The sequence below is a fragment of the Equus quagga genome, chromosome 11 (genome assembly GCF_021613505.1).
Source record: "Equus quagga isolate Etosha38 chromosome 11, UCLA_HA_Equagga_1.0, whole genome shotgun sequence".
NCBI classification, from domain to species: Eukaryota; Metazoa; Chordata; class Mammalia; order Perissodactyla; family Equidae; genus Equus; species Equus quagga.
This window is the reverse complement of record NC_060277.1, coordinates 82,793,264-82,900,674: the sequence shown is the minus strand read 5'-3', so window position 1 is coordinate 82,900,674 and position 107,411 is coordinate 82,793,264. Positions and strand designations below refer to the sequence as shown.

Below are 107,411 nucleotides of genomic sequence, written 5' to 3'. Positions count from 1 at the left end.
AAGATTTCTCAGAATCAGCTTACCCTCTGGTGAGATAATTCAATTACACATCTTCATTAATGATGGTTTAGTTTGAAAAACTGTCTCAGTCTTTGGATGTTCTCAATGCTAAACAGTTACTTTTAACTTTATTTTGTAAAAATTATGATCTAATTATTTTTCCAGGATTCTTGGGTTAACAAAATGCAGCAGTGGGGTGTGCCTTTTAACAGCTCAACAGACCACTTTTTACATTCCTTAGAAATAAGATATGGTTCAGTATTTTAAATCATAGCAACAGTTGATAAGAAAAACAGCAAAAAGGTAATAATTTCCATATGGAAAGAAAAGGAAGAAAGCAGTGAAGTTGTGAACTGTCATTTTTCCATATAAAAATAAGTTACCACTGGGAGATTTGGCAGGAAGGGCAAATGTTCCTATTTGTTTCCCATTTTACATTTGCTAATACATTGCATGTGATGCACTCTATTGAAATACACCACTCCCCTCAAACTCAGCTGCCAATTTCCAAGTGTGTTTTGTCCTTCTGAGCGAAACCCACATCTGTATGTGTCAGTTTCATAAACCACAGTATTTCCTTGGTGATAATTTTCTCAACTTAGTGAAACTTTGGTGAAAGCTCTTACCTCTTCTACTGCAAAGCATATAACCATCTTCCACACTAGCTAAATACCTGTAATTTTAAAGCACTAGCTGATTAAAATCAGTTTCTGCTCTGGCATTCCAAGATCTAAAAGAAAAACTAGCCCAATTTTTTCTTTCTTTTTTTTTTTTTTGGTGAGGAAGATTAGACCTGAGCTAACATCTGTTGCCCATCTTCCTCTTTTTTTTGCTTGAGGAAGATTAGTCCTGAGCTAACATTTGTGCCAATCTTCCTCTATTTTGTATGTAGGATGCCACCACAGCCTGGCTGATGAGTGGTGTAGGTCTGAGGGACCTAACCCTGCAAACCCAGGCTGCTGAAGCAGAGCGCGAGGAACTTAACCAGCATGCCACAGAGCTGGGCCCTAACCCAATTTTCTGATGCCCAGAAAACTTAACAAAAACAAAGTAAACATTTACTTATTTACTTTTGTGTTTAAGTATGATATACATTTATTAACAGAATCCTGACATTTATTTTTAAAAGGCTGTTTAAAGTGGAAAATCTTACCCTATTATAGAATAAAATATTCACAATAGATGTTCACACTGTCGCATTTGACAACAGCTCCCTCTTGTGGTTCAAAGCATTCACTTCAAAGATTAATATATTTAAATACAGTAGTGCAATTTCTGAGCTTAAAATTGTGCTATGAAAGTTAAGCTCATATTTAGTGAATCTTTTTTGGAATAAAGAGGGAAGATTTAGGAACAAGGGGACAAAACAGAATATTCCCTTTTTTGGATAGTCCCAGAGATCCAACATCTCAGCAAACTGTGTCCCAAGTTCTTTATAGAACCACCAATTTTTTTTTCTTACAAATGAAAAGACCAAGTAGATGTTTTCATTGAAAACATGCTATTCTCCATTTAGAAGGTTTTCCTGCTTTTCTGTGGGTATAGTATGAAGAAGGAATCAGCATTCAACTTTGTTATTTTAACAGATAGAACTTTGAAAACCTTACAGAGAAAGTACTATTGAAAATATTTCAGTCCAAACATGACTTAAGGTACTTTTGCCCCTTTTTTCAAGATCAGAGAGTGCAATAACTGGCAACGACCTGTTCTAACAATGCGAAACTGTCCAAAAAGTCCTCTTCTTCAATTCCAAATTTTGTGTACTGATGAACGTAGGCTCTGGTGAAAGAAACAGAAAATGTAAAATAAAAAAATCTCAGGCAAATGAATAACTCTTAAAATCAAACAATAAATAGGCCTCTCCTAGCTCATGAACATTTGAAGACTGCAGAATCTCTTCAAAGTCTTACATTTGTTTTCATGTTTACTGCAAAGAGTAGCAAATTTTCAAAGTTTATGCAAGCTCCCTGTCTTTTTAGTGTCCAAGAGAGTGACAATAAGAAGCACACAGGAGAAAGCAGCACGTTCAGATTTGGTTGTCCACCCAGCACGTACTCAACACCCTACAGGAGATAAGTGGAGTCAATGTAAACTCTAAAAAGTGCCTGAGACGTTTTATCTCAGGCTTGGAACGGTGGGAACACGTTAACCCAGTTCCAGGAGTGGAGCGAAGCCCCCCACGTGTCTTTCCCACGTTTAATCTGCAGTTATGCCAGGTGGTCCTCTTCACACTCCCCACCCCCAAAACCTTCTGAGGCAGGAAAAATCATGTGAAAAAGAATATCAAGGGCAGATATGAATTAAACTGATGTAATAATGGCTGCTACCAATTAATGAGAGTGGGAAGAGAACGATACCAGAAAGGGACAGAGAGTTCCAAGCCCTGTGGAGTGAGGGTGTATGCAACGGCCGCGTGCAGGAGGGGGCCTTGGCAACTCCAGCTCATCACAGAGAGGCCTTGTCCAGTCATTTGAGGAATTCTGCTTTGATATTAAGTAACTGTGGCAGAGGTCAAGAAACCTGAGAACACATTTCTTAGTATCTAGTAGACATTTCTTAGTATCCAGTGGAGTTGAACTTGCAATATTTCTTACTGAGCAAGATCAGGATGTCTTCCATTCTTCCAAGGATCTTATTTTGGAAAACTATCTTATCGTCCCTGCCTTATAATAAAATTTCTACTTTCCTTTCATTTCATTTAGAAACTATTCATTTAGTCTAATAATAATAATACTGAACAATTATTGAGCACTCACTAGTCAGGCACTGTACTAGGTATTTTTACATGATTATCTCATTTAATCCTCACCACATATCCTCTCAGTTTGGACCCATTGCACAGATAGGGAAATGAAGCCTGAAGTAATATGTCCAAAGTCTCACACCTACAAAGTGGGAGCCATGCTTATTCCATGCAACAGATTGAATGTTTGTGTTCCTCCAAAATTCCTATGCTGAAATCCTACCCCCTAAGGTGATGGTATTAGGAGGTGAGGACTTTGGGAGGTGATTTCATGATCATGAGGGTATTCATGAGGGTGGAGCCCTCATGAATGAGATTAGTGCCCTTATTATATTAGTGCATTATTATATATTAAAAGAGACCCATGAAAGCTCCTTTGCCCCTTCTGCCATCTGAGGACACAGCAAAAAGCCATCATCTATGAACCAGGAAACAGGTCACCAGACATCAAGTCTGCCAGCACCTTAATCTCGGACTTCTCAGCCTCCAGAACTGTGAGAAATAAATTTGTTTTTTTATAAGCTACCCAGTCGATGCTATTTTTGTCAGAGGAGCCCAAACAGACTAAGATACTCCAGGTTCTGCCTGGTGTTTTAACATTATCTTATCTGCCTAAGATTAGAAAGGTTTGTAGATTTATTTTTTACTTACTTTGAAGCAAACATGTTCCATGCTTTGCCCACAATCATATCAAGTGGTTTTACTAAGAACTGGCTATTGCTGACCAGTGCTGCAGACTTCTCATACTTGCTAAAGGCTCGCTGGGTTCTCCAGACATTGAAAGCATTAACAGGCTCTAGCCAGGAAGTATAGAGAGCTGGATCTTTAAATCCCTCTAGAGTAAAACAACATAAGCCACTGTTTACATGATAAATCATTAATTTTGGAAACAAATTAATAAACAGATATTTTCTTATCCATTTCACCAGAAATCTCCTTTTGTTTTGCCTTTTAAAGCTGGCTTTATACTGCTTTTGGATAAATGAACCACAGTCATCATTAAAAAAAGTAATAGTTCACACCATTCAGAAAAGTATTAAGGAGAAAGTGTAAAAGTCAACTGAATAGCTGAAATGCCACCACCCAGAGATAATGACTATGAACATTTTGCTGACCCTCTGGTGTATATAATTTTATATACATGCTCTTCTGTAATCAGCATTTTTCATTCACCAATATGTTGTGAACCTCTTTTCCATGTCAATAAGTATCACTCATATTTAAAGTCTCTTTATATGAATATACCATAATTTATTTAACACATTTCCTACTGTCGGGCATTTAGGTTGTTTCCACATTTTTGTTAGTGTGAAAGAATGTGCAATGAGTATCTTTGCAAGAACATCTCTATGCACCTGTGTCATTTGCTGTGTGTAAATTTTTGCAAGGTAGATTACTTTATATATCTATTTAATAATTCTCTTACTTTAAAATCTAAAATGAAGAATATGAAGAAGGCGTACCATCTGATTGACTTGAAACGATCTCTTTTTAATTATTACTAGTTTTTATCTAAGGGGTATTCCAGGTTTTCTTTATATAACAGCTAGAAGCAGCCAATTTGATACTGCTGAAAGCATCAAATAAGGACAATATAAACCTAGAGACTTACCACAGAAACAAAAAGCTAATCAGAGTACTGCTCTTACAACTTCCTGAAATTTTTAACAAAATGCTGTCACAGAGACCACTAGTTGTTCCACAACACCCATTCTCCCCTTCTTCTTTAGTAACAGAACCCCCCAATTTTTTTTTTTCTAAAGATTGGCACCTGAGCTAACACTCATTGCCAATCTTCTTTTTTTTCTTCTTCTTCTTCCCAAAGCCCCCCAGTACATAGTTGTATATTCTAGTTGTAGGTCCTTCTGTTTGTGCCACATGGGACGCCGCCTCAGCATGGCCTGGCAAGCGGTGTCATGTCCGCCCCCAGGATCCGAACTAGCGAAACGCTGGGCCACGAAAGTGGGGTGCGTGAACTTAACCACTTGGCCACAGGGCCAGCCCTGAAGCCCCAGATTTTAACTGTGTTCACAGCCATCCTTGCAGCTAGGTGTGGCCCATGACTCAGTCCTAGTCAGGGATACAAACACAAGTGTGGTGTGCGTCCTAAGAGGAGGAAGCTTGCCCTTCTTTGCTCATTACTATGTGATTTGATGGCTGAAGCTCAAACAGATGTTTTAGACGATAAGGAGGAAGCCACAAGGTGAGGACAACAGAATAACCAGATTCAGGATGAAAGAATTAAACCTCTATCTCGTTTAAACCATTCTATTTGGGGGTTCAGTCACATATTAACTGATACAATTGTTACATTTTGCTACAAAAACACATAGTTATTATTTCCATTTCTCTAAGAATAAACCCAAGGACATTTTTTTAAACATGTGTACCACATACATGTGCAAAACGTACATCATAATTTTTACCTTAACTTCTGCTTACCCAGATCTGCACTGTGCACATCTTTCCCACGAAGGATGAGTAAGTTAGCAATGGAAGTGTTAAAATGAAGCTCCTTGTTGAGAGACATTTTACTAAGACTGGGCAGTCCTGGTAAAGGAGGCCGTATCTGCCAGTCAATACCTACCAAAAGCAGAAAGTAAGAGATTTTATAAATGGCTTTGAACAAAAAGAGAAAAATGTATTATGGTATGTGTATTTTACATAAATTTTTATTTGATAAGTAAAAGTTTTTTTTTTTCTGAGAAAAGTTTAAAAATCCTTATTTGGTTGACCTAAGGTCATTCCAACTACTCAGTCGTGAGAAATGCATGAAATAATACTTCATCGAATATTAAAGCACGGTGGTAGGTACATACAATGGAATTTCTATTCAGCAATAAACAGAAATTATTGATACACATAACAACATGGATAAATCTCAAAAGCATTATGCTAAGTGAAACCAACTTGACTCAAAAGATTATATCTGGGGCCGGCCCCATGACAGGGTGATTGAGTTCATGTGCTCTGCTTCGGTGGCCTGGGGTTTCGCCAGTTCAGATCCTGGGCAAGAACATGGCACCGCTCACCAAGCCATGCTGAGGTGGTGTCCCACATGCCACAACTAGAAGGACCCACAACTAAAAATATACAACTATGTACTGGAGGGCTTTGGGGAGAAAAAGGAAAAATAGAATCTTAGTTATTAAAAAGATATCTGTATGATTCCATTTATAGGACACTGGAAAAGGTAAACAGGAGCAAAATTCAGATCAGTGGCTCCTAGGGGCTAGGGGGTGGAGGGAAGAAACCACCTACAAAGGGGTATGAGGGAACTTTCTGGGATGATGGAAATATTCTATCTCAGTTGTGGTGGTGGTTACACACTGTATAAGTTTGTCAAAATTCACAGAACTATACACTTAAAAAAGCAAGAACTTAAAAATACAAAAATGTTAAGGGATGTAGAAATATAAAACAAAATAAGACTGAAAATTGACTAGCATATTGAAATATTAAGAAAATATTCTTACATTATACATAGGGTAGAGATAAAACTCAGTGCACAGTAACAGATTGATTTTCAGCAAAAATAGAAATACAACAAATAAAAAATTTTGGCATGCTGAACTCAATAACAGTAAGACAAACAAGCCAATTTAAAAATTGGGAAGATGTTTGAATAGAAATTTCACCAAAGAAGATCAACAAATGGCTAACAAGCACATGAAAAGATGCTCAACATCATTGTCATTAAGAAAATGCAAATTGAAAACACAAGGAGACACCAATTCACACCTATTAGAATGTCTATAATCAAAAAGACTAACAACATCCGACGTTGGCAAGGATGTGGAAAAACTAAAATTCTTCAACTGCTTGTGAGAATGTAAAATGGTGTAGCCACTTTGGAAAAGAGTTTAGCAGTTTTTTAAAAGGTTAAATATAGTCATCCTTTGACCCAGCAATGCCATTCCTAGGTATATACTCAAGAGACTGAAAACATGTCCACACAGAGACTCGTACACACATGTTCATAGCAGCATCACTCATAATAGCCACGAAGTGAAAGCAAACTACATGTCCATCAACTGCTGGACAAATAACCAAGATGTGGTCTATCCATTCAATGGAATACTATTCAGCAATACAAAGGAACGAAGTACTGATATATATACTACACTATGGATGAACCTCAAAAACATTATGTAAAGTGAAAGAAATACGACACAAATTCTATACATTATATAATTTCATTTATATGAAATGTGCAAAATAGGCAAACAGAAAGCACATCAGTGGTTATTTGGGGCTAGGAGTAAAAATGGGGATTGATTGACTGCAAATGGACACGGGGAACTTTTTTGGAGTAATGAAAATGTTCTAAAACTGGATTGTGATAATGGTTGCACAACTCTGTAAATTTACTGAAAATCATTGAATTGTACTCTTATAATAGTGAAGTATACAGTGTGTAAATTATACCTCAGTAAACTTATTTAAAACTTATGACATGCTGTCAAAGCTGAACTTGTTAGATAATTCATCATTCTGCTCAAAAACGTCCAAAAAATGTTCAAAAATGAAAAGGGAAAAGTTAAGCAAATAAAATTTATGAGAAGGGAAGTAAGTAACAAAAAAGGCATTATCAAAAATAAAAATAGGGGCCAGTCCTGTGGCTGAGTGGTTGGGTTCGCACACTCCGGTTCAGAGGCCCAGGGTTTCACAGGTTCGAATCCTAGACGACGACATGGCACCGCTTATCAGGCCATGCTGAGGCGGCATCCCACATGGCACAACCAGAAGGACCACAACTACAATATACAACTATGTACTACTGGGGGGCTTTGGGGAGAAGAAGAAGAAAAGAAAAAAAAAAGAGATTGGCAACAGATGTTAGCTCAGGTGCCAATCTAAAAAAAATAAAATAACTAAAATAGAAATAAACCCCAGATGGGTTAAAATTTAAATATTAAAAATAAAACTACAAAAAATAGGGCCAGCCCAGTGGCGGAGAGGTTAAGTTCGCATGTTCTGCTTTGGCAGCCCGGGGTTTGCCGGTTCGGATCCCAGGTGCGGACATGGCACCGCTCCTCAAGCCACGCTGTGGCAGGTGTCCCACGTATAAAGTAGAGGAAGATGGGCACAGATGTTAGCTCAGGGCCAGTCTTCCTCAGCAAAAAGAGGAGGATTGGCAGCAGATGTTAGCTCAGGGCTGATTTTCCTCAAAAGAAAACTACAAAAAATACTAGGAAATAATAAAGAATATTTTTCTATTTTGGGGGTAGGTGAGACTCACAATCTATAAAGGAAGATTTACAGGTTTGCTCACATGAAAATGTAAAACTTCCATATGGTGAAAAATAACATACAAAAGACAAAAATGATGGACAAAAATACTTGCAATCTTTGTCACAAAAAAGGGGTCCAGATCCATAATAATATATTCCCTTCATCTAAGACACCATTTATCACAAGAAAAAAAGTTGTCAAATTATTTACTTAGACTATTAAATTTTATATTTACTTAATTTTTTTTTTTTACAGATTGGCACCTGAGCTAACATCTGTTGCTGATCTTTTTTCTTCTTCTTCTCCCCAAAGCCCCCAGTACATAGTCGTATATTCTAGTTGTGAGTGCCTCCGGTTGTGCTATGCGGGACGCCGCCTCAAAATGGCCTGACGAATGGTGCCACGTCCGCGCCCAGGATCCGAACCAGCGAAACCCTGGGCCACTGAAGCAGAGTGGCAAACTTAACCACTAAGCCACCGGGCAGGGCCCCAATTTTATACTTATTGAAAGAGTTCTTTTAGAGTAAATTACGTGTATATTTTTAAAAATCATGTATCATTCTTGAGCAGACATAAAGTATATAACAAAATAAACTGGTTAAGGTTTTCCTAAAAGGTATTCGCATTCAGTGACTTTATCATTTTTTGACTCAGCATTAATGATGCCCACGTTTTTCACACACTACTGTCCTCTGTGCCTCCAGCACATCGGTGATGCAGCATTCCTTCAAGGAATCTGTGAAAACACCAAGTCATCGGCTTTTAAACTGGTTTTGCAATCATGTAGAGCACATCTACCTTTGACTCCTGCTTAAGGAATGTTGCTAAACTTGTCTGTTTACCGTGATGACCGCCTCTTCCCCACCCTAGCAGAAAACTAAAGGTTTATTTTCAGGAGAGGATATGATTGAGGGTCTCTGGTCTGGAGAACACGAGGCAGAAGTACATACTGAAGGCAGGGCAGAGTACATACTGAAACCAGAGAGATCTAGTGAAAACCAGGAAAGCTACGACCCCTCCCTCCACTTTCCCCAGATTACTGGGGTTTGTCTAAACCCTCTGAGCAGAATATCCAACACAGGAGATAGGAAGAGAGAATGCCCAGGATGACAAATGCACACGGGCTGTAGAGGGCAAAAAAAACCTCGAGTGAGGCAGGTCAAAAGGCTCTAGGAGAGATTTCTCCAAGAAGATGACAATGATAAACTGATAGAATCCTTGAATATATCATAAAAATTTAAACAAGCAAAGAAATCCAGTTGAATAATTGACAGGTACACAGAAAAACCAAGCAAACAAGAAAATGAAGTAATTATTAATTCCAAAGAAAATAAAAAATTATACAGGAAAGGGAAAAGTAATCACAGGGTATGACTGTGGCTCAGCTGTGAACAGCACTTACTTGGTCGTGATAACATAAAGCTGAATACTGCTTTAACCCAGGGACGACACTACTCTATCGGAAGGATGAGGAGACAGAAAGGTGTTTGTTGGGCTTAGGGGCCAGTGTGGGAAAAAAGCTAAATCCTAACCTTCCACATCGGAAGTAAGATGGTAATACCTAAATAATTGAAAAATCAATCAATGGCAATGAATAGATAAAAACGGTAAAAAAAAAAAAAAAAAAAACCAGCAAAGAACTTTGAAAAATGGTTGCCCAGGGGCTGGCCCCGTGGCCGAGTGGTTAAGTTCACATGCTCTGCTTCGGCCGCCCAGGGTTTTGCCGGTTCGAGTCCTGGGCGCGGACATGGCACCACTCATCAGGCAATGCTGAGGCGGCGTCCCAGATGCCACAACTAGAAGGACTCACAACTAAAAATATACAACTTTGTACTGGGGGGCTTTGGGAGAAAAACGAAAAATAAAATATTAAAAAAAAAAAAGGAAAAATGGTTGCCTCTGGGAAGGAGAAAACAGAGGAGGGTTACAGACTGGTAAGTTTTAACAACCAGTTTTATAGAATTACCTAATTTTTTAATCTATGTGCACAAAATAAATTACGGCACATATAGAGTAGAAAACGATGTAGCTATTAGAAAGAATAAGGCATGTCTAAACGTATTGAATTGGAAAGAAGGCCACAAAATATTGTTATGCTGAAGAAAAATTGTAGAAAAAATACATATAATGTGATGCCAATTTTCTTTTAAAAGTCTGTTTATTCACACCCTCAGAACTCTGACTCTCTCTAGTTCTCACTTGCATAAATTAATCCAAAATAGCAAAAATAAATCAACTAATAAAATAAAACTTTAAAATAAAATGTTTTAAAAACAAATAAACAACTAAAATTATAATTTACCTTGGTTCAGAGGACCAAGCCAAAAGCCATGGAAAATTATTCTTAGGCCTTAGATTTGAACCAAGAAACTGCCAGCACATGCCCTGCTGAATTGTTATGGACCAACGACTCCTGTGTGCCTTCCATCTCCCCCTTTTTGAAATAGAGTGTCTACCAGTTATCTTGTGCCTGTTCCCCCACGGTCTGTTGGGAGTGAGGGGGATCATACAAAGAGCTATACTCAAGAAATCCCACCTGAGGAGCGTAAATTCACACCTGGACCTGCTTTCAGATGAAAGATTCTGGACTTTAGGCTGAGGTGCTAATGCGGAAAAACTTTTGGGGACCTGGAGAGGGGTTAAGTACATTCTGTATATGGGAAGACATGATACATTAGGGTACAGAGGGCAGAGAGTGTTAGCTAGCCTCCAAGATGAACCCCAATGATCACTGTCTCCTGGTATTCAGACCTTTGTATGGTCCCCTCTCACATGGGATAGGGCTGATCTTAACAACCAAAAGGATGGTGCAAAAATGACGGTGTGTGACTTCCAAAGTTAGGTCATAAAAGACACTGAAACTTCTGCCTGGCTCCCTCTTGGATCACTCATTCTTCCTGTTGCTAGGATATGTGGAAATAGACACATTGCTGATGGCAGTATTCATGGGGGCAATCTTCATACAGAGCAGTCTGATAACATACGAAGAGTTTTAAAACTATATCCTTCAACCTGGTTAGTGACATAAATATATTTACTCATATATATTATTCATATATTAATATATATGAAAATATTTATATGTTCAAAGCTCTATCAATAACTGTGAAGAAGGTTGACACTCTTAAGTCCTGCATGGGAAAATGACTAAGAAAACTGCGGTTTATTGACCTAAGAGAGCTCAGAGCAGCAAGTCTTACACAACCCTGAGGAACATTGTGTTCCTTGAGACATTAACAGGTATTGCTAGAAAAACAAGTACTATAGCCAAAAAATTCAGGCAGCACTACTTGAAGATGTGAACTTTCTACTTATCTCCAAACCTCAGGCACTATAATCTAAAATCAATAAGGTATTATAAGTAAATGAAGAGGAAATCCACTTTCATAGTATTGAAACCTAAGTTATTGTAATTTAGGGTAAAATATATGCTACTAAAATAATACACAGTAGTGATTTCCAATTAAACATGACAAACGGAACACACCAGTTTACTGCCACTCTTTCCCCAAATCTCACTAATGAGACAGTACAAGGATTTGTTAAAAGCATAAACAAGAAAAAAGGGAATGGGAGAGAAGATAAAGGCAACAAAATTTTGGAAGCATGAAAGCCAAAAAAAAAAAAGAAAGAAAGAAAAACCAGCAGTGGTTACTGACTTAGCAACTAGGGAAAGCTGAAGCTTCTGCCCATGGTGAAGGTCCTGGAAGCAGGTAGATAAGCCCTGAGTTAACTACCGCCAATCCTCCTCTTTTTTCTGAGGAAGACTGGCCCTGAGCTAACATCCGTGCCCATCTTCCTCTACTTTATACGTGGGACGCCTATCACAGCATGGCTTTTGCCAAGCGGTGCCATGTCCACACCCACGATCCAAACTGGCAAACCCCGGGCCACCAAGAAGTGGAACGTTCGAACTTAACCGCTGTGCCATCGGGCTGGCCCAGGCACTTTCAAAAGAGGGAGAAACGGGAGAATTAGTTAAAAATCTGTATGGGAGCAGTGAGAGGCCTGCCCACTCCCTGCAGCAGGGGGAGCACCCCCTCCATTCTAGGAGGTTCCCAACCAGTGAGGCTCAGGCCTCAGCCACATGACACGCTGGGCCACTGTTTCAGGCTCTGAAGATACAGCAGTAAACAAAACAGATAAAAATCCCTGTCCTCAGAAATCTTATATTCTACTAAGAGAAATGAAAGATCCACACTAAGGAATTCCAGAATGCTAGAGACAGAGAAAATCCTAAAAGATTCAAGAGACAAGAAAACAGGAATAGACATCAGATTGATGTGGGACTTCTCAACAGCAACATCGGAAGCTGGAAGATAACAGAGCAGTGCTGTCGAAATACTTTGAAATACGTGAATACTTCAGGTACAAGTGATTCCCAACCTCAAATCCTATACTTGGCCAAATTATCAATTAAATGTAAGGGCAGAAGAATGACATCTGCAGCCTTAAAATTTTTCCCTCCCCTGTACTCTTTCTTAGGAAGCTCCTGGAGGATAGAGTCTATCAATACGAGAGAATAAACCAAAAAACAGGAACATCTGAAATCTAGGAATCAGGGGATAGAATACAGAATGAGGCAGAGATGCCAATGCTGGCTGCTTATCAAGCCTGGAGAGCAACCAGTGCAGACTGAACAGGAGGATGAAGCCCTCCTAAAGGGACATCTCTAAGCAGATAAGAAAGTAACAGATTACCGATGGGTTTGAACGTGTTGAGAAGGGATTGATTTTTATGGAAAAACTTAGGGATAGATCAGTGATAGGTACATAGAATATCAACCAAATAAATATAATTACTAACTGTAGGAGGAGAAAATAAACTGTACATCAAATAAAATGTAATCTGTATATTCGGTACATGGTTCAACCGTGAATAATATTTATATAGTGAAAGTAATGTAAACACTGAAAACTGATCTAAACCAAAAGTATTGGGAGAAAGAAGGGAGATGACGTGTGTGTGTGTAGAGGGAAGGGTAAGAAGATTCAATCCTCAAGTTTCATATTAAGAAGGAAACTGATGGGGCCGGCCCTGTGGCCATGTGGTTGAGTTTGTGCACTCCATTTCGGCGGCCCAGGGTTTCGCCAGTTCAAATCCTGGGCGTGGACATGGCACCACTCATCAGGCCATGCTGAGGCAGCGTCCCACATGCCACAATTAGAAGGACCCACAACTAAAATATACAACTACATACTGGGGGGCTTTGGGGAGAAAAAGGAAAAATAAAATCTTAAAAAAAAAAAAGGTGGCAACCTATAATATCTAAACTTGGAAAATAAAACACACAGTATAAGCAAGATATTTAGAAATATGTGGGCAAATTCTAGAAGAAACAGCTAAAAACACTGAAAGTAGTTTCAGCTGGTCAGTGGGGAAGTGTAGGACAGAGGACTGATCTTTTCCTCCTTATAAATTCATACTGGACAATTACTTGACTTTCAAAAAATATGAGATATAATTTACATACAATGCAATGTACAGGTTTAAGTATACATTTAAAGGAATTTTGACTATGTACTTGATTTCTTTCTTTCTTTCTTTTTTTTTTTTGAGGAAGATTAGCCCTGAGCTAACATCTGCCACCAATCCTCCTCTTTTTGCTGAGGAAGACTGGCCCTGAGCTAACATCCATGCCCATCTTCCTTTACTTTTTATGTGGGATGCCTGCCACAGCATGGCTTGCCAAGTGGTGCATAGGTCAGCACCCGGGATCCGAACTGGTGAACCCTGGGCCGCCAAGAAGCGGAACGTGCGAACTTAACCACTGTGCCACCAGGCTGGCCCATGTGCTGGATTTTTTAAAAACCATGTTCATATATTACTTTATAAAAATAAAATAAAATAAAAATAAATGTCACATTCATCTGAAATTTTTTTGGGAAATGAAACTGTGTGATTAAGAAGCCCTCCTGGGATGTCCTGGTGAGTTTCTGCAGGAGCCTCCCTGGCCAGAAGAAGGGACCATTATTTCAACTGGCCCAAGCCAGTTTATATTGAGAACTCCAGTTCAGCATTTTTCTCAGCTTGCGGCCTGCTTATTTTTAAAATACCCTTTACCTTCTTCCATTTTCGCATTAGAAATGAGCATCTGTCTCAAATGCTTGAGGAGGCCAGCCCAAGTAAACGTGCTGTATGCCAGTGAGTTCTCAGACATTTGAGGAATGTTACGAACACCCAGCATCTTGAATTCAGGATGGGGAACTAAATTCTCCATTAAGTCTCCTGCAAAGAAAAAAAAAATCTGAACTAAATTTTAAAATTCCACATTGCTCCCATTGGCCTCTATGCAACCACGATTTGATGGTTTTGGGTGCCAAATGTATTTTCTCCTCCAAAGCCAGAATTGCTTAAACTCTAAAATGTAAATAAAATTTCACAGTGAACTCTATTACAGACCACATATTTGCTTCATTTTGGCACCTATTTTAGCATGAATGAGAAAACACATTTTGCCAAAAAGGAAACAACAGTTTAGAAGCTAAGTAGCTGGAAATGTGAATGAAATATTTAGCTAAACCCCAGGAAAACAAAGAAGGCATGTGATCTAATATGCTTTTATTGTCATTCTGTGTCAATATTCCCTTAGAAATTTTCCTAGGTCTATTTTCCTAGATTTATTTTACCTGGCTAAATGATAATTAGAATCCGTTAGCATCAAACTCTACTAGGAAAGAAGACAGGATTGGTAATTCCTGAAGAGAGGAATACACTTTGTATTTACACTGAAACAGAATTAAGGAGAAAAGGCTAATTGCTTTGCATTCAGAGCTGCTTTATACATTTACAGAAAATACCTAGAAGAGTGAGAAAATATATTACCATAACATGAAATGTAAATCTTATAACATTGAGTGCAAACTCATATCCTATGTCCTAATGAAAAGAACAAATTTTGACATAAACATCTAGAAAATGCTCTACAAATGATCTTATGGCTAGTGTAGTTTCCTCTAAACATAAGAATTTTTTTCTGTAAAACATCTAGAGCTGAATCCGATTACATAGCATGACGAAACAAATAACAGTTAGCAAATAATTCCTAAGCACTAATACACGAATTATTAATTGTCACAATTTGCTTTCCCCTCCAGCTTTTTTGTTCAGCTACTCTCATCTTCACCTTCTTGGGCCTTGTCAAGACCCTGTTATTGACTGAAGGTTTGTGTCCCTCCAAAATTCATATATTGAAATCCCAACCCCCAAGGTGATGGTGTTAGGAGGTGGGGCCTTTGGGAGGTGATCAGGTCATGAGGGTAGAGCCCTCATGAATGGGACTGTGCCCTAGTAAAAGAGACCCCAAAGAGCTCCCTAGCCCTTTCTGCCATGTGAGGACACAGTAAGAAGGTGGCCATCTATGAACCAGGAAGTAGGCTCTCACCAGACACTGAATCTACTGGCGTCCTGATCTTGGACTTTCCAGCCTCTAGAACTATGAGAAATAAATTTATGTTATTTATAAGCCACCCAGTCTATGGTATTTTTGTTATAGCAGCCTCAGTTGACTAAGGCAGACTCTAATCCATGGACTCCTGCCTTCTCAATCCATCAATTTCCCCTTCTTCACTTCCCTCCTTATCCAGCTCCTTGCCCCTGAGTCTCTTCATCAAATCTTTCTGGTGAAAATCCAATCTCGGATCAGCCCTACTCCTCACATTCTGTGCCTGTCAGAGCACAGCTACAGAAAGTCATCCCACATGGCAGACTGGGACCGTTGGAATTCATAATCCCCGAACGCTGAAGCCCACTGATGCTGATGCTTTGTTGAGAAGATGACATCTCCTCTAACAACTTAGTGGAGCCACCTGGATATCTGAGGTCATTTAGTGCAGAGACTCTGGGGCACAACAGGCATATCTGAGGAACAGCGTGGAGGCCATGTGTCTGGAAGAAGAGAAGGAGAAGGAGAGAGCAGTAGGATACAAGATGAGGAAAGTAATGGGAGGCCAGGTAGAGCAAAACCTTATATGTGACTGCAAGGACTTTGGCTTTAACTATGAGTGAGATGGGAAACCTCTGGAAAGTTTTCAGTAGAAGAATAACAAGATCTGAATTAAACTTTTTTTTTTTTTTTGAGAAAGATTAGCCCTGAGCTAACATCTGCTGCCAATCCTCCTCTTTTTGCTGAGGAAGACTGGCCCTGTGCTAACATCTGCGTCCATCTTCCTCTACTTTATATGTGGGATGCCTGCCACAGCATGGCTTGCCAAGTGGTGCCAGGTCCACACCCAGGATCTGAACCTGGGAACCCCAGGCCGCTGAAGCGGAACGTGAAAACTTAACCGCTGCGCCACCAGGCTGGCCCTGAATTAACCTTTTAAACACGGTAAAGCCAGAGTTCAGTCTGGCTGCTGTACTTAAGAAGAGGCTGTGGTTGGCAAAGGTGGCAGTGGGAAGACCAGGTAAGCTGTCCTCTGGATAACTGCCCACATGACATCTCCACTAAGATATGGCAAAGGCACCTAAGGCTCAACATATCTCAGACTCACCTCTTTCTCTGCCCCCTACTGTGCCCTACAAACCAGAGCCTGTTTTAGTGTCTCCAGCCTCAGCTAACAGCACCACCACCTACACTGTTGACAAAACAGGGCCCCGTGAGTTATGCTCTACACCTCCCTTTTTCTCATTTTTCACATCCAATCCAGCACTTAGTCCTGTCCCTTTTACCCCACTCCCCAGTCTCTCTCAAATCCATCCTCTGTACTCTGTCCCCATTTGTTTAGTCCCATTTAGCAAGGACCTACTATATGTCGGGTGCAGCTCTGAGGATAGGGGCATAGTGGTAAACAAGACAGACAAGGCCTTGCCTTCATGGAGCTTCTATTCTAGTGGTTAGAAACAAAGAATAAAAAAGATAATAAATGAACAAAACAATGTCAGAGTGGTAAATGTTGGGAAGGAAACAAACCGGATGATACTATAGGCACTTACTCCTCAAATAGGATAATCATGGAAGGCTATTTTAAGGAGGTAACAGTGACTGCAACTTGAAAGATGAAAAGAGAAATGGTCAGGAGAATATACTTGATAGAGGGAGCAGGGAAGTAATGAGGACAGCAAGAACAGACCCTCCCTTCGAGGTTTGTTCTAAAGAATAATAGAGAAAAGGGACAATCACTAGAGGTGATGTCAAGGGAGGGTTTTTTCAGTGTGAGAGATGCCATAGAGTAGTTGTATTGGAAGTAACCCAGGAAACAGGCACAAGCCAATGGTGTGGAAGGACGAGAGATGAGTGAGGAATTAAGTCCCTGAGAAGGGAGACGGGACGGGACCCAGAACCCAAGTGAGAGCTTGGCTTGTGATAGGACACTTCTCCCACTGTGACAAGGTAAAGTGGGCTCAGCGCAGTGTGTGGGCTCAACACAGTCAAGTTTGTAGATGTAGGGGTGGGAGTCAAGGGAGCTCCCATCTAACTAACTGCCTTTATCTTCTCAGTGCAGTTCAGTGAGTTCAAGCCATCATAATCTTCCCAGGGAATGACTGGACCAGCCTGCAGACTCAACCTGCAATCAGCTCTCCATAGGCGGTCCAGTGGATCCTTTCAACAGTAAAAGTGATTATGTCACCAACCTGCTTAAAATCCTTCAGTGGCTTTCCCCTGTTCTAAGCTTAACGAGGAAGGCCTTTCAATGGCTTACAAGGACCTACAAAGTCTTCTCCTGTTCACCATTCTAGCCTCAGATTTCACTCATCCCCTAAACCATTCTCTGTGTTCCCGTGACACTGTATTTCTCTGTATCCTTGATGTGCCATGCTTCCTTCTGCCAGAGGGCCTTTGAACATGCTGTTCCATCTGCACGTGCTATTCCCTTCTCCCTCTCCTTGCTTAGTCAACTCTAAGTCCTCATCCAGCTCTTGGCTCAAGTGTTGTTTCCTCAGGGCAGCCTTCTCTGCCTCTTCCGCCTAAGTCTGGTTTATTCATGACACAGTCTCTTGGAACTGTACTCCTTTCTTTCAGAGCGTTTAACTCAGTTTTTAATTATACAGTCTTGGTGTCACTATTTGTTTAATGTCTCTCTTTCACAGTGAACACTGTGAATATCTGTGTTGGCTCCCCACTGAATCCCCAACATTTAGCATAGTTTCTGGCACATAGCAGGAAGTCAATAAATATTGGTTGAATGAACAGATGTGCATTATGGCAAGTACTGTGTAAAGCACAGAAATTAACAAGACACATGTCTGCAAGGCAGCTTCAAATTAGTGGGGACTACAAAACATGCACATGACACAATCCCGCTCTAAGGAAACACATGGTGCTAGTTAAGTGGTAGCATCTGGGAAGGGGTGGAAGGAAGACTGATTTTTGCTTGCATATTCTTTTGTACTCCTTGAATAAATGAGTATATGTGTATTACTTTTAAAGATAAGTGAACACACTCAAAGAAACAATAAAGGCAAAAAACGTTAAGTTACATAAAAGAGATAGAGAATGCCACAGGAGTTCACACAAAACAGAGCTACTTTTAGGGAAAAGCCTCAGTAGGAAAGCTTTCTGGAAAAAACTATCACTTGAATTGGACCTTGCAGGATAAGTAAGGTTTCAATAGAGGTGAAGAAGGGAGGAAGGAGGGATTTCTAAGGAGAGGGAACATTGAGCAAAGGGACTATGGCAGGAAAGTACCAGGTCGACGAAAAACAGTAGAGACAGGATGAAAAGTAGGTGGGGATCCATGCAGAGGTGGGAGTAGGTGATGAAGCTAGAGAGCTGGGGTTCAGGAAATAATGTGGAGGCCAGGCTAAGGAGTGCTGACCAATCTGGCAGGTAATGCATGAGCCACAGAATGATCATAAGAGAGTACAAGGATTAGATCTGTCCATTGGGAAGGCTCATTCGGGGTCAGTGTGCAAGATGGACTGTAGGGGGAAGAGGCAGGCAACAGGAAAGAAAGCTGGATTATGACCACTTAAGACAGGAATGTCCATGTAGACATAAGCTTATGTTTTTACGCCAAAAAAAGAGAGAGAGAGAGAGAGAAGGGGAATAGAAAGAGGCTAGTTTACTTTGTACTCAAGGAGAGCACACAATATTAATTGAGAGATATTGACACCCTGAACCAGTGTCAGAGAGATCAAGAAGTAGGGGAAGAATGCAGACAGATGGCAGAGATGGCATCAACAGGTCTGACATACTGATGAGATACGAGGACAGTGGGAGAAATCCAGGTGACAGGATTGAGGAAGAGGGGAAGGGGAGAGAAAGCAGGGGGGAAAAACGATGAATCCACTCAGAACATGATAAATTTGAAGAAGCAGAAGGCAAGTAAGAACACTGGGATAGGCAACTATTTGAGAAAGAGATTAAGACTGGGGGGGTGAAGATCACAGTCATTTGCATCTAGACGATTTGAACGGATAAGGCACCACTTGAAGAACAAACTGAAAAAACAATGGTGGGTTTCTTCATGAGGTGATAAAAATGGTGGTTGTAAAACTTTGTGAATATGCTAAAAAACATTGAATTGTATACTTTAAATGGGTGACCTGTATGTGAATTATATCTCCAAGTTGTAAAAACAAAAAAAAAAAGAGGAGAAAGGATCCTGAAGAATGGAGTCAGTGGGTGTCCATCACTCTTTTAAGAAATTTAGTAACTTCTCAATAAGACAGTTTGGAGAGCTAAGTAGCTCTTTAGGAAGGGCTTTTTGTTTTCTTTTTAGGAAGATTAGCCCTGAGCTAACATCTGCTGCCAATCCTCCTCTTTTTGCTGAGGAAGACTGGCCCTGAGCTAACACCTGTGCTCATCTTCCTCTACTTTATATGTGGGATGCCTACCACAGCATGGCTTGCCAAACGGTGCCAGGTCCACACCCAGGATCTGAACCTGGGAACCCCAGGCCACCAAAGTGGAACATGCAACTTAACTGCTACGCCACCGGGCTGGCTCCTAGGAAGGTTTTTGAGATGAGGGAGACCTTCAGGCAGAGGGGAGGAGCAAGTGAAGAATAATTTGAGGCATTCAGAACATAAGACTTTCCTACACAGAACATACAGGGGGACAAATACCTAATGGATTTCTTCTGTAGTGAAATGAGCCTTCCGCAGAATAAGTAGGCTGGAACACACTTCCCAGCTGATGTGCGAGGACCTGATTTATATCACTGAAGGAGATCTGCTTGATATTCATCAGTTTCGCACAGATCTTATGAACAGCATCATTCTCATGAACAAGGAGGGCGTCTGAAGATCGGTACAAGTGAGAAAGAGTCAAAACGGAGTTGTAGTTCTGAACAATAACCTGGAGACAAAAAGGTCAGAGAGAAGAAAGGTAGGAGAGAACAGCAGTTAAGAGGGTAGATTCTAAAGGCATCCTGCCTGGGTTCAAATCCTGACTCTGTCACTTTTTAGCTATATGATCTTGGACAAGTTATTTAATCTCTCTATGCCTCAGTTACCTCGCTTTTAAAATGGGGATAATTATTACCCCAGCCTCCTAGCGTTGTAAAGATTAATGACAGAATGCAAGTAAAGCCCTTAGAACAGCCTGCATATCGAAAGGGCTCAGTAAACGGCGACTACTACCATCACGCTTTCCTCCTACATCATTTCCTATAGTGACTTATCTCACCTCTGTTTTATCATTTCCCCTACTAGGCAGATCAACAGGAAACTGGCCTGTATAGAAATTTCCTCTCAATGAAAAGAAATGAAAATTCTTTTAAGGTTGGCAATGGCACCATGAATTCCAACATGAGGTCAAGGTCCTTGCTTACATACTGTAGCCAGAGGGACTAACATAGGAATGGGTTTCTGAGAGAAGATGCACAATTGTCTTCTTAGGATTTTTTTTTTTGCTGATGAAGATTTGCCCTGAGTTAACATCTGGTGGCAATCTTTCTCTCTCTGTGTTGTTGTTTTTTTTTTTTTCCAAGGAAGACTGTTGCTAACACCTGTGCCAAGCTTCCTTTATTTTGTATGTGGGTCACTGCCATAGCATGGCCGCCGCCAAGTGGCAAATGTCCATGCCTGGGGAACCCAACCCAGGCGGCCAAAGTGGAGCACACCGAACTTAACCACTAGGCCACAGGGCCGGCCCTTTCTTTGGAATTTTTAAAAACAAGGACATCTCATTTATTTGGAAAAGTTTAAGCAAAGTTAAACAAATTGTTCATGAAAGTACTACAGCGTATAATCACTCCTAGAGCAGTACCTTAAGGTTTCCAAAGGGTAAGATCAATCTTTCATCTACATTTATTTCAACTGCAAAGAATACAAAATAGAAAATTTTCAATTAATATTCCATACCTCACCAGTTCCATAAGGCCATATAATCTGATTCATTTTCAAAGAGTTTGAGTACTGATCTTGTAAATTCTGTGTAACGAAGGCTCCTAGCCCTGATCCTGTGCCCCCAGCCATACTCATTATGATAAAAAAACCACTCAAAGAGTCACATTTCTCCACTTCCTTCTGGATTAGGTTCCTTATAGATTCTTCATGCCTGGGTCCATGAACAGAGTAACTAGGCAATGCAAAGGAAACAAATACAAATACCTTTCAATTTAACCGAAGAGATGCAATGCAGAGAGAATGATATACGATAGAGAAGCCTTTTTAAACCTATGGGAATGAACTAACTCTCATGAAAGGCACAGGTACCCTGATGGACAGAAATTGAAATACACAAGTTAACTTGTTAAATGTACTTAACAAGTGAATAGGACTGCTAGGAGAGTGAATTTACTGGGTACAGAAAATTCTCTTTTATAAGTGATTCCCATAAAATGGAGACTTAGCCAGAGACATCAATTACCAGACAGTTTTGGAAATTTATGGTACAATATTCAATATTCATAATAATACTCCTAAAGCAGTGATTCTCAAACTTTGCTGCACATTAGAATCACCTAGGGAAGTTTTGAAAAAATCTCAACATCCAGGTTTCATCCCAAACCAATTAAATCAGAATTTCTGGAAGTGAGCCCTAGGTACTGGAATTTTCCAAAGAACCCCAGGAAATACTACTGCCTTGTTGTATTCCCTATTAGCTGGAATACCTGCCAGATAAAGATATTGTATTATCTGATAAATAAGTTAGTTGACAGAATGACAGTGAAGAAGTGGAAAACGCTGCTGCAAGAGATCCCTAGTTTCATCACTACCTGGACCTGAGCACACACCTACGTGAAAAGAATGAGAGTTTCTCTTGGGTGAAGTCATACTTTAAATTTTAAAACAGCAATTTTGCAATTATGTGCTTGGTATATCAACTGTGCCGCTGTAATTACACTGTCTGTTGATCGACTGTGTAGCTTTATCTAAAGTGAAAATCATGAGGAATTATTCTTACCCATACGCCCAGTTGTTTCCCGAACCTTGTTTTTGACAGAAGCTTGAATGCTGGCCATATTTCCATCGGCCAGACTGGGCAGCCTTTGATAGTGTTTGATTGATAACTTTAGGTTCCATGTCAACAAGTACAGCCCGGGCAATTGGAACTAGAGAGGGAAAAAAATCAAAAGATAAATATTTCATATGTCTGATTTAGGTTAACTCAGAGCATAAACTTCTAGGTCCAAAAACCGCCCCCCCAAACAACCCAAAGGTTGAGGATAGAAAGATCTGTCATACCGCTTTACTGCTTAGAAATCAAGGTAGGCAACAGCAGGTATATGGAGATGGCTCATAACGGCTAACATTCTGCTAGGCAGGATGAATCGATGTGGGCTAAAATGATCATTGGGTCAGGTCTACAAATATCTGTTGATGCTCACAATATACCATGTACTGTGTTGGGAATACAGAGATTAAAATAGCATCAATTCAGTCCTAGAACGACCAGTGGGTTAGACAAAACACATCAACACTCAATCACAGTATGATGTGATATGACCCATGACAAAGCCATACCAATGGAGTAGCATATTCAGGGGTACAAAATACCAGGGGCATAACAAGCAGCTCAGGAATGTTGAAGAAGAAGATGGGAAGAAGGGGGTGGATGGGGATGGAAAGCAGGCAGGGCTCGGATCTTGGAAGTCCTTGGATGCAGTACTAAAAAGCTTAAAATCGGTCTTTTAGGCAATGCAAAACCAGTGAAAATGTTCAAGCAGGGAGGGAATAGTCAGATGCCTTTTTTAACACAGCAGTGTAGAGGACAGATGTGACAGACACAACAGTCTAGGCAGGGAAACTCAGAAGGAGTATCCTGAAACAGTCCAGGTGAGAGAGGATAAAAGCTAGAACTAAGGTAATGACAATGAAGATGGAAAAGGCAGAACAGTCTCAAGAGATATGTAGGAGGTAACTTAAGCAGATTTTGATGTTTGACTGTTTGGGGCAATAAGAGCCTAAGTTTTAAGGAGCCCTTGGGTATGGAGATATGGAGTTTCAGAGGCACATGGCAGATACAGGTGGAGATGTCCAGTAATCAGCGTGCAGCCCGAAAGAGATTTGAGAGTCACTCGTGTAAAAATGAAGCAAATTATGAGAGTGACTAAAATTGCCCACAGAGAACTGCTCTGAGGACAGCCTAAGATGCAACCAGTGGAGAAGAAAAGTTCAGAGATGAAGGAGAAGGAATTTCAAGGAGGGAGTTTTATAGTTACTGTTATCAAATCCAGTAAAGAAGTTAAGTGAATTAAGAAAAGAAAAACAGTCATTGGATCTGGTAATTGGGAGACCACTGCAGACTTTTCTTATAGCAGCTTCAGTGGTGTTGTAGGGAAGAAGCAGAATTATATTGGTTAAAGAGGGTTCTCCTTTGCAAATCCTGGATGAGAAGGCAAAGAGACAGGAAAGAAGAAAAAAGCTACAGTCAAGAGACAAGTTTTATTTGTTTGGTTTTAGACTGGTAAGCTCTGAGCATTCTCACCAGCTGAAGGGAAGATGCCACAGGAGAGGCAAAGGTTCTTAACACAGAAACAAAGGGTGGAGAGCATTCTCCAGTAAGATGGGAAGGGGTGAGGTTCAGACACTGTGGAGGGTCTGGCCTTGAAGAGGTTGGTTATGTCAGAATAGAGGAGAGGACTGCGGACCACACATACCTCCATTTTCCTCCTCACTAAAGAATCTTTCTTTGCAAGATGCTTGATATGCTTCATTCTCTCTTTTAGAGGAGAGTCTCTGGGGACAGTGTGAGTCAATAAATAAAGCATCAAACACTTCGAAACCAATCTGATTGCCACACTGACCAAGTTGCACTGTTACTATTGACATGCTGAGACACAAACTAGGCCTATTTCCTCAAAACAGTGAGCAACCTGTAATAGAAAAATATAGGCTTTCAGAACTACTACATTACTAATAAATAAAGAACAAATAAAATGCCCTATGTGTTACTGTACATCAATAAAAAACGTAATTTTAAAATGCCATGTATGTATATGGTTTTACAGATGAAATAGCTATGTTGACTAAGGAGCCAAGCATTCAGGGAAGTTGTTCTGTTTCTACGGTTTTGGGATTTGGAATTTACTGTACCCAAATCCATTGATACACAGCTCAATAGTTTCCAAAATCTGTTTTGTAATCGTTATTTTCTTAAGCATGCACTTAAACAAAAAAATGAATGTTGGTTGAATGAATTTGTAGTATACACTTCACACCACAGGGACACATAGAACGCAGAAGTTAGCTCAACAATTCTACATTTAATCAGCATTATTTCTCTCTCTTCTAAATAATGACTTTCTCCCTCCACCGATCACCTTTCCGGGCTGGTAACTACAGTAACACTTACAACAAAGACTAGGTGTTTAGCTCGGGTAGGACAGCGAGGAAGACGAAGCTTGGACAAAGAAGACCACATGAAATACCAGAGCAAGTCTTCACTATTTTTAGCAATGAAACGAGACAATTTTTGATAAAGACCGCACACCACGTCTGTGCAGCACTGGAAAAGAACAGTGGCTTGTGAGCCAATTTTCAAGCAACCCTGCAAAACAGCTATCATTATTCTCATTTTACAGATAAAGAAACTGAGGCTCTGAAAAATTATGTGACTTTCGCAAGGCCACTGAAATAATACATAGCAAAGCCAAGACGCTCCCTCTCCCCACCAGCTCCAGGAGCGCCCCATTAACCCCACTCACTGACAGCACCAGGACCAGCGGTTTCCGTCTTGTTCAAATGTCGAAGGGACAACCCTCTCATTATGCGCATGCTCACTTTCAACACTAAAAAAGCTACAGAGAACGAATGCGCATGTTCCACAAACGAAGAGTTCTGTGTATTTTTTTTTCCTATTCAGAAAGGTTAATTACGCATGTTCAAATTCAATTTATCAACTTCACAGATGGTACGCATGCTCACTGTCCATCAAAAGCTGCAGCTGAAAATGCGCATGATCTAGCTTCCAAGAGCGGCTTCGGCTGGGGTTCTGCGCATGTTACTGCCAGTACCTGGCAGCTGGCGATAGTTCTACGCATGTTCATTGCCCACAGTTCGGCTTCACAGAACCGTGTACGCATGCTCCAGCGCTGAACTTGAGGAGCCAGTCCAGGGCCTAAGCGCAGACGCACTGTGCCCAAGCAGCCGGTGATGGCGGCAGCGGCGGCGGTGGCTGCGGCGGGTCCGGGCCCATGAGGCGACGACGGAGGCGGGACGGCTTTTACCCAGCGCCGGACTTCCGAGACAGGGAAGCTGAGGACATGGCAGGAGTGTTTGACATAGACCTGGACCAGCCAGAGGACGCAGGCTCTGAGGATGAGCTGGAGGAGGGGGTGAGGCCCGGGGTCCCGGGGGGCCCGAGGTGACAGGGCTGGGACGGCAGCGCGGGCCCTGGAAGCCGGGCGCGTGCGAGAGCGTGGAGACCCTGGGGGGCGCGAGTAGCCTCCGGGAGGAGCCGAGGCGCCGAGCGGCCCGAGGCAAGGGAGCGGGCGGGGCGGACCTGGCCCTAGGTGTGAGGCCGCTGAGGGGCTCGCAGGTGCAGGTCGTGCCCTTAGCCCCAGATCAGCGCAGCCCGGAACAGCCTGTTGGTGGAGGGAACCAGAAAGGGCGTGTGTTGGATTCCTCGAGCTGCTGGACTTGAGTGTGGCGGGGCGCGAGTGGTGTGAGCATGTGTTGGGGGGAGGGGGACTGCGCTTGCTGGGTGTCCCGTAAGTGCAGGTGAAGTGCGGAAGGGCTTCCCTGGAGTGTAAGATTTCGAGTATTAAATCTTCAGACCTCCCACAACCACCTCTCTTCTCGGCCTGTCGCTTCTCTCCTAGGAAGCGCTCAGCTGTTAGAAGTGACAGCTGAAAACTTCTGTCGGGAGTAGCGCTGCCGCTGCTGTTACAGCCACCAGGAGTTTTATTTCGGGAGCAAGGGGGCTCTGCTGCATCTTCCAGGGTTTGTTTGTTTGCTTTTTTTTTTTTTTTAACCCCCTTCCGTGTGACTTTTTAAAAAAGTATTTATGACGACACACGGCATTTGTAACTTACTTTTCCCCCGGTTGAAGATGTCTACATTTTTCAAAATGCTTTATGTAATTTTGGGATGGAAAAAAAACAGCGTTGACAGCTGTGATTTGGCTTGCCAAAAATAAATTGCTTGAATTGAGACTTGTGAATGGTGGTGTGAGGGCTTTCCTTGCTGTAATTTAGGGTGCTAAATTTAGAATTGTTTTTCCCAATGCATAGCTTGGTTTCACCTTTGCTGTCTTAGTAGTTTGTCATTCTTTGTAGAATATCTTATTTCAAGATAAATTTATTGAAAAATCACAAATTGGACCTGAAGTTCAAAAATGGTGTTGTACTAAATCTCTGATTCTGAGTAAATGATCATTGATGATAACCTCAGGGTAATTTAGGTTCTATTGCCTAGATGAGTACATGGGTTAGTGACTGGTGTCATAAATTTGCTTATAACTACATAAGGGGCTTCCCTTTCTTTCATTCGATTTTCCTCCTCTGGCAAGTAAGTTGTACTCTGCTTATTGACAAAAAATTGAAATACTATGTATAAAGAACTTTGAACACTTTAAGAAACTAAGTGGGGGAGAATAATGCTGTTCTTTTCATAATCAAATGAGTCTAAATCAAAATCACGCAGTTTGGAAGGTGGGTATTGAGATATGTACTTTTTAGTATCTTTGCTGTGAAGTTCCAGATAGCCTCTGAATTGAACATGTGATACAGTAAATACAGTTAGAAACAAATGTGAGATTACTTTCATTACATAAAGCTTACTCTTATCAGTTATACTGGCTCCATATGGCAGTGGCTTTGGAGCAGGGCAGGGGAGAAAACGGGATAGGAAGGCTGCTTTATAAAATCTTCATCAGTAGAACTGATAGAATTTCCAGATCATGGGTTGATCAGGAGAAGTTAAAGGTTTTGGAAGTGAAGTACTGTATTACAATTTCTTTTATGCACTGGAACCTCGTTGGGATGTGTTTTGGCCTACTCCTGGACATTTGTTTTGCTGGGTACAAGCAAATAGGATTTTGAGAAAATGTGGAGACGAGGCCAGAGAAATTGGTGGAAATAGGAAAGAAAGAAAGGCGGCCACTATTCTGGGGAGGGAAACTTTGGGGAAAGAACAAAGATAATTAAAGAGGATTTTGAGGAAGGGCCTTCAGCAAAATATATCTTACTTAGCAATGCTTTTGGAGTTGAAAATGTTTCTTTGGGTGTGTCATTCTAAGAGGTGCCTCAAGGTGGACAAGCGAAAAGAGTTGGAGTGGGATTGGTTTGGTCACCCAAGGTGATTCAGCAACATCGTTTTCTTTAAGTTAAATTTAAAAATTCTGAAAGATGAGAGAAGTTTAGATTCTTGGAAAATCTGGATATTGTGAATTTATAATAATATAATTAATATTCTGGCTGTGAATTTATAACCTTTAGTTTAGTGTGCCAACTTGTTAAACATTGCTACATATCAGAGTAGCCTCACTTTTTCATTTTATAGTAAGGGAACTGAGGCATAGGCCAGAGAGATGATTGCCCAAGCCCACATAGATAACTAGTGGTAATATCTTCTGGCTCAGTTCAGCGAGCTTCTTTGGATAGCTTCTTCATTGCATTTACTAGGTCTTGTTCATAATGTACCTCTTTGTGTTGTGTCTGAAATGAATTCACATCCTTCCAGCCGTGCTCCCTACATGACCTAGAATAAATTGCTTAATCTCTCTGACACTTTTTTCTTCTCTGTAAATGAGGGTTACATGAGATAAAGTATGTGAAGTACTCTCAGAATATCTTGGCATAATAAGCAGTTAGCTAGTTCATGGAGATAGAGCTCGTCAGTGTTACTCATTGCCAAGGAACCAATCCTGCAAGTTTACCTTCATCTATACCTAGAGACTTAATAATGAATGCAGTTATCCTAGAGGTGCTGCGTTTTTAGAACCGGAGTATCTTTTTTTAAAATCATTGGACCTATTTAGAGATATATGCCTTTTTAAGTATGTTACACTGAGTGAATCTGTATTAGTAAATATATGTATTTACATAGCATAGTTAATTCTTCAGTGAGCAGAAGATGAGGAGAATATATGAATACATTTATGGATAAAGCTGAATATCTGCTACCTAACTAAAAAAAGACCCTGATTTAATAACTCTGAAGACTATATTAAAAACAATGGGTAAAAGGGTCTTTTGGGGGACGGAGCTTGGGGTCGAATCTTTTTTGTTTATTTTTTTGTTTGTTTTACTGGTGGTATACTTTGGGGACAGTGAGTTGAAACTAAGGGAATGGTTTCCTCTAGAGATTTTCTTTTTTTTTTTTAAGATTTTATTTTTTTCCTTTTTCTCCCCAAAGCCCCCTGGTACATAGTTGTATATTCTTAGTTGTGGGTCCTTCTAGTTGTGGCATGTGGGACGCCGCCTCAGCGTGGACTGATGAGCAGTGCCATGTCCGCACCCAGGATTTGAACCAACGAAACACTGGGCCGCCTGCAGCAGAGTGCGCGAACTTAACCGCTCGGCCACGGGGCCAGCCCCAGAGATTTTCATTAGATTATGAAAATATTGGAAACCTCTGCTTTCTGTGAAGAAAAAGTTAGAAGAATAATAGAAAATTGTAATGCAATTTTAAAAATCCTTAATTTTTGCTCTACTAATTCAAAATTTGAAATAGTCACAGAGGTTTACTACATGAATTTCAGATTGGGATATCAGATTTTTATTGAGCAAAAAGTTTAAAATTTTTTAGTGTTTTGAAAAGCAAAGTGCTGTATAGGTAGTATGTATTCAAATATTACGATTATGAAAAATTATAGAAAAACATCAATGCTTATCTAGCATTGTAATAGATACTATAAAGCATTTTTATTTTTTAATTTTTTTACTTTTTTATTTTATTGAGGTCATACTGGTTTACAACATTGTGTAATTTCAGGTGTACATTATTATATATCAGTTTCTATATAGACTTCATCGTGCTCACCATCAGTAGTCTAGTTTTTATACGTCACCAAACTTATATGCTCCTTTACTCCTTTCCCCTACCCCTCCACCCACTTCCCCTCTGGTAACCACCAGTCTGTTCTCCTTATCCATGTGTGTGTTTATATTCCACATATGAGTGAAATCATACAGAGTTTGTCTTTCTCCTTCTGGCTTATTTCACTTAACATAATACCCTCAAGGTCCGTCCACGTTGTGGCAAATGGGACGATTTTGTCTTTTTTTATGGCTAATATTCCATTGTATATATATACACACACACACACACACACACACACCCCACATCTTGTTTATCCATTCATCAGTTGATGGGCACTTGTGTTACTTCCACATTTGGCTGTTGTGAATGATGCTGTGATGAACATAGGGGTGCATAGATCTCTTTGTATTGTTGATTTCATGTTCTTTGGATAAATACCCAGTAGTGGGATAGCTGGATCGTATGGTATTTCTATTTTTAATTTTTGAGAAGTCTGTTTCCATACTGTTTTCCATAGTGGCTGCACCAGTTTGCATTCCCACCAGCAGTGTATGTGGGTTCCCTTTTCTCCACATCGTCTCAAACACCTATTTCTCATCTTGTTAATTATAGCCATTCTAACAAATGTGAGGTGATATCTCATTGTTTTGATTTGCATTTCTCTAATAATTAGTGACATTGAACATCTTTTTGTGTGCCTGTTGGCCATCTGTATATCTTTTTTGGAAAAATGTCTGTTCATACCCTCTGCCCATTTTTTTAATTGGGTTATTTGTCTTTGTTGTCTTTGTTGTTGAGTTGTATGAGTTCTTCATATATTTTGGAAGTTAATGTAAAGCATTTTTAAGTAGCCCAAGATTTTGGGCAAGGTTCACCCCTCTTCCCCCAATTCATCTGAATTACTGAATCTTGCTTTATAAGGACATGTCTGTGAACAGCCAGACAAATGAATAAATGATGTAATGAATATCTAGATTAAGGATATTTCACCCATTCTGTAAAAATTTACTTAAATTTTTATAACATATGCTCTCTTTGATTGGGACTTTAGACATATTAACTTGAATTTATATACAATATTAATTTAAAACTTTGAGAATAGTTATTCTGGTGGGCTAGTTTGAAACAGTGTATCTTGTACAGTAACTTAGATGACCAGGATTCCACTTTGTCAATCATAGTGGCACACACAAAAAAGCATTGAGTGGATTCTAAAGTTTAAGGCAGCAGGAAAAAATCTGAATAAAATTTCCTGTGAGAGAATTGTCAGTGTGTATTGTATAACGTTAGCTTAATGCTTCTGGTGTGAGACTTTTCTGAAGGTAACACTGAGTAGCAGAAAAGAGTTGTGCCTCAAATGCTTCAACTGTAGGAAGTTATAAGCACAGATGCAGGTGGTAATACAGGCCTGGCTGACTCCGGAAATGAAACATAGCCACAGGGCATATCTTTCTAGGTGGCTTCAAAGTCATGGTTCAGTGTTAACTACTCTGTGGTCTTTAATTAAGAATTAAGTAGAATTACCATTAAAGAAAAAACTATTATATAACACCAGTTTTATCACATTTGAGAGAAGTTAGTCTTTTGTCTTTATAGTGAAGCCACCATTTGTGATTATATGAAGCATCAGAGACAAAAAACTTTTAACCATAACCACCCCTACTGTGCCCCCACGCCCGAAAGAAACTGTATCAAGTTGAAACTGCAAGAATTTTTTTCCCCTTGATACTGCACCATCCATTTGCCTCAGTCTAGTCATGAAACATATGTCCCTGGTGTTAAACATCTTCCTGACTTGTTCATACCATGAGCAAGTTATGACTAAAAACTTGTTTTTTCTTGGGTATTTGAGCATCCACTGTGTGAAAATACTATCAGTTTTCTTTGTGTATCTTCACTGTGAAGAAAGATATGTTTGCTTAAATATTTTTTGAATAATTCTAAAGTTTTCGATAAAAACTTCTAATTTTTTAGGGCCTATTTTCAATTAAGTGATACCCTTTTGTATAAATTGAAAGAGTTCATAATCAGGCTGTATTCAAGAATACTCATTTTAAAGCTATATTTTGTAATATTAATAACAATTTCTGCTGCCCAGTTATTTATTTTTTTACAATTCACTGACTTTTAGTATAGAGTTGTACGACCATCACCCCAATTTAGTTTTAGAACATTTCTGTCACCCTAAAGGGAAACTTTGGGCCGATTTAAGTCACTTCTCATTGCCACCCCCAGCCCTAGGCAACCACTGGTCTACTTCCCATCTCTATAAATTTGTCTTTTCCGGACATTTCATATAAATGGAATTATACAATATGTGGCCTTTTCTGTCTGGCTTCTTTCATTTAACAGAATGTTTTTGAGAGTCTTCGATGTTGTAGTATGTATCAGTACCTCATTCTTTTTTATGGCCAAATAGTATTCCATTGTATGGATCAACCACATTTTATTTATCAATTCGCCGTTTGATGTTCATTTGAGTTTCCACTTTTGGGCTGTTGTGAATAATGCTGCTATGAATATTTGTGCCCAAGTCTTTGTGGAACATATATTTTCATCCCTTTTGAGTAGATACCTAGGAGTAGATTTGCTGGATTATATGGTAAGTCTCTGTTTAATTTTTGAAGAAACTGCCAAACTGTTTTCCAAAGTGGTTGCACCGTTTTACATTCCCGCCAGAAGTGTATGAGGGTTCTAATTTGGCCACATCCTTGCCAAACTTTTTATTTTTCTGTCTTTTTAATTATAGCCATCCTAGTGGATATGAAGTGGTATCTCAGTGAGGTTTTGGGTTTCATTTCTCTAATGGCTAATGATGTTGAACATCTTTTTATGTGCTTATTTTCCCATTTGTTTATCTTCTTTGGAGGAATAGCTATTCAGATCCTAACCCATTTTTTAAAAATCAGAGTTTTTTTTATTATTGAGTTGTACAAGTTCTTTATATACTTTTATGCTGTGGGTTTTCTTTTTTTAAGATTTTATTTTTCCTTTTTGTCCCCAAAGTCCCCCGGTACATAGTCGTGTATTTTTAGTTATGGGTCCTTCTAGTTGTGGCATGTGGGACACCGCCTCAACGTGGCCTGATGAGCGGTGCCATGTCTGCGCCCAGGATTTGAACTGGCGAAACCCTGGGCCGCCAAAGCGGAGCATGCTAACTTAAACACTCAGCCATGGGGCCGGCCCCTGTTCGTTGCCTTTTCACTTTCTTGATAGTGTTTTTGGAAGTGCACAAGTTTTAAATTTTGAATAAGTCCAGTTTATTGATTTTTTTCTTTAATTATTTGTGCCTTTGTTGATGTGTCTTAAGAAATCATTGCCTACACCAAGAATTGAACATTTATTCCCTCCGACGTTTCTTCTAAGAGTTTTATGGTTTTAGCTCTTACATTTAGGTCTATGATCCCTTTCGAGTTAATTGTTTTTTTATTGAGGTCATAATACTTTATAACATTGTGACATTTCAGTTGTACATTATTATTTGTCGGTCACCATATAAATGTGCCCTTCACTCCTTGTGCCCACCCTCCAACCCACTTCCCCTCTGGTAACCACTAAACTGTTCTTTTTGTCTATGTTATTTTATCTTCCACATGTAAGTGAAATTATACAGTGTTTGTCTTTCTCTGTCTGGCTTATTTCAACTACCATGATACCCTCAAGTTCCATCCATGTTGTTGCGAATGGGATGATTTTGTTTTTTTTTATGGCTGAATAGTATTCCGTTGTGTATATATATATATCTACCACATCTTCTTTATCCAGTCGACAGGTACTTGGGCTGCTTCCATTTCTTAGCTAAAGTGAATAATGCTACAATGAACAGAGGGGTGCATACGTCTCTTTGGATTGTTGATTTCATGTTCTTTGGATGAATACCCGGTAGTGGGATAGCTGGGTCGTATGGTATTTCTATTTATTAAAAAAAAATCTCCATACTGTTTTCCATAGTGGCTGCACCAGTTTGCGTTCCCACCAGCAGTTGTATGAGGGTTCCCTTTTCTCCACATCCTCTCCAACATTTGTTATTTTTTATCTTGGTGATTATAACCATTCTGATGGTGTAAGGTGATGTCTTAATGTGGTTTTGATTTGCATTTCCCTGATGATTAGTGATGTGGAACATCTTTTCATGTGCCTATTGGCCATCTGTATGTCTTTGGAAAAATGTCTGTTCATATCCTCTGCTCATTTTTTGATTGAGTTGTTTGTTTTTTTTGTTGTTCAGTTGTGTGAGTTCTTTATATATTTTGGAGATTAACTCCTTGTTGGATATATGATTTGCAAATATTTTCTCCCAGTTGATGGTTTATCTTTTTCCTTTATTCCTGGTTTCCTTTGCCTTGCAGAAGCTCTTTAGTCTGATGAAGTCCCACGTGTTTATTTTTTCTTTTGTTTCCCCTGTCTGAGTAGACATGGTATTCAAAAAGATCCTTCCAAGACTGATCTCAAAGAGTCTATTCCCTATATTTTCTTCTAGGAGTTTTATGGTTTCAGGTCTTGCCTTTAAGTCTTTGATCCATTTTGAGTTAATTTTTGTGTCTGGTGTGAGGTGGGAGTCCAAAGTAATTTTTTTGCATGTGACTATCCAGTTGTCCCAGCACCATTTCTTGAAAGACTGACTTTCATTGAATTTTCTTGGCATCTTTGTCAAAAATCGTTTATCTGTAATGTAAGGGTTTATTTCTGGACTCTCAGTTCTATTTCACTGATCTGTGACTGTCCTTAAGCTAGTACCACACTGTCTTGATTGCTGTTGCTTTGTAGTACATTTTGAAATCAGAACATTTCAGTTCTCCATCTTTGTTCTCCTTTTTTGAGATTGTTTTGGCTATTTTGAATTCCTTGCATTTCTGTATGAATTTTAGGATCAGCTTGTCAATTTCTGCAAGAAAGGAACCTAGGATTTTTATAGGATTGAGTTGAATGTAGACCAATTTGGTTAGTATTGCCATCTCAGCAATATTAAGTCATCTGATCCATGAACATGGAATGTCTTTTGATTTATTTAGGTCTTCTTTAATTTCTTTCAGCAGTCTTTTATAGTTATGAAGTGTACAAGTCTTGCACTTCTTTTGTTAAATTTTTTTCTAAGTATTCTTATTGATGCTATTGTGAACAGAGTTATCTTAATTTCATTTTTGAATTGTTCATTGCTAGTGTACAGAAGGTTAATTAAATTTTGTACCCATTTATACTATGGTCAGAATAAATGTTTGGCCAACATGACTCCTAACAATTTGAGAGTGTTCCTTAATTATTTTGCTTTGATCAGCCACATGGTACACTACAATATCTTGGACTGGTTGTGGTTACTTTAGGCTTTTAGTTAGATTGTAGTTACATTTAAGGCTTATAGCATTATGTTAGTCTTGTGTTTTAGAAACATATCAGAATAGCTTTTTGTGTAAATCATTTGATTTAGTAACTCAGAATGTAGTGCCTTTAGTTTCATAATACACAAAATATATATTTTTAATAAATGTAATTTTTGAAGGAAAAATCACCTGGTTTTATTTGTAGATCATTTGTGAGTAGCGTCTGTAGCTTAGTTGTCATATAAAATTAAAAGTGAAACCCCACAGTATTGTTTGTGTACCTTATTTTGTTCATCACCTCAGTTGCCTGTTATTAAAGTATAGAGAATTTTTAAGCTGGTTTATTTCATTTCTTCTCCTGAAGTAATGGGGTGAAACATTAAACATTTTTATTTTGTGTTTATGAGATTATTTATATTTAAAAACTTTAACATATTTTTCAGGGTCAGTTAAATGAAAGCATGGACCATGGGGGAGTTGGACCATATGAACTGTAAGTTTATATGAAAAGATTTTATTGTGCTGTCTTTTTTACAAGTCGGTTATATCAGCTCCAGTTCATAGCCATCATGTGATTCAAGTAACCTGTTCTTAAATATCTAGTCATGTATATAGACTTGGTTTATTGAGTTTGGTAACAATATAATAACATATCCAGGGTTTTGAGATCATGTGTGAATTTTGAAAAAGAGATATTCATTCAAATTCAGAATATACCAAATATGAGCCTGAATGGGTTGGGAATTTTTATAAGTTTAATATAATCACCTTTTCTTACTGAAAAATAAAATTTTAAGAAATGCTCCCAAAAGTTAAATGCTTCTTGTTTTGCTTGTAATATATCATTCAAACCGAGATTTGTGCATTCTTAAGTCATTTTAGGCAAGCTCCGTTAGGCAAGTATGGTGATTAATCTGCTCTGTACCCCACCCTCAAGTAAAAAGCCTTGAGTTGGGAGGAAGACTGAGAAGATCACTCATGTAGAAAGCATTTAAGTGACAGACAAAATTGCCACCCTTTTTGGAGTCTTTAAATCAAGCTAATAGCAAATATGGAAAGATGCATGAATATATTTTATTAGCGAGAATTTTTGTAGCATAAAGACTTGAACTAATTGGGTACTTTTAGAAAGCTCCCAGATTTTCTGCTGAAGTTGCCAAATGAGGTGGGATAATACCTAATCTCATAGACACTTTAAATGAACTTAATTTGAATAACAGAAGACTTTTTTTGTTTGTCAATTTAATAAACTTGCTCTGATTTATCTTAGTTTGGGGATGGCTGATGCTTATGAAAATAAATAATAGCACATTCTGTAAAGAAGCAGATAAACAATTATCAAGCCATCTTAATCGTTACCTACCATGTCATTGAATCATTAGTTTACTTAGAGCATAGATACTAAATTTGCTATCATGTACTTTTTTCCTTATACTTAATTGGATTACATTTCTCTTTCTCCTCTTTCTAACAATATGCTGAAGGTAATTTAACTTTTTGCAAATTTACTTTTGGTTTTGCTTTTCTCCTCAGTGGCATGGAACATTGTGAGAAATTTGAAATCTCAGAAACTAGTGTGAACAGAGGGCCAGAAAAAATCAGACCAGAATGTTTTGAGCTACTTCGGGTACTTGGTAAAGGGGGCTATGGAAAGGTAGGAAGTATTTTTGAAATGAGAGCTGTTGTCTGTCTTGGGTAGATTAATTTTATACCCTGGTTCCAGCAGTCCTCTTCAGTCTTTGTTTGCTAGCTACCAGCAAAGGATGTGATCACTTACCTGGTGTTATTTCAGGGATGTACAGAAGTTCTCCTCTTCCTACCACCATACAGGTAAAAACCTGGCACATAATAGACACTCGGTCAATATTTGTTGAATGAATAGGCAACTGTGCCAGGCGAAGTCTATTATTAGAGGGTTCGTTCCTTTGGTTAAATGGTACCCTCTGTAGGTATCCTCTTAAAAAAAACAAACAAATCACTCCTTACTTATAAGAGGCATGGCACAGTAAGTTGTTATCTGTTACTGAGACCTTAATCTGAATTGGTTTTCTTTGACTTGTAGTATCTGGAGCAATAGAGTTAGGGAAGCTGAAGAACATAAGAGGGGAGAAGAAAATGAAGAGAACTTCTTAGTTTCATAGTTTTGCCCAAGGCTTTCTAATTTAAGACCTCACCTTTGCATGTTCTGCCCAAGAAAATTTATACCTAGCTCTTCTTTATCAAAAGACAGAATTTGGATACATTTTAGTAGTTAGGATTAAGTTTAAGAATTATTTATACTGTTGTGTAGTGTTAATTTTTGCAAAGCATGACATTTGTAGTTCATTCTTAGGCTTAAGGACACGTTCTAATGTTCTGATCATCTTGAACGTGTAACACATGCACTTTGAGTCTGCATATGGTATGAGTCTACATGTTGCATTTTTGAGTCTACATATTTAACACATATTGCAGCTGTTGCATGAAAATTTTTTATAGTTAGCCATTTTAAGGAATAGGTAAATGGTAGTTCCTGTCAACTATTATTAAATAGTTTTATCTGAAGCAAGAACAGTGGCTTCCCTGAAAGAAATTTATGAAATATTTTATAATTTTTATGTTTGGTATTATGCTTCTGGGAACCCTGATTATGGCATTTTCTAAGCAAACTTGTATTTTATGTATTTAGTAACATGGAGTACTTATCGTTAGACAGTCATTGCCCAACTTTGCCACCAGATGTCAGCAGACCAAACAGGAAAGTTCCATGTTGTGTAATAGATTTCACTACTAAATCTTTAATATAGTCTGCTCTTTTAGATCATCATTTTTGCACACATCCTTCATAGTAATAGTTTTTATAGGAATATAAACTACTGTATCTTTTGTTTCTTATAAATGGGAATTAAGGGAGTGTGACTAGCATAGTTTAGTTTTAATAACACAGATACTTTCATTTTTTTATCCAGGTTTTTCAAGTACGAAAAGTAACAGGAGCAAATACTGGGAAAATATTTGCCATGAAGGTGCTTAAAAAGGTAATCCCCACCCCCTGTCTCCCCGAAACTATATTCTTCTTCTTCTTCTTTTGAGGTAACGTTGTATAGGTTTCAGGTGTACAACTTTATAATTTAACATCTGTATACTACAGCGTGCTCACCACCAAAAGTGTAGTTTCCATCTGTCACCATATAATTGACCCGCTTTACCTTTTTCTCCCTCTCTCCACCCCCCTTCCCCTCTGGTAACCACCAGTCTGTTGTCTGCTTCTATGAGCCAAATTATATTCTTAATTGCTATAAAAATCCAGATTTCTGCTTAAAATAAGTTCTCTTAGAATGTGAGATATGTTTTAGTATTGTTATTCCTGTTTTATTTCTGCTTGGTGAGGGTGCAAAGGAGAGCTTTTTCAATTCTCTTCAGAGGTAACTCTTTTAGCTCTTTGTTCTGGTCTCTATATTTCTAAGTAATAAGCATATTCTGCTATCACTTAATTCAGCAGTTTTAGACTTATGTACTGACTTCCTATTTTACTCTTCTTTCCTTCTCCCCATCCTCTCATTTTGCTTCATTTTTTTATCAAATCTGCTATTATCTCTGCACACCTTCCAACAACTCTGTAAAACATCTTTCAGGCCTATGTTCTGTGGTCACACTTATTAGATAATGTGTCACTTCCATTTATTTTCTTAGAGGCATCCCACAGGGACCTTCTATCCCCCTGTTCCCAGCTGTATTGGTAGTTCTCTGGGCATAGCTGTCATGGAACTTTCCCTTTACCGCAATCCTTGGAATCCTCTTGGCTTCTTCAGTGTTGGGTCCTTTGTTTCCCAGATCCCATATCTTCCTTTTTCTTAGTTGATGCCCTTGCTCTCTTGTTTTGGTGACCATCTACTAGTGCCTTCCTGAGGAAGGGTGCATGAGGGTAAGTTTTTTGGAAATACTGCATATTTGAAAACTTGCTTATTATACCCTTATACTTGTTTGATTGTTTGAGTGAGGTTTTGAAGTTGAAAATCATCACTCAGGATTTTGCTCCATTTTCATCCAGCACTGAGTGTTTCTGTTGACAAGTCCCTTGCCATTCTGATTCCCAGTCCTTTATAGATCTGTTTTTGTTTGAAGATACTTTTACTCTTTCAATCTTAAAAGTTTCAGTCCTTCAGCTTTAGGAAATTTTGTTATGTGATCTCTTTGATAATTTCCTCCTCTACTATTTTCTCTTCTTGGAATTGTAGTTAGTTAGATGTTGGACCTCCTGGACTAATCATCTGTTTTTCTTATCTTTTCCATTTGTCCATTTCTTTTTTTTTTTTTTTTTGAGTTAATGATAGGTTACAATCTTGTGAAATTTCAGTTGTACATTTTTGTTCGTCAGTCGTGTTGTAGGTGCACCACTTCACCCTTTGTGCCCACCCCCACTCCACCTTTCTCCTGGTAGCCACTAATCTGTTCTCTTTGTCTACATTTTTAAATTCCTCATATGAGTGGAGTCATACAGAGATTGTCCTTCTCTAACTGGCTTATTTCACTTAACTTAATTCCCTCAAGGCCCATCCATGTTGTTGCAAATAGGATGATTTTGTTCTGTTTTACGGCCAAGTAGTATTCCATTGTATATATGTACCACGTCTTCTTTATCCAGTCATGTGTCGATGGGCACTTAGGTTGCTTCTATGTCTTGGCTATTGTAAATAATGCTGCAATAAACATTGGGGTGCCTAGGACTTTTGGAATTGCTGACTTTAAGCTCTTTGGGTAGATAACCAGTAGTGGGATAGCTGGGTCGTATGGTAGTTCTATTTTTAATTTTTTGAGGAGTCTCCATACTGTTTTCCATAGTGGCTGCACCAGTTTGCATTCCCACCAGCAGTGTATGAGGGTTCCTTTTTCTCCACAACCTCTCCAACATTTGTTACTATTAGTTTTAGATATTTTTACCATTCTAATGGGTGTAAGGTGATATCTTAGTGTAGTTTTGATTTGCATTTCCCTGATGATCAGCGATGATGAACATCTTTTCATGTGCCCATTGGCCATCCGTATATCTTCTTCGGAGAAATGTCTGTTCATGTCTCCAGCCCATTTTTTGATTGGGTTGTTTGATTTTTTGTTGTTGAGTTATGTGAGTTCTTTATATATTATGGATATTAAGCCTTTGTCAGATATATGACTTGCAAATATTTTTTTCCCAGTTGGTGGGTTGTTTTTTTGTTTCAATCCTGCGTTCGTTTGCCTTGAAGAAGCTCTTTAGTCTGATGAAGTCCCATTTGTTTATTCTTTCTATTGTTTCCCTTCTCTGAGAAGACATGGTGTTCGAAAAGATCCTTTTAATACTGATGTCAAAGAGTGTACTGCCTATGTTTTCTTCTAGAAGCCTTATGGTTTCAGGTCTCACAGTTAGGTCTTTGATCCATTTTGAGTTTATTTTGGTGAATGGTGAGAAAGAATGGTCAATTTTCATTCTTTTACATATGGCTTTCCAGTTTTCCCAGCACCATTTGTTGAAAAGACTTTCTTTTCTCCATTGTAGGCCCTCAGCTCCTTTGTCAAAGATAAGCTGTCCATAGATGTGTGGTTTTATTTCTGGGCTTTCAGTTCTGTTCCATTGATCTGTGCACCTGTTTTTGTACCAGTACCATGCTGTTTTCATTATTGTAGCTTTGTAGTAAGTTTTGAAGTCAGGGATTGTGATGCCTCCCATTTTGTTCCTTTTTCTCAGGATTGCTTTAGCAATTCGGGGTCTTTTGCCCCACATGAATTTTAGGATTCTTTGTTCTAATTCTGTAAAGAATGTCATTGGGATTCTGATTGGGATGGCGTTGAATCTGTAAATTGCTTTAGGTAGAATGGACATTTTAACTATGTTTATTCTTCCAATCCGTGTACATGGAATGTCTTTCCATCTCCTTGTATCGTCATCCACTTCTCTCAGAAAGGCCTTGTAATTTTCATTGTATAGGTCTTTCACTTCCTTAGTTAAATTCACCCCGAGGTATTTTATTCTTTTTGTTGCGATTGTGAATGGTATTGTGTTCTTGAGTTCTTTTTCTGTTAGTTCATTATTAGAATATAGAAATGCTACTGATTTATGCAAATTGATTTTATACCCTGCAATTTTGCTGTAGTTGTTGATTACTTCTAACAGTTTTCCAATGGATTCTTTGGGGTTTTCTATATGTAAGATCATGTCATCTGCAAACAGCAAGAGTTTCACTTCTTCCCTCCCTATTTGGATTCCTTTTATTCCTTTTTCTTGCCTGATTGCTCTGGCCAGGACCTCCAGTACTATGTTAAATAAGAGTGGTGATAGAGGGCATCCTTGTCTCGTTCCTGATTTCAGGGGGATGGCGCTCAGTTTTTGCCCATTGAGTATGATGTTGGCTGTGGGTGTGTCATATATGGCCTTTATTATGTTGAGGTAGTTCCCTTCTATGCCCATTTTGTTCAGAGTTTTTATCATAAATGGCTGTTGAATCTTGTCAAATGCTTTCTCTGCATCTATTGAGATGATCATGTGGTTTTTATTCCTCAGTTTGTTGATGTGGTGTATCATGTTGATTGATTTGCAGATGTTGAACCATCCATGTGTCCCTGGTATCAGTCCCACTTGATCCTGATGTATGATCCTTTTGATGAATTGCTGAATTCTGGTTGCCAAAATTTTCTTTAGAATTTTTGCATCTATGTTCATCAGCAGTATTGGCCTGTAGTTCTCCTTTTTCGTGGTGTCCTTGTCAGGCTTTGGTATCAGCGTGATATTGGCCTCGTAGAATGTGTTAGGAAGTGTTCCATCCTCCCTAATTTTTTGGGATAGCTTGAAAAGGATAGGTATGAAATCCTCTCTGAAAGTTTGGTAGAATTCCCCAGGAAAGCCATCTGGTCCTGGGGTTTTATTCTTTGGGATGTTTTTGATTGCTGTTTCAATCTCTTTCCTTGTGATTGGTCTGTTCAAATTGCTTCTTCTTGAGTGAGCTTTGGGAGATTGTAGGAGTCCAAGAATTTATCCATTTCCTCTAGGTTATCCATTTTGTTGGCATATAATTTTTCGTAGTATTCTCTTATAATCCGTTGTATTTCTGCAGAGTCTGTTGTTATTTCTCCTCTTTCATTTCTGATTTTGTTTATTTGAGCTTTCTCCCTTTTTTTCTTTGTAAGTCTCACTAGGGGTTTGTCAATTTTATTTATCTTCTCAAAGAACCAGCTCTTGTTTCATTGATCCTTTCTACAGCCTTTTTCGTTTCCATAGCATTTATTTCTGCTCTGATTTTTATTGTTTCTCTACTTCTGCTGACTTTGGGCTTTGTTTGTTCTTCTTTCTCTAATTTGGTTAGGTGTAGTCTAAGATTGCTTATTTGGTATTTTTCGTTTGTTAAGATGTGTCTGTATTGCAATGAATTTTCCTCTTAATACAGCTTTTGCTGTATCCCATATGAGTTGGTATGGCATGTTATCATTTTCATTTGTCTCCAAGTATTTTTTGATTTCTTCTTTAATTTCTTCAATGATCCATTGCTTGTTCAGTAGCGTATTGTTTAGGCTCCACATCCTTGTGCCTTTCTCAGCTTTTTTCTTGTAATTAATTTCTAGCCTTATAGCATTATGATCGGAAAAGATGCTTGTTATTATTTCAATTGTTTTTAATTTGTAGAGGCTTGCCTTGTTTCCCAACATATGGTCTATCCTTGAGAATGTTCCATGCGCACTTAGAAGAACATGTATTCTGCTGTTTTGGGATGAAGTGATCTATATATGTCTATTAAGTCCAATTGTTTTAGTTTTTCATTTAGCTCCACTATTTCCTTGTTGATTTTCTGTCTCGATGATCTGTCCATTGATGTGAGTGGGGTGTTGAGGTCCGCTACTATTATTGTGTTGTTTTTAACATCTTCCTTTAGGTCTGTTAATAGTTGCTTTATGAACTTTGGTGCTCCTGTGTTGGGTGCATAGATATTTATAAGCGTTGTTTCTTCTTGATGAAGTGTCCCTTTGATCATTATATATTGTCCCTCTGTGTCTCTCTTTACCTGCCTTATTTTGAAATCCGTTTTGTCTGATATAAGTACTGCAACACCTGCTTTCTTCTGCTTGCTATTAGCTTGAAGTATTGTCTTCCACCCCTTCACTCTGAGCCTGTGTTTGTCCTTGGGGCTGAGGTGTGTTTCCTGGAGGCGACAAATTGTTGGATCTTGTTCTTTAATCCATTTTGCCACTCTGTGTCCTTTTATTGGCGAGTTCAATCTGTTTACATTGAGGGTGATTATTGATACATGTGGGCTTAATGCTGTCATTCTGTTGCTTGTTGTCTGGTTTTCCTGCGTTACCTTTGTTTCTCGTCCTTTGTGTGTTAGCCTACCCATTGACTTCTGCAATTTCTTATGCTGGGTTTCTTAGATTTTTCCTTGTTTATGTTTTGTGGCTCTGTTCTGTTTTTTTAGTTTAGTGGCTACCCTGAAATTTGTATTTAGAGTCTCATATATAATATGTCTGTTAATAGTCTATTGCGTGGTGGTCTGTTACTTACTTGGCCTCGACTGATTTAGTCCCTTTGCTCTTCCCCTCCTAAATTATTATTTTCATCTCTTATTCCAACTCGTGTTATGAGTTTGTAGTTAGAGTGATAAGGTCGTCTTTACTTTGTTGGTTTCCTTACCTTTATCCTAATGCTGTAGTTGAATATTTGCTGTCCTATTCTGGTTCTGTCTATCTGTCTCCCTACTCTGTGGTTTGTGACCCCTTTCTCCCTGTTTTTCTTTTTTCAGATATGAGAGCCTTCTTGAGGATTTCTTGTAGTGGAGGACTTTTGGTTACATATTCCCTTAACTTTTGTTTGTCTGGAAAAGATTTAATTTCTCCCTCATATCTGAAGGATATTTTTCTGGATAGAGTATTCTTGGCTGAAGATTTTTATCTTTTAAAGTTTTGAATATGTCACTCCATCCTCTCCTAGCTTGTAAGGTTTCTGTAGAGAAATCCACTGAAAGTCTGATAGGAGTTCCTTTGTAGGTTATTTTCTTCTGTCTTGCTGCCCTGAGTATTCTTTCTTTGTCTTTCGTTTTTGCCATTTTTACTACTATATGCCTTGCAGTAGGTCTTTTTACATTGACAAATCTAGGAGATCTGAAAGCTTCCTCCACACACATTTCTCCCTCAATCCCTAGATTTGGGAAGTTCTCTTCTATAATTTCATTAAGCACACTTTCTGCTCCATTTTCCTTTTCCACATTCTCAGGAATTCCCATGATTCTTAAATTCGTTCTCCTCATTGAATCTGCTATTTCTCTGATATTTTTCTCATTCTATTTAATCCTTAGTTCTCTTTCTTCCTCTGTCTGGTGCCATTCAGCCTGTCTATCTTCGATTATGCTAATTTGCTCCTCTATGGTGTCTACATGGGCATTCAGGGAATCCATATTCTGTTTTATCTGGTCCATTGTATTTTTAATCTCTAGTATTTCTGTTTGATTCTTCTTTATAGTTTCAGTCTCTTTTGTGAAGTAACTCCAGAACTCATTGACTTGTTTCTCTATCTTTCGCTCTACCTCATTGAGTTTTTTGATGATAGCTACTCTGAACTCATTTTCACTTAGTTTACATATTTCTAAGTCCTCAGGACTTAATTCTGTGTTTTTATTGTTTTCCTTCTGGTCTGCACCTTTTATAAATTGCTGGATGGTAGAGGAGCGGTTTCTGCGCATGATGGTAGTATTCAGTTCCAGTTACAGCCTGTCATCACTAGATAGGGGTCGAGATCCACGTGTTCTGAGCTCTCCACCTTCAGGAAAGATGGCGTCCAGTGCTGGTTGGGGGAGGAGGGACTCTTTCTCTCGCATGCCCATCTGGATTCAGATCAGCTCTCGTTCTCTGGTCTCCCGGGGCCCTGGCTTGATGGGGTCCCCACACATGGAAGCTTTCCCCCATCAGATTTCCACTGCACTGGTGGCGGGAGTCCTGGGTGATCCCCCAGTTGCGTGGCCCCTCCCCCGCTCCTTCCCTCACCCACCGCAGTGATCCCAGTCTCTAGGGGAGGGAGCGAAGTTCTCTCTTACCCCGTTCCAGCTCCTCCGAGGCTTGCTGCAGCTTCTCCATCCTCCGTCTTCTTGTTTCTGTAGTTTTCTGATGGTCTGGCATTAGGATTATTGGCTGAAATTCAGTTATTCCAATCCTTTGTTGTAGTTTGGACGGGAGAGAGTCCCAGGTCAGCTCACCCCGCCATTTTGCTCTGCCCCTCTCCTCCATTTGTCCATTTTTTTGTCTTTTTCACTTTCTGAAAATTTTGTAGAACTATATTTTCTAATCTGTTTACTGATTTTTTTTTTAGCTGTTATATTTGTGGTTTCCCAGAGCTCTTTCTGTTACTTTTTCTTTTTAAAGCAGCCCATTTTATGAGTACAGTATCTTCTCATCTATCTGGGAGTTTTAATTATAATTCTTTGAAGTATTCTTTTGTTCCATGAATTGTCTCTTTTCTAAGTTCCTATTTTCCTTGACTTTGATTTTGTCTCTTTCTTCCATATCTAAGGCCTTCTTTAGATGTCTAGTATCCTGCATTGATTGTTTATATTTAGGAGTGAAACTCTGAAAAGCTAATCAGAAGTTCTATGTGTGTAGGCTTCTCTGTAGGGCTGTCACGTGGTTAGCTGGCAGTTGACTGAGAACCTCCAAATATCAGTGTCTGTAGGTCTTTTTTCTGGTATGGATCAGTTAGTGTTGAGAAAGATCCACTACTCCTTTGCCTAGAAAAAGCATTCTGGAGAGAGGACATGGAGATCTCACCTTTCAACATGCAGACTGTATCTGATTCTTCACTTCTTTTTTTGGAGAGTACACCTCTTCAGGCAGTAGTTTCCTGGCTGGTTAGCGTGGGGATGGGAACCTTGTTGGTCTATTTTGTTCCTTATACAGACTTTCAGATAATCTCTCTATATTTAGTCCTCCACCTTCTGCCTTCTGTAGTTCCTAATGACTCTAATTTTTTTCCTTTCTTTCTTTTTTTTATTTTTGCCTCCAATTTTTGAACCTGTTTGGGTTCTATGGATAGACTCAACTTCTTTTGAGTTATTCGTCTTTGCAGGCATTTAGATTTGATCATACTACACTCTTAAGTCATATACCATTGCTTTATCTGTGCTCTGTCTTCACCTTCTTTTTTTTTGTTTGTTTTTTTGAGGAAGATGAGCCCTGAGCTAGTATCTGCTGCTAATCTTCCTCTTTTTTCTGAGGAAGACTGGCCTTGAGCTAACATCCGTGCCCGTCTTCCTCCACTTTATATGTGGGATGCCTACCACAGCATAGCTTGATGAGCGCTGCCATGTCTGCACCCGGGATCCACACCAGGAACCTGGGCCTCCGAGAAGCGCAGTGTGCACACTTAACTGCTGCGCCACCAGGCCAGCCCCTGTCTTCACCTTCTGAGGGGTAGAGTTACATGTGTTTCCTAGTTTTATTGAAGAGGAATTATGTGTGTTTGGTATCTTGTTCTTTTAGTTTCAATCTTAAAAGATCCCACTGTCTTCTTTTGTGTGTCTGAGGAAGATTAGCCCTGAGCTAACATCTGCTGCTAATCCACCTCTTTTTGCTGAGGAAGACTGGCCCTGAACTAATGTCCGTGCCCATCTTCCTGTAGTTTATATGTGGGATGCCTACCACAGCATGGCTTGCCAAGCAGTGCCATGTCTGCGCTCAGGATCTGAACTGGTGAACCCTGGGCTGTCGAAGTGGAACATGTGAACTTAACTGCTGTGCCACTGGGCCGGCCCAAGATCCCACTATCTTAAAACAAGTCTCAGTAGAAAACTATGTTAAAAGATAATCAAAGTGATTTTTTTTTTTTTTTTTTTTGCTGAGGAAGATTTGCCCTGAGCTAGCATCTCTTGCCAATCTTCCTCTTTTTGCTTGAGGAAGATTTGCCCTGAGCTAGCATCTTCCTCTATTTTGTGTGTGGGTTTCTTCCATAGCATGACTGCCAACGAGTGTTGTAGGTCTGCACCTCGGACCTGAACCCAGGCCACTGAAGTGGAGTGTGCTTGCTGAACTTAACCACTAGGCCACAGGAACAGCCCTCAAAATGACTTTTTAAAAAATTATAGGGTTTGTAATACTTTGGTCCTTACCTTCTTCCTGATTTTCACTTAATCAGTACAAATGACTTCTTAATTTAAAAGCTAAGGAAAAAATTCTGTGACCCCAACTTTATTGGTGATTGTCTTAAAGAAGCAATTTAGGTATTCTAAACATCAGTTTCTGTGTCATTAAGTTAGGGATTAAACTGCTATCTGACTCTCCCATTGGAATCATTTGAGATTGATTTTTTTATCTGCAAGACATGTTAAATGTAGAATTGGAGACAATATAATAATATTTGTTCTAGAAATGTTGAAAGAATTAGTGGTGAAGATTTTTAGAGTAATCCATTCCTTTTGATATGTTGCTTATTCATGCCTGATTATCAGAGCTGACCATAATTAAATCTTGAGTAAAGTACATTTCTGGCACAGGTATCATCAATGAAAAGAAGAGGGTGTTGGGGTTTTTTTCACTGATGATTGGTGGGCGCAGTTTATTGGAAAACCGATAGACTTAATTACTGCTAAATGTCAGGCCTCCTTTTTGGGCCCAGGTATCTAAGATCTAACTTGCTTGCCTCTCCTTTTGCTTAGTTACCACTCTTTCCCACTCTCAGGGTTTTTCTTTCTCCTAAGCCTCTCTAGAGAATCAGATACTGCCTCATTCTTTTCCTTCCTGTCCCTGAAAACAAGCTCACAGTAAAATTATGAAGGTGAAGAGGTTGCTAGGGTTAAGTCCAGGGTTTTAGTTTTTAAATCCCTAGGTAAGATGATTGTATACTCCCTTTGAGTTTCTTCCTTCTGATTTTATTTTTCTGGAAGCAGAGAGTACCAACCCTCTTGACCTGAGTGTGGTAAGAATAAACCTCTTTTCAGCCTTGAAGATGAAATCAGTAGAATCAGGTGTCCCCTTACCTTTTTTTGTTTTTTGTTGAGGAAGGTTAACCCTGAGCTAACACCTGTGCCAGTCTTCCTCCACTTTATATGTGGGTTGCCGCCACAGCATGGCTGATGAGTGGTGTAGGTCTGCACCTGGGATCTGAACTCGTGAACCCAGGCTGCCAAAGTGGAGCATGCCAAACTTAACCACTACACCACAGGGCTGGCCTCAGGTGTCCTCATGTCTTAAACGAGTTGTTTGTATCTGGACAGTCTGTCTGGATTTATCAGTTCTCCTGGGATTGTTTACTTCTTACAGGAATGGTATCATTTGGGTATTTGCTCATGGTGGAATATTGAGGAAAGACTATTTCCAACAACTATCTCTCTATCCTACCAGTTGCAATAAAAATGTACTCTGGAAGCAAAATACTATTGCTCATGGCACTAGTTCAGCCCATACTATAAATTTTAGAGCCTTTGGCCAAAGGCTTGTGGCTCACAGATTGGTCATACGTCTTTCATTCTTTTATTGAACCAATTGAGAACCTGCAATGTGCCAGGCATGCTAGATACTAGGATTCAGCATTTGAGACAAATGTAGTCTCTGCCTGTCACTCTGCTTATTGTATATTGAAGGGAAGAACTGACAAACTTATTCTTACAGTTACTCTTCTACCTGTGTCAAAACCCTTTCTACTTTGGGGTTTAAACCTTTCTTTCCTTTTATCCATCTTTTTCCCCCCACTTCCAAGTCTTGTTATACTGGATATTAAATTGTATTAAGTAAACAATCAGTAGCCTAGCCTTCTAATTCATTGATTATCTCAACTCCATCAGCTTTCACCTCCATTCCACTTCACCAGCCCCCAGGGCTGTATGCTCCACCTCTGAAATTTTGGGCTATACTAGAACAATAACTTTTTCACTTCTTGATTCCCACAATGCCTGGTCTTTGACCCTAAGCTCTTTGTTTCTTTGATCTTTCTGTTTTTCTGCCAAGTTCTTAGCCCTGTTCTTATTTCACTTTATAATGAATCCAGTCTAATCAACGTGATCTGCCACTTCAGTCACTTGCTAGCCCTATTGACCTTATGTTCAGGAAAGTCCTAATCTTAATTTAGTTGTTAATGCTCCTTTATCTGTATTTCAGCTACTGAGCATTACTGGCAGAAATCACACAAACATGTATATTGCTGCTGGGCAATTTAATAGTCCCCAAATCACTACTCACCAATCATTTTTCTACATGTCCCTAGACAACTCCTTCCATTCTCTACAACTGTCAGAGCCTTTACTGTCAATCCCTCTACTCCTGTCAGCAGATTGCCTCTCTTCCTGTCTGAGGCTGTCACATGTGATTCCCTTTGACTTCCTGTTCTAATCCCTACCCTCAATACCATGTTAATCTTCATTTTTAACTGTCTTTACTTCCTTCTCTCCAGTCATAGTGGGAGATGTCTTCCTCCTCCTTTCCAGGGCTAAGCCTTCTCTTTATGTTTTGGATCCCATCCTTTTCTGCCTATTCAGGGTCTTTTCTCTGTCACTTCTCTCTCTGTTTCCATCCTCTGTCCTGACTTCTTTATTTAAATATATTCATGTCTTTGCCATATTTAGCAAAACAGATCCTTCACTTGAGGTTTCCCTATAGTGTCTACCGTCTTTGCTTTTCATAGCTGAATTTCTTGAGAAGTCATATTTTATTCTTTTTTTACTCACTATATTTTGACTTGACTCTTGTCATTGAAACTCTTGTCCCTTAGGTTACCACCAGTCTCCTAATTGCTGAATCCAATGGTCTTTACTTAATTCATCTTTAATTTACCTCTCTGTTGCATTGAAGCTATTAACCAAGCATTTTGAAACTCTGCTCCTTCGACTTCTATGATTCTACTTTACTAATTTTTATCTTATCTCTTAGTCCCTTGCTTCTCAGACTTTCTCAAAATTACTTAATTTAAAAAATTTAAATCTCCTGAGCAGTTAAAAAGTAATATATCTTTGAAATTTTTCACAAAGAGTTTCAAGAATATTGCAGTGATCACCAATTGTTGTTTGCCGTGTTTTCTTTGTCTGCCCCTCCCTCTTTCCATCCCACCTGTCTCTCTCTCCCCATATATATAAATGTATGTATATTCAAATTTTTTATTTTATTTTTTTGCTGTACAATTTGAAAGTTAGTTGTAGACATCATAGCACTTCACCCTTAAATTCTTTATTATGGTATCTGTTAAGAATAGAGCATTTTCACACATAACCAATTGATATACGATACTGTTTTCTAATGCATTGTCTGTTCTCAGACTTCCCCAATTGTGTCAATAATATGCTTTATAGCTGTTTTGTTTTTAATATCCAGGATTAAATCAGGGATCACACATTGCATTGAGTTGTTCTGTCCCTGTGTTCCTTTACTCTAAAGCCAATCCCCACCCATTTTTTGTCTTTCTTGACATTGACATTTTTTGAAGTCTCCAGGCCTGGTGTTTTGCAGGGTATCTGTTAATTTAGATATATTTCATTGTTTCCTCCTGAAAACATTTAAATTGTAAATTTAGGTTAAATACTTTTTGCAGCAGTATTTTGCAGGAGTATTGTCTCCTCACTGCCTGGGCTCAGGAAGCACATTATGTCAGTCTGTCCCATTATTTGGCGAGATTGAGTTTTATCACTTGATTAAGGTGGTGTCCTTCAGACTTTCCATTGTACAGATACATTTTTCCCTTTGTAATTAATAAGTATCTATGGAATGATAGAGACTGTGAGAATATTCTGTCCTAATAATCTTTTACCCAGTAGTTTTATCATCTATTGTTTCGTGTCCAAGTCAAATGTTACTATGGTGGTTATAAAATGGAAACTTTTCTATTTTTATCATTTTTTTCTATATTAGTTGTTATTCTTCTGTAAAGAAGAGCTTTTCATACGTACTTTTTTTTTTTGGTGAGGAAGATTGTTCATGAGCTAACATCTGTGCCAGTCTTCCTCTATTTTTTATGTGCGATGCCACCACAGCATGGGCTGATGAGCAGTGTGTAGGTCTGTACCTGGGATCCAAACCTGCAAACCCCAGGCTGCTGAAACAGAGCATGCAAACTTAACCACTATGCCATCAGACCAGCCCCCGTACTTACTTTTTTCAATTTAATTTTTAAAAGGAGTCAGTATGGATGTTTTTTTTTTTCAATGTGTTATCCATTTCTTTCATTTTTTGTTTTGCTCCTCAAATTGTCCCAAATTTTGCTAGAGAGAGCTCTGTTAGGATGGCGTCTGTGTCCTTTAGCATATCAGTGTCAGTTTTTGAGTAGTTCCTTACTTTCTGGTACAGTGAGTACTCCAGGTTTACCCTGCTCTTTCCCTGACCCTGGCCTAGAAGCAGCTGTTTCTCCAAGGAAACCTGGTTTCTTTTGGTAGAGAAACCAAGATCTGGGTTGATAGCTACTAAACTGTCATTGTTTCTGGCTCCTTCAGTGGACAGCGCTAGGAAGTTTTTGCTTTAAATCATGGCTTCATGTTGATATCCCTAATTCCAGTCTAATTCCATAGGCTGCTTCTTCCCTCAGTCCATATTTGCATCATGATTTTTCCACAGTGAGGAGCCAGGTGACAACATCAGTAAATTTACTCATTTGCTCAGTTGTACAATATATGCATAATAGCTTGAGAATTATAATACCAATACTACTGGCAGCTACAAACCTACTAAGTGTGGTTTAAGATTTCTCTGCAATTTTTATGTATATACCACTGACTGTGTGCAGTATCAAGTTATTTAAATATCTTTTTTCTCCTTCTGTGGTAAAATTATCAATGTAATATTCAATTAAATTTATGTTTTTCTGTTGTATTCAGTTTTATTTTCCTCCCCCAATCTTGTTGACTGAATTTTATTTTTGGAACGTATAAAACATTAACATGGTTCAGAATTCAAAATCTCCATTTTATAGTCACAGTAATGATGTTTAGGTAAGAAAAAAATGAATGATAAAACCCTTGAACTTTTACTGAGAAGCTGTACTCAAAAGTCCCATTCCCTCTCCTGCCTTTCCACTGTCGTTAGCTTTTGGTTTATCTTGGGTGTGTTCATTATTGCGTATATAAGCAGATACATTTATATTCTTAGTTCCCCTTTCTTACACAAAAAGTAGCATACTCTGTATACTGCTGTGCCATGTATGCTCTTTTGCATCTTTCATAGAGATGTTCCTCATTCTTTTTATAGCTTTCTTACATATTGGGTAGATAGTCCATAGGTTTTCGGCCAATATCCTATGCATGGGCGTTTAGGTTGTTTCTATTGTTTCACTTTTACAACGAATATTGCAACTGATAACCTTGTGTATATGCTTTTTTTCTTACTTTTGCCTAGATGTGTAGGCCTTCCATTTCCTGGTCTCCAGCTACATCTCCAGCCTAATCTCTAACCACTTCTAACTATACTCAACTATTTACAGAGTCCCTAGACATGTCCTGTTCTGTCAGGCCCCTTTTGCACTGGGAATGCCCTTTTTTTAGCCTCCACATTTCATCTTAATAACTTTTGATGATACGGCTTAGGTATCATCACCTCCAGGAATTCTTCTTGCCGAGTCAGGTGCAGTTCCCCTGTTCACCCATATAGCTTACCTTGGTTGATTTGTCTCTTCCCTGAGACTTTAGCCTCCTATGGGCCAGAGACCTGTTAGTTCTGCTTTCTTGTTACAGAGTTTGGAACATAGTAGACATTCAACAGTTAATGAATATATGAATAAATTTGATCTGTTTATGTTAAAAAAAAGTATCTCTAGGGTTTTATTTACATGTCCACTGCAAAAAATCCGAACAGTGCAGATATATATAAGAAGTCAATGCCTTCCATTACCCTATCTCAAACTCTCATGGGAGCTGTGATGAATAGTTTAATATTGGCAAAAAAAAAAGCACAAAATAGATTTTCCTTTTACTGTAGAATAAAAATGTCTACTATTTTGTTCTTATAGATCATCTCTTTTCCTTTAGGCAATGATAGTAAGAAATGCTAAAGATACAGCTCATACAAAAGCAGAACGGAATATTCTGGAGGAAGTAAAGCATCCCTTCATTGTGGATTTAATTTATGCCTTTCAGACTGGTGGAAAACTCTACCTCATCCTTGAGTATCTCAGCGGTCAGTACACACAGTTTGGTGTAATTATTTGCATTTGCTCCAGAAACTGGGTCAAAAGATTATTTTCCAATGGAAAAATGCTTTTTCCCAACGTGGTCAAATAGTTCTTAAAATTGACAAACACATTGACATAAGGAATTCAGATGTGACCAAATGTTTCTTTTTGCAGACAAATATGAAGGAAACTTTAAAGGTTTTAAGTTTTTACCTCATCTGTAAAATTTTATCTTAACCCCTTTGTAATCAATTACTTAACAAAATAACACCTAATTGCTACAGAGCCATCACATTGACTGCACTTGGGTAAGGTACTGTAAATAAACCATTAATGTGTTTCTTTCTAAACTGACATGGAAAACTTAGAATATTTAAGATATTTGGAATTGCGTCTTTAAACAGAAGAGTTTTTTTGGTTTAATGTAGCCTTACTGGTAGATTATGCAGTTTACATTGGAAGTCATCCAGATTTTCTAGGGCTTACCACCTCTTGGGAACTTGTTGCTCCCGATATCATTTGTAGATTTCAGATATCTATTTCCAGCAGACACACTTGAGTTTTCTGAAAAACAGAGATTTCACAATAGCCTGTAACATGGAACAGAAAGCTGCAGAGTTTAGTAAGTTTTTTGTGACTGTTGCCATTTCTTTCTTGTAACTTTATTTTGACATAATTTCAGATTTACACAAAAAAGTTGCAAGCATACTTCAAAGAATCCCCACATATCCTTTGCCTAGATCCCCTAAGTGTTGTCATCTTACCACAATTGTTTTGTTTCTTCCTTCTCTTTCTCTCCCTCTCTATGTATATATATGTATGTGTGTATATATTTGTATATACACACATGTATATATATGTATGTGTGTATATACTTGTATATACACACATGTATACAGGTATGTAATTTTTTCTAAACTGTTTCATGAGAATGTTGCATACATGATTTCCCTTTACCTCCAAATACTTCAGTGTATATTTTCTAAAACCAACAACAGTATCTTATATAACTATACTAAGATTATCAAAAATAGGAAATTAACATTGATAGAATAATATCTCTCCTTAGTTTTCTTTAGTCTGGAACAGTTCCTCAGTCTTTCTTTGTCTTTCATGACCTTGACATTTTTGAAGAGTATGGACCAGTTATTTGTAGAAAGCATCAATTTGGGCTTGTATGGTATTTCCTCAGGATTAGATTCAGGTTATGCATTTTTGGGAGGACCATCAAAGTGACATTGTGTCCTTCTCTGTGTATCGGATCAGGAGGTACATGACATTTTTATCTTTATCCCATTACTGTTGATGTTAACTTTGATCACATGTATAAGGTGGTGTCTGCCAGTTATTTCCCTGCTGAAGTTTTCCCTTTATAATAAGTATCTTGAGGAGATATTTAAATAATCTCAAAGTATCTCATCTCATCAAACTTTCACGTACAGTTTTAGCATCCATTGATTCTTGCCTGAAACAATTATCTATTATGGTTGCCAAGTGCTTTTTCTTATTGCATCATGCCTCCTTCATTTATTATTTGGCATTCTACTGTAACGAAGAACTTTGTCTTTTCTCCCATTTTAAAATGTTTTTATCTGTTCATTGATTTACATTATTGTGGACTCATGGATTCTGAGATTATTCAGTGGAATATAACTTTTTATTGTCATTATTTATTTTGATACTCAAATCATGGCATGCTTTTTATCACACTGCTGCCAGGTTCATCCAGTTTAAGAGTGCTGAAAATATGGAATATGGGTATTCACTCATTTGCAAGGGTGGTTTAATTATATACTAACATTTTTTACTTCAGGTTTGGAATCTATAAATATTTTGAAGTTTATAGACTTCAAAATATTTGGAATTCCAAAACTCATGTATTTTACATAAGAATAAGAGCACTGCTAAAAATAGAATCCTGGGGACTTAGTTTTAAGCCTATAATTTTTAGAATCTGTTTTTATTTTTAAGGGGCTGATGTTTTTTAACTATGGTTAAAGGAAACCACAAACCCTCTTATTGGAAATCAGTTAGAAAAAGATTGTTTTATTTCCAATGTCTTTTTATTTTCTTTACAGGAGGAGAATTATTTATGCAGTTGGAAAGAGAGGGAATATTTATGGAAGACACAGCCTGGTAAGTGGAATTTTTGTTTTTGCATCGATTCAGGTAATAATTTATGTAATTAAAAGCAAAGCCCTGTTCCCATTGTGGGCAGCCAAATGATTCAATAAATTGTTCTGGAGCCAGTCAGTCATTCAGGACTTCAAGGGGGAGAAGCAGCTTTGGGACTGGGCAGTTATTGGAGGTCACATCATTCCTTTGCCCCCAGGCCTTGGGTGGAACGCTCTTCACGCCAGTTCCTAACAGAACCATTCTCACTGGGGCTTTCTTTCCTTGAATTGGTAAGCTGTCTGCCTTGGCTTTGGGTGAGTGTGGTTTTCCAGTGAAACTTTATGTGTGGAACAATGGAAAGTATCAGAAACCATCTCTTTTTTTTAGACTTTCCAGTTCCCAAGGTGCAGTTAGGGAGGTGATAAACCTGCACACATCAGCTGTGGATTGATTCTATGGCCAGGATGGGACCTACACTCCTATTTCTTAAGATGGCATCTGCTTCAAATTAAAAATATACACATCCTTTTGTGAGATGACAGTATTGGGTAAAAATAAATCAGTTTATCCTACACATTAATTGAATAGAAAACACGTCAATGTTTTTCTACCTTAATTACCAAACTGCATTCCATTGTTTAATTTCAGGCCTTTTCTAACACAGAAGCTGCATTTAAGAGCCTTAGGGATGAAGTTACCTTTTTTGGAGGAGGCTCTCTGAGCCATGTTGGAGGCTGTGTTTGTGGTCCTGCTGGCTGTGAAACTGCCTCAGTCCTCTAGGACACACCCTCTCCATCCTGGAGTAATCTGCAGGATTGCAACATTGTTATGCAGCCAGTATTGCAGTGCCTTGTGCTTTTCGAATCCAGACAGGGTTGACTCAGCCCTTTATTCTTTTGAGGTAGATAAATTTGAGTGTCACACAGTTTATAGTTGTGGGCTGGCTGGCAAGAGGGCGGGCAGATACTGTGGGGATGAGCTGTATATAAATATGCAGCTGTATTAAGTAAGGGATGAGTGGGTTTCTAAGGGTCAGGTTATAAGGTATCTTCAAACTAACAGTTGATCTCTGAGAATAACAAAGTTCCTATTTCCTACGGGATTTTAAAATTGGGAGTGGGTGGGAGAAATTTGCTTTGGTCGTGATGACTATTGGCCCAGTTACTACACAGACAGAACAAAACATGACCAGTGACAGTTTGGCATATTCTGGACTTCTTTGCAATTTTAGCAGCATGTTCTAATGCTGAAATAAAACATTTTATAGTTTTGCTAAATAAGTGAAACATAAATGTCTCCATGCCTTTTGGCAGCATCCTATGCCATCTCTTTCCACCATACCCACCCCTACCCCCACGAATTTGGCCTTTGGTGCATGTTTATTTCTTTCAAGGAATTTTACTCCATACATAAACTGCTTTGAGTAGATTACTCTTTAATTTTATTAAATCACTTTTGTTTCCAGCTTTTACTTGGCAGAAATCTCCATGGCTTTGGGGCATTTACATCAAAAGGGGATCATCTACAGAGACCTGAAGCCGGAGAATATCATGCTTAATCACCAAGGTGGAGATATACCGTAAACAATTCTGTAGTAAATAATCATCTTAAAATCCTCCCACACAGGTCATGATCATTTTCAAACCCCCATATTCATGTATTTACTATTAGACATTTCTCCCTCAGAATTTATGGCATCATGATACTTGCTGAGATTTAAGTATTTAGGTACTTAGGGTTGATGAGATTAGAGGGAGTTGAGAATAACTGGCCACTCACTTGCCTTTTCTGGTTGAATCATTACTCTTTATAGCTTGTCATTCCTTTGAAATCCTTACATAAAATGTGGTGAGCCAAAAGCCAGTCCAAACACTGATTTTGGTTTTTTCCTTAAATTGGAAAGTGAATCTTAAGTTTATAAATTGAGTTTTCTTTAATGATGAAAATACATAAATATTAGAAGCAATGCTTTTTATGATAAATTTTATTAATGCTGTAAAAAAGGAAAGGATTAGAATTGAACCAAAATATTTGATGTAGCCTTAGAAATAAATATTTAGTGGGCATCAGTTTACTCTTGCTGTTTGTTTGTGACAACAAACATAAAAATCAGACAGACTAATATTCTATATAGCTATAGGTACAGTGAAGTGAGCCTTGATTACAACTGCATGCTGCCACAGACAGTTGAATTTATGCGAGAGTAATCTGGGCTGAGTAGACTTGGCAGTTCACTCACATCCCAAAGGAGCAACCAGCCAACTAGGTATGTGGGGAGCTGGTAGCTGCTGCTGATCCTTAGATGTCTACAAAAAGATGCACGAGGTAGTTAATGGTTTTAAATTCTTAGACAGAAAATGGTGTATGGACAACTGATGTCGGTATAAATGTTTCAAATTGTGCTTTTTCTTTTCCTTTTTATTTTTTTAGGAGAAATGCTATACTTAACCAAGCACATCATGGGAATCTATGTATCTCCCACCCTCTCAGTTCTGCCGACTTCCCCCAAACGTGGATTCTGATTCTGAATTCTAAGGCAGAGGATAGAATAGGGAAGTGACTAGTCAACTTCTTTGATCCATAACCTTGAGTATGTGAGGTGGTTCTGTGAAAATAAAGGTCATAGTTCTTCTTGTTTGTCAGAGTGAAGTACACATTTACATTGGAATCAATAGGCCATTGCCTTTTCTTTTCTCTGAAATAAACCTGGAATAATAGGGTCCCTGGAGTTGTTGAACCACTGGATGTCTAATGACACTTCAGTAAAGCTAAACTTGAACTGAAATGTTCTTTGTGTAAGGCGGTGAGTTTTTCACTTTCTGGATCAGAGATGATGGTCCCATGCCATGTAGCAATTTCATTTCTTTTTCCAACTGGTAGCAATTGACAGAATAAGCTAACTTGTTATAGTGAGTTTCTGAGACTATTTTAAGAACTATCAAGCCATAGTTCACTGTGATAAAAGCTATATATTTGAAGTACAGCATCACACCTTAGTTTAAAAGGTGCAGAATATCTTTATTAGGGTCTGTGTACTTAAACCAGACTTCATCAAGTTTTCCCAGGATTTGCTTTCTCAGGATGGTAGAGGATTCTAAGTATAGGTAAAGCTAGAGCCTTAGACAAGCTGTTTCACTTTTTTCCTCTATCTTTACTTTCCCTATACTAGATATATTATATCATTGGCAAAAGATGACTCTGCCCTAGCCTTAAAGAGTTAGCATCCCATTTTATGGATGGCACCTTACTAGTTGTTGATATCTTCAAAAAAAATTTTAAGGCAGAAAAAGTAACTGGAAGGATAGATTGTTGTCTTTTATGATACGTAAAAACACTGCACATACTTAGATTTCTCATAATAACCATGCTATAATCTTTCATTGTAGGTCATGTGAAACTAACAGACTTTGGACTATGCAAAGAATCTATTCATGATGGAACAGTCACACATACATTTTGTGGAACAATAGAATACATGTGAGCTGCATGTTGAAAGAAATGTAACTGGTTTGGGGGTAATAGCTAACTTTTACCTGGTTTAAGTAATAGTGTACTAAATTTATTCTGTAGCATCATTTGGCTGCATATATTATTTTTAAAATTCTAATTCAGGTGATATGTGAATGGGTGAATTTTTTAGGTGTGTTATTTTTCTCATTGTAGGGCCCCTGAAATCTTGATGAGAAGTGGCCACAATCGTGCTGTGGATTGGTGGAGTTTGGGAGCATTAATGTATGACATGCTGACTGGAGCAGTAGGTGCACAGTTAAAAGCTGCATGTATTATGGTCTGTGCTGAGTAGTTATTAAATCACTATAGCAAGAGACCTTTCCTGTGGTTTTTGAAAATGTTACCAATGGAGTTATTTTCAAAAACTTAGCACTAATAATACTTTATTAGTGGTAGTATAGGCCCCCAGTACTTTTTAAAACATTTTCATTTAAATGATCTATGTCATGGCAGTCCTGTGAAATAGTTGCAAAATAGATACTGTCCTTATTTTATAAATGGAGAAAGTGAAGCATAAAATCACATGGCTCACCATTATCACACAAAGTTGATGGTAGGAACCTAGTTCCTTCCAGGACATTGCTATTTCTCGTCCTGCTGCATAAAAACTAGAGGTCTTTAGCAATCAGCCCATATCACAGCATACATTTCTGATCTCTATGTATAACTAATTCAGGAAATGGATAATTCTGTTATTTAAAATTTGGTTATTTTATATGCTAATTTTTCTCACTCTCTTCTACTCTCAGCCCCCGTTCACTGGGGAGAATAGAAAGAAAACAATTGACAAAATCCTCAAATGTAAACTCAATTTGCCTCCCTACCTCACACAAGAAGCCAGAGATCTGCTTAAAAAGGTAGGGTTCTTAAATAGGCACTGACACCGTAAGCCTCAACTTAACTAGGATTTAAATGGATAGACGTGAACATACATTTTGAATAAAGAATCTTACACAGATATTGAACAAAAAAGCCTACAATTGTTTGCAGGCAAAGCATAAATTTGTTTGTTTGCAGATTTTTCTTTTTTTTTTTACTCCCAAACAGTATTTAGTAGTAATTAATGTCATATTTTCTCAAGGCAAAATGGATAAGAAAATTCTGTAAAGAAAAAATGATTGATCTGACTTAAGTAATATTCATCAATGTTTTTTTCTCCCTAAAGCTGCTGAAAAGAAATGCTGCTTCTCGTCTTGGAGCTGGTCCTGGGGACGCTGGAGAAGTTCAAGTAGGGATTGGCATGTTTGGTGGTTTGAGGGGAAGATAATGCTAATTTTATGTATTTGTGAAGGTTGTATGTAGTTGCTTTTAAGTATAGCTTATTTTGTGATTGGTAACTTCAGATAGGCAGTTAATTTGTCAGTCCAGTGAAGTCTTTTCTTCCTGCTGTTTTTTTCTAGGCTCATCCATTCTTCAGACATATTAATTGGGAAGAACTGCTGGCTCGGAAGGTGGAGCCCCCCTTTAAACCTCTGTTGGTATGTATACACGAAAGCCTAAACTTGAGGGACCTGGTACTTTTTTAGAATAAGAAAATCTCAGAGCAGTCAGAAATACTGTATTTATTAACAGTTCAAAAAACTTTGATCTATCCTCTCTTCTCTTCAGAATCTTTATTCTGTACAGCCTTTTCAAGAACTACTGCCAGCAGCAATGACTGTATTAACTATTTTTAAGTTGGTTGCCCAAGACAATTAAATATTTCAAGTAGTTGGAACTTGTGTTTGCTTTGCTTTGTTTTGTCTAGTTCAACCCTATTTTTTTGTGTGTGAGGAAGATTGGCCCTGAGCTAACATCATGCCAATCTTCTTTTTGCTTGAGGAAGATTGTTGCTGAGCTAACATCTGTGTCAGTCTTCCTTTATTTTTTGTACGTGGGATGCCGCCATAGCATGGCTTGATGAGTGGTGTGTAGGTACATGCCCTGGATCTGAACCTGCAAATCCTAGGTTGCCAAAGTAGAGTGCCCGAATTTAACCACTACATCACTGGGCCAGCCCCAATTCAACCCTATTTTAAATTTGATTTTCTGGAAATTTTCTTCTTCAAAATACAGAATGTATATGTATTAGTTTGCTAGGGTTTCTGTAACAAAGTACCACAAACTAGGTGGCTTAGCACAAATTTATTATGTCATGGTTCTGGAGGCTAGAAGTCTGAGATCAAGATGTTGCCAGGGTTGGTTGCTTCTGAAGGCTGTGAGAAACACTTTGTTCCATGCCCCTCTCTTAGCTTCTGGTGGTTTGCTGGCAATCTTTGGTATTCCTTGGCTCTGTAGGCACCTCACCCAATCTCTGCCTTCATGTTCACATGACATTCTCCTTGTGTGCAGGTCTGTGTCTGAATTTTCCCTTTTTATAAGGACACCAGTCATATTGGATTAGGATCCCTCCCTACTCCAGTTTGATGTTGTATATTTTGATCAGGAGACATAATGTGTATTTGTATATCTTTTAGTGATGTTAGTGGTCATTGATCATTGCTGTATATTTTTTTTTTTTTTTTAAGATTTTATTTTTCTCCTTTTTCTCCCCAAAGCCCCCCGGTACATAGTTGTATATTTCGTTGTGGGTCCTTCTAGTTGTGGCATGTGGGACGCTGCCTCAGCATGGTCTGATGAGCAGTGCCATGTCCACGCCCAGGATTCGAACCAACGAAACACTGAGTCGCCTGCAGCGGAGCGCGTGAACTTAACCACTCGGCCACGGGGCCAGCCCCCATTGCTGTATATTTTGATCAGGAGACAATGTATATTTGTATATCTTTTAGGGATGTTAGTGGTCATTGATCATTGCCTACATCAGTGGTTCTCAGGCAGGGTTGATTTGGCAATATCTGGAGACAAGTTGTCACAACTTAGGGAGGGGCGCTACTGATACTTAGGGGTGAGTAGAAGCCGGGGAAGCTGCTAAACATCCTCTAATGCATAAGCCAGCCCCTTAGAACAAGAATTATCAGCCCCAAAACGTCAATAGTGCAGACGTTGAGAAACTCTGTCCTAGGTCCAGGATTTCATTAGGACTTTGCAAAATTGTCTTATTCTAATACTTTTATTCATTCTTTATTAGCTGGAATTCTCCCATAAAGAGAAACTCTTAGGTTAGTTGTTTGGTTACCTGAGGTACAGTTCATTCAGGAAAGGCAGGGTAAATGTTTGTTTCTGTCCCAGTTTTCAAAATAATGAATTAGTTCCCTAGCATCTTCCAAAAATTGACCAATGAATTGTGTGCTTTTTTTCTTTAGTATAATTGAGCTCGTCTTTGAGCATACTTGTGTTTCAGTCTATTGTCGTTATTTTTATTGATGTTCAGTTTTCCCATCTTTGGATACTGGCTGGTGCTTCATGTTGGTTCCTGAGTTCTTTGGACATGACCACATAGTCTGATGTTCCAGAGAGAAGGAATTAAAGAAATAGATCTGGTGGTTAGATTTAGATGATAATATTCTTTCTCATGCAGAGTAGAATAATAGAATATTATTTTTGCTCCTTGAGAAATCTAAAGAAATGAAATAAGCTATGGGAAGAAATTTTAACTAGCGCATCTTACAAAAGTGTTTTGTATTTAAACCGCTTCAGTAGTTTTTCAGATTTATTACAAACCTGCAGTGGCCAGGTAAACAAATTATCTCTAAGAAGGGACTTAGCCAGTGGACTAGGCACACTGAAGCTTTGTGAGAGGGAAAGATTGATATTCAGATTTTTATTAGGAATAACTGTGTACTAAAATCTATTTTAATAGATGTTTAAAATTTGATGTTTGTTACTTTCCAAATGTATTTATTCTTTAGTCTGTGCCTAAGACAATTCTGATGTTTTATTGTAGTCAAACCGTGTGAAAAAAACTCTTTATCTAGTTCCTTCTCCAATGTATGTAATGCATTTGATTGATAAATATAATATAGACTATTCATTGTTTGCTAATCATTTTGTTTTTTTTATAAAGCAATCTGAAGAGGATGTGAGTCAGTTTGATTCAAAGTTTACACGTCAGACACCTGTTGACAGCCCAGATGACTCAACTCTCAGTGAAAGTGCCAACCAGGTCTTTCTGGTAAGTGAAAGAATTTCCATGTAGCCATGGGAAATGCATGTATGAGGATGGGCCCTTTTCATTGGAAAGCCATTTTCAATGAGAAAATTCAATTTGCTTGCTTTGCAGTTCATGTTAGATAATCTGGGGTGCTATTTTTTTTTTTAAGTTATCCCCTTATAACTTTATCAGTAAGTTAGCAAATTGATTCTCATAATCTAACATTCCATTTTAGCAATTAGAGTATGAGTGTGTGATTCATTTTTTGGATGGGCCACTGACTTAAAATGATGTTTGGCTTAGCATCTCAACATAAAGCTACATAGCCATAGCAGTAGGAGGAGAGCTATTTTAACTATTTTATTCCTGAAACAGCTACAGAGTTTTGGCACTCTTAACATAAGTCTGTAGGCAATTTTTAACCTGTTAATTATGAATATTTGACATCAAAATATATTGGTTCATATGCAATGGTAAATAAATTAATCCTCATTGTGGAAGTATCTGTATTGATTTATGCCTTGTCTCCTCAGGTAGAAGAGCAAAGCTTTTAGATTTTGATCAACAAAATGATAAATTTCTATCTGATGACCATCATTGCATATTATTTTGCCTAAGTATCTTATATGCTTATGTTTATTTTCTTACTGTACTTATATGTCACATGAACGTCTGTCTTATTTTGTATCCTTTGTCATTTGTCATTATCCTTTGTCACTTCTTTTTTGGCTGCTTCTAGGGAGAATGGACTACGGGGAAAATTATTACTTGGAAGTTTGGGCTTTTTTCCCCCTATTTGTTTCTGAGTTCACTGAGTTTGTCATTAACTTAATTCTCAAGCATTTTTTTTATACTGCTCACAGTATAACACACAGTAGTATTATATCTTTTGGAGAGGGTAAGTTCTAAAGTTAGCATAGAATGCAAAAATTGTGTGGTCAAAATTAGGCAGGCTGGCCCTGTGGCCAAGTGGTTAACTTCAAGCGCTCAGCTGTGGTGGCCCTTTCGCTGGTTCGGATCCTGGGTGTGGACATGGCACCGCTCATCAAGCCGTGCTGAGGTGGTGTCCCACATGCTACAGCTAGAAGACCCACAACTAAGAATATACAACTATGTACCAGGGGGCTTTGGGGAGAAAAAGGAAAAAAATAAAAGCTTAAAAAAAAAATGCTGGCAGAATTAAAAAACAAACTCGCCATACTACAGTATGGTTTTGAGTAAACACTATTGAATAGTAATAATTCTATTAATGTTTGGCTATATCATTATGTAATAATAGAGCATATGTACAAATTATAATTTTACAGTATTTTTAATTACATAAGAGATGAAAGATGAATGCATGTTAAGTTTATGTCTACATGATGCAAAGTCAGTGTATTCCCCTTAGTAAAATCTCTCGTGTTCAGTTAGGGAAGTAGGCATGATTCATTTTAATTCTGGCATTGTGTTCTTTTTTTCTCTTAGAATGTGGAATTTTGTTTTCTACTGATGTGGAATTTGTATCTTTGATTTAACATAGAGACCTTTTCCTCGGGCATTGTAGAGTTTCAACTAGTTTGACAATTTTCCCCCCATAAAAAGCAGTCTAGAAACGTCTTACCTACCTATAAAGAAATCCAGACTTGTGGTGGCAACAGTTATATAGCTAAGCTTTCATTGCCATTTAAAGTATTGTTGAACTTTTCATAATAAATTGGCTAACTAATGAAACAAGAGCAATTCATTTCTTAGGTTGTAGCCAGAATTCTGTATATAAAATGGATGTCTTTAAAAATTAATAAAATAGATCCCATTTACTTGGAGATTGTGGTTGTAGCAACTTCAGTTCAATAAATAAATTCCTATCACAGAATTAAGGAAATTCAAAGATGATTAAGGCACAGCCTGGTCTTCTTGGTATGTACAGCTTTAGCCCATGAGAACTTGTGGGGAAATGACCTCTGATGTCCACGTGTAGCTGTCACAAAGTGTATTCTCTACAGAATTGCGCCTCACTCTTTAGGACTTCACCCAGAGCCTTATTGAGTTTTTTTCTGTAACTCATACTGCCTACTCATAGTGACTAGAATAATAAATAGAAAGGAAGATGGGTGGAGGACTGATTTTTAAAGGGATGAACATTGACAGCAAGAGAAATGACAGCTGATGAAATAGCAAGATCCAAGAAAGAACTAAAGCTAACAAAACTGCATTATTGCCTATTACAAGTGAGGTTTTTCACAGTGCTGACCCTTATTCATCAAGAAAATATAAATCTGTCCAATCATTGGTGTAAAATCAGAAAGATCACACGTACCAAGTCAGAGAATTCTATTTTTACTTTGGCATAATAATCAGAAACTGTTTGTGGGGGTGATAGTGTTAGTTGCTAATATGCATGTGGCTAGAAACAGTCGAATTTTCTTTATATTTATCTTGGTATTTAACATTTTAATGTGGAGCCTACATTTTCTGTTTTGTTCTACTCCTTTCAATAGAGTGGAATTTTGTTTGCTGGCATATGGGCCTCAAGAGAATTCTGCTTTCTTGAGGTCTGTGCCTCAAGAAATGGCTGGAAGAAGTTAACATATGAAATGAGATTGAGGAGATGGGAGAGTATACAGATCAGTGATTTTAGGTGTGCATTGTTGTGTTGGTGTGTCAGAAACTGAACAACCACATTTTCTTGATGTGTGACAAAATGCCATTCTGTAGTCCACTGTTAACTGTCTTTCAGGGTTTTACATATGTGGCTCCATCTGTACTTGAAAGTGTAAAAGAAAAGTTTTCCTTTGAACCAAAAATCCGATCACCTCGAAGATTTATTGGCAGCCCACGAACACCTGTCAGGTATTCAGATTTTGTTATTCTGACTTTTTTTTTTTTAAAACCTAGAAGAGCATTGCTTAACAAATTTATGCCAAGTTACATAAATGAAAGATCTGTCATATTCTCTTTGATTGAGACAAGCACAGCATCTACACCTTCTTATCCTTCAAGTGACTAGTCTGTGCGTAATCTATGATAATGTGCTATATAGTTTACCTTCCCTTCTGAAGGTAAGCTACTGCACTGGCAAGTGTCCTCTTTACCCATTCTTTCAACAATTATCATGTACCAGGGGCTCTGCTGCATGCTGAGGACACATGATTAGCAGAGGAATTGTCCTTGTCCTGATGAAGCTTACAATTTAGTGAGAGCGAGTCACAATAAACAAAGAAGGAAATAGAAAAAATGTAATTACAAGTAGTGCCAAGTGCTACATAAAAAAAAAAAAGTGTGATGGTAGAGAGCAAAGTATAACGAGGGGGCTCCTGTTGATGGTGGTCAGAGAAAGGCCTCAGTGGTGAAGTAACATCTAAGAATGAAGAGAAAGAGCCAGCTATACAAAACACAGAAGTACAAGGGTGTTACAGGTAGAACAGCAGCTGCAAAAGCCCTAAGGAAGGTTTCTTGGAAATGAAAGGGAGATCAACGTTCCTGAAGTGTGGTGAGTGAGGAAGAAAATGGCAAAAGTTTGGAGGAGTACTTTGCAGTGGGAAACTGTTTTAAGTGTGGGAGTGAAATGATTGAAAAAGAAAAGTATCATTGAGGGTTTTATGGGGGCAAGTATAGAGGTTAAGAGACCAGTTAGGAAGCTCCCGCAATCAGTCTAGGGGAGAGATGGCTCAACTTTTGCCTTTGTGCTAATCCACACAAAAATAAAATTAAATGAAAATAAATGTCATATTACCACACTCCCTTTAAAGGTAAGGAAAATATTTCTTGTTGAGATAATCCTTGAGACAAATGAATGATAGCTCTTCCTTGTCTTAAAGCCCAGTCAAATTTTCTCCTGGGGATTTCTGGGGAAGAGGTGCTTCAGCCAGCACGGCAAATCCTCAGACGCCTGTGGAATTCCCAATGGAAACAAGTGGAATAGAGCAGATGGATGTGACAATGAGTGGAGAAGCTTCAGCACCACTTCCAATACGACAGCCGAACTCCGGGCCGTACAAAAAACAGGCTTTTCCCATGATCTCCAAAAGACCAGAGCACCTGCGTATGAATCTATGACAGAGCAATGCTTTTAATGAATTTAAGGCAAAAAAGGTGGGGAGGGGATGTGTGAGCATCCTGCAAGGTGAAACAAGAAGACTCAAAATGACAGTCTCAAAGAGTCAGTGTCATTACATAGAACACTTTGGACCGAGGAAAAATAAACATGGATTTTTAAAAATCAATCAATGGTGCAAAAAAAAAACTTAAGCAAAATAGTATTGCGAACTCTTAGGCACATCAATTAATTGATTCCTAGCGACATCTTCTCAACCTTATCAAGGATTTTCATGTTGATGGCTCGAAACTGACAGTATTAAGGGTAGGATGTTGCTTCTGAATCACTGTTGAGTTCTGATTGCGTCAAAGAAGGGTTATCCTTTCATTAGGCAAAGTATGAAACTGCCTGTAATACTTGCAACTAAGGACAGATAAGCATGCAAGCTTGGTCAAACTTTTTCCAGCAACGTGGAATCAAAGACAAAAGAAACTTAATTGATGTTTTACGTGCAAACAACCTGAATCTTTTTTTTATATAAATATATATTTTTCAAATAGATTTTTGATTCAGCTCATTATGGAAAACATCCCAAACTTTAAAATGCGAAATTATTGGTTGGTGTGAAGAAAGCCAGACAGCTTCTGTTTCTTCTCTTGGTGAAATAATAAAAATGCAAATGAATCATTGTTAACCACAGCTGTGGCTCGTTGAGGGATTGGGGTGGGCCTGGGAGTTTATTTTCAGTAACCCAGCTGCAATACCTGTCTGTAATACTAGAAAAAAAAATGAATCTGTTTAATCATTTCTACTTGCAGTTACTGCTATGTGCTAAGCTTAACTGGAAGCCTTGGAATGGGCATAAGTTGTATGTCCTACATTTCATCTTTGTCCTGGGCCTGCATTGCACTGGAAAAATATTACCACCTGTTTTTATACCAGTATTTGGTTCAAGATGCCAAATGTGTTCAGCCCATGGTTGAAGAAGGACGGAAGAGAGTCAGGATAAAATGCATACTGAGGGCGGCAAAGTGAGGGAGATAGGGAGATCCAGGGGAAGAGGGTGTTGCTACAGTTTACTCTCTCTCTCATCTCTTTACAGCAAATTGGTAAGGTTTTAAGTTTTGCTTCTTTTTACTGTTTTTGCTGTCTACCTTCCTTACATTTTTTTCCTTAACAGTTTTAAAAGGAAAAAAGGTATTTTTTTCCTCCTATACTGGGGCTATATTTTTTGATTGTAAAAATATTTGATGGCCTTTTGATGAATGTCTTCCACAGTGAATACGAAAACTTAGTGGCTTAATTTAGGAAACATGTTAACAAGACACTATGTTTTTGAAATTGTAACAAAATCTACATAAGTGATTTACAGGTACAAAGAATAAAAATAAAGGTAACTTTACCTTTCTTAAATACTTCCTGCCTTAAAGAGAGCATTTCCATGACTTTAGCTGGTGAAAGGGTTTAATATCTGCAGAGCTTTATAAAAATATATTTCAGTGCATACTGGTATAATAGATGATCATGCAGTTGCAGTTGAGTCTTATCACTTATTTTTGTTTGTCTTTTATAATGTCTTCAGTCTGAGTGTGCAAAGGCAGTTTGTAATATTTTGCAACCCTACAATTTTTTTAAATAGATGCTGCTTGCTATGTTCTCCAAACCTTTTGAGCCATAGGATCCAAGCCATAAAATTCTTTATGCATGTTGAATTCAGTCAGAAAAGAGCAAAGCTTTGCTTATTTAAATAGCAAGTCAAGTAAGATGAGATGAAATCCTATGACATTAAGCAAAATAGAACCATGAAAAATGATTGGAAATATACCTTTTCAATTGTGGCAATAAATGAAAGATTTAGTAACAGTTCATCTTTGGACAGAAGGCCTTTTTTTAAAAAAAAAAATCACTCCCTCTAGACTCCCCTCCTCCCTTATTGCAGCAGCCTACTGAGAAACTTTATAACTATAGCTAGTAAATTAGAAGCTACAATAATAAGGGCAGAAATTGTACTTAAAGTGCAGATCTTTCTTCTCCGACAGTTTATGATGTCTCAGAAAACAGAACCCAAAAAGCTATGGTGATACGTACAGGCTTTATTTCACACTGTCAGTGGCTTGTGCTACTCTGATACTTGTTTTCAAATGTGTTTACTAACTGTAGTGTTGACTGCCTGACCAAATTCCAGTGGAATTTTACACCAAAATATCCCTCCTCGGTCCTATTTGCTAGTAACATTTGCACTGTGATTGGCTGGCTATTAACCACCCCATAGTTAAACCATTTTCATAATTAGTACTGCCAGCAATAGTGGCAAACACTGCAACTTTTCTGCATAAAAAGCATTAATTGCACACCTACCATCCACACAAATACAGTTTTTCAAACTTAACATTAAGTGAAATTAATTTCCTATGCTGTGGCAAGTTATTGAGAAATTACATTTCATAAATGGATATCCCTACTATGACTGTGAAAACATGTCAGGTGCCACTTTAGTGTCACAGACAGAAAGCACACACCTATGCAATATGGCTTACCCTATATTTATTTGTAAAAATCCAAGTATTGTTTAAAAATATATGATATCAATATTACTAGTCTTGAGTTTTTAAGAGGGTTCTTTATGATTATTCCAGGTAAGTGTATAAAAGAGATTAAGTGCTTTTCTTTCATCATTTGATTATTTTCTTTAAAATCAGCTATTACAGGATATTTTTTTATTTTATACATGCTGTTTTTTAATTAAAATATAATCACTGATAACTGAAGTTTACTAATTTTGATTTTATAAGGTTTGTAGCATTACAGAATAAACTGGATTTATAAATGAGCTGTGATTAACAATGTAAAGTATTAATTATTGAACTTGAACCAGATTTTTAGGAAAATTATATTATTTCTTTTTCCCCTTTATGGTCTTAACTAATTTGAATCCTTGAAGAAGGATTTTTCCATACAATTTTTTGAGATGGAAGATAATTGGGGGGAAAGAATGCATGTATGATACTCCATAAATTCAACATTCTTTAAGTAATAAATGATTATAAACAAGATGCATCTTCCATAGTATTAATATACTGAGCCTTGGATTTTATATTTAATGTAGGACCTAAAAATTCTGGTTACTCAGTTAAGTTGTATGGTTCCTAGCTTATAAGGGCTAGATCTAAGATTATTCCTGTGAGAAATGTTGAATTTATGAAGACTGGGTTTTGAGGCTTTGAAAATGCCTCACATAAAAACATCAATGTCCAAACATCTACCTTTTTTCATAGGAGTAGACACTACCAAGCTGGACAAAAGTATTGGTCACACCATGACCTGTGGTCTGTTGATGATTGATATAAAACTTTTCTTGTGTGATTCTTAATTTACCACTACAGCACAAGTATTACCTCAGTGGATTATCTGAAGTAACATCTGAAAGATGGGTTCATCTGTGTTTGCTCTTAAAACTATTATTTTTTTCCTATCTCAAGTTGGCTTTGCATTTATCAGAGTAAATAAATTCTTCAGCTGCCTTATTAGGAGTGCTATGAGGGTAACACCTTTTCTGCTTTTCATCTTGTATTTAGTTTACTGTACTAAGTATTTGATTTCAGATTCAATGAATGTAAATAGAAATTAAATACAAATTTGAATGAACATAAAATAGAGGTGATTTTTTTTATTCTCCTAAGATAGGAAGAAAAAACTATCAGGTGCACAAACGGTTTCAATAATTTTTTTCATTAATATGCCAGATGTGTTCAGGTTCTCATATTTAATAAACTACTTACATATGTGAGGAATGACAGTTGTAAAACTGTTTTTGCTGAGAAATGGAAGCTACTTAAATATATAACAGTTTTAGTACTGACTTTATATATTAGATGTTACCCATCTGTGATTTCTAAGTTCTGTCAAATAGAATTGAATTGGTTGCTTAAAAAAAATTCGGGCTGGCCCCGTGGCGCAGCGGTTAAGTGCGCACGTTCCGTTTCTCGGCGGCCTGGGGTTTGCTGGTCCAGATCCCAGGTGCAGACATGGCACTGCTTGGCAAAAGCCATGCTGTGGTAGGCACCCCATGTATAAAGTAGAGGAAGATGGGCGTCGATGTTAGCTCAGGGCCTGTCTTCCTCAGCAAAAAGAGAAGGATTGGCAGTAGTTAGCTCAGGGCTAATCTTCCTCAAAAAAAAAAGAAAAAGAGAAAAAAAGTTCACGTGAAAAGTTATGTGAAAGCTAGCTTCATGTAAAAACATGGGGAAGACTTTCTTGTGCTAAAAATCAACAGTTTGTTCAGCCACACAGCCACACTTGTCAACTACATTTGATTATTTGGTGTGTATGCACAAAATAACGTAGTGCACAAATCTGTTTTTAACTAATGTCGCAATATATCTAGTGTAGTTGGGTGTTTTATATAAGCCACTTTTTATGAGGTCATTCTATCCTGTTTGCCAATGTGATTTCTCTATAGAAGTTCTCAAACTGACTTTTTTGTAAAATAGTACCGACTCAGTACAGATAAAACAATCTTTCAGAGGGTGTGATCTGAATTCACAGAATAAATGGGATTTTGAATCCCTGTTCCCCTGTTTTTGAGGTGAAGGAATAGAAGTAGAAAAATCCTTCCAGTTCATCAGTGCTATTAATGGATGGCATAGCTCTCCTATTACATTTTCCCCCTTTTAAATTCATATGTGAAGTGTTTTCTTGTTCATTAAAAAAACCCCAAAAACCCCACTGTCCACTATGGACCTCCTTTGTTATTAAATCATATTAAGAAACAAAGTGGGGGCAGGCCGGGTTGCCAAGTGGTTCGCGCACTCTGCTTCTGTGGCCCAGGGTTTTGCTGGTTCGGATCCTGGGCGTGGACATGGCACCACTCATCAGGCCATGCTGAGGGGCATCCCACATAGCACAACCAGAAGGACCTACAACTAGAATATACAACTATATACTCAGGGACTTTGGGGAGAAAAAGCAGAAGAATAAAAAAAAGATTGGCAGATTGGCAACAGTTGTTAGCTCAGGTGCTAATGTGACCAAAAGAAAGCTATCCATATAGCCATAGGGTAAGCAGCTATTGTAATAAGGCTGAAGTAATCACGTAGTAAGATGCCATTCTTGTGTTTTTAATAAGTCAGCACCTCTGTCTTTTATACCCAAATTCAAACCCAAGTTACCTTTCTCACCCATTCCCTGCTGTATACCTGAGTAATAACTATTAGCTTCACGGCAGTCAGGAAGGTGATTTAAGGCCAAGTAAGCTTGTTTCAATATTTGCAGTGGTTCTCAAAGTAGATAATAGAGTTAAATACTGTATCATCACTGAATGAATCAAAATAGTTGTACTGATAACCTGGCAGTAGTTACCTGGGAAAGTTACAGGCTTTCTAATATTCTTTTGTCAGTTTGGCCGTACAGGCATGAGAATGACTTGACTTGTAGCTGGTTGGTCACTACTCTTATTAATCCATATGCTGGTTTAGCCTTTGTCTTATCAACACTGCAAATCTGTTTTCTACCTCTCCCTCCTAACTTCTCCTTCCCACTGTCTTTTCCTTGTGTGCAAACTGATAGATGGTAATAGAAAAAATGGGCAGAGGCTTTGTACTCTAAACTTTGATATAACCAGACCTCTGTTATAGATCTTAATTCCCCCTTAGAGTTTTCACGGAGAGAGAGAAAGTGCCTCATTCCCTTTCCCACCGCCCTGCACAAATACCTAGAGGCAAACAGCCCACTATCCAAAGCTTTTGCTTGCCTCTGAGTGCAACTTTAATCTCCTAAGTAAAGGTGATTCAAGCATAAGATTCCAAAACTTCTGGAGAAGACCAGTTATAAGGGGAATTCTTTTCTAAGAGTTTGAGTTGGTTTTGTAATACTATTCAAATCATCAGTGAAGCCAGCTGTTTGTAATCCATGTGAATTATTTTAATAGTTACGTCAAGATAGTCCATGGCACTAAACAAAAAGCAAGATCATGAACATTAAAGCTGACAGCAGGATTGTGCGTATGAGGTCCACAAACACAATGAATTTAAATCATCTATTCTCATTGATTGCTAATCACACTACAGAGAATAATACAATATTAAAATATATCATCCTCAGTAAATTAATCTTCACTTAGAAATCTGATTGTTACAGGTAAAATATAGCATTTAGAACTTTCATTTAAAAATACAAATTTTATGAAAATTTTAAGAATGGGAATTATAAAAGTCAATGCTAAAGAAAATTCTACTTTCAGATTATGTGTATCTTAAAATACTATGAAAAATATTCTTTATTCTGAAAACAATGTCAGGAAGGAATACCTGAGTTCCTCTAAAACCACTAGTTCTAGTTATCCAATTGCTGTTTTGGTAAGATTAACAAGAAAACACATTTACAATTTAACACTGCAATGACCTGTTAAACAGGATAGAATAAATGTTGCATATGCATTAGGTTGAAGATTACTTATATATTTTTTTAAACATAGGATTCTTTCATTTAATCTTTTGATAAATTGGACTATACATTTATGTCTTATTATAATATTCTAAAACCATTTTGAAACATTTTCCTTAATTTCTAGCACTGAAAATCCATTGTAATGTCTTTAACAATAGTTACTTTAACCAAAAGAAATTAGTGTTTTGTGGTCTTAATAGTTTGTACAACTTAATATATTTGAAGGTGTGATGAAGTGGCTCCATCTTTCCATTTGTTTATATGGTCTGAAATCACAGTTCTGCACAGCGGACATGTTTTCTCTCTGTTAAACCATAACGTAATGCATTCTTCACAAAATATATGCTGTAAAGGAATTAAGAACTAGATTTTATACTTGGTAACATTTTAACTTTAAATTCATCACACTGCAGAGAATCCTACTCTTTACAGCTAAAAGGGATTTTGGAGATCACTAAACCCTTCATTTTACAAGTAAGAAAACATAGAAAGTATGGCATTCAAGAACACAAAGAGTGTGTTAGTGGTAGAGCCACTAGTGTTCTTTTGACTGTACTATCCATTTAACCACTTTTAATAAAATACAAGCCATCCCTAGGTGATAACTTTAAGATCAAGGATAATGGATTAATGAAGTCTTTGAGACTGCCAAAAAATCTAGGAAAGGTCCTTATACAATTCAATAACAAATGCTGATATTCTAAAAGACTAGCATCTAATTATTAAAAATGGCCTGTTTTCCACTTGCTTTGGTTTCCAATCTGCTATCTGAATTATTTTTCCACTTCATACACTGCATAAAAATCATTAGAACATAAGGGACAAGATTTAGCTAATCTACCAAGTCCCTAATTACAGTAATAAATTACTAGTATGTGCCTTGAATGCTACTTTCTGCTAAGCATTGTAGAATTTTTTTTTCCTTGTAACTAATGTAAGTCAAGGAGAAGTGCTTTATTTAGGTTTCTTAAAAATATAATTACCTGACAGATGAGAAGAATTGGCTTTTGAAATTCAGCTTGACATATTGAACAAATATCATCCACATCTGAACACTGTCTCTTGCTGGCAGCCACTCCATAAGTCTATGAAGATAAGAAGTTCTGTTCATCTGCAAATTTCTTTCTTTCCTGTTCCTCAAATACATAGGTGATGCCATTTTTCTCAATCTCCCTGGAACTAGGCATTTGAAAACTCTCCCGAAGAACATAAACATTTCAAAGCTGAACTACGTATCCAGAACTACGTTTTGATGGACTGCATGAAGGTGAACTTATTAAATAATACATAATAGGATCTTGGAAGATTATTAGATTCAGTGCATTCCTAAATAACGATAGTGCTTCAGATTCAACTGGCTTAAGAGACTGAGCAATCTAAAATATAACTAAGTAATATAAAATCTATATTCATGTATTATGTGACCCAGTATTGTCAAATTAAGCCTGTTTATTACCTACGGCAGTGGTTCCAAAAAGTCAAACCACAGCTTGGCTGGCTGAATTAACTCATGTGGAGAAACTGCTTTAAAAATAGACTGCTGTGCTCCACACTGGAGATTAAGTCAATAGGTCCAGACATACTGGGATGTGACCCAGGAATCTGTAATTTTTGAAAGCTCTCCAGGTGAGTTCAGTGTGAAAGGTTTAGAGACCACTGAACAGTGTCCTGCCACTAAATCTAAAAATAATTTTTTTTTTTAAAGATTGGCACCTGAGCTAACAGCTGTTGCCAATCTTTTTTTTTTTTTTTCCTGCTTTTTTCTCCCCCAATCCCCCCAGTACATAGTTGTATATTTTAGTTGTGGGTCCTTCTAGTTGGGGCATGTGGGACACTGCCTCAACATGGCCTAATGAGTGGTGCCATGTCCGTGCCCAGGATCCGAACCCTGGGCCGCCAAAGCGGAGCGTGCAAACTTAACCAGTAGGCCACGGGGCTGGCCCCTAAAAATAATTTTAATTATCATCCTTAAAGATCACAAAAGTCAGAGCATAGTACTCAGAAAAAATGATAAAATTTTACAAAGGAACTGCAATTGCAAAATGTAACTTGGGTAGAGTTATACTGTCAAAACTAACTGAACAATAAGCAATCCTTTGAATTTCCTTTTCTTCTAAAGTCCTAAAAAAAGTTTCTGATCTCTTCTAAGATCTTTATAACTTCCTCACCAAAATCAGTAGAATTTAGTTATTAACTAGATGTGACAAAATATTACAAATGAGATCAGCTTTTGGTAGAAATGATGGGGAAAAGGTGGCTGGACAGAAGTAAGAACACCCAGGTTCACTCATGGTAATGACAGCACAGCATGACTTGACTCATCAACCTGAAGTTGTGATCTAAACTTCTTGTACTAAATATCGAGGGTTACAATATCAAACTAAGACTCAAAGGATAAAAATATAAAAATTAAGATTTTTTGAGACTAGTCATATTATAGATTCCAGAAACAAATTGGGATAATGATGATCTTGGTGTGAATTTCCCTTCAGTAAAATGTTATTTAGCAAAGTACACTGCAGATACTCATGCTGACAAGCTTTTAAAATAGTACTCTTGTCTGGCATTTTTCAGGCTCCCTTCAGGTGAAGACTTATCCTCCTGGTGACTGCCTGGCAAAGTTAAGGAACATGTATATATTCCTGAGAGACTCAGGAATAAATCAAAGAGTTTTGATTACTGATATTCTCTCTGCCTCACAGAGAAAGAATATCAAAGTATTTCAGCATAAGCCTTACTAGATTAATGGCTGATACTCAATCAATTGAATAAACTTAACCAAAGCTGAACTCCCAATTTTATTATATCTTGTCTAAAGAAAGAAGTCTGAATAGGATGAAGCAAAACTTATTAGTACATTACTAACTTTATCTTAGGGAAAGGGTGCCCTGATCAGTTAGTTTGGTATACTTTGTAGATACAATCCATTTTTTTAAACATACATTTTTGTCAGATCCCCTGAGTCCTGACCAAGTAACTGTTAAGTACCTAATGGACTGCAAAGCTGAGGATCAAACTGTAATATCTGGTGGCCACACCTAAGTACTGAGAAACTTTGAGGCTACTAAATAGCAAAAAGCTGATGGTACCTTTCTCTGCCATTTGTAACATCAGTAGAATCATGTAATAATCAAGTTTATAATTGACACTGGAGTCTCAATTGTTAAATTCCATGCCGTGAACTTATCTGTGCATAAAGAATTGAGTATTGGTGGGAAAAATTTTCCAGTAAGAAAATTTCAAGGGACATAATTTTTGGTAATGAGCTTTTTTCATATAAATAAATTACAGTGGAGGCACTTTCACAGAAGCTGAATAAGGAGTTAAGAGATATACACAAAGCCACTATTTATTGATTAAAAAAGGAAGAGGAACAAAAGTTCATGACAATATTTTTAAGGGAATGTTTATAAACTCTTAAGACTGTCCAGTGATTTGAAGGGGTAAGAGAGACATTCAAATACATGAGCACTGCATTAACTTATCAGGTGGTTGTCAATGTGCAAGAAACTGATCATAGAAATAAAACTCCAAAATCATTATCAAAGCCCCAAATGCCAAAGTAGTAGAAAAGTTTTTTTAAAAAATCAAGTAGTTATGAAATCCACACTTGTAAAATTGCTAAAATAAAAAAATTTTATAACAAAGAGGTAAAAAGTGTTTTTCCATAACTGATAAAACATACTTACTGGTCGTGTAAAAAATATTCTCAAAACCCGTCTGAAAGTTCTTAGATGTCCAAAAAAGTCCAAAAGCTGAAAGAGGAAATAAACAAGAGATAATTCATTAAAGAGCCCTATCTGCTAAACCTAGAGATCAAAGCTAAAATCTAATAGCATATACTGATAGTAACTTAATGCTCATTGCATATCACAATTAATCATTTCACTTTCAATACATTTAAAATCCAATTATGGAATATTTTACTCAATTTATAGATTTCAGTCAACTCTTAACCAAAATGAAGTACATGTGAATACCTCGAATCACAATTTAGTCAAGACAAATATAAACTTATCTATGTGAAAGACAAGGCAATTTTACCTGGTTCACATGTTCTCAGCACATTTAGATTTTAAAGTTTCATAAAGTAATTCAGTTGAGGGAAGCAGGCATAGAGACAACAGGACAAGCTACTCCACTGATTTGGGAATTGTGTGTGTGACAGATGCTATTGTTCGGAATGGGTATGTTCTATTCTACTTGTTCCCCCCCTTTAGATAACCGATACTTTGTGGAGGTCCACTCCCCTAATAAAATCTGAGAACCACTGGATTAGGATAAAGATATATATTTCTATTTCTCCATTTGTAAGTAGATACAGAACCTCCTATTACTTCAAACGAGTGATATGAAGATAAACTACAAAACAGTTAAAGAGAAAAGCAGTAGTATGTAAAATCTATAATCATCATATGAATCATTATGCATGACAAGATTTATAACGTTACCTACTTTTAGTATGAGGTAGAGTAAAGCCAGCAATATCCCAAGACTCCATCTAGTTACATTACCAAACTCCCCATAGCTTATAAGGTAACGAAACCAAACTGGTATGGGAACAAAAGTTCGGTAATACTGACATAATTCTTCTAAAAGCATATACCAGTAACCCTAAAAAGGAAGGGGAGAGAAAACAAATAGAGCTACCCAAGGTATTTATATACAGAGCACAAATACTTCATATTGGATTGAGAACACAGTATATGAATAAGACAGGTAACTAAAATTATTCTTCATAATGGTTTTCACAGACTTTCTAAAGAATGACATAGTGAAATGTTTTATGTATACAAGTAAAACATATATCTTTGTCTTTGCTGATTACAAAATTTATATTAAAATTTTTATTAAATATGGGAAAAACACTGAATAACTCCATACCATCAGTTATCAATTACCAATTGATAATACCCTAGAGAAGTAAAGGAGTACAAATCTAAATATTTTTCCATATATGATGTGGGGACTGATTTTTAGATTATTCTGAAGCAAATATAATTCTGATTTTATTGGAATAGATTAATATTTAGGGTCAAGTCTTTGAGCAAGTGGTTGCCAGTGTGAAATAATAAAATTAGGTTATTTAGCAAACTGAAAAGTTACAAAAGGAGTCATTTAAATGAAGACTAAGTAGCATTAATATGATTGGCTAACATCGTTCCAATAAAACATATTAGTTTCTTACCTTGGATTTAAAAGGCATGATGAAAGAAGGCACCAATAAAATAAGGCATTTTAAGCCCATGAAGAGGAATTTGAGAATGAAGTCTGTAATTCCAACAATCCAGAGTACTTCCCAGAAGTTCGAATGGTCCAAAGTAGGATTCAAAAAAATTAAGCTACCAAGAGAAAAATATCAAAACTTACTAGAGCAACACACAAAGGTAAAATACTGATAGGGGTTTTAAATTTGCTACCAAATATTTTACTTTATTTGATGTGTAGAAAATATGAGTTTGGCAAGATGTTAGAGTTCACATAAATAGAATGGAAGACCATTTTGCTTAAAGAGATTTTAATGTTTGAATTTCAGATCTTTCCTCCATAGAATAAAGAAAAAGAACAGTCTTCCTTAACTTGTCAAGGTTGATACTTTTCTAGCCTATAATCTAAAAAATTCACTAAAACTAGACATCTGCCGTTCTCTCCTCAACCACCTTCAATCAGGATCTGTCTCCTTCCTCTACTGAATTCCTTGTCAAGATCACCACATCCTTCATCTTCCCTCCCTGAATTATTTTCTTCCTAGACTTCTGAACCACCCTTTCCTAGTGTTCTCATATGGTGGTTCCTTCTTAGTTTCCTTTGCTGCTGCTCCTCTAATCGTGGGCCTGTCCAGTCCTGGACCCTCTTCTCCGTCTATACTTTCTTTCCCTGGTTAGTCTTGTTGAGTCCTCTGGTTTTTAAATATCAACCATATGCCGATAACACCAAAATTTATAACCGTAATCTCTACTCTGAGCTCATGACATAGATCTGTAATCACTTTCTTAGCAGTTCTACATAGCTTCTTAAACTTAACATATTCAAAACAAAATTATTGAGTTTCCTCTCAAAACCAGCCCAGTCAAATGCTGCTACCGTCTAGCCAGTTGCTTAGACTAAAAACCCAGGGGTCATCCTTGATTCTTCTCCCTTCACCCACCACCTACCTATTCCACCCACCCAATCCAATCCAAGTGGTGTTGGCTCCACCTACAAACTATATCCCAGATTTGTCCACATCTCTCTAACTCCTCTGAAACCAGGCCTTCTAATCTGATTAAAGTCAAAAATTCAGAACATTTCCATCTGACATGGAAACTTAGTAACTACTGTCCTACAGCAAGTCTTCTCCTTACTAGGAGAAACAAGATCAGGTGTTCTCATCACACACACACACACAAAGGTAACCAAGGGAGGTGACAGATATGCTTGATTGTGGAATCATCTCACAATGTATACATATATCAAAACATCATGTATATATCTTAAATATATATGATTTTTATTTATCAAAAATAAAAAACAAAGACCAACAACAACAACCTAATGGTACTTAATAATGATTGATTGTATAAGTGAAAATTTAATATCAAAAATTAAATATTTATTGAGCACCTGCTAGGAGCCAAGGCACTGGGTATACAACTCTGAATAAGTCACTTACCCCTCTCAATCTTGGAAGAAGGCGGATAGGTAAAAATTGAACTCTAACAATAGGTATGCACAAGTAATATATATGTGTGAAATGCTACGGAATATATGATTACATAAAAAATGTGATTGTGTACTTGGACCTCTAATTACCTGTGATAAAGTGACTGAGAATGAAAGGTGTAATATAAAAGAACAGAAGATCCTGCTAAGAATACCAGTAACCAAGCACACTGAATCTTTGAGCACCTTTCCTGAAAAATAAACAATTTTATAATTTATTTTGAGTTACGCCAGAGTTTTAAATATCAGTAAACTATTTACTTTAATGACTAATTAACTTAGAACATTTTAATAGATTAATCTTAATAAAAACATAGAATACCTGTTAAATTGCACATATCACACTATTTTATATATCTTTAGCAAACAAAACAGAACTCCAACAAATTTTTTAAATGCAAGTTTCTTCATTGTATAAAAACATTACCTATGTTTCAAAGAAGCCAAATCTTCTACAAGCTGACATAAAGGACCCACCCAAATGCAAACTTTACCTCTGCAGCTCCCTATTTTTGCCTCCCCGAAAAAACAGAATTTTTAAAAATGCATTTATCAGGGTTTGTAAGTATAATTTTTAAAATTCTCAGACCATTAAATAAGAATTTAATAAAGTAATTTGTTTTTAACTTCACTTTTAAAATTAAATTTTAATTACTAATTTTTAATTGAAAGTGTTACTAGTTTTAAACCCTAAATTAAATTTTGATTGTTCTAACTAGAAATTTCCAGGTCAGAATGCATGATTCTTTACACAGATATAGCCCTTTAAAGTTGCTTGAAGGTGAAATTTTATAAACATATCCTATTTTTCTCAATAATTTATATGAATAGGACTCTTATAAGTTATGTTATGGAAAAACTTTTTGGGTTTAATTTTCTTTAAGAGATCTAAATAGTTCAATATCCATTTATTCAATGTACTTTTTTTTTTTTAAGATTTTATTTTTCCTTTTTCTCCCCAAAGCCCCCCGTACATAGTTGCATATTTTTTAGTTGTGGGTCCTTCTAGTTGGGGCATGTGGGATGCCACCTCAGCATGGCTTGATACTGGTGCCACAGCTGCGCCCAGGATCTGAACTGGCAAAACCCTGGGCTGCCGAAGTGGAGCGTGCAAACTTAACCACTCGGCCATGGGGCCAGCCCCTCAATGTACATTTTTTAAAACTATTTTAAACCTAAGAGTGCAACAGTTGAAGTTTTCAATGATTATATTAGTATGGTCAAATTAACTCATAAAACATGAAAGCACTTGACAAATCAGATCAAATAGTGCATTCTAAACCTTTTAATCCCTCTGTCTCGTTTTTCTTTATCAGGAACCCAACACACATTGAAAATAAGGTGAAACAATCAGCATTAGGACATTTATATAAAATTTAATATATCATGGATGTTACAATATATATATTTAAATTTGTCAAATAAACTGTCTTAATTCCTATTTCTCTCAAAAGTGAGTATATAATTCTACAGAGAGAAACATTTAATGATTTTTTAGTTGATTATTGTACTTACTCTTAGAAAAACCTGATTTACAATGCTTTTGTTTGCATACATAAAAGTTGTAAGCAGCCCAATTCCAAGAGAAATTCCTGTTAGAAAATAAGTTCCAGTTAATTGAAAGAAAAATATCAGTTAACACAATGACACGAATTTAAAGGAAACATATACAATTTTAAAAGCTAACGGAAAATAAGTAACTGAAATACATAGGTTAGATTACCAATAAAGAAAGAAAATTGAATTTACAAATGAAACAACTCAGTGTTTTATTATACTCTACCTGTTATATGCTGCATAACAAGTTTGACACTCAGAATCAAAATATATGGAAGACTTTTTTGCAACCACTTGAAGAGATACCGGAATTCTGAGACGGAGCTACTACCATGATCTCCAGACTCCGTGGCAGTCTCATCAGGCTGCCTGGCTTCATTGTGGGAGTGACTCCGTAAGCGACTATGTACACATCCATGGGTACGGCTATGGACACCTGACCTTATATTTCTGGAGCCTGGATTTTCAGCACATTCTTTAGGGATGGAGTTTATCTGGAGATGAACATCTCCAGAATGAAGACAAGAACCTTCTGTCAATCTTGTATGGGCACACTGGGAGGCTGAGGCATCCTCACTGCCTGCAGCTCCTGGAGGACTGTGCAGTTGGCTACAGTTGGCTTGCATGACCTTTGAATACTTTTTCTGTGATCCAGATTTCTTTGCTTTAGGGTTCTGTCTCCTAAAAATCAAAGAGCAGAACATATTCTAAGTAAACAGTTAAATACAGGCAATATATTGCTCACTAGGAATCCTTTATTCACTAAAGGAGAGGCTGATAATCACAGATGAATTATTTTCTGGTTTTCTGTCACTTATTACTGGACTCCCTCCTCCTTCCTTAATGCCAAGGCTCTGCTGTTCTAAACAAACTATCTTTAGGGAACACCTGCTACAAAAAAAAGTTCAGCTTCTGATGCCTCCAGTTCTCTAATGACAGAAGGAATCAGCAAAGTAGTCAAAGTATGGGTGCCTAGCAGATGTTAATAATTTGAGTACTAGTACTCATTCATACTTCAGTACAGTTACTTGCCCAACTGGAGCGGTTTCATCTCTGATGTAGATTCTACATTTCATAAAAGCAAGTCAGTATTTTTTAAAGCTTGGAAAGGCTGGGAAGAAAAAAACTAACTCTTAATGCCCTATGTATAATCATGGAGAACTAATAAACATTTCATTTAAGTGACCTACAAATTTCGTTTGATGCTCAAACAGCTTTCCCAAAGATAATAAAAAGGTTTCCAATAATTAATACCCGCCCCCCAAAAGAATGTTACCTAACTACCTTTAAAATAGGGAAATTTGGGGAGTCACCACGTAATTGCTAGGTGACTCTCTGGTTTGAATAAGGATAGTTACATAGTCTGCCCATTAAAAATGCCACCATCGGTTGGGGGGGGGGGGCGAGGAAAGAGAATACTGGCAGGAAGGATCCCTAAATGACCAGTGTGGGCAGCCGTCAAGGATGCCACAGTCGGGATCCCAGTTGAGGAAACGCAGACCTTATCCCCGACTGCCGGTTCTGGGGGAGGAAGCCAGGGTTAACATCAGGACATGTTCTGTGTCATTCTATTTCATTCGTGCGTTTGAATGTTTTTTTCAGTGACTGTACGGCAGTTTGGTTTTTAGTGCCTTTCAATTAAAGGCTTTCACCGATGCTCCGACGCCACGCGTGCTACGTATTTCCTCAAACCTCTGAAGACCGACGTCGGACGGGACAGTTTCAGTATCTTTTCCATCAATAAAAATATAGAATCCTCCCTCTTTCCTCCATGCACGAGCAAGAAAAGGGAGAAAAAAGGAAGAAAAGTAAACGCAAACAACGCTTCCGGAATCCCTAGGACAGTTTTCCACCCACGTTCGAGCTTCAAGTGCCTCAGTTATTCTCCCCAGAGCCCATCCGCAGCGGCCCCTCGCCCCCTCCGCCCGCTTCCCCCAGGCCTGACCTCTCATGATGAGCGGACCGACACCTCGGCAGCGGCTGCAGGAACAGCGAGAGACGCCAGCACAAGGCCTTCAGTCAGGGCCATCACCTTCAAATGCCAGTACCGGCAACTCCGGCCCAGCTTGGTGGTGGTGGTGGTGGCGGTGGCAGTGGTGGCGGCGGCGGCGCGCGCGACCCGGACGTCCTCACGCGCGCGTGCCCGCCCCTCGCGACGCGCAGAGGGATGGGCTGCGACGACGGTGCCGCGCGGGCGCGAGGCCGCCTGGGCGAGCTGGCTGGGGGCGGAGAGTGGGCTGTGCTTGAGAACGGCCTGCAGGCGTCTGCCTTAAACCACAAGCCGCCGTCACGTATGTGCTTATGTATGTGAAATCCGCCACACGCCTCAGAGCTGAACGTTTTGGGGTTAAATGTTTTGGCTTCGAGAACCTGCCTTCAGAGGAGGGGCCTGAAGTTGGAGTCTGTCCTGTCCCCGCCCCCGGCTCGCCCAGCAGGGTCCCGGGCAGCTTCCCCGCGGAGGCTGCCCATCCCCCTGGTCGCGATTCGCCCTCATCTGCCGGGACCGACTTGGAGGAGCCAAGTTGATGAGGGGTTCGGCGCGTCTCTGGAAACGCGGGGCTGGGCGGGGCGAGAGCGTTCGGGTTTCCGCGTTCGGGTTTCGCGAGCTTAACTCCCTACCCACTTATGGCTGGGTGGTGAAGTTTTAACTGAACTGAGTTTTCATTACAATCCTCAAGTTGCACTGTGTGAACTAGGCCCTGGCAAAACCTGAGATTGGAAGCAAAGAGAAGTAAGGAAGAGTTTAGGTGGAGGTGGAAGTAGAAGTTAGATTTTAAAAACCCTCTTGTACGGGGTATAGGGAACCCTGTACTATCTTGGTTATAATACTGTTAACCTAAAACTGTTCTAAAATAAAAAGTTAAGAAAAAGTTTAAACAAAACAGGAGACAAAAACCCTGCCTCTTCATCCCCGGCCAAAATAGATTTTAAATGATACTAAATGTATTCCATAAATCTCCCCCATCCACCACAACCGCCAATAGCCTTTCCATTATGAACCACAAGCTTTTTTACCTTTGATAGAAATTGACGTCAAGTAAATACTGCCTGATAGTCTGCCTACAGTTCTTGAAATTATTCCATGTCATTTCGACCAAACTAACTTGGGCGAGGGATCCAGTCTTTCCTGACTAGAGAGGATAAATTTGCATAGATATGCACACATGTGTCAGTTGAATGAATACCTTGTGAAAAAAGCGATACTTTGTCTTTTTGGTAGTCACTTCCTGATTTAAAACCATTCACAACTTTGCCCAAGTTAGTTTGCTGGCGTGTTATTTTGGAGGCTCCTTAACCATGAAATTGTTTGCACCTTCTTTTCTCCTATATCACAACCGGAATCTACTGTTTAATCTCAATTATCCACTTAGAGGCTGTACTTAGATTAGTTCTATTACTAAACCATTTCCCTTGGTTAGAAAGGCACTCCCTACCGCCCCGCCTCCGGAAAACCGGTATTAGATCTGCTTCGCACTATCCATTAAAATGCTCGCTTTTTTAATCTATTCCTAAGTTTCCATGAGCTTGACTAATGTAAGTCTTCCTGACAAATTAGGTTTCTGGGTCAGTAAGCTGTCTTAGTATGTTTGGGCGGCAGACTGGGTGGCTTATAAACAACAAACTTCTCACAGTTCAGGAGTCTGGGAAGTCCAAGATCAAGGCTCCAGCAGGTTTGTTGTCTGGTGAGTACCTGCTTCCTTCTTCATAGATAAACAGTGTCTTCTCAGCTGTGTCCTCACCTGGTGGAAGGGTGGAGGAAGCTGTTTGGAATCTCTTTTATAAAGGTAGCGATGTCCAACCCCCCCCCCCCCCCCCCCCACGCCCTCCCCTCCCACCCCTACTCCTAATGCCATCACACTGGGGGTTAGGATTTCACCATATGAATTTGGGGACACAAACATTCAGTCTGTAACAAAGGCTGAGGGCCATGCTCAGGACTGGAGTGAGTTTTTCAAGGAGACTTATTTGTATATCTTTTACCATTCCAACTACAACATGGATAATTTTGTTTTAAACTTTAAAATATATGGGAATTTAGGAAACAGAAAAAAGAGACTCAATCTCAGATGTTCAAGCTACAGCCACAATGGGGCATCAGTATGTTTTAGTACATTGATAATTTTATTACATTTGGTACATTTGTAAATTTAGTACTTTTATCCACCTTAATGTAATGTTTAAAGTCTCATTTTAATATATTCATAACATAAATTGAAGGTATTTTGGTGCGTATTGAAAGTTTATTAGTACACTTGGAACTGCATTCCACGCAAGTAACTTGACAGAAAAGTAGCATTTGAAGAAGTAGAGTACTGAGTTGATGACAAGATTTGACAGTGACAGACTTACCTGATAAATTTTCTTTCTACTGGCATCTGGAATGTTGGAAATGAACATTTTAATTGATTGATTCCAAAAGCATTTGCCGAGTACTTACTAAGAGTCAAGGTACTAGATGTTGGAGAATAGACATTAAAAAAGACATAATCCCCATCCCACAGTGAAATAAGTTGTTAGATCTCCAAACAAATAATTATAGTATGTTGGACTAAACACTATAATTGAAGGTTGTATGAGATGCAGTGAAAGCAAGAAGTGGGAGCATTTAACTATGTCAGGCAAAAAATGCTTCATCAAATTTGTGGCATTTGAGATGTATCTTGAAGAATAAGTTGAAATTTGCCAGGACACAAGCAGTAATAGCACTTGCCAGATAGAAACAACATTAAGTGGAAAGTTGTAGTATTGAAATACCATGGTCCTTTGAAGGACTTAGTTTTTTGTTTCTGAAAGAGGAGAGTGCATATGAGGGAACAGTAGTAGTAAAAGTAGCTAGAAATGAAAGGGTCTTATTTAGGACTTTATTAGTTTATTCTAATGGCCAAAGGGAAGTTGTTGAGTTTTAAGCAGCAGAGTTATGTGGCCAGATTTGTGTATCCAGAAAATTCACATGCTAATAGTGTACGGCAATGCAAGCTCAATTAGAAGACTACAGTCATGCATCACTTAACACTGGAATACATTCTGGGAAAGGCGTCATTAGGTGATTTTTTCATTGTGTGAACATCGTCGAGTGTACTTACACAAACCTAGATGGTATTGCCTACTACACACCTAGGCTACGTGGTACTAATCCTATAAGACTACCGTCGTATATGCAGTCCGTTGTTGACTGAAACGTTATGCAGGACATGACTATATTGTAAGTAGTGGAGGTAGGAGATGAGAAGGTCCTGAACTCCTCAGTGAAGTGGGATTCAAGAGGAAGAATGAGATTGGAGAGATTTAAGGAGATGGAATCAACGGGATTAAGTGTGGTAGATTGTTGCAGTTATGCTCCCTTCTCAAGCCAGTTTTTCACACCTACCTGTATCCATACCCTTGGGTAGTCCCCTCCCAGGCTGACTGACTCATGTGACTTGCTTTGGCCATTGGGATAATAGCATCCTGATCTTGGTAATTTGTGTCATCTTTGTTTTTTTCTTGATTAGTGTGGCTAGAAGTTTATAGATTTTATTGATATTTTCAATGAAATTTCGTTTCATTTATTTTGGTTTATTTATTTTTCTCTATTGTTTTCCTTTTAAAAATTTTATTGATTTCTGCTCTTTATTATTTCCTTTTTTCTGTTTGCTTTGGATTTAATTTGCTCTTCTTTATCTCATTTCTAAAGGTGGAAGTTTAGAGATTTGAGCTCTTTATTCTCTTCTGGTATAAGCATATAATTTTATACATTTCCCTCTAAGCACTACTTTGGCTGAATCTCATAAATTTTGATATGTTGTATTTTTATTTTAACTCAGTTCAAAATATTTTCTAATTTTTTTTGTGACTTCTTCTTTGACCCATGGGTTATTTAGAAGTGTGTTGTTTAATTTCCAAATATTTGTGATTTTTCCAGATATCTTTCTATTATTGGTTTCTAATTTAATTCTAATATACTCAGAGAACATACTTTTTATCATTTTAATTCTTTTTTTCATTTTATTTATCTTATTTTATTACTTTATTTTTTTGAGGAAGATTACCCCTGAGCTAACTGCTGCCAGTCCTCCTCTTTTTGCTGAGAAAGGATGGGCTAACATCCGTGCCCATCTTCCTCTGCTTTATATGTGGGATGCCTACCACAGCATGGCGTGCTAAGCAGTGCTGTGTCCGAACCTGGGATCCGAACCAGCGAACCCCGGGCCACCAGAAGAGGAACATGCGCACTTAACCGCTGTGCCACCGGGCCAGCCCACATGATTTTAATTCTTTGAAATGTTTATTGTGACCTAGAATATGTCCTAGAATATGACCTAGAATATTGATAAATGCTCCAGGTGCGCTTGAAAAGAGTGTGTATTCTGCTGTTGCTGGGTAGAGAATGTCTTATTAGGTCAGGTTGATTGACAGTGTTGTTCAGGTCTTCTCAATCTTTGCTGATTTTTTGTCTAGTTATTCTATCCATTGCTCAGATAAGTACTGAAGCCTCCAAGTATAATTATGGATTTGTTTACTTATCCTTTCAGTTCTTTCAGTTTTTGCATCATATATTTTGAAGATCTGTTTTTAGGTCCAAACACAATAAGAATTCTTAAGTCTTCTTGGTAATTTTATCCCTCCAACTTCGTATAATATCCCTCTTTATCCCTGGTAATAATGGCAACTCCATTTCTTTTCATTAGTGTTTTCATGTTATATCTTCTTCCATCCTTTTACTCTTAACCTATCTATGGTTTGCTTATTTTATTTTACTAGAATCTTTTTTTTAAAATCCAATATGACAATTTCTGCTTTTTTTTTTGCTGAGGAAGATTCATCCTGAGCTAACATCTGCTGCCAAACTTCCTCTTTTTGTATGTGAACCACCACCACAGCATGGCCACTGACAGATGAGTGGTGTAGGTCTGCTCCAGGAGCCTAACCCAGGCTGCTGAAGTGGAGTGTGCTGAACTTAACCACTAGGCAACCAGGGCTGATCTGACAGTTTCTGCTTTTAATTGGTGTGTTTAGACCATTTACATTTAGTGTAATTCTTGATATGATTGGAGTTAGTTTACCATTTTATTATTCGTCTTCTGTTCATTCCATCTTTTTTGTTTCTCTCTTCTACCTTTTCTGCCTTCTTTTGGATTATTTGGATATTTTTAGTATTCCATTGTAATTTATCTATTGGTTTTTTTGGTTATCTGTCTTTATTTTTTTTTTCAGTTTCTTATTTTTAATTGTGGTAAAATACACATAACATAAAATTTACCATCTTAACTATTTTTAAGTGTATAGTTCTGTATTGTTAAGGATATTTGCATTGTTGTGCAATCTCCAGAACTTTTTCGTCTTGCAAAACTGAAACTCTATACCCATTAAGCAACAACTCCCCATTCTCCCTCACCCCAGCCCCTGGCGAACACCATTCTACTTTTGGTTTCTATGAATTTCCCTATTCTGTATACTTTATATAAGTGGGATCATACAGTATTTGTCTTTGTGACTGGCTTAGTTCACTTAACATAATGTCCCCAGAGTTCCTCCATGTTGTAGCATGTGTCAGGATTTCCTGCCCTTTTTAGGCTAAATAATATTCCACTGTATGTATATACCACATTTTGTTTATCCATTCATCTGTTGATGGACACCTGGGTTGCTTCCACCTTGAGGCTATTGTGAATAATCTGCTATAAACCTGGGTATTCAAATATTCTTTGAGACCCTGCTTTTAGTTCTTTTGAAGGTGGAAGTGGAAGTAGAATTGCTGTATCAATTTTTAATCTTTTTGAGAAACTGCCATATTGTTTTCCATAGCAGCTGCAGTATTTTACATTTCCACCAACAGTGCACAAGCGTGCTAATTTCTCCACATCCTCACCAACGTGTTATTTTTTTTCTTTTCTTTCCTTTCTTTTCTTTTTTGATGGTAGCCATCCTGATGGGTATGAGATGATATCTCATTGTGGCAGGGTTTTTTTTTAATCAAGCTTTATTGAGATATAATTGACATGTAAGCATTGTGGTTTTGATTTGCATTTCCATAATGATTAGTGATGTCAAGCATCTTTTCATGTGCTTGGTGACCATTTGTATATCTTCTTGGAGATGTATTATTTTTTAATGGTTACTCTAAAGATTATAATATACATCCCTAACCTTTCACAGTCTATTTGGAGCTAATGTTTTTTTTTTAAAGGTTGTATTTTTTCTTTTTCTCCCAAAGCTCCCTGGCACATAGTTGTGTATTTTTAGTTGTGGGTACTTCTAGTTGTGGCATGTGGGATGCCGCCTCAGCATGGCCTGATGAGAGGTGCCATGTCCACGCCCAGGATTCGAGCTGGTGAAACCCTGGGCCACTGCAGCGCAGCACGTGAACTTAACCTCTCGGCCACGAATCCGGCCCCCACTTGGAGCTAATCTTTTATAACTTCAGGTAAATTGTCAGTCTTACAACCATATAGGTCCCTTTGGTTTTCTCCTTTCTGTTATAATTGTCATGTTTATTACATCTATATCATTTGAAAACTGCGTTAGACGATGTTAAAGTTTTTTCTTATAACAGTCATACATTATTTTTATTTTTATTTTTTGAGGAAGATTAGCCCTGGGCTAACATCTGCTGGCAATCCTCCTCTTTTTGCTGAGGAAGACTGGCCCTGAGCTAACATCCGTGCCCATCTTCCTCTACTTTACATGTGGGATGCCTACTGCAGCATGGCTTGCCAAGCGGTGCCATGTCCACACCCGGGATCCGAACCGGTGAACCCTGGGCTGCCAAAGTGGAATGTGCGAACTTAACCGCTGCGCCACCGGGCCGGCCCCCAGTCATACATATTTTAAAGAAAATTGTATGTGTAATGAGAAAACCCCACACACTTGATGTCAGAAGTGTTCTGTGGGTAGAGAAACAGTTTTCCTTTAATTGATGTCAGAGCAATGAGGTTTGCTAGAACAGCCCCTGGCTCAGGGAAAAGTGGTTTGTGAAGAGAAAGGATGAAAGGATGGTGGATGAGGAAGCTCTGATCCCTGGATGGCTGCCTAGTCACCCATGGTATAAAACTGCAACTGCACTGCAGTCATTTACTAAAGGTGAAAAGTACCAATGGAATTTAGAAATGGTGGCAGGCCCAAGTCCTGAGGAGTTGGCTTGTTGGATATGTAAGGAAATGCAAAATAATAAGCTTACTAACCACCAACACTTCCATGAATTTCAGCTTCTTTCTGCTTTATTGTGTGAATGCTCAATTTGTTCTTAATGACCATACGTGGCCCACTTTGGCAAGCAACATGCCGCTTTTCAAAAGATCTAAGATTTTTATTTTCTTGTCGAGAGAGAGCATTTTATGATCCCTCTTAGCCTTTGAGGGATTGCTTTGACCACTTAGTTGCTTTTTAGGAGCCATTTTTTTTCTCCCCAAATGACCCCAGTACATAGTTGTATATTTTTAGTTGTGGGTCCTGCTAGTTGTGGCATGTGGGACGCCACTTCAACATGGCTTGATGAGCTGTGCCGTGTCCACGCCCACGATCCAAACCGGTGAAACCCTGGGCCGCGGGAGCAGAGCGTGTGAACTTAACCACTTGGCCACGGGGCCAGCCCCAGGAGCATTTTTTCACAGAAACAAAGGGTACACACAACACAAATGGTGAACAGATGAAACCAAAAGCAAACAATGCTCAAACGATGAGTTCTGGAGAGAGACTGAGGACCTGTGAAATGGCGGGAGGCTACAGCAGAGTATGCCTGCACGTCACTGCATTCGCATGATTCAGTGCAGTGCTTGGCATGTGGCAAATTCAAGTTTTACTTTTTGAAGCTTTCTTGAATTTTTTTCAAATATTTTTGATCTATGATTGGTTGAATCCGTGAATGTGCAACCTGTGTATATGGAGAGCTGACTGTATTGTAAAACAGAAGGCATATAAATCTGCCCTTCAAACAATATTAATTGGATATGCTAAATAGGATGCAATAAGATTGCCTGAGTCCAAATAGTATAGAGTAGAAGCTGGAGTGCTGATACGGAGAAACTCTTTGTGCAGTAGCTCTATGTGGAACATAGACTGAGGCTATAGCAAAAGCCTGTGGGCATCTCACGGTGTTGACTACTGGGACTTTGGTCCAGAGAATTCCTATATGAGGGGCATTTAGTAGCTTGCTATCAGATGTTAATTAAAACTGCCCCTATGACCAAAGGATGTAAAATAAACTTGAAACCTGAAATGCCTATGATGTCTTGGGTGATGTCAGAAAAACACTCTACTGGGGAGGCCAGTGCCCAGAAGAGTTCCATAATGAAAAGGAAATGGTTATACAAGATCATGCTACCTCTGGAATGCAAGGATGAGATACTTACTCACAAGCAGAGAGGCTCTTTTCTCCTAGGACTGACTTTGAAACTGTGTGAGGAGCTGCCAGATGCCATTCTGTCATCACTTGGACGGTGCCTTATAAACACCTCTCAACTAACCAGCAAAGAGCGACTTGGTTTATTGATGGTGGTTGTAAGGTAAATGGACAACATCCTCTTTGAAGGCCACTACTCTGATCCAAGAAGGTAAAAGCAAATCATCTTGGTGGGCTGAATTGCATGCTATTTTCCTAGCAGTCATGGAAGAATTGAACAATGATAAAAGCCCCTATGTTGGGGCAGGCTCCGTGGCCGAGTGGTTAAGTTCGCGCGCTCTGCTGAGGCAGCCCAGGGTTCGGATCCTGGGCGTGGACACGGCACCGCTCATCAGGCCATGTTGAGGCGGCATCCCACATCCCACAACTAGAAGGACCTGCAACTAAGATATACAACTATGTCCGGGGGGTTTGGGAAATAAAGCAGAAAAAAAAAAAAAAAAAAAAAAGATTGGCAACAGTTGTTAGCCCAGGTGCCAATCCTTAAAAAAAAAAAAAAAAAGCCCCTGTGTTTTGGTTTTTATCGACTCATCGACAGTGGCCAATGAAGGGCAATGGGAACCTGGCTTATTAAAGGGATGCCTATGTGGGCCACAGCTCTGTGGAGATCACTATGGAAATCTGAGGGGACATTAAAGTAGAACATGTTGATGCCCATCAGAAGAACTCCCTTCTTGGACATTTTGAATATTATACTGTGATACTCTGAGTCCTATTAAAATCTTCTGAAGAAAGTTGATTTTTGTTGCTGTTTTCAGCAGTCAGTCATCCTGGTTGGACTGAGACTGCAAGGTCTATCTTGCCTTTTTTTCCCCTATGGGTTCCAAGGTCAGGACAGTTGTCAAAGCCTGTGCCCTGTTACTTTGGATCTGTCCTACGTCTGTGCTACTCAGGGGTTAGTCTCGTACTTGTGCTTTGCTTTATATTGTTCGTTTCTCAAGGACTCTGCTATGCTGCTTTGGAGTGTTCTCTGTATGTGTACCTCAGAAATCAGCCCTGGACATATGCTGGTTCATACATAGAACCCTTTTTCCAGCTCTCTCTTCTGTAGAATCTTCCTCAACTTCCTGCCTCTGTTCTATAACTAGAATGATAGGGGTCCTCTAGGAGTTTTAGTTGCCTGTGCCACAGCAAGAGAAAAAGAGGGAAGAAGAGGATAGGGATTTCTCCCCCACAACTTTCTGAGCCCCAGGGACCAGTTTTCTCAGTTCTTTTGTCTCTAGGAATTCTAGCTGCCCATGCTACCACTGCCACAACTTTATTGGGCACCTACTCTTAAGTCAAACTCACACGTACACACACTCACACACAAAGGGAAACTCGTTTCTGCATGGGCCCCTTGTCTAAGTTTGCCTCTTCTACTCAATACTGCTTTTGTTTACATTTCAGAGTGCTCAGGTAGTTGCTTTTTGTATTTCATCCAGACTGTTTGGTTATAATCAGCAATAGAGACAGGCTTTAGTGGACTACTTCGTGGCAGGCACTGGAATCTCTAAATACTTATTTCTTGAATTAGCTGTTTAATATTTGTCTCTTCCACTGTGCTCAATGTCAGCAGGGACTATTTTGGTTTTGTTCATTACTGTATCCTACAGTAATAATTTTAGGCATATACTAAGTAGCCAATAAATATGTATTGAATAAATGAATGAATGGACACTTCGGACCTCATCTTACTTGACATTTTTGCAACCTTCTATGTTATGGATTGTTCTCACCTGGAATCTTCCTTCCCTAGGATTCCATATTGCTATATTCTACTGGTTTCCCCACCTCTCTAGCCTTCCTTTATAGGCAAGTTGCTGTTTCTTTATGAACCTTACAGCTTCAGAAATTGCTTTTGAAAAGGGGACACCTACATGGTCAGCCCACATAGGCCCAAGTACAACCTTAGTAATAAATGCTCAGTCACCATTTCATCATCCTAGAACAGAGTAGGTATTTGTTAACTGCATGTGGCGTTCCTTTGTTGTCCTCTTGTTAACTGTGATTAGGTCCTCTACAACTCTTTTTCCCACGTATATAGCTTATTATTACTTTCCTGTGCGAACTCTTTCTATAATATAATTTTCAAAAAGTTAAAAACATGATTCATATAAAAGAAAAATGTTTCAAGTATTTTATGCAACTTGTTAATTAATGAGAATGTATAAGATATTAAGACTGGTTCAAAGCAAAATTCAAGGAACAGGGAATTTATATAATCAAAGGAATGCTGAAAAAAAATTGTCAATAGATTCAAATTCCTACAAAGCAAAAGACATACTATTTGGGCTTATGGTTTTTTTTTTTAAAGAGTTACATCTTTTATTTTATTTATTTATTTATTTATTTTTTGTTTGTTTGTTTGTTTTTTGGAGGAAGATTAGCCCTCAGCTAACCACTGCCAGTCCTCCTCTTTTTGCTGAGGAAGCCTGGCTCTGAGCTAACATCCGTGCCCATCTTCCTCTACTTTATATGTGGGACGCCTGCCACAGCATGGCTGCCAAGCAGTGCCATGTCCGCACCCGGGATCTGAACCAGCGAACCCCAGGCCGCCGAAAAGCGGAACGTGCGAACTTAACCGCTGCACCACTGGGCCGGCCCCTTATTTATTTATTTTTAAGGTATTCTTTTTGGTGAGGAAGATTGGCCCTGAGCTAACATCTGTTGCCAATCTTCCTCTTTTTTTTCCTCCTCAAAGACCCTGTACATAGTTGTATATCCTAGTTGTAAGTCCTTCTAGTTCTTCTATGTGGGAGGCCGCCACAGCATGGCTCAATGAGCGGTGTGTAGGTCTGTGCCCAGGATCTGAACCAGTGAACCCCGGGCTGCAGAAATGAAGTGTATGAACTTTACCTCTATGCTACCAGGCCAGCCCCTGGGGTTATGTTTTTTACCAGATGGAAAACAATTAAATCTCTACCAGGAGATCTGTATTTGTATTTCTGAGGATAGGAATAGTTTGCATTGCTCTCTGACAGGAAGAGCAGTTGCTTTGTTATCAGTTACCTGCAAGTTAACTGCTACCCCTATAAAGTTGTAAAATAGCCTAGTCAATAGAAAGTCAAATTAGGATGCACACCCCTACATGATCAGATAATTCCCAGAGTCTACTAAATTACATCCTGCATTCTATTGAAAGGACCCCTATTGCCAACTGTTGGATATTTTTCATAATTTTTTTTGCCCTAGACAAGAAAACTGCTTTCTATAGGGGAGCAAAATTTGCTACCCTAAAACATGTCTCTTTGGTATGAGGATTATCTTAAGCTGATTATTTTTAATAAACAGAAAGAGTCAAGAAATTTTGTTTTTTCACTTCTTCCTTAACTGCCTAAAAGAATTTAGATCAAGGGCCTGTTCCAGGAAGAAGAGCTAGCACCAGAGATACCGACAAAGAATATATGAGCTAGGTTTGGTAGATGGGAAAACTTAGCAAGGCCTGTTTGATCATAATCCTCTCTATGTCCCACTTTCTCTGCCTAGCATGGCAAACTTTTGTTTACCAAACATTTGCTTTCCCATCTTCTTGTAAATTGTCTTCCTCCGCTTTAAAGTCTCAGACCCCTACCCCCTTTCTCCTTAGCTCAGGATGGCACATAAACCTCAATTGCCTCAATGTCTAGGAACCTCATATCTTTGAGGTTCCTGTACGTATGTAATTTAAATTTGATTTTCTCCTGTTAACCTGTCTCAAGTCAATTTAATTCTTAGACCAGCCAGAAGAACTTAGAAAGGGAGGAGGAAAAATTTCTTCTCTTCCAACATTTCTCTTTTCCTTTGTGCCTGTCCCCCTTCTCTCATAGAAGGATTTTTCCTGTCCTCATGACCAGTTATATCTCTTTCTTTCTTTAAATCTTGGCCTCAACTTGCTTCCTTTGAACACAGATTTTTGTTTTTTCCTTATTCTGCCTTTATGCAATGTCTCTGATCCTCAGTTGTTCATTCCCTAAACATTTGGAAAGTAATTTGGAGTGTTAGTGTTTCATTTTTTGGGATAATAAGATAGTATTATTTTTATTAAAAATGTTCATTGTTGGTTTGGCATATGTGTATATTATATTCCAAGTTTTACTTTAACCTCCAGGTATAAACTACAATTGATCTTTTTTTTTTTTTAACAGAAATTGTACAGACTAATTCAAGGATGGAAAATGCATAGCACTTGTGCTACCACTCTACCTGCACATCCCTGTGGCACATATTGACAGTTGATAGCAAACTCATTCTCATTCAGCCTGAACTCAGCCTCCGATTCCTTCTTAACACAGAATTCCAGGCATTCACTATCAATTAGTTGTAGTTGTCACAAAGTGGACATATTTGAAATAAATGCTTTTAGGAAAAATGTCACAGAATAATATGGTTCTAGAGTTGGTGAATAAGGAAGAAATTTTTGTCTCTCTCTGCAAAATAAAAATATCTTTTGGGAATTGTTCTAAGTTAATTAGTTGTGTGAAGTCGATTATGTTTATAGTCTTAAAAAGTATATTTTCCTATGCTTTTTTTACCTTAAAATCCAAATTATCAAAGTAGATTCATTTCTTTTTTCTTTTTTAAATTGGCACCTGAGCTAACAACTGTTGCCCATCTTCTTTTTTTTTTCCCCTGCTTTTTTCTCCCCAAATCCCCCCAGTACATAGTTGTATATTTCAGTTGTGGGTCCTTCTAGTTGTGGGATGTGGGACACCGCCTCAACATGGCCTGATGAGCGGTGCCATGTCCGCGCCCAGGATGTGAACCCTGGGCCGCCAAAGCAGAGCATGCGAACTTAACCACTCGGCCACGGGGCCGGCCCCTAGATTCATTTCTCATATAAAAATTTATTTCTATCATGTAGCTCAGTGGCTAACCATCCAGAAAATAAAGATATGCATTTATTAACCTATTGTCAGTGCTTTTTTTTCCCCCCGCAACTTCACAACTTTTGTTTGTGGTTCCTGTGCTTTGTCTCAAAAATACCTTCTCTCTCTGCCCCAACAGTGGGCAGGGAGAGGGTGGCAAAAAATAGAAGACATCCCTCCTATTGCACAGGTACACTACCTGACCAGGGCCAGGGGGCCTCTCAGTACATTCTCAGATCCTTGTTCGGGAGGGGGATGGATGACTGGGATGGCCTCACACGCGAGAGGGGGACCTCCAGGGCAGCCACTCTGGTCCTGGCTTCTGGTCTTTGTGCTTCTTAGTCCTTGGTGCCTTCTTGATCCTGCCTCCAGCCTCAGTTTTCTCTCATTGATGTCCTCACTGTGTCTTTTTAAATGTATTTACATTCAATCCTAAAGTAATGTGCTTGAGATTGAAAAATTGTTTGGGTTAATTAAATCTAGAAATCGTAGATCAAACCCAGAAATTAGTTACATCCTTTGTTGTAGAAGAACTTTATAATAAACTTAGATGTATCATCTGTCCAAAGGAAACACGTGGTGTCTTATAGAAGGCAGTTCAGAACAGGAGATAGGAAGGATCTATTAGCTTGTTTAATCATCTCCTCAGAGCTCTTGATATATACATAATTATTAAAAACATGAATTGTGGTGCCAAACTCCCTGGATTCAGCTTGGACAAATTGTTTAACCTTGCTCTGTCTTATTTCCTCATCTCAATGGGCTAGTTGTGAGAATTTTTAAATTATTTCTTTACATAATTTTGAGCAACACATATATCAGTATTCATATACACTTGTGCATGTATGTATGCATAAATACACACTCTCATGTATAGAATTTAGGACAGTCTAAGAACATAATAAGCACTGTGCATCTTAGTTATTGTTTATCTTTACAAATTAAACTTAGTATCATTCCTCAAATGCTTACCAGTTCCAGATCTTTTCTCGTGAAAGAGTATTAAAATCTATTCTAAATGTTTACATCATAATTACATAAATTTTTTGTTTCTTTTTGTACATAGATTTCTTGAAAGAGCTATTTGCTCAAGAAAAGAAATTCTCAATTTGTTCAGATCCAGAAAGAATAGATCAATTTGAAATATTCTTCATAAAATGGCTATAAGAGGCAGCAGTGCTAAGAAATGTGAATTTATGAACATAACCCCATGCTTTTTTTCCTTTCAGTTTGATTTAAATTTAATATCCTCCCACAATGGAAAATGATTTACAATAAAGAGATGAACTGGAAGGAATAAGAAAATGGAAACAAGATGTCATTTCTTTTTACTATCCAACAGATTTACCATCTGTTTTAAAATGATGTTTGACCAGCTACAGTAAATGAAACAAAATGCTTTTTAAAATAATGTAACACTTTAAACTATTTTTACTACCCAGCTCTCTCTCCCCTGTGAACACATTCATTTTACTGAGCAAAGGTTTATTTAAGCTCCACTTACATCTATGTTGTTTTTAGCTCATTTCCTTTTTAAAAAAAGCACTTGGTGAGTTTATTTCCCAGTTTAGCTTTTATAATAAAATATAAAAAGGCATTTCTGTTTTGGCCTCTAGTATAGCATTATCAAAAGCTACAAAAGTCACAGCAAAATATAGGACGGTATAAAATTAGAAACTGCTGGCGTTTCTTTAGCAGCAGTTACTGCACTTGCAGTTTCTTCCCCCTTTTGGTACCAGCACAAATCTGAAAGTCACCTCTGTGTACCAGACAACAAACCCTAAGTGTTTTTTTTAATAACATCTTTATTGAGATATTATTCACATAGCATAAAATTTACCCTTTTAAAGTACATAATTCAGTAGGTTTTAGTACATTCACAGAGTTGCGTATTCATCATCATTATAAATTTAGAACATTTTCTTCAAAAAGAAACCCAATGCCCATTAATAGTTACTTCTCATTCCCCCATCCTCCCAGCCACTAGCAACCATTAATCTACTTTCTGTCTCTATGGATTTACCTATTCTGGACCTTTCATATAAATGGAGTCATACAATATGTGGCCTTTTGTGACTGGCTTAATGTTTTCAAGGTTTATCCATGTTGAAGTATGTGTCAGTACTTCATTCCTTTTTGCTCAGTAATATTGCGCTATATGGATATGCCACGTTTGTGTATCCATTCACCAGCTGATGGACATTTTAGTTGTTTCCCACTTGTTGACTTTTAGGAACAATGTTGCTGGTAACATTCATGTATATGTTTTTATGTGGACGTATGTTTTCATTTTTCTTGAGTATATATGTAGGAGTGGAATTGTTGGGTCATATGGTAACTCTACGTTTAACCTTTTGAAGAACTGCAAGACTATTTTCCAAAGTGGCTGTACTGTTTTACATTCCCACCAGCAATGTGTTGAGAGTTCCAATTTCTTCACATCCTCTCCAACACTTATTATCTATCTTTTTGATTGTAGCTATCCTAGTGCATGTGAAGTGGTATCTCACTGTGATTTTGATTTGCATTTCCCTGGTGGCCAATGATGTTGAGCATTTTTTCATGTGCTTATTGTCCATTTGTATATCTTCTTTGGAGAAATGTCTTTTCAGGTGCTTTTTTAAAAAGTTGGGTATTTTGTCATTATTATTGAGTTTGACTTCTTTATATATTCTGGATACAAGTTCCATATCAAATATATGATTTGCAAATATTTTCTCCCATTCTGTTGGTTGTCTTTCACTTTCTTGATGGCATTTTCTTTTTTAAAGATTGACACCTGAGCTAACAACTGTTGCTAATCTTCTTTTGTTTTTCTGCTTTTTCTCCCCAAATTTCCCTAGTATATAGTAGTATATTCTAGTTTTGGGTCTTTCTAGTTGTGGCATGTGGGACACCGCCTCAGCGTAGCCTGATGAGTGGTGCCCTGTCGGCACCCAGGATCCGAACCAGCAAAACCCTGGGACCCCCAAGTGGAGCACATGAATTTAACCACTCAGCCATGGCGCCAGTCCCACCTTGGTGGCATTTTTGAAGCACTAAAATTTTTTATTTTGATGAAGTCCAGTTTATCTATTTTTTTCCTTTAGTTGCTTGTGCTTTTAATGTCATACCTAGGAAACTATTCCCTAATGCAAGGTCATGAAAATTGACTTCTATTTTTTTTCTAAGAATTTTGTCATTTTAGCTCTTACATTTAAGTTTGCAATTCATTTTGAGTTAATGTGTTTTTTTTTTTTTTGATGACAAAGATTGACCCTAAGCTAACATCTGTTGCCAATCTTCCTCTTTTTGCTTGAGGAAGATTGTCGCTGAGCTAACATCTGTGCCAGTCTTCCTCTATTTCGTATGTGGGATGCTGCCACAGCATGGCTTGATGAGGGGTGTGTAGGTCTGCGCCCAGGATCCGAACCCATGAACCCCAGGCCGCCAGAGCAAAGCACGTGAACTTAACTGCTGTGCCCCTATTTTGAGTTAATTTTTGTACATGGTGTGAAGTAGGAGTCCAAGTTAATTTTTTTTGCATGTGGGTATCCAGTTTATTGAAAGACTTTCTCTTTCCCATTGAATTTTCTTGACATCTTTGTTGAAAATCAGTCAACCATAAATGTAAGGATTTATTTCTGGGCTCTGATTCTGCTCCATTTATCTATATGTCTGTTTTTATACCAGTACCACACTGTCCTCATTGCTGTTGCTTTGTGATATGTTTTGAAATCAGAAAGTGTCAGTTCTCCAACTTTGTTCTTCTTTTTCAACATGGTTTTAACTCTTTTGGGTCCCTTGCATTTCTATATGAATTTTAGGATCAGCTTGACAATTTCTGCAATTGTGTGTACCTTTCATATCTTTATATGTACATAAATATATCCTCTACAATACACATTATACATTATGTTTTCAAATAAAATTACAATAATATTATGTTTTTCTGCAACTTTCTTCCCTCCTCCAACATTTTATTATGAAAAATTTCAAATATAGAGATAAGTTGAAAGAATTGTGCAGTAAACACCCATATACTCCTCACCCCTTTGTTCTATATTCTACAGGTAACATTTTGGTATATTTGCTTTATCATATAACCAGCCATTCCTTGCTATACCCGGGTAGTCCATCTATGCATCAAACCATCTTATTATTTTGTACATTTCAAAGCAAATTGTATCTATCAGTACACTTCACTTTTAGATACTTCAGCATATGTATTGTTAAGTAGGGTTCAATTTTCTTTTACAACTTTTTCATGTAAAGTGAAATGCAGAAATCTTAAGTATACATTCAGTGAGTTTTGACAAATACTTTCACTTGTGTAACCCTAACCCTTATCAAGATGTAGAACATTTTCATCACCCCCAAAAAGTTCTGTATGCGCCTTCCCATCAATTCCTGTCCCTAACCCTTGACAAAAACAATCATTGTTCTGATTTTTTCACCATGGGTTTAGTTGTTAATAGAACTTCATACTGTTGTACAAGGCCTTTTTCACTCAGCATAATGTTTTTGAGATTCATTCGTACTGTTTGAGATTCATTCATACAATTGTGTATTAGTAGTTTCCTTCTTTTTATTGCTGAGTAGTATCCATTGTATGGATACCTCATAGTTTATTTATCCATTCTGTTGATGAATAAATTTCCACTTATCTATATCACCACAAAGTTCAGGTAACTAGCTTTTGTTTACGTTAAAGTTATGATTGTAATAATAATTGTAATAATCATCTGGAAGCTTTGTAAATGTAGAAGTACTTTCTGAATTAAATAAATGCTTTTATCAGAGTCTTTAAGTAACATATGCTAGAGATTATGCAGACTAGTTGTGTTCTTTTACTAGAAAGGACTAAAATCTAAAACTAAAACAGCAGAGGAGTCTGATTGACCTCCTTAACTTTATCACTTTCTCTTCTTTTATAGCAGGACTTCTCAAACTTTCATGTGCATATGAATAACCCCAGTCACCAGGGGATCTTGCTAAAATGCAGATTCTGATTTGGTAAATTTGGGGTGGAGCCCAAGATTCTGCATTTCTACTAAGCTCCCAAGTGATGCCAATGATGCTAGTCCATGGAATAGCAAATATCTCTAGCCAGATTACACTGCTTATCTTTCTCTGAACCTATCCTGAATTCCCATTTTCATGTCTTAAAATAGGTATGTTCAAAATATTCAAAGATAGAAAGAAAAAGAATCCATGAGGCAAGAATAGGACATTGTTAAAAAAGAACAGGCAGAGCTTTAAGAGTATCAGATAGTCTATAAATGAAAAACATTTTCATTAAAGTAGAAAAATAAAACCTTAATAGAAGAGATTGAATCTTCTCCATTTATTTATCCACATTATTCATTTAGGACTTAACATGTTACCTAAATTATTGCATAATATTTTTATAAATCTGTCCTCTTTAATTAGATCCTAAGTCCCTTCAGAGAAGGCCAATGTCTTATACTTCCTTCTTTGTTCATTGCCATATATAATGGGGACTAAATAATGTTTGATGATGAGGATGTTTTGGACTGCAAATAAGAGAAAATCTACCTCAAAGTGGTATAAACAATTTGGAAATTTATTATCTTACATAAGAATTCTAGAGGTAGAGAGAGTCCATCGAATGAATGGCTGTCTCTATTTCTCTGTGTTTCTCCTGGCTTTGCCATCCTCAGTTTGTCAGCTTTGTCCTCATGTTTGCTTTCTTCATGGTGGAGAGATGGCTGCCAGTAGCAGCTGAAACAGCAATTTTCCTTGCTTATGTCCCGCAAGAGAGAAAAACCTTTCCTCTAACCATGGAATAACAGTCTTTCCCTGTAATGTAACTGGTTTTAAACCACAGTTGCTAGGGAAATGCCATGCACAACAATGGGGTGGATCATCTTTCCCTGGGTTAGTGTGTTATGTGGGGGAAAGGAGTGAATACCTGAACAAATAATTTTTCTTTTGAGAAGGGAAGTAAAGGAATGAATGCTCGGTGAGTAACCAGTAGTGCCCCTCTATAATGAATAAGCAAATTTCAGATTCAATAAAAATTATAAACGTTGTATAATACTATGCTAGAAAATAAGAAAAAAATAAGAATGGAAATGGAAAATAAGAAAAAAAAACCTGAAGTCATTCCATATTTGTCTTTCTTTGTATTTGCTGAGACTATTAGTATGTTAAAGAAAACCCAGTTTGAACTGGCTTTAACTGTAAAAGATTTTATTGTAGGATAATGGGTTCAAAGACAGAAAAATAATGTTGAGGGCAGAGTAGAGATATACATCAACCCCTGGGAGAAACTGGCACCAAGGGTGTAAAAGTCATCAGAGCTCTTTTTCCATCTCTTCTCTCCCCTTCCTATCTTTCTTTTCTTTCTCTCTCAGCAAATTGACTGCGCCTGCTTCCTTATTCCACCCAAAGGGAAACAAGACTGCTGATAGCTCCAGAATTTTTTACTTCGAGCTTCAGCAGCCACTGGAGAGAGGCTGGCTCAACTCTTTGGTTCTAACCAAAGCCCATATATTCCTGGATGTGCTCTGATCCACCCACCTGATGCCCACCTCCAGAATTAATGGTACAATGTTAAATTTTGCAAAATGGTTGCTCACATAGTAACAGTAGGGATGGGAGTGGAGGTTTGCTGGGCAAATAGTACCATAGGTGTCCTGTAAACTGATGATGAAAGATTTAGGATATTTAGTGTCTTCATGTTCTCTCCCCCACACAAAAATGACGCTTAGTACAGAAGAGGGGAGGAGATTAGGAGATTGCATATTTGGTTACTAAGTAACATTAGGTTTCTAAGTGGCAAACTGATCCCATATACTTTATTCCCTTGTAGAATAATAATTGGGAGCAGGAGAATGGCCTTACTTGGAATAAGAAAGAAGGAGCACCAAAAAGTTTCCATGTTCAAAAATATTTTCCACACATTCTATAAATGGGGCTGGCCCTGTGGCCGAATGGTTAAGTTAGCGCGCTCCGCTGCAGGCGGCCCAGTGTTTCGTTGGTTCGAATCCTGGGGGCGGACATGGCACTGCTCATCAAACCATGCTGAGGCAGCGTCCCACATGCCACAACTAGAAAGACCCACAACAAAGAATATACAACTATGTACCGGGGGGCTTTGGGGAGAAAAAGGAAAAAAATAAAATCTTTAAAAAAAAAAAGTTGTGGCTTAATGAGTCTGGGCCTATCAGAGGTGATACTTAATAAATGTATGTGGAATTAAATATTTAAAATGAATACTAATTCTATATAAAAATTTAACTTTTTAAAGTTGTAAAAAATTAGTGTGTGGTTAGAGTTTAAGAAATGCAAATAGTGCAAAAAGACCTATGTTAAAAAGTTAAATTCTTCCTTCATACTGTCTCCAGAAGTAACCTCAGTTAGGAGCTTTTCATGTGTCCTCCTTTTTATCTCCTTTTTATTTTATTTTATGCTTTTTAATTGTTTTAAAATTAGTATACTTTTATATGAAGCTAAACAATACAACAATGTATAAAGAAATATAATTCCCTTTTCCTTCCAACCTCAATTGGCTGGCTGGTAAAACAATTTTAACAACTTAGGTTACATCCTTCCACTCCATTCTACGTGCTTATGTACACTTATATGGCTTTTCTTTAAAGGAAAAAAAAAAAGGAGGGGGTGGGGAGAATGATACGTTTGAATCTATAACTTCCATATATCATAGACTGACTTCTAGACTTCAGTATGGTAGTCACTGGCCACATGTAGCTCCTGAACACTTGAAAGGCAGCTAGTTGAACTGAATTGTGCTGTTAGTGTAAAATACACACCAGCTCTCTAAAACAGTACAAAAAAAGAGAATGTAAAATATATCAAAAATAAATTTTTTTATTGATTATATGTTGCAGTGGTTATATTTTGGATATAGTGGGGTTAAATAAAATATAATATTAAAATTAATTTCATCTCTTTCATTTTACTGTTTTTAATGTGGCTACTAAAAACTTAAAATTACACGTTGCAAACATTACATATGTATTGGACCATACTGCTCTGAACTAGTAGATGAAGATCCTAACACTTTAATGGTTTCACAATAGTCTGCAGTAGGGATGTAAACCAATTCCTTCATCATTCCACATTGATTACATTCAGGTTTTTTTTAACTTGTTTTATTTGTTTGTTTGTATGTTTTGGTACCGTATCAATTATCCTTTGCTGTGAAACAAATCATCCAGACTTAGTGGCTTAAAACAACAAATGTGAGCCAGCCCTGATGGCCTAGTGGTTAAAGTTCAGCATGCTACACTCTGGTGGCCCGGGTTCGGTTCCCAGGTGTGGAACCACACCATTTGTCTGTCACTAGCCGTGCTGTGGTGGCAGCTCACATAGAGGAACTAGAAGGATTTAACAACTAGAATATACAAGTATGATCTGGAGCTTTGGGGAGGAAAAAAAAAAGAGGAAGATTGGCAGCAGGTGTTAGCTCAGGGTGAATCTTCCCCAGCAGACAACAACAACGTGTTTTATTATTTTTCACAGTTCTGAGGGTTGATTGGTCAGTTCTAATCTGCGCCAGCTCAGGGGCTGGCCCTGTGGCCGAGTGGTTAAATTCACGCACTCTGCTTCAGCAGCCCAGGATTTTGCTTGTTTGGATCCTGGGCGCAGACCTAGCACCACTCATCAGGCCATGCTGAGGCAGCGCCCCACATAGCAGAACTAGAAGGATCTACAACTAGAATATACAACTATGTACTGGGGGACTTTGGGGAGAAGAAGGAAAAAAAGAGAGCGAGAGAGAGAAGGAAAGAGAACTGGAGACAGTTAAAAAAAAAAAATCTAGGTCAGATCAGCTGCGACTGAATGGTTTAGGATGGCCTCACTCACATATCTGGGGCCCCAGCTAGGGTGGCTGGGATAAACTGGGGCATGGAGGAAGCAGAATTATGGGGCATGGAACTTTTCTTGGGATGGAATGGAGGATTCTGAATGGGTGGGGGCAGCAGGAAGGGAGGCTGTGGATATGTAGGAGACAGGAAAGGGGAAGTTGGAAGTTGGAAATGGGTTCTAATCCTTGGTGGGAGGACACCAAAACAGTCTATTCAGTTTTCCACAGGGCCTAGAATCAGAGAGTCACTAAGAAGCATCTCATATGCTACCTTCATTTGAAAATCATGGATTGCTGATGTTTGGTTTCAGGGATTTTTGGAAGGTGAAAACTCTGGCTTCTGCCAAGGTAGCATCATTGCTCCATTCTGGCCAGTCTAGTATAGCCAGTCTGACCTCTTGACTTAACTGGTGTCATCACCAACCAATCCATGCCCTGCCTTGCTAAGAAAAAAGGGTAAGAGGTAATGAAGAAAAGAATAGTTTAGACTTCTTTTCTTAGGTGATATAATTTTCTCTTCCCACTTCCTCTCCTGTCATGAAAATTTGAAGAAAAATTTTAATTTAAAAAAATTAGCAGGGGCTGGCCCTGTGGCCGAGTGGTTAAGGTTGCACGCTCCACTGCAGGCGGCCCAGTGTTTCGTTGGTTTGAATCCTGGGCGCGGACATGGCACTGCTCATCAAACCACGCTGAGGCAGCGTCCCACATGCCACAACTAGAAGGACTCACAACAAAGAATATGCAACTATGTACTGGGGAGCTTTGGGTAGAAAAAGGAAAAAAATAAAATCTTTAAAAAAAAATTATCAGAGCCTCACATTCAAGAATTTTCCACACATACATCAACCCCTAAAATATGTCCTTGGAATCACCAAGGTTTCTCTTGTAAACATTTTAATAACACTTCTCTCTTTAAAAAATGCGGTTTCATGTGTCATGTTATTAGATCTTTATGGCAACTCTCTTGGGTGAGGCAGTTATTACTAACTCATTTTATAGAAGGAAACCAATACTTTTTTGCTTTGCTTTAGTAGCTTTGGGTTCCTTCAATTTGACATCTCATTCCTGGTACATAGTGGGAGCCCTCAATAAATATTTGTTGGATGAATACCATTTAAAATATGAGTGGATTTATGAGATTTTTTATTTTATGTACAGCTTCCAAAAAATGAGAATCTCTTTTGGCTTTTCTGATGTAGTCTTTTTGAGTAGGAAGAATTCTCTGTGCAGTGATCTAGACAAGTAAATTTTCATTTGGAAAAACTGAGTTAGAATTGGCCCCATGAGCTGTGAGCCATCCCTAAAAGAGTACTGTCAAGCTATCACATATCATTAACAACTAAATTGGCTATGTATTTTCTTTCAGGCATGATAATATTATAGTGAAAAACTTGTCTTACAAGTTTTAATGGAAAAACACTTTGTCATTAAAATTTGAACCAGAACAATAACTTCATTACTTTAAGATAAAATTTGGCATATGAAAAGTTTGATAGTGAACTATGGTAGGAGTATTCACACTCTTCAGCATTTGCTGAAAGACACTTGAAGCTATTATAAATTGAAAATAAAGACATTATAATTATGTTGCTGCTGAAATTAATACTATCTTTTTCAGATATCTAAAACATTACAACAAAGACACACATGAGGGCGCTCTAATCAGCCAGAAACTGGAAGTGCATAAGCTTCTGTGGCTAGGAATTAGACTTTTAAGAAGTCAAAGCCAGTACTGTACCTTTACAGATGGAAAAATTAAGGCCCAAAGAGATTGTGACTCTATATACTCTATTCTTTCAATAAATTGGGTATTAAGATTTTTAAAAAGATTGTTTAGCAGTCCCGGGCCAGTGAATTTATGCTGGAGAATTTTGACTCTCATCTTGGTAACTCTTTATTTAAAATCTTTACCCATGGCATGAAATAATTTATTTATAAGATGTAGGAAGAAACAGTTAGAATATTTATTTTAGGAATTTTTGCTCCACAAAATGTGAATTTTACTTTATTTATACTTGAAGCTGATTCTCAACTGCTTTCTTTAAGATCCTTAGTCTTTTCCCCATCTCTGATATGTTCCTGGTTTGTTCTTTGACTTTCATATAAATATAAAGCTACCAGGCTGCCTACAGATTGTCCAGAGAGAAGGCCTATGAATGTCGACAAAGATTTTATTAAGAGGGAAGCTATGATGAGAATATAGAATGTAGATGTTTTTCCCAAAAAATCAGTATGGGGGCTGACCTGGTGGCATAGTGGTTAAGTTCGCACGCTCTGCTTCAGTGGCCTGGGGTTCACAGGTTTGGATCCCAGGCACGGA

At 38.1% G+C, this 107,411-nt stretch overlaps 4 protein-coding genes and 1 long non-coding RNA gene across 16 annotated transcripts; 3 read left to right on the top strand and 2 right to left on the bottom strand.

The window, feature by feature from the left end:
• Positions 1 to 929: 929 nt before the first annotated feature.
• TUBD1 (tubulin delta 1) lies at positions 930 to 25,190 on the bottom strand. Of its 5 annotated transcripts, XM_046674375.1 has the most exons (10): positions 25,015 to 25,188; positions 24,663 to 24,815; positions 23,968 to 24,183; positions 22,272 to 22,419; positions 21,227 to 21,443; positions 19,988 to 20,219; positions 14,042 to 14,206; positions 5,186 to 5,326; positions 3,395 to 3,578; positions 931 to 1,779 (listed from the first exon to the last, which is right to left on the bottom strand). In XM_046674375.1, the coding sequence occupies exons 3-10, from the start codon at positions 24,137 to 24,139 to the stop codon at positions 1,677 to 1,679; spliced, it is 1,362 nt and encodes a 453-aa protein (XP_046530331.1). In that variant the 5' UTR covers positions 24,140 to 24,183; positions 24,663 to 24,815; positions 25,015 to 25,188; the 3' UTR covers positions 931 to 1,676. The 5 variants fall into 5 exon arrangements, with proteins under 5 accessions (XP_046530333.1, XP_046530334.1, XP_046530335.1 ...); XM_046674377.1 differs by lacking the exon at positions 14,042 to 14,206 and having other exon boundaries at positions 930 to 1,779; positions 25,015 to 25,190; XM_046674376.1 differs by lacking the exon at positions 24,663 to 24,815.
• Positions 25,191 to 25,434: 244 nt separating this feature from the next.
• RPS6KB1 (ribosomal protein S6 kinase B1) lies at positions 25,435 to 70,000 on the top strand. 6 transcript variants are annotated; one of them, XR_006890593.1, is made up of 16 exons: positions 25,435 to 25,644; positions 35,055 to 35,104; positions 36,145 to 36,265; positions 37,560 to 37,628; positions 52,533 to 52,680; positions 54,754 to 54,811; positions 56,256 to 56,356; positions 58,177 to 58,267; positions 58,454 to 58,544; positions 59,050 to 59,157; positions 59,466 to 59,528; positions 59,701 to 59,778; positions 62,244 to 62,351; positions 64,811 to 64,950; positions 65,050 to 65,162; positions 66,131 to 66,267. XR_006890593.1 is itself a non-coding variant. In XM_046675379.1 (15 exons), exons 1-15 carry the CDS (start codon positions 25,504 to 25,506, stop codon positions 66,366 to 66,368), a joined length of 1,578 nt encoding a protein of 525 aa, XP_046531335.1. In that variant the 5' UTR covers positions 25,439 to 25,503; the 3' UTR covers positions 66,369 to 70,000. The 6 variants fall into 6 exon arrangements, 5 of the variants coding, with proteins under 5 accessions (XP_046531339.1, XP_046531337.1, XP_046531335.1 ...); XM_046675379.1 differs by lacking the exon at positions 64,811 to 64,950 and having other exon boundaries at positions 25,439 to 25,644; positions 66,131 to 70,000; XM_046675380.1 differs by lacking the exons at positions 25,435 to 25,644; positions 64,811 to 64,950 and adding an exon at positions 26,131 to 26,251 and having other exon boundaries at positions 66,131 to 70,000.
• Positions 70,001 to 72,243: 2,243 nt separating this feature from the next.
• Positions 72,244 to 83,149, bottom strand: RNFT1 (ring finger protein, transmembrane 1). Of its 2 annotated transcripts, XM_046676817.1 has the most exons (9): positions 82,997 to 83,149; positions 81,278 to 81,732; positions 81,010 to 81,086; positions 79,585 to 79,685; positions 77,981 to 78,134; positions 77,248 to 77,406; positions 76,482 to 76,547; positions 73,776 to 73,877; positions 72,244 to 73,137 (listed from the first exon to the last, which is right to left on the bottom strand). In XM_046676817.1, exons 2-9 carry the CDS (start codon positions 81,675 to 81,677, stop codon positions 73,003 to 73,005), a joined length of 1,194 nt encoding a protein of 397 aa, XP_046532773.1. In that variant the 5' UTR covers positions 81,678 to 81,732; positions 82,997 to 83,149; the 3' UTR covers positions 72,244 to 73,002. The 2 variants fall into 2 exon arrangements, with proteins under 2 accessions (XP_046532773.1, XP_046532774.1); XM_046676818.1 differs by lacking the exon at positions 77,248 to 77,406.
• LOC124247488 (forkhead box protein D1-like) lies at positions 83,090 to 89,303 on the top strand. 2 transcript variants are annotated; one of them, XM_046676819.1, is made up of 2 exons: positions 83,090 to 83,354; positions 89,246 to 89,294. In XM_046676819.1, exons 1-2 carry the CDS (start codon positions 83,090 to 83,092, stop codon positions 89,272 to 89,274), a joined length of 294 nt encoding a protein of 97 aa, XP_046532775.1. In that variant the 3' UTR covers positions 89,275 to 89,294. The 2 variants fall into 2 exon arrangements, 1 of the variants encoding a protein (XP_046532775.1); XR_006890748.1 differs by having other exon boundaries at positions 83,323 to 84,734; positions 89,246 to 89,303.
• A 37-nt stretch (positions 89,304 to 89,340) lies between these two features.
• LOC124247318 (uncharacterized) lies at positions 89,341 to 95,998 on the top strand. Its single transcript, XR_006890678.1, has 3 exons — positions 89,341 to 89,455; positions 91,409 to 91,580; positions 95,536 to 95,998. It is a non-coding gene; the product is annotated as an uncharacterized LOC124247318 (long non-coding RNA).
• The last annotated feature ends 11,413 nt before the right edge of the window (positions 95,999 to 107,411 follow it).

Excerpts from the sequence above, each read along its gene's own strand:
- LOC124247488 (XM_046676819.1), top strand. The coding sequence starts at position 83,090 with ATGCCAGTACCGGCAACTCCGGCCCAGCTTGGTGGTGGTGGTGGTGGC. Across the intron at positions 83,355-89,245 it reads GCCGTCACGTATGTGCTTAT|CTCCCTGGCACATAGTTGTG; the intron begins GTATGTGAAATC and ends TTTCTCCCAAAG.
- TUBD1 (XM_046674375.1), bottom strand. The coding sequence starts at position 24,139 with ATGTCAATAGTAACAGTGCAACTTGGTCAGTGTGGCAATCAGATTGGT. Across the intron at positions 22,420-23,967 it reads TAGTGAGGAGGAAAATGGAG|TTCCAATTGCCCGGGCTGTA; the intron begins GTATGTGTGGTC and ends TTCCCTCTCTAG. Across the intron at positions 1,780-3,394 it reads TGGAACATGTTTGCTTCAAA|AGCCTACGTTCATCAGTACA; the intron begins GTAAGTAAAAAA and ends TTCTTTCACCAG.
- RNFT1 (XM_046676817.1), bottom strand. The coding sequence starts at position 81,677 with ATGCAAGCCAACTGTAGCCAACTGCACAGTCCTCCAGGAGCTGCAGGC. Across the intron at positions 81,087-81,277 it reads TGTTATGCAGCATATAACAG|GAATTTCTCTTGGAATTGGG; the intron begins GTAGAGTATAAT and ends ATTTTCTAACAG. Across the intron at positions 79,686-81,009 it reads TAAATCAGGTTTTTCTAAGA|GAAAGGTGCTCAAAGATTCA; the intron begins GTAAGTACAATA and ends TTTATTTTTCAG.
- RPS6KB1 (XM_046675379.1), top strand. The coding sequence starts at position 25,504 with ATGAGGCGACGACGGAGGCGGGACGGCTTTTACCCAGCGCCGGACTTC. Across the intron at positions 37,629-52,532 it reads CCATGAAGGTGCTTAAAAAG|GCAATGATAGTAAGAAATGC; the intron begins GTAATCCCCACC and ends CTTTTCCTTTAG. Across the intron at positions 59,158-59,465 it reads CCAGAGATCTGCTTAAAAAG|CTGCTGAAAAGAAATGCTGC; the intron begins GTAGGGTTCTTA and ends TTCTCCCTAAAG.